The sequence below is a fragment of the Spinacia oleracea genome, chromosome 6 (assembly GCF_020520425.1).
Source record: "Spinacia oleracea cultivar Varoflay chromosome 6, BTI_SOV_V1, whole genome shotgun sequence".
Classification (NCBI taxonomy): domain Eukaryota; kingdom Viridiplantae; phylum Streptophyta; class Magnoliopsida; order Caryophyllales; family Amaranthaceae; genus Spinacia; species Spinacia oleracea.
Window position 1 is genome coordinate 94475738 of NC_079492.1, and position 144179 is coordinate 94619916.

At 37.3% G+C, this 144179-nt stretch overlaps 4 protein-coding genes and 2 long non-coding RNA genes across 8 annotated transcripts; 3 read left to right on the forward strand and 3 right to left on the reverse strand.

Annotated features, from left to right (window-relative positions):
- Window positions 1–150: 150 nt before the first annotated feature.
- LOC110789669 (alkane hydroxylase MAH1-like) lies at window positions 151–1966 on the reverse strand. Its single transcript, XM_021994370.2, has one exon. It carries the CDS (start codon window positions 1900–1902, stop codon window positions 397–399), a length of 1506 nt encoding a protein of 501 aa, XP_021850062.2. The 5' UTR covers window positions 1903–1966; the 3' UTR covers window positions 151–396.
- A 13739-nt stretch (window positions 1967–15705) lies between these two features.
- LOC110789673 (pentatricopeptide repeat-containing protein At3g26782, mitochondrial) lies at window positions 15706–72666 on the forward strand. Of its 2 annotated transcripts, XM_056833666.1 has the most exons (4): window positions 15706–16279; window positions 19159–19472; window positions 69936–70496; window positions 70625–72666. In XM_056833666.1, exons 2-4 carry the CDS (start codon window positions 19461–19463, stop codon window positions 71666–71668), a joined length of 1617 nt encoding a protein of 538 aa, XP_056689644.1. In that variant the 5' UTR covers window positions 15706–16279; window positions 19159–19460; the 3' UTR covers window positions 71669–72666. The 2 variants fall into 2 exon arrangements, with proteins under 2 accessions (XP_056689644.1, XP_021850067.1); XM_021994375.2 differs by lacking the exons at window positions 15706–16279; window positions 19159–19472 and having other exon boundaries at window positions 66769–70496; window positions 70625–72607.
- On the reverse strand, window positions 71910–73308 carry LOC130464206 (uncharacterized). Of its 2 annotated transcripts, XM_056833668.1 has the most exons (3): window positions 72950–73308; window positions 72828–72874; window positions 71910–72628 (listed from the first exon to the last, which is right to left on the reverse strand). In XM_056833668.1, exons 2-3 carry the CDS (start codon window positions 72868–72870, stop codon window positions 72006–72008), a joined length of 666 nt encoding a protein of 221 aa, XP_056689646.1. In that variant the 5' UTR covers window positions 72871–72874; window positions 72950–73308; the 3' UTR covers window positions 71910–72005. The 2 variants fall into 2 exon arrangements, with proteins under 2 accessions (XP_056689646.1, XP_056689645.1); XM_056833667.1 differs by lacking the exon at window positions 72828–72874.
- Window positions 73309–78486: 5178 nt separating this feature from the next.
- Window positions 78487–79892, reverse strand: LOC110789667 (uncharacterized). The gene is made up of 2 exons (XR_002533651.2): window positions 79485–79892; window positions 78487–78777 (listed from the first exon to the last, which is right to left on the reverse strand). It is a non-coding gene; the product is annotated as an uncharacterized lncRNA (long non-coding RNA).
- Window positions 79893–112374: 32482 nt separating this feature from the next.
- On the forward strand, window positions 112375–116686 carry LOC110789672 (mitochondrial phosphate carrier protein 3, mitochondrial). The gene is made up of 6 exons (XM_056831193.1): window positions 112375–112970; window positions 113778–114139; window positions 114264–114307; window positions 115542–115756; window positions 115881–116005; window positions 116193–116686. The coding sequence occupies exons 1-6, from the start codon at window positions 112680–112682 to the stop codon at window positions 116251–116253; spliced, it is 1098 nt and encodes a 365-aa protein (XP_056687171.1). The 5' UTR covers window positions 112375–112679; the 3' UTR covers window positions 116254–116686.
- A 19203-nt stretch (window positions 116687–135889) lies between these two features.
- On the forward strand, window positions 135890–140668 carry LOC110789666 (uncharacterized). Its single transcript, XR_002533650.2, has 5 exons — window positions 135890–136224; window positions 137266–137384; window positions 138550–138649; window positions 139074–139173; window positions 140112–140668. It is a non-coding gene; the product is annotated as an uncharacterized lncRNA (long non-coding RNA).
- Window positions 140669–144179: the final 3511 nt, after the last annotated feature.

The window sequence follows — 144179 nt, forward strand, 5'->3', positions numbered from 1 at the left end:
GTAAGAATTTCCATTTATAGAAGCGGTGCAAGTATTAAGGGACGACCCAAAAAGAAAAACGGCGCGAGTATTAAGGGACGGAAGGGGTGGTATTCTGTATTCACCACGTTCATAATAAATGCGATACTTTATAATACAAAGTTTAAACACTCATACAAATTAACGTTTATATAAGGTGGTTGGCGAAAAATTATATTACATATCTCTCTATTTAAATACAACAAGTGGGTATTTAATATAATAAACAAAGATGGGTGGAATAATGCAACTACGTAGCTTGTTGAATTACGTACCTTGGCTTTATTCAAGAACAACCACAATTTCACAAAATAAATAAACAACATAAATATTCAATGATTATCTATGAGATCGACTATGATTCCATCGGGGCACTAATCATCGAGAACGTCGTATTCTAACTTTAAACCCATACTTCATGTGAAGGATTATAGAAATATTAGGAATAACAGGATGTTCTTCCACTACTTGTATGACATAATTTTGAATTATGGTTGTTGCAATAATCTTCATTTGCGTGAAAGCCATGTCTTTCCCTAAGCAAGTTCTTGGGCCAGCATTGAAGGCTATAAACTTGTATGATGGTTCATGCCTAATCTTTCCTTGTTCCGATATCCATCTCTCTGGCTTAAACTCATCACAATCATTTCCCCATATAGATTTCATTCTTCCCATCGCGTACATATCCAATATAATTTGCATATTCGGGTTCACATGATGGCCGCTTGGTAACATATCTGACTCTACAGGAGACTTGGCCTCAAATACAACAGGAGGGTATAATCTTAAAGCTTCACACAAAGCACCATGAAGATACACTAACTTGCTACTGACTTCTTTGAAGTTTGTCCTATTAATTGTTATATTTTCTAGTTCTTTTTTAATCATAGAAATGACACGTGGGTTTTTAGAGAGTAGGTAAAAAAACCAAGACAACGTAGCACTAGTTGTATCTCGACCAGCTACAAAAAAATTTAGAATTGTATCCCTTAAAAACTTATCACCTTGATTACCAGATGGAGTGTTGTGATTTTCATCTTGTATCATATATAGAGTTAGTAGATCAGCACTCACCTTATCGTCGTCGTCTTCCTTTTGCTTAAGCTTATTAGATGATTGTTCTCTCTTCATGGATATGCATTTGTAGATGAAATTATCAAGAGTTTTCCAAGCTTTTCTATACTTTTTCTCTTGTCCTATATCTAACCACCTTTGGAATTTCCAAACACAAGATGGGACTACATGGCGATAGAAGATCACTTCTTCGACGTCATCCAAGGCCTTAGACGATGGAAGGCATGGAAAATCGACTGATAGAGATCTCGGATCATAGTCCATAACAATGGTACATATTGTATCAAACGTGAATCTTGCAAACAAATCTTGCAAGTCTACATCGATAGAATTCTGTGAGACATGATCAAGGACAGGGATAAGTCCATTCTGAACCTTATCCCAAGTTTTATTAACTAAAAAGGAATGAAATTTTGGATGACCAAGAAAGGATTGAGCCATTTTTCGATGGTATTGCCACACTTGATAATCTGTATTAAAGATTCCATCTCCTAGTACATCGAGAATTTCATTCAACTTAGATCCCTTTGGATAATTCACAAAGTTCTTGCTCATCACATGGTGAACGTTGGCGGGATCAACGGTAGCCAACAAGTACATGTTGGTGAACCAAGGACCCTTAAAAAGGAAGGTTAAATCAGATATTTCCATAACTTGAATGAAGTAATCATGAATTCTATGGACATTTTTTAGTAGTGCAGGAAGCATACCTAAAAGAGGCCAGTTCGTAGGAAGCCCATTTTTACTACGAAATAAGTAGGAAAAAAGAACAAGGGAAAGGAGGGATATACAAATTTCAACGTACTCCATTGTTTCTTGTAGGCTAGCTAGTGTTTATAATTATATGTATGGAGCAAGCTTAGTCTGATCCCTTTATATAGATCGAAATTAAGGAATGGAAATTAGTTAATTTGTCCTTAAATTAAAATAAATGCAAGGACCCTAGTATTAATTGGCTTATTGCATTGCGTGGAGGAAACCAACTATTATCAAACTAGGCGAACAAAAAGAGAAAGAGGAGTTTTTCAGTTTTTGTTTTTAACACATTTGTGAATAGAAAGGAAATTACGTGGTCTTTTTGTGCTCGTCTATTGTGCTCCCGATAACAAAACACTAGTGTGTGCTTAGAATCCATGACTACGACCACATATTCAGTTATTCATAGCACCTAGCTAGTACTCTAATCATTACTTTTTTTTTTTTTTATGCGAATGGACTATAAGAGCAACACAAATTACAAATGGGAGAGAGGAGATTTAGGAGCTGTGATCTATCATGCACATACTTATAATTTTAACTATTAAGACAAGACCTTATTGGTATCTCAAATTCTCAACCAATGTAAAGTGATACATGCATAAAGTATATATAGTTGACCTATGTTGCACGGATACGGAGAAACAGGGACACGAGACTCAATGTTTGGTACCTTAGGGTGATATCCCCGGAAACGAGTATCGCGTGTCCGACACGTTTTGGAAACAGTTAGAGTCATATTTTTGCCGTGTCCGTGTATCATAGTAAGTGGTGAACTGCGTCCTAGCACAAGTTTTGTGTCACTAAATGTCACTCCATCTATCCCACAATTCTTGTTACACTTTTTTTTAATATTTGTTACACTTTCCACATTAGGAATGACCTTACCGATATTTTAATGTGTTTCCTTTTCTGCTCAGTAAAGTCTAGTCATCACCATCTCTCTCATCAATACCTAATATTTAAAAAGCAAAACCAATTACCATTCATTGCCATGTGTTAGTCTACTTTTGTTTGCCATTTGTCAGTGTACTTTTGGTTGTCATGTGTCACTTTACTATTTTGTTTGTCATGTGTTTTTCAACTCTCTTTTAATGGTCAGTGACTCAATGCACTTCTTGCCCTTCACATTCTCTATTTAATATTTTAATTACAATTCCTCTTGGGTTTCATATTATCCTGTAACATACTTCATCTATAAATTCCTTTAAAGTCTATCATTTAAATAATTGGATATTTTAGTTCTCAATTTACAATTCTTAATTTTGATTTTACCTTTCCAATTTAGATTTTACTGGCTTTAGGAAATTCGGTTATCATTTCTACCTCAAAGCCAAAAGTGTTCAAGACTTATTCCCGCATGTTATTAAAAAAGGTTTCGTATTAATTTTTTTATTTCAACTTTTCGTATTATTGATAAACCATATAATTTTTGCTCTTTTAAGGAGAAGGTGTTGTAGAAGAATTGAAGAGTAATAGGACAAAGGGCGTGGATGATTTTGCAGCATTTCCCTATTGTAGCTATGCACGTCATCCGCTAGGTATAAATTGTTTTTTATTTGTTGGTCATGTAAATGAAAGAAATTTTTCCCTATTTCATTAGATTTTTTTTTAATCATACTCCAATATCTACAACAAAGGATCAACAATCTTGTGATAAAATTCCTCTTCTAATTTCCTAAAACCAATGTCAATTGTTAAAACTTTGTACTTCTCTTTTTGAATTTTTTGCTTATTTGATTATTTGAGTTCGATGCTTTAGTTTTTGAGGGAATATTTCAATGTTTTAATTTTAATGTAATACCGTTAATTATAGGAAAACGTTGGCTTTGTTTACATAATAAAGGATTTTGCCAAATTGACAATACATGACTTGGACTTAGTTGAGATGGGTAGCAAAGAATTGTATGTTGTTGTACAAATTGCAAGATTTGGGAATATGCGAGAGATGATATTAATATGTTGTTAAGGATCTCCTAATTTCGTATTTTTTCGTGTTTTGATTCACTATCTAGATGCATTGTTTTAAATATGACAAATTATGAGATTCATCAACGTTGTTGTGTTAACATGCAAAACATGTGAATTGTGAAATTTAATAAATTTGATAGTGATATATGCAGTACTTGCAGCGGCTACACACGACTAAAACGGGCGATATTACTTTTGGATTTAAGCAAAACACAATTTGATAATCGGTTAATCCCTTAATAAACCACGTGGTCTATATTCATACGTATTGAAAGTAAGGTGTTACTTATAATGTGTAGCAATGTCTTTTGGTACAATACTATTTGGCGGATAGAAAATTTAGAAAATAAAAAGGTTGCAAATGTATGTACGTATTGTATACCATTGTTAACGCTAATGTATATAAAATAAATTATCAAAAATTACATTTTTATATATCATTTATTGGTGTCTTCGTTACCTTATGTTATGCACGATGTACGGGCCAAAAAACTAATTCAACTAAAAAACTATCTCACTAACTCGTATTATATTTAATTTTTCAATAAAATAACAATTTATACAAAACCGCCTATTACCTAAGACTTTATACCTAAATGAGTATAACAAGTACTTCGTATTTTGGGAGTGAATGGAGTATTAATTATCCGAAAATGCAACTAATAAATTTGGCCTAATTAATTACACCCTTTATACACCATTAATAAACTGATTCTTATGGTTGTACTTGCCATTTTAGAGTACTGTTATAGTTTTTTTTTTTGTTGACATAAAGTACTGTTATAGTTGAGGGGTAGTGTTGTACTATGCAATTAAATGGCCGGCCGCTAATCATCAAACTTCGATCATCAATTATTGCTTTAGAAATCACTAAGGGGTCGTTTGGTTGGACATTTTAGAATGGATTGGAATGGAGTTAGAATTCATTCCATCTATTTTTATTGTTTGGTTAGGTTTTTTGGGAATGGAGTCTCATACCAAAGGGGTTCTATCTCTTCCCAAAACCCATGAAATCCCATTCCCACCCCTTACCATAGGATTCAAAATCCACCAAAGGTACAAACCCTAACTCATAAAAGATAGGGTAGAGTGCAGCCGCCAGCCAGCCACCATCTTCGACCGGCAACTATCACGACGACCTTCGGTCCGGCGACTATTACCGACAACGATCATCACCGACTACTGTTGCATTTTTTCCGGTGGGTCTATTCGCGTCGAAAATATATCAGCTTTTCCATTTTTTTAAATTTTTTTTTTCTTCTGTAATTAAAATATTGGAGATGCGTAATAATTGACGGGGAAAGCATCGGAGATGGACCAATATGCCAAGGAAGTGTTAGGAGGGGAAGCGATAACATATGATGTTATCTGGTTGATTGATGCATGTTGGATCTCCAATGGAGTATCGAATGATTTTATAGTTATTTTTTAAATTTAATTTATATAATTATATTAAGTATATATTTTTAAAAAGTGAAAACAATTCCATTCCAGAAATGAACCAAATAATATGAATGGGAGATAGAATCCATTCCTAGATCAAACCAAACAGTTTTTAATTGGTATGGGAAATACAATCCATTCCTCCCTGGTATGAGACTCCATACCATTCCATTCCACTTCAACGAACCAAACGACCGCTAAGTTATACTCATTCCGTCTAAAAATTATAGTTTTGTTTGATTTAAAATACGGATTTTAACAAAAGTGAAATATATTATATGAAAAAGTAGAAAAATGCTAGGAGTACAAGATTTAATTGTTTTAGACTTCAAGTTAACATGTATTTATAAATTAATGTGCATGGATAAACAACAATTATTAGTTGGTTAAGATGATAATGAGAGTTATTCTCCAATCTTGAAGTCTTCCTTTTAATATATTAGTATAGATTGGGTGATTGAGTATATATTTTCTGATTGGTTCGGTCTCATATTAAATATAATCAGATCAGATCGGATTTTGGGTTTTGGGTTTAAGCTTGCGGTTTATAAATAGTTTTGAATCAAAACAATCGGTTCAACGATTCAAGTTAGAATTGACAGCCATATGAACAAGTGACCTGTTTCACCTCTAGGCAGTGATAGGACCCTAGTAGAATATCAATTACCCACAAGGATCACCTCCAAGACAATCAACCAAACAATACAACTCCAATTGACCACAAATAATCCACCAAACAAATAACCTAACAATCAACCAATAATGGACAGCAACAATAATCAAATGCGGAAGAACAAAATGCAATCAACAACACACGAATTATATGTGGAAAACCCCTTCGATGTGAAGAGTAAAAACCACGGGACTTGTGAGGAGTCCACCCTTGTCACCTTCTCTTATTATGATAAAATTAAGGGAAAAAGAACCCAAATCAGACATACAAAGGTTCACAACCCACCAACACTTCCATACATAAGAGATCAACAATTAAGAGACAAGAGATGAAGAATATCACCAAAAAACGTAGGTTCTGTCCAGCAGCGACCACAGACAAACCAGAGCTTAAAACGACGATCCAACCGTTCAAAATGAGGCCCTATGTATCCTCAACAAGATGACTAAATATCAGCACGATCCGACCGTTCAATCTCCGGCAAAAAGAAATTTTCTGATGGCTGCCCTGAAAACTACGAACACTTTCTTCTCTTTCTCTCCTCTCCTTTTTGAGTGTGTGTTTAGATCTGATTTCTCACTCAGCCAACCTAACTTCCCTTAGGTCATAACTAAACATAAAAAACACTCCAAGACTTCTAACATAAGCCAACCAATTTAGTCCCAAGTGGACTAAAAACATAACCCAACATTTTGGGCTCACAAACACAAGTTAAATTACTTACTTGTGCAACAAGTGGGCTGGACCCACAACAATCTCCCCCTCCAGCCCATCACGGGGAAGACACGATCATTACATGATCACTTGAACCTCGTCACGGCAAGCTTACTACAAAGCTCAACCTTGCTTCCGGGAACTACCCTTGTCAACATATCTACACCATTCTTGTCGGTGTGGACTTTCTTCAGTTTCATTCTCTTTTCTTCAATCACATCTCGCAACCAATGATATCTAATGTCAATGTGTTGTTAGGTTATGATACATATGACAAAACATAAATCATGCGGAAAAACCTTAATGCCAGGAAACATATTATTTACACATAATCATTTAGCATAATTTAGGAGCATACACTTTGTAGCGTGCCCTCCCTAGCTGCGCCCGAACCGAACAAGAATAAGCCTTTAGGACTCCAATTGTCGTCCCTCCGTAGATAGTCCACAGTACGTCCGGATCCGCCTCAAGTTAGACCAACTAGAATCGCCCTTAAGGTTACTAGGAAATTCGGTTAAGTGTTTGCAAGTGTTTGGCTTATTTTTCTTTCAAAACTTACCCTTAGAATACTTCAATCCCATGTCCATAAATTATGACCCTAGGCCCTTATTTATAGAGGTTTGGAAAGGGAATTGAAATCCTAGTAGGATACGATTTAATTAAACTTAGAATCCTACAAGGACTCTAATTAATTAAATAATCCTTTTAGGAATAGGAATTTAATCATACACCAAATCCTAATAGATTTAGGAATTGTGCAAGGACACAAACACACACACGCACGGAGCCATGAGGGCTCCCACGCGTGCGTGCGCTTGGCCCACGCTACGCAGCCACACCTTGGCGCGCTGGCCCTGGCGCTGCCATGGGCTGTGTGTGTTTGCGTGCGTCTTGCTTGCTGGGCGATGGCCCGACTTCGTGCTGGGCCTTCGTCCGGCAGGCCTCGTCCGATGCTAAAACGTACGATACGCTTCCGATTAAATTCCCGGTTCCGGAATTCATTTCCGATGCAAACAATATTTAATATTTCCGATTCCGAAATTAATTTCCGTTTGGAACAAAAATTTAATATTTCCGTTTCCGGAATTATTTTCCGATTCCGATAATATTTCCGATTCTGACAATATTTCCGTTTCCGGCAATATTTCCGATTCCGGCAATATTTCCATTTCCGATAATATTTTCCGATACGTACCATGTTTCCGTTTCCGGCAACATCTACGACTTGGATAATATTTATATTTCCGATGCGATCCATATTTCCGTTTCCGGCAATATCATCGTTTCCGGAGTATTCACTTGCTTGTGACGATCTCAGCTCCCACTGAAACCAAGATCCGTCGATTCCGAATATCCATAGAAAGAGTATTTAATGCCATTTAAATACTTGATCCGTTTACGTACTATTTGTGTGACCCTACGGGTTCAGTCAAGAGTAAGCTGTGGATTAATATCATTAATTCCACTTGAACTGAAGCGGCCTCTAGCTAGGCATTCAGCTCACTTGATCTCACTGAATTATTAACTTGTTAATTAATACTGAACCGCATTTATTAGACTTAATATTATATGCATACTTGGACCAAGGGAATTATTTCCTTCAGTCTCCCACTTGTCCTTAGGGACAAGTGTGCATTTCCTAATTCCTTTGTCGCTCGATGCTTGCTCTTGAACATAAGGTAAGAGTTGTCATCCTTATTATGTCCAGAGGTGTTTCTCGGTTTCAGAGTTCAACTGATCAAATAAACAGATAATCATAGCCAATGATTCATCCGAGCACGGCCATGCATTTCACAGTTTCTAGCTCTCTGAGTGGCCTTGTACAACTTTTAAGCATCTCATCCCAATTTATGGGAGGACAATCCCAATCTTGCGATCTTGAGATTAGACTTCGTTTGATAGGTGATTACCTAAGCGTTGCCTTTATAGCCTCCTTTTACGGTGCGACGGCTGGTCAACGTCAAAGTAACCAGTTCTCAAACAAGTAATCTCAAATCACTCAGGTATTGAGGATTTAGTGTCTAATAATTTTAATGAAATTTACTTATGACAGATTTTCATCTCTTACAGTAAAGTTTCATAGGTCTGTCGGATACTAGTCTTCTCAAAGTAAGTATCTATGCAAATGATTATGACATTGCCATGTCCACATAGTTCAAGAAACAGAACTACTAGTCATCTTGCATTCTAGTCGTCTAACGTTTTCTATGCGTCCAATTTTATAGAAAACTCCGACCAGGGACCATTCTCAACCTTTGACATTCAAGTTCACTTGATAGACATTTCTTAGTCACAGGACTGGTCCTGACAGTCTATCTTGAATATATCGTCAAATTGAAGGGACTCATCATTTAATAAACCACAAATTAAATGGAAAAATGAATTCTATTCATTTATTGTGAATGATTAACCAATAATGTTTTACAAAGAATTAAACTCTAAAACTTTAAAACATTAAATAAGGACATCAAAGCCATTCTCCAATATGGTTGATTCCCATAGCTGCAGTGTGCGAGTTGTGCTTCGCCTGCGGCAAAGGTTTAGTCAATGGATCTGATATGTTGTCATCAGTTCAAATCTTGCTTATCTCGACTTCTTTTCTTTCAACGAACTCTCGTAGAAGGTGAAATCTACGAAGTACATGCTTGACTCTTTGGTGGTGTCTAGGCTCCTTTGCCTGTGCAATAGCTCCGTTATTATCGCAATACAGGGCTATTGGTCCTTTAATGGAGGGGACTACACCAAGTTCACCTATGAACTTCCTTAGCCATATATCTTCCTTTGCTGCTTCATGTGCAGCAATGTACTCCGCTTCAGTTGTAGAATCCGCAATGGAGCTTTGCTTAGCACTTTTCCAGCTTACTGCACCTCCGTTGAGGCAGAAGACAAACCCAGACTGTGATCTGAAATCATCTTTGTCGGTTTGGAAACTTGCGTCCATATAGCCTTTAACAATTAATTCATCATCTCCACCATAGACCAGGAAGTCATCTTTGTGCCTTTTCAGGTACTTCAGAATGTTCTTGGCAGCAGTCCAATGCGCCTCTCCTAGGTCTGACTGGTATCTGCTCGTAGCACTGAGTGCGTACGTAACATCCGGGCGTGTACATATCATAGCATACATTATTGAACCAATTAATGATGCATACGGAATCCTACTCATTCGTCTACGCTCATCAAGTGTTTTTGGGCACTGAGTATTGCTTAGAGTTATTCCTTGAGACATGGGTAGGTAGCCGCGCTTGGAGTCTGCCATCTTGAACCTATCAAGCACCTTATTGATATAAGTGCTTTGACTAAGTCCAATCATCTTTTTAGATCTATCTCTGTAAATCTTGATGCCCAATATTTACTGTGCTTCTCCTAGATCCTTCATCGAAAAACATTTCCCAAGCCAAATCTTGACAGAGTTCAACATAGGAATGTCATTTCCGATAAGCAATATGTCGTCGACATATAATACTAGGAAAGCAATTTTGCTCCCACTGACCTTCTTGTATACACAAGATTCGTCTGCGTTCTTGATGAAACCAAAGTCACTAACTGCTTCATCAAAACGTATATTCCAGCTCCTGGATGCCTGCTTCAATCCGTAGATTGATTTCTTTAGCTTGCATACCTTTTTAGCATTCTTTGGATCCTTAAAACCTTCAGGCTGTGTCATAAACACAGTTTCTGTTAAAACGCCGTTTAAGAAAGCGGTTTTGACATCCATTTGCCATATTTCGTAATCGTAATATGCAGCGATTGCTAACATTATCCGAATAGACTTTAGCAATGCAACTGGTGAAAAGGTTTCATCGTAATCCACACCGTGGACTTGCCTGTAATCTTTTGCAACCAATCTAGCTTTGAAAACTTCAAGTTTCCCATCCTTGTCCTTTTTCGGTTTGAAAACCCATTTGCTTCCAATGGCTTGGTAGCCATCTGGCAAATCGACCAAATCCCATACTTGGTTTTCTGACATGGAGTCTAATTCAGATTGCATGGCTTCTTGCCATTGCTTGGAGCTAGGGCTCGTCATAGCTTGTTTGTAAGTCGCAGGTTCATCACTTTCAAGTAATAGAACGTCATAGCTCTCGTTCGTCAAAATACCTAAGTACCTTTCCGGTTGAGATCTATATCTCTGCGATCTACGCGGGGTTACATCTCTAGATTGACCATGATCCTCACCAGATTCTTCTAAAGATCTCTGAGTTTCATCTTGAATGTCATCTTGAGCATTCTCTAGAGTTTGTTGTTCGACTCGAATTTCTTCAAGGTCTACTTTTCTCCCACTTGTCATTTTGGAAATGTGATCTTTCTCAAAAAAGACACCATCTCGAGCAACAAACACCTTGTTCTCAGATGTATTGTAGAAGTAATACCCCTTTGTTTCCTTTGGATAGCCCACAAGGATATATTTGTCAGATTTCGGATGAAGTTTGTCTGAAATTAATCGTTTGACGTATACTTCACATCCCCAAATCTTAAGAAAAGACACTTTTGGAGGCTTCCAAACCATAACTCATATGGAGTCTTTTCGACAGCTTTAGACGGAGCTCTATGAAGGAAATAATGCCCTTGGTCCAAGTATGCATTCAATGTTAAGTCTAATAAATGCGGTTCAGTATTAATTAACAAGTTAATAATTCAGTGAGATCAAGTGAGCTGAATGCCTAGCTAGAGGCCGCTTCAGTTCAAGTGGAATTAATGATATTAATCCACAACTTACTCTTGACTGAACCCGTAGGGTCACACAAATAGTACGTAAACGGATCAAGTATTTAAATGGCATTAAATACTCTATCTATGGATATTCGGAATCGACGGATCTTGGTTTCAGTGGGAGCTAAGATCGTCACAAGCAAGAAATGAATACTCCGGAAACGATGATATTGCCGGAAACGGAAATATGGATCGTATCGGAAATAAAAATATTATCCAAGTCGTAGATGTTGCCGGAAACGGAAACATGGTACGTATCGGAAAATATTATCGGAAATGGAAATATTGCCGGAATCGGAAATATTGTCAGAATCGGAAATATTATCGGAATCGGAAAATAGTTCCGGAAACGGAAATATTAAATATTTGTTCGAAACGGAAATTAATTCCGGAATCGGAAATATTAAATATTTTTCGCATCGGAAATGAATTCCGGAACCGGGAATTTAATCGGAAGCGTATCGTACGAATAAGCATCGGACGAGGCCTGCCGGACGAAGGCCCAGCACGAAGCCAGGCCATCGCCCAACAAGCAAAGACGCGCGCCAACGCCTAGCCCAAGGCAGCGCCAGGCCCACCGCAAGGCAGGCCCAGCGCGCCAAGGCAAGGCTGCCCAGCGTGGGCTGCGTGGGCCGAGCGCACGCGTGCGGGCGCCCTCGTGGCTCCGTGCGTGTGTGTTTGTGTCCATGCACAAATCCTAAATCTATTAGGATTTGGTGTGTGATTAAATTCCTATTCCTATTAGGATTATTTAATTAATTAGAGTCCTTGTAGGATTCTAAGTTTAATTAAATCGTATCCTACTAGGATTCCAATTCCCTTTCCAAACCTCTATAAATAAGGGCCTAGGGTCATAATTTACAGACACGATTGAAGTATTCAAAAGGGTAAGTTTTGAAAGAAAATTCAGCCACACTCTTGCACAATAATAGCCGAAAATTCCTAAGCACCTTAAGGGCGATTCTAGTTGGTCAATCTTGAGGCGGATCCGGACGTACTGTGGACTATCTACGGAGGGACGACACTTGGAGCCCTAAAGACTTGTTCTTGTTCGATTCGGGCGCAGCTAGGGAAGGCACGCTACAAAGTGTATGCATCTATACTATGCTAAATGATTATGTGTAAATAATATGCTTTCCTGGCTTTATGGTTTTTCCGCATGATTTATGTATTGTCATATGTATCATAACCTAACACTCTATTTATAGTGAGTGCAGTTGTATTTAGTGCATGTCCCCAAAATTCTTATGGAAGTTCGGCCTGACCCATCATTGACCTAACCATGTCTAGCAAGGTTCTGTTCCTCCGTTAGGAGGAGTCAATATCATAGACGTCTTCGCATGGCCCTATCATGATATGCCAGGGGTTTATCCAAGCATCGGTCAGCATACAATTCCCCTCATTCCAGGTTCAAAGCCCATCAAGCAGAAATTCCGTCGCATGAAATCGGATGTTTCCCTCAAAATTCAAGAAGAAGTCTCTAAGAAGCTAGAGGTTGGGTTTATTCGAGAAGCCAAGTATCCAGAATGGATTGCCAATTTCGTCCCAGTTCCAAAGAAAGGCGGCAAAGTACGAATGTGCGTTGATTACAGAGATCTTAACAGGGCTAGCCCTAAAGACAGAGTTTTCCATTGCCTCACATCGACATCCTGGTCGACAACACAACAAACCATGCCTTACTCACTTTTATGAACGGGTACGCATGCTACAATCAGATTCCCATGGCAGAGGAAGATATGGAGAAGACAACCTTCATTACTCAGTGGGGTACATATTGCTACACAGTTATTCCGTTCGGACTGAAGAACGCGGGGGCTACATATCAAAGAACAGCCACAGCCATTATGAGCGACATGATTCACAGAGAAATTGAGGTATATGTCGACGACATGATCGTCAAATCCAAAGAGCGACATGAGCATACAATAGTACTACGAAAATTCTTCAATAGGCTCAGGCAATACAATATGAGGCTCAATCCAAAAAAATGTGCATTTGGGGTAACATCAGGCAAGTTACTCGGGTATGTCATTAGTTCTCGGGGCATCGAGGCTGATCCTTCAAAAATCAAGGCCATTCTAGATATGAAACCGCCAGCGAATGAAAAAGAAATTCGGGGGTTCCTTGGCAAGCTACAATACATCAGTAGATTCATCTCAAAGCTCACTATGATATGTGAGCTAGTATTTCAAAAACTCCGCAAGAGTGAGCCCAAGATATGGGACGAAGACTGTCAACATGCATTCGACACCATCAAAGACTACCTTTCCAATCCGACAGTGTTAAAGCCAGCCATACCGGGGGCTCCCCTCAGGCTTTACCTTACAACAACTGATTCAGCAGTGGGGGCCATGCATGCCCAAGAGATCGAAGGCAAAGAAAGTGTCGTATACTACATATGTAAGAAGCTGCTCGAGTACGAAACCAGATATACTCAATTCGAAAGGCTCGGTATTGCCTTGGTTTGGGCCATAAAGAAACTCCGACAGTACATGCTCTCCCACACAATGTATGTGATTTGCAAAGCAGATCCTCTCAAGTGCCTATTCGAAAAACCGGCTCTCAACGGACGGTTGTCCAGATGGTTGGTTATGTTAGCAGAATTCGATCTCAAGTATATTCCTTAGAAATCTATCAAGGGTTCAGCAGTTTCAGACTTCCTAGCTGACTGTCCCATCATGGAAGAAGAGGAGGATTACGATCTACCCGATGAGAAAATTCTAATGACAAGCGATGACAGTTGATCGCTGCACTTTGACGGTGCTTCAAATCAGAACGAGTGTAGTCTCGGGGTAATCCTAGTAGCTCCGGATGGCACTCACATTCCCATGTCAGCAAAGTTGCAATTCAATGTTACAAACAATGCGGCCGAATATGAAGCATGCATTATGGGCCTAGAAGCCGCCTTAGCATTGGGTTTCCAGAAACTACGAGTGTACGGGGATTCCTCCCTAATCATCAATCAAATTTCTGGTAAATGGAAAGTCAGGAGCGAAAGCTTAGCCCCATACCAGTCCTATCTTGAGAAGTTATCTGAGCAAGTAGAAGAGCTTTGCTATACATACCTCCCAAGAGAGGAGAACCAATTCGCCGACGCACTGGCAAAACTGGCATCAATGATCAACATTTCAAATGGCATGGATGAAATGCTACTTACAATTGAAACGCGTCAAGAAGCAGCTTACGTCCATGCTATTGATGACGTCGAGCCTGACAATGATGAGCCTTGGTTTATAGACATTCAAAGGTATCTACAAAACTCTGAGTATCCCCCGCACTTTTCCAGAAAGAGTCAATGAGCACTATGCCTACAATCAGCCAATTTCGTCATAGAAGGCGACGTTCTTTACAAGAGGTCCCCTAACGGCCCCTATCTCCGATGTGCTGACAAGCACGAAGCACAAAGAGTCATGGACACCATGAATGCCAGGGTCTGTGGTACTCACATGAATGGGAAAATGTTGGTCTTCAAAGTCATCAGGGCTCGGTATTACTGGACCACCCTCGAACGGGATTGCTATTTCTTCGTCAAGAAATGTCATATCTGTCAAAAGTGTGCGAACGTGAAGCACATTCCCCCATCTCTACTATATTCTCAATCATCACCATGGCCATTCTCAGCTTGGGGTATCGACGTCATTGGCAAAGTCACTCCAACAGGCACCGGGGGTCATGAGTTTATACCGGTTGCAATCGACTATTTCACTAAGTGGGTCGAAGCCAGACCATTCAAAGTGTTGGGTTCCAAGCAAGTGGCCCAATTCATACAAGAAAACATCATATGCAGATACGGCGTTCCTCACGAGTTCATTAGTGACCATGGAACCCATTTCCAAGGAGAGTGTGAAGATCTATTCACCGAGTACAAAATTCAACATCACCGTTCTTCGCCTTATCGCCCGCAAACTAATGGGGCAGTCGAAGTAACCAACAAGAATGTCAAAACCATCATCATGAAAATTTAAACCAATTACAAAGGCTGGCCCCAAAAGTTACACTTTGCATTATGGGGGTATCGAACTTCAATCCGCACTTCAACGGGCGCAACCCCATTTTCATTGGTCTATGGGATGGAAGCAGTACAACCTATTGAGCTAGAGATACCTTCTCTAAGGATAGTCCTCAAAAGAAAAATCCCAGAAGCTGCATGGGTACAAGCAAGATATGACGAGCTAGTCATGGTCGAGGAGTGATAAGTGCATCTAGATATATAGTTGACTTTTATCATATATTTTTGGATTTTACTAGTTTTAAAATAAGTTAGATTGTTTGTGTTAGTTTAACATTTTTAATATTAATGCTACTTAATTATGGTATTACATTGTCATGTAGGGGTGGTCAATTAAGTGGGCAAACAAGAAAACCCCATTATCAAGTGGGAAATCAACCAAACAAAAAGTCACGTGAGCAACAATTCCACCATCAACTTGTTTCAAATATTTTGGATCGCCACATCATCAATCACAACCCATTTCTTCCTCTTTCTTCGGGAAGCATCAAAAGGTAGTTGAACAGATTGTTCAACATTTACAAGAAAATGGCGGTACAACCTTCCCAAAAGATCAGTTCAACGGATCTGCTACAAAAACGGAGTATGGGTTATCAGTTATTCAATTAGTGGGGAGATTATATGGCGTATTTTTTGGTTTCGATATCTCCGGTCAAATTAGGGTTTATCATATATAAATTTGCATATCAACCCCTCAAACACACACACAATTATACGGAGATAGATGACACAAAGGAGAACCATAAAATTCGTGAGTTGAGGGATTATAGTCGGATCTGAAATTGGGTAATTGATAAGGAGAAGGCAGCCATTGGAGAAAGCTTAGTCTTGAATCCAAGGTCAAGAGGACGACGGAGAGTTGCGGGGTCGAAGCCGGAGCTAGCTTGGGTGTTCTTAGTCAGAAGATATAATAAGTTCTTATTCTACTCAATTACCCCAATCCCCAATTTAATTACCGTATTGTTTTGCTGGATTAAGTTATTTAATTTGTTGGTATGTAGTATTAATTGGTATTATATAATCTACATGAGATAATCCTTAGATTTAGTTTTGAATTGGGTTTCTTATTTTACTTTGATTAAATTACAATTCATATGTGTTGGTTGTTATCTGTCAGTATGTATGATTGTACTTGATTGTTAATTATATGATTTGGTTTAGTTTAGATCGTATAATGGGTAGCACTTAATTTATATTGGAGCCTTCGATCATGGTTACAATATAGATTATGAAGTAAACTCATCTAATTAGTCTAAGCATTTATGTGATTAGATTAATTAGGACTAATGATGTCTCCTAGTTTATAATGCAGCCATTTTCTAAATTATACAGGTTGCGATCATGCTTGTGTATGTTAGAGTGGTTTAGAGTCAATTTGACTTAGTTCATAATTGATTACAATTTAAGGGAGTATGGGAGTCTTTATTACTTAAGTCTCTACAGTTAGTCTAGTAGATTAAATTGATTAATTTCTCAAGTTTGTTTATATTTAAATACTAGAGAACCTAATCCAGTAAAACCATGAATGTGAAATGGTAAAGTTGTGTCATCTCTTTTCTAATTATAAGTAGTAGTAGTAGTAGTAGTAGTATTTTTAGTAGTAGTCGTAGTAGTAGTAGAGTTGTGGTTAGTATGACTTCACTACCCCCCTTTTTTGTAAATAGATGTTTATAATTAGGTAAATAATGTTCAATTTAGTTTCATTGGTTCAGCTATGATGTTTAGTAGATTAATAAGTCTCCTTGTGGGATCGACCCTTCTCTACCCTTTTACTACTTGTTAATATTTTTGATGGTCTAAGATAGGTTTTTAATTTAATACGGTAAACGACACGTATCAAATTTTGGCGCCGTTGCCGGGGAGATTTATATTCTTTCTTTAGTCAAAGTTTAACTAAGATACTAAATTTTCTTTTAGAATTTAGTTGATATATAAAAATTTATTAATTATTCCTTGTGATATTTGGTTGTCTAAATAAACTTTGGTTAGGTTGAAATTTCTAAGCTTATAGTATGTTTCTTAATTTTCTTTTTTCTTTTTTGCATACTATGTGCTTAGCCATTCGTTCTTTCTTGCTGACTGGTATTTGGATTATTCAAGGAGGCAGAGACACTTTCTCTACATTTATAAGTAGTTGCTTCCATTGTATTCGTTTTACAATTTAGTGCTTGACATTGTGAGTAGCTATTTAAAGCATATGCTCTGCTAAATCTGAAATCTCTGCACATATATGCTATTTTATGCATTACGATTAATGAAATACTACGTTTAGATGCATAAATTAGAGTGCAAATCAACGGAAAGCTTGAATTCAAAGGAAAATAATAAATAAATAAAAATTGCTAAATTATATGTGTTACCCTACTAGATCACTGTTTTCATGGTGTTTTAATAGCTGTAAATTTCTGAATTAAAATGCCACTTGTTATTACCTGCTATACTGAAGTCTAGTTTACATTAGGGTGTGTAATCAAGCTAGTTTACATTTCTAATGTCTTGTGGTGTTAAAGTAACCTGAACTTACTTCCACCTTGCTGAACATTTCAGTTTGAGTCTATTAATTGGAATTTATCTATAACTTGTTCTTTCATTAGGCCATAGTTACATGGAGTTGCCTAACTGAGGGTTCATGGAGTTATTTCTTGATTTTGCGTGAACGATAAGGATATGTGAAATATCGTGTTTAAATGTTTTGGATGAGTCTTTTGTGGTGCTATTTGATAAAGTTTCATAGTCAATCCTTTATTGTCACTCTCAATGAGCTTTCTTGATAAAATTTACCATTCTTTTTGCTTTCTAAACGAATCTGATTTTGAAATTGTAAAACAGAAACGTATTTAACAAGTTCTCAGCATGCTTGATTTGTGTAATTAGTCAGCTAAAATCTCTGTTATTGAATTTGCTGGTTATGTACTTAGTAGAATAATTTTCTGTAAGAAAAGGAAGATCTTATTATGTTGAGATTAAGTAAATTTTTGCTCAAGCTTACTGACTATTGTTTATAAGGATATTGGTAAAGGTAAATTCTGGTTCATTGAAGCGGAATAAGCAATTACTAAGACTATGCATAACTATGTCTAGGTGTTTAAAACTAAATGTAACCACTGGCAGGCATGTGATTAAGTTCTGTTTTATTAATGCATTCTACTGAATCATATTTTGTAGTAGCTTTTATAGTAGATAAAAGCTCATGAATGCATTGTGTTAGTTTCTCTTGCTAACTGATTATTGTTGCTCGAAATGAATTCATGATTCGTGTAGTTATGATTTAAACAAATCAGTGTCAAGTAAATCAAATCTGATGTTCATGCCATTCAAGAATTCAGTTCTGAACAAATTTAAATCATGTTGCTTACATTTTGATTCTTCTAAGATAGTATTTCCATGACATTGAGTTGAAGTATAATGCAGGTTTACAACTTACTACCCCATAATTAAGATTGTGAAAGTTTGATTTGTTAAGCTGTCAGTTTTAAATCCGTTTAGTATTCAGTTTATGTTCTGTAGCCCATAACCGATTCTTCTCTTACGTATGGCTAGGAATATTTTGATATGCCCCACAACTGATAATTGGTCTAGCTTGCTAATTTGTGTTCTGGTCAGTTATTTAATTTGGACTTCTAGTGAATTCTGAAATATATATTGCCAGACACTTGTTAAAAATCTAGAATTTGTTAGTGTTTTCATAACTGCAGACTCTCTTGAGCTTAAACTTATGTATATTAGTATAAGATCAGTAGTTATGCACTAAGGTGTTAATCATGTCCCTAATTAACTAACTTTTACTTTTCAGGTGAATGAGCGGTAGCACACCTAATCCTAAACTCAAGCGAATCAGGAAGTATATCGATTCTGTGAACATCATAAGTCAAGAGATATTAATCTACGCGTTTCAAATAGATCAACCAGAAGAGGTGAAACCAGAGGAAGTTAAACCAACAGAAGATAGTCTAAAAGGAGCAAAAATGGGTGAAAGAACCTTGAAGGAGATGGCAGCCCCAAATAAAGGCGATGATCCTCTCTACAATGTGTTTCCAGAGCTGGACAAACCCCTCAAACTGAATTCAGGTTTCCTTAATCTTCTTCCCAAATACTATGGGAAGTCAGGTGAGAATCCTCATCGACATTTAAAAGAGTTTAAGGTTGTTTGTTCTTTTATGAATCTTGAAGGAGTCGAACAAGATCATATTAGATTGCATGCTTTTCCTTTTTCTTTGCAAGATGTGGCTAAAGATTGGTTGTATGATCTTTCTGCTGGATCAATTACGACTTGGAATGTTATGGCTGTTAGGTTATGATACATATGAATAAACATAAATCATGCGGAAAAACCATAAAGCCAGGAAACATATTATTAACACATAATCATTTAGCATAATTCAGATGCATACACTTTGTAGCGTGCCCTCCCTACCTGCGCCCGAACCGAACAAGAACAAGTCTTTAGGACTCCAAGTGTCGTCCCTCCGTAGATAGTCCACAGCACGTCCGGATCCGCCTTAAGATTGACCAACTAGAATCGCCCTTAAGGTACTATGTATTTTCGGCTAATAGGGCAAGAATATGGCTGATTTTTCTACTTAAAAATCTTAGCTTTTTATTGCTTGAATACTTGAAATTATCTTGTATAAATTATGAGCCCTTAACTCATATTTATAGGCCATGGAATAAGTAATTGGATCCTACTAGGATACGAATTAATTAAATTAGAATCCTAGTAGAACTCTTATTTAATTAATTTATCTTTTAGGATTAGGAATTTAATCATTAAACAAATCCTATACACTTTAGGTTTCGTATTGGAACACAAACTCTAGACGAGCATGACCCGCAAGCGTGCAGGCCATGCCCGAGCACAGCCGACACGGCCGCTCGGCCCACGCAAGCTACAAGCCCACGCGAGCAGCAGCAATGCTCGCAGCCCACTGCTTGCAGCTGCGCGCGCTGCCACGGCCTGCTGGGCCTGGCCTTGCGCTGGGCCTGGCGTGGCCTTGGCTGTTCGTGTGGCGCGCTTGGCTTGCTGGGCGATGGCCCAGCTTCGTGCTGGGCCTTCGTCTGGCAGGCCTCGTCCGATGCTAATTCGTACGATACGCTTCCGATTAAATTCCCGATTCCGGAATTTATTTCCGATACGAACAATATTTAATATTTTCGATTCCGGAATTAATTTTCGTTTCGAACAAATATTTAATATTTCCGTTTCCGGAATTATTTTCCGATTCCGATAATATTTCCGATTCTGACAATATTTCCGTTTCCGACAATATTTCCGATTCCGGCAATATTTCCATTTCCATTAATATTTTCCGATACGTACCATGTTTCCGTTTCCGGCAACATCTACGACTTGGATAATATTTATATTTCCGATACGATCCATATTTCCGTTTCCGGAAATATCATCGTTTCCGGAGTATTCATTTGCTTGCCTTTGACGATCTTAGCTCCCACTGAAACCGAGATCCGTCGATTCCGAATATTCATAGATGGAGTATTTAATGCCATTAAATACTTGATCCGTTTACGTACTATTTGTGTGACCCTACGGGTAAAGTCAAGAGTAAGCTGTGGATTAATATAATTAATTCCACTTGAACTGAAGCGGCCTCTAGCTAGGCATTCAGCTCACTTGATCTCACTGAATTATTAACTTGTTAATTAATAATGAACCGCATTTATTAGACTTAATATTATATGCATACTTGGACCAAGGGCATTATTTCCTTCAGTTTCCCACTTGTCCTTAGGGACAAGTGTGCATTTCCTAATTCCTTTGTCGCTCGATGCTTGCTCTTGAACATAAGGTAAGAGTTGTCTTCCTTATTATGTCCAGAGGTGTTTCTCGGTTTCAGAGTTCAACTGATCAAATAAACAGATAATCATAGCCTATGATTCATCCGAGCACGGCCATGCATTTTACAGTTTCTAGCTCTCCGAGTGGCCTTGTACAACTTTTAAGCATCTCATCCCGATTTATGGGAGGACAATCCCAATTTTGCGATCTTGAGATTAGACTTCATTTGATAGGTGATTACCTGAGCGTTGCCTTTATATCCTCCTTTTACGGTGCGACGGTTGGTCAACGTCAAAGTAACCAGTTCTCAAACAAGTAATCTCAAATCACTCAAGTATTGAGAATTAATTCTGATAGAATTCCACATTCTTTCAGATGGTCATCGAATTCATAGCTCAGATATTCACCGCCTCTATCAGACCGCAGTGCCTTAATCTTCTTGCCTAATTGATTCTCTACTTCACTCTGAAATTCCTTGAATTTGTCAAGGGATTCAGACTTATGCTTCATAAGGTAGACATAACCATATCTACTGAAGTCATCAGTGAAAGTGATAAAGTAGCTGAAACCACCCCTAGCATTTGTACTCATTGGTCCACATACATCTGTATGGATTAAACCCAATAGTTCAGTTGCTCTTTCTCCAACTTTAGAGAAAGGTTGCTTTGTCATTTTGCCAAGTAAACATGATTCGCACTTACCATAATCCTCTAAGTCAAATGGTTCTAGAATTCCTTCCTTTTGAAGTCTTTCCATGCGTTTCAAGTTAATATGGCCTAATCGACAATGCCACAGATAGGTGAGATCTGAATGATCCTTTTTGGCCTTTTTGGTATTTATGTTATAAACTTGTTTGTCGTGATCTAATAAATAAAGTCCATTGACTAATCTAGCAGATCCATAAAACATCTCTTTAAAATAAAACGAACAACTATTGTCTTTTATTAAAAAGGAAAATCCCTTAGCATCTAAGCAAGAAACTGAAATGATGTTTTTAGTAAGGCTTAGAACATGGAAACACTCTTCCAGTTCCAAAACTAGCCCAGAGGGCAACGACAAATAATAAGTTCCTACAGCTAATGCAGCAATCTGTGCTCCATTTCCCACTCGTAGGTCGACTTCACCCTTGCTTAACTTTCTACTTCTTCTTAGTCCCTGTGAATTGGAACATAAGTGTGAGCCACAACCTGTATCTAATACCCAAGAAGTTGAATTAGCAAGTATACAGTCTATAACGAAAATACCTGAAGATGGAACGACTATTCCGTTCTTCTGATCTTCCTTTAGCTTCAAGCAATCTCTCTTCCAATGCCCCTTGTTCTTGCAGTAGAAGCATTCGGATTCAGAAGTGGGTTGACTGACCTTCCTCTTTTCAGACTTGGCGCCATTTTGCTTAGTTGGGCTGGCCTTGTTGCCACCTTTCTTAGCCTTCCTCTTCTTTCCAGATTTCTTGAACTTGCCCCCACGCACCATAAGCACATCTTGCTTTGAACTTTTGAGCGTCTTTTCAGCGGTCTTCAGCATACCGTGAAGCTCAGTGAGCGTTTTGTCCAGACTATTCATACTGTAGTTCAGTTTGAACTGATCATACCCGTTATGAAGAGAATGGAGGATGGTGTCTACAGCCATTTCCTGAGAGAATTGCTGATCCAGCCGACTCATATTCTCAATGAGTCCAATCATTTTGAGAACATGTGGACTTACGGGCTCGCCTTTCTTAAGCTTAGTCTCAAGAATTTGCCTATGAGTCTCGAATCTTTTGACTCGAGCCAGATCTTGGAACATGTTCTTCAACTAACTGATGATTGTGAAAGCATCTGAGTTGATGAACGTTTTCTGTAGATCTGCACTCATGGTGGCGAGCATTAGACATTTCACATCCTTGTTGGCATCAATACAACGATTGAGGGCTGCCTGAGTGACCCCTTCGCCTGCGGCTTCGGGCATCGCCTCTTCCAGGACATACTCCTTTTCTTCCTGCATAAGAACTGTTTGCAAGTTCCTTTGCCAGTCAAGGAAGTTTTTCCCGCTCAACTTCTCCTTTTCGAGAATTGATCGAATGTTGAGTGAATTGTTGTTTGCCATAATTAAAACTACAATTGAAAATAATAAACAAATAAATAACCATTCACAGTTTCTCTTAATAAACTTAAATTCTAGCATACATGCATAATTCAATGTTCATTAAGCATTTTATTCAAGTTATGTGTTCCGGCAGGTGTGAATAAAATGATTCCAAGATCCTAAAATCTATTGAAGAATTAAGCACATTATGTATTTAGACTTAATTCTAAAATCTTTTAGGTAAGCAAAAGCCTTTTGCTAATAGTCTAGAAACTATTCTTGGTTGATAGGCACGTCTAATAACTTATTAGGTAAACCTATCGATTTTGCCACGACATAAAAGGACTCCTTACTTATATCGTTGAGTTTCACCAAAACTAACATGTACTCACAATTATTTGTGTACCTTACCCCTTTAGTATCGACAAGTAACACCTCGCTATGGCGGAAAACTATTACTAAGATCGATGTAAAGGATATCCAAGTAAGTGTTATTTTGGCATGGCACCTTTTAACTCAATTTTTACGTTTGGAACTTAAGGCTCTTACTATGTTGGTTAGATTTTAAGTGAACTAAAATCCTTAATCATGCAACATAATCAAGCTTTGATCTCATGCATATTTAAGACATATTTAAAGCAATAAATAACTTAAAGCATGCATAAGATAAATGTGATCTAGAATGGCCCGACTTCATCTTGAAGCTTCAACTTCAAAGTTCGTCTTGAAAATCTCCGCGGGAGGCGCCATTTTCTTCAAATAGGATAAGATATAATTAAACTAATTACAACTATTTGATGGTACGCAGACCATATTTGAATTGAAAAACAATTTTGGTACTTTAGACCAATTACATTCAAATTAATGGTACGCAGACCATATTTTCTATCCTATTTGGGCCATACTAGTCACTTCATAACCTGCAAAACAGTACATATACAATATATACCATTCACCCATTCATTATCATGAATGGCCCACATAGCTGGTTAGTAAAACACGTTATGCATCACATAAATATTTGCAGCAATTAATCAAGGGCACCAATAATCTACCAATTATTCAGTCCTTATTAATTCTAATCAAGTTGTTTAACCTTAAGGGATTTGTAGACCTAATCAAGAGCTTATGACTAAAAAATGCTCCCACTAAAACCAATAAATTCATATGCTTTACTAATTTTAAACATAAAAATGTATTTCTAGTCTAACTGGAAACATATAAATTTAATTAAAATTTAAAGCTCATATAAATTTATAATTGAATCCGCTTATTTAATTTATTTTCTGTCGAATTAAATTAATTCAAGATTTTTAATTTTAGTAAAATAATTAGAATAAATAAAATTTATTATAATTATAATATTCAAAATTAAAATCCAAGAAAATAATTTAAATTATTAATTTTAAAATTAATTAAAATTACATAAACTGAAAATTTTAAATTAAAACTTTAAAACGATCTAATCGTAACACAAGGTACGCAACATCACCATGCAACGCCCAGCCATAGGCCACACGCACGCAGCCATCGCTGGCCATGTGCGCGCAGCCTATGTGCTGCGTCGCATCCATCGCTGCACACCATCGCAAGGCGCCTCGAGGCTTGTTGGCCTCTAGCTCGCTGCGCGCGCCTGCCCTCGACGCACGCGAGCTTGCGCTCGCTGCACAAGGCAGTGCTCGTAGCTTGCGAGCAAGCGCTCGCTGCACGCGAGACAGTTGCGTCGTGGCGCAGCTCGCCTGCTGCCCACACGCGACTGTCGCTGCCTTGCTCTCGCCCTTGCCCACTCGCCCATCGCACATAGCACACGACACAAGGCAGGGCTGCTGCCTTGTGCTCGTGCACTATAGCCTTGCTCGCTGCATTCGTACCGCATGGGCTACGAGCTCCCTTGCTCGTCGTCGCATGCCCGCACTATACAACACCCCTTAAGGGTAACACGTAGCGTCCATTGCTTTGTGCGTGCAAGTTATATGAGCGAATCGCATAAAAATTAAAAAAATTTATTTTCAAAATTAATGACAAATTAATAAATCATATTAATTTCATAATTTTAGGGCGAAAAATCGAAAATTTATTAATTAATTGATTTCCGATTAACATGGATTCAAGTCTAGGTCATAAAAATTTAAAATTTAACACAAATTTACAATTTTTATGGTGGTTTTTAATCATAGGTATCTAATTAAATTATTAATTAATTATGAAAATCAAATTAATTCTAAATTATTCCAATTTTCAACAAATTAATCATAATTACAAATTAGATTGCATAATTAACAAGGCTAGGCATTCAAACTTGTTAAACATATACAGTAGGTCAATCAAAAATTCAAGATTTATCAACAAGAATCGCAAATATTTAATTTAACATCTTAAATTTACAAACTTTTGCGTTCGAAAAACTAAAACCTCCGAAAAGTCATAGTTAGGCTTCGAATTTAGGAATTCTGGGTTTCGGCGAAAAGTACTATTTTTGTCAAAATTTTAGAATGCCTTTTACATGTGGAATTGACACAAAAATCACTCGATTTGGTTGAGTAACGAACATTCTGCCAAAAAACTGCGTACATATAATTAAATAAACGCAATTTGCAATTAATTAACAATTACAAAAATTAATCACCCCTTTTAATTCCTTGCAAATTTGTATAATTTAACCATGTTTATGAAATTTAGATTATGAAAATAATAAGAGGCTCGTGATACCACTGTTAGGTTATGATACATATGACAAAACATAAATCATGCGGAAAAACCTTAATGTCAGGAAACATATTATTTACACATAATCATTTAGCATAATTTAGGAGCATACACTTTGTAGCGTGCCCTCCCTAGCTGCGCCCGAACCGAACAAGAACAAGCCTTTAGGACTCCAAATGTCGTCCCTCCGTAGATAGTCTACAGTACGTCCGGATCCGCCTCAAGTTAGACCAACTAGAATCGCCCTTAAGGTTACTAGAAAATTCGGTTAAGTGTTTGCAAGTGTTTGCAAGTGTTTGGCTTATTTTTCTTTCAAAACTTACCCTTAGAATACTTCAATACCATGTCCATAAATTATGACCCTAGGCCCTTATTTATAGAGGTTTGGAAAGGGAATTGGAATCCTAGTAGGATACGATTTAATTAAACTTAGAATCCTACAAGGACTCTAATTAATTAAATAATCCTTTTAGGAATAGGAATTTAATCATACACCAAATCCTAATAGATTTAGGAATTGTGCATGGACACAAACACACACACGCACAGAGCCACGAGGGCGCCCACGCATGCGTGCGCTTGGCCCACGCTACGCAGCCCATGCTACGCAGCCACACCTTGGCGCGCTGGGCATGCCTTGCGGTGGGCCTGGCGCTGCCATGGGCTGTGTGTGTTGGCGTGCGTCTTGCTTGCTGGGCGATGGCCCGGCTTCGTGCTGGGCCTTCGTCCGGCAGGCCTCGTCCGATGCTAATTCATACGATACGCTTCCGATTAAATTCCCGGTTCCGGAATTCATTTCCGATGCGAACAATATTTAATATTTCCGATTCCGGAATTAATTTCCGTTTCGAACAAAAATTTAATATTTCCGTTTCCGGAATTATTTTCCGATTCCAATAATATTTCCGATTCTGACAATATTTCCATTTCCGGCAATATTTCCGATTCCGGCAATATTTCCATTTCCGATAATATTTTCCGATACGTACCATGTTTCCGTTTCCGGCAACATCTACGACTTGGATAATATTTATATTTCCGATGCGATCCATATTTCCGTTTCCGGCAATATCATCGTTTCCGGAGTATTCACTTGCTGGTGACGATCTCAGCTCCCACTGAAACCAAGATCCGTCGATTCCGAATATCCATAGATAGAGTATTTAATGCCATTAAATACTTGATCCATTTACGTACTATTTGTGTGACCCTACGGGTTCAGTCAAGAGTAAGCTGTGGATTAATATCATTAATTCCACTTGAACTGAAGCGGCCTCTAGCTAGGCATTCAGCTCACTTGATCTCACTGAATTATTAACTTGTTAATTAATACTGAACCGCATTTATTAGACTTAATATTATATGCATACTTGGACCCAGGGCATTATTTCCTTCATGTGTTTGGTGCGAGCATGATACATTGAGTTCTTGCTCAAATCCATAGCACTCTGACTATCACAGAAACCTACATACTCACCTTGCTTCAAACCCAACTCTTGAAGGAACCTCTTAAGCCAAAGCATCGATCTCCTTGCTTGCTTCCACTGCTGCAATATACTCTGCCTCAGTTGTGGACAAAGCTACACATTTCTGTAGCTTGGATTGCCATGAGATGGCTCCCCCTGAAAATGTAAACACATAACCTGAGGTAGACTTTCTATTATCAAGATCACCTGCCATGTATGCATCAGTATAGCCTTCAAGTATAGGTTTTCCACCTCCATAACATAGACTCAATTTGGAGGTGCCCCGCAAGTATCTGAAGATCCACTTCACTGCTTCCCAGTGAGCCTTACCCGGATTGGATAAGAAACGGCTCACCAAACCGATCGCATGTGCAATATCAGGTCTAGTACACACCATAGCATACATCAAAGAACCAACAGCAGAAGAGTAAGGAATGGATGACATATCTTCTTTCTCCTTCTCTGTTGTAGGACAAGCTCTCTTACTTAGCTTGAAGTGAGTAGCTAGTGGTGTACTAACAGACTTAGCATGCTTCATATTGAACCTTTCAAGCACCCATTCAATATACTTCTCCTGGGATAACCACAATTTCCTAGCTTTCCTGTCACGAGCAATCTCCATGCCTAAGATTTGCTTGCAGGACCCAAGTCTTTCATGTCAAATGACTTGGACAAGGCTTTCTTCAAATTTTGAATCATATCTGCATCTTGTCCAACTATCAGCATATCATCTACATATAAAAGAAGGATGATGAAATTACCTCCAGGCAACTTTCTGAAATACACACAAGGATCGGTTGTAGTTCGTTTATAACCATTGCTTGTCATAAACGAATAAAATTTCCAGTACCACTGCCTTGGTGCCTGTTTAAGCCCATAAAGACTCTTCTTCAACTTGCAACCAAGTTTATCTTTCCCCTTTGCTTCAAAACCTTCAGGTTGCTCCATGTAGATCTCTTCATGCAAGTCACCATGTAAAAATGCAGTTTTTACATCAAGTTGCTCCAATTCAAGATCAAGACTTGCTGCTAAACCCAACACAATTCTGATAGATGTCATTTTGACCACCGGAGAGAAGATCTCATCAAGATCAATGCCCTTTTTCTGATTGCATCCCTTTACCACCAATCTGGCTTTGCGCTTCACTATCTTCTCACCATCTTTCTTGTTCTTGAAAACCCATCTGTTTCTCAAGACTTTCTTTCCCTTGGGAGGCTTCCCTAGCTCATAGGTGTCATTCTTTTCCAAGGAATCCATCTCCTCCTTCATTGCATCGAGCCACTGGTTTTTCTCATCATGAGACAACACCTCTTGATAGTTCTCTGGCTCTCCATCTTCACTTACTAGAATGAACTCTGAGCTTGGATACTTTGTTGAAGGTTTGCGCTCTCTAGTGGACCTTCGAACATGTGTATCCTCCACTTGAGGGGTAGGTTTCTCCCCTGCTCATGAACCTCTTCATGAACCACTTCCTCATGTGCTTTTTCCTCATGGATTTCTTCATCAGATGAAGACTCGTCAAGATCATCATCATTATCAACATGATCTGGTACATTATCATCAGGTTGTACCTCACCAACATCATCATGTACATCATCAAGTACATCCTCAACATTCTCATTTGTTGGCTGAATAATAGGAGGAGTAGAAGTAGAGTCATTAGTATCAAAAGACAAATCTGAAGTAGAAGTATACCTTGTACTCAGAAGATCTGCACCCTTCTCGTTCTCAAAGAATACTACATCTCTGCTTCTCACTACCTTCTTCTTCTCTGGATCGTAGAGTCTGAAACCATACTCTTCATCCCCATACCCAACAAATACACATGGATTAGATTTCGAATCAAGCTTTGACCTCTGCTCTTTAGGCACATGCATGTATGCCTTGCTGCCAAAGACTCCCTTCCATGCTCTCTCTGGAATGTCAAGACCAAGAGGAATCGATGGAGATCGATTAATCAAATACACGGCACATTGCACTGCTTTGGCCCAAAATGTCTTAGGAAGATCAAACATTCTAAGCATGCACCTCACCTTCTCAACAATGGTTCTGTTCATCCTCTCAGCAACTCCATTGTGTTGTGGTGTGCCGGGCACTGTCTTCTCATGTCTAATGCCATGTTGTGAGCAATAATACTTGAACTCATTCGAAGTATACTCACCACCATTGTTAGATCGAAGACACTTCTGAAGGAAATAATGCCCTTGGTCCAAGTATGCATTCTATGTTAAGTCTAATAAATGCGGTTCAGTATTAATTAACAAGTTAATAATTCAGTGAGATCAAGTGAGCTGAATGCCTAGCTAGAGGCCGCTTCAGTTCAAGTGGAATTAATGATATTAATCCACAGCTTACTCTTGACTGAACCCGTAGGGTCACACAAATAGTACGTAAACGGATCAAGTATTTAATGGCATTAAATACTCCATCTATGAATATTCGGAACCGACGGATCTTGGTTTCAGTGGGAGCTAAGATCGTCACAGGCAAGAAATGAATACTCCGGAAACGATGATATTGCCGGAAACGGAAATATGGATCGTATCGGAAATATAAATATTATCCAAGTCGTAGATGTTGCCGGAAACGGAAACATGGTACGTATCGGAAAATATTATCGGAAATGGAAATATTGCCAGAATCGGAAATATTGCCGGAAACGGAAATATTGTCAGAATCGGAAATATTACCGGAATCGGAAAATAATTCCGGAAACGGAAATATTAAATATTTGTTCGAAACGGAAATTAATTCCGGAATCGGAAATATTAAATATTGTTCGTATCGGAAATGAATTCCGGAATCGGAAAATTTAATCGGAAGCGCATCGTACGAATAAGCATCGGACGAGGCCCGCTAGACGAGGCCCAGCACGAAGCCAGGCCATCGCCCAGCAAGCCAAGCGCGCCGCACAAACAGCCACGCCAGGCCCAGCGCAAGGCCAGGCCCAGCAGGCTGCGCAGCGCGCAGCGCGCGCGGGCGCTGCGTGGGCTGCTGCTCGCGCGCACGCATGGGGGCCCATCGTGGCTGCCGTGCGTGTGTGTGCAAGTGTTTGTGTTCGTGCACGTTTCCTAAAACATGCAGAGTTCGGTTAATGATTAAATTCCTAATTCTATTTGATAAATTAATTAAATTAGAGTTCTTGTAGGATTCTAGGTTTAATTAATTTGTATCTGAATAGGATTCCAATTCCCTTTCCATAACCCTATAAATATGTGGCCTGGGTTCACAATTTATAACGAGTTTTCAAAGTATTCAAAAAGTGAGTTTTTGAGAGAAAATTAAAACACATATCTTGCTCATAAAAGTGCCGAAATTTTCTAGTACCTTAAGGGCGATTCTAGTTGGTCAATCTTAAGGCGGATCCGGACGTACTGTGGACTATCTACGGAGGGACGACACTTGGAGTCCTAAAGACTTGTTCTTGTTCGGTTCGGGCGCAGCTAGGGAGGGCACGCAACAAAGAGTATGCATCTAAATTATGCTATATGATTATGTGTAAATAATATGTTGTCCTGGGTTAATGGTTGTTTCCGCATGATCTATGTAATGTCATATGTATCATAACCTAACAGTGGTATCACGAGCCCCTTATTATTTTCATAATCTAAATTGCATGAACATGGTTAAATATTACAAATTTGCAAGAATTAAAAGGGGTGATTAATTTTCGTAATTGTTAATTAATTGCAAATTGCGTTTATTTAATTATACGTACGCAGTTTTTCGGCAGTTTCTTCGTTACTCATCCGAATTGAGTGATTTTTGTGTCAATTCCGCATGTAAAAGGCATTCTAAAATTTTGACAAAAATAGTATTTTTCTGCCGAACCCAGAATTCTCAAATTCGAAGCCTAACTATGACTTTTCGAAGGTTTTAGTTTTTCGAATGCAAAATTTCGTAAATTTAAGATGTTAAATTAAATATTTGCGATTCTTGTTGATAAATCTTGAATTTTTGATTGACCTACTGCATATGTTTAACAAGTTTGAATGCCTAGTCTTGTTAATTATGCAATCTAATTTGTAATTATGATTAATTTGTTGAAAATTAGAATAATTTAGAATTAATTTGATTTTCATAATTAATTGTAATTTAATTAGAAACCTATGATTAAAAACCACCATAAAAATTGTAAATTTATGATAAATTTTAAATTTTTATGACCTAGACTTGAATCCATAACAATCGGAAATCAATTGGATAATAAATTTTCGATTTTTCGCCCTAAAATTATGAAATTAATATTATTTATTAATTTGTCATTAATTTTAAATATAAATTTTAAATTTTTATGCGATTCGTTCATAAAACTTGCACGCACGAAGCAATGGACGCTTCGTGTTACCCTTAAGGGATGTTGTATAATGCGGGCATGCGACGACGAGCAAGGGAGCTCGTCGCCCGTGCGGCACGAATGCAATGAGCAAGGGCGTAGTGCACGAGCACAAGGCAGCAGCCCTGCCTTGTGTCGTGTGCCACGAGCAATGGACGAATGGGCATGGGCGAAGGGCGAGCCAAGGCAGTCGCGTGTGGGCAGCAAGCGAGCTGCGCCACAACGCGCGCTGCCTCGCACAAGAGCGCGCAGCCCGAAGGATCCGAAAAAAAGGGGTTCGAATCTCCTATACACGGTTTCAAGTTTTGATCGATCTTTGCGGAGTTGAAAAGGAAAATCCCCTATGATACACCAGATCCGGATCGGTTATTGTGTAGGTCCTTGTAATTCGAGTGAGATTGTCATGGCGCAAAAGCGAAAGAATTTTTGGGCCTATAAAAAGTGGAATTTGTGCTTGCAGGATATCCTTCCCCTTAATGTAGTATGTGTGAACCCATTTGATCCACATTTTTTCTTTTTTGTCGAGGTGAAGTTGTGACCTAAAAGCATTGCTCGTGCGCACAGCGAGCGATGTCGCCCGCCCAGCGAGCGATGTCGCCCGCCCAGCGAGCGATGTCGCGCGCCCAGCGAGCGATGTCGCGCACCGAGCACCAATGCGTGCGGAGGCTTGCGATGGGGATGCAGCAGCTATGCGACGAGCGCATGGGCTGCGCGCACATGGCCAGCAATGGCTGTGTGCGTGCGGCCCATGGGCGTGCAACGCGTAGGGTGTTTGCGTTACGATTAAAGATCGTTTTGAATGTTTAATTTGAAAATTTCAGTTCACGTAGATTTAATTAATTTTAAAATTATTAATTTAAATTATTTTCTTGGATTTTAATTTTGAATATTGTAATTATAATAAATGTTATTTATTCTAATTATTTTACTAAAATTAAAATCATGAATTAATTAAAATACGACTGAAATTAAATTAAACTTTTTGGATTCAATTATAAATTGATATGAGCTTTAAATTTTAATTAAATTTGTATGTTTCCGGTTGGACTAGAAATACATTTTTATGTTTAAAATTAGTAAAGCATATAAATTTATTGGTTTAAGTGGGAGCGCTTTTAGTCATAAACTCTTGATTAGGTCTACAAATCCTTAAGGTTAAAACAACTTGATTAGAATTAATAAGGACTGAATAATTGGTAGATTATTGGTGCCCTTGATTAATTGCTGCAAATGTTTACGTGATGCATAATGTGTTTTACTAACCAGCTATGTGGGCCATTCATGATAATGAATGGGTGAATGGTATATATTGTATATGTACTGTTTTGCAGGTTATGAAGTGACTAGTATGGCCCAAATAGGATAGAAAATATGGTCTGCGTACCATTAATTTGAATATAATTGGTCTAAAGTACCAAAGTTATTTTTCAATTCAAATATGGTCTGCGAACCATCAAATAGTTGTAATTAGTTATAGCTTATCCTATTTGAAGAAAATGGTGCCTCCCACGGAGATTTTCAAGACGGACTTTGAAGTCAAAGCTTCAAGATGAAGTCGGGCCATACTAGATCACATTTATCTTATGCATGTTTTAAGTTATTTATTGTTTTAAATATGTCTTAAAATGCATGAGATCAAAAGCTTGATTATGTTGCATGATTAAGGATTTTAGTTCACTTAAAATCTAACCAACATAGTAAGAGCCTTAAGTTCCAAACTTAAAAATTGAGTTAAAAGGTGCCATGCCAAAATATACACTTGCTTGGATATCCTTTACATCAATCTAGTAATAGTTTTCGCTCAGCGAGGTGTTACTTATTGGTCCTAAAGGGGCAAGGTACACAAATAATTGTGAGTACACGTTAGTTTTGGTGAAACTCAACGATATAAGTAAGGAGTCCTTTTATGTCGTGGCAAAATCGATAGGTTTACCTAATAAGTTCTTAGACGTACCTATCAACCAAGAGTAGTTTCTAGACTATTAGCAAAAGGCTTTTGCTTACCTAAAATGTTTTAGGATTAAGTCGACAAACTGTGCTTAGTTCTTCAATGATTTTAGGATCTTGGAATCATTTTATTCACACCTGCCGGAACAATAAAATCGAATAAAATGCTAATAACTTGTTTGAATTGCATGGTTGCTTTAATTTCAAGTTATTATTCATGATAAATGTTTAGACTTTGCATGCTTCAATGTATGTTTTAATTATTGTTTATAATTAAATATCTTGCACTGCAATAAATCCTTTTAGAAAGGTAACAGTAAATTTCCTCGATTGGTAGTGAATCCAAGAACGATTCACGGAAATGAGAGAAAATGAGTCAATATGCTTGATTAAAACAAACAACTCTTTAAAGAACTTTACTAGGTTCAAATCAACCCCTTGATTTGAGTTCCACTAATCTTTGGCATTGTTGCTTAGACCATATCAACAAGTTAACATTCATAAGCTCTATTTAGATGGACTTTTTGAAAGTTGGTTGATTTCTAGATCAACTTAAGACAAGCCAGTCTTACTTGTTGAAAGTAACAAAGAATATGAACTATTGTTAGAACGCCTAGACGATAAAGTTCAAAGCTAAAGAAAAGTTTTATGACTTTATTATTTCACATGGATTTGAGTGAATATAGGTTTATTTACTCAAATGTGATATAAGTTGAATCTGTTTGGCTAGTTCAAAGATTCAGAAGTATAAAATCCACTTGGCAAGAAATCATAAAGATCTAGGTTAGATCATGTTGATGATTACTTGAGACCAAATATGATCATCAATGATTGTGTGTTGTAATTTCACAATCTAGGTCCATAAGATATGGCATATCTTAGTTGGAATAATCGACGTCAATTAGTACTTGATTCGATTAATGATGAATCATAAAAACTTTTCCTATAATTTCTAAAACAAAATGCTCAACTACCACCAAACTAAACCAAATTCGTCAAAGCTATTGAAAAAGTAATTTCGAATATCTTTTCAATTATATATATCTAAAGAGTTGCTAAACTCAGTGGGAGCTTAGTGTTTGTTATTCAACAAACTAAGGCCCAAGTCTAGATATATGTTTCATTGTGATTTATTCAAATGAGACACAAGGGTATTGTTTCTACCACGAATTTTTGAGAGCATAATGTTTGTTTGCTCGAAATAATGTCCTTTTGGAGATTCGTTTCCAAAATGACAAGTGGGAGAAAATAGACCTCGAAAATCTTCGAGGCGAACAACAAACATAAACGGACATTCCGGAGGCTTTTCGAAGTGCTTCAGAAAATCCGAACTTATTCTGTAAAGACTTTACAAGTGGCTTTAAAGAATAAACATCTCTTAGAAGACTTTACAAGTGCTTCAAGGAGAACAGAATATTCAAAGGACTTTCAAGTGGCTATTGATATTCTATTGTTTGATGTTCTATACCCAAGTAGGCATAGAATTCAAGTCACTGAAACTATGAGATTCTTCTATTAGATAGTGAAGAAACATAGAGATCAGGTCAATGAAGCTATGAGATTCTTCTATTAAATAGTGAAGAAACCTACAACTTGCAGTCAAACTATTATCATGTAGATTAATGAGTTTGTGACTTGTAAGAAAGCTATGACGAAACCCAGATTCCCTAAAATGGTTAGAGGCCATATATAGACTCAAACGTTTTAAATGGTTAGAGGCCATAAACCATACTCAATGTTTTGATGACAAAATTGAAATTTTGTTGATTTGCAAGAATAGTTTCACACCTATTGGTTGCAAGTTTGTTTTAAGGATAAAAACCATCAAACATGAAATTGTGTTCACAACACAAAGCTAGCTAGATTAGTTGCTAAAAGGTTACAAGCAAATTCATGGCATGGATTGTGTTGAAACCTCATGCATAATCATAATGCTCAAGTCTATAATTCAAGCAATGATTGCATATCGGTACATATAGCAATTGGATGACAAAACAATTCCTCAATAAAATGTTAGGAATAAACTATGTACATGATATGTCATAGGATTTGTGGATCCAAATAAATGCTTGAAAAGGAAAGCTAGCTTATGAAATCTAAGTACAGATTTAAGCAAGCAATTGGGAATTAGAAATGTATTTTAGTGAAGCTAATAAGTATTTTAGTTTCATAAAATATACATGATTCTTATAGATATATAAGAAGTTTAGTGGGAGTACATAAAAACTTATTTGGTCCTATGTGTATCACACACATATCTCTCTATTGTAAAATAACATTCAAATGCTAATGACTTAGATTTGAGATTATTCATCAATGATGGACCATGGCGAAACTTAGTACATACTGGGTATTAAGATCTATTTACAAAGATCTTATGATATTGTTTTGGATTAAGTAATGGCATTTACTAAATCAAACACGAAAGACTCCATTGGAGATATTCGAACCATATGAATAAATCTAAGTAAAGGATGTTTGAACTATGTATAAGCATTTACTAAGTTAAACATCAAAGAGTCTAAATGAGATTCTTAACCTATATTATATGTCAAAGAATTTAGCTGAATTTAGTATCTACTGAAACTAGATAAGCTAAAGTTACATGAATAGAATTCAATTGGGAAATATTCTGCAAAAGAATTTATCATGTATGATATAATATGAGGATCGCCAAAAACGTATCGTATGACTTTAGGCATGACGAACATATACCAATCTCTATTGATCTAAGTAAAGATCAACTAGATTGAGATCAAGAATACTTATGGTACTTGAAAAGGTACATAGGAATAGTTCTTGATTCAAGGAAATAAAGATATGCTAAATATTGATGCTACACGCATAAACACTGGCAAAGGATCAAGCAAGACCCTTTGGAGTTAACCATTGACAAGGACGAGCTAAAGAGCATCGTGTTTCGAAATGGCAACATGGGTTGGAGACCATGAGTTGTTGCGTGGGAAATTAAAATAATAATTTCTATGTTCTAAGATATAGTTGGAGAGTCTTCCACATATCTATGAACTGCTTGGATAGGTAAATCCAAACAAAGCATCACTAGCAACCTATACAGTTGAAGTAAAAGTAATTATTGCCTAAGAAGCAATAAAACAGGGTTGTTTAAAGTTCTTCACTGAACTTGGGTAGATCACCTATCTGCTGGCTTGATGGTTCTTCATTGAAAAATGCGTAGAACCACACTTGAAGCAAGAAAAACGTCTGCTAACTTGATGGTTCTTCATTGCAAAATGAGTAAAACCACCATCGAAGTAAGAAAGACTAGATCACATAATAAACAAACTCGAAAAGATCTTATCATCATATCTCAAAGAACATTCGATGAAAATGATGTTAAGATTGGCAAAGCATGATAACTAAACCTATGCAACAAGTGAGAAACAACACTCACATTGTAGCACTGGAAATCAAGCATAGCTTTGAATTCCATGAACTGTTTTAAAGATGGGTTTGAGACCCATGGTTATAAAACATTGGGGTTGAACATTTATCATATATGAAATGTGTTTTCATATTCCATTTAATCTTGGTTTAGTATTAAATGATGAGTCCCTTCAATTTGACGATATATTCAAGATAGACTGTCAGGACCAGTCCTGTGACTAAGAAATGTCTATCAAGTGAACTTGAATGTCAAAGGTTGAAAATGGTCCCTAATCGAAGTTTTCTATAAAATTGGACGCATAGAAAACGTTAAACGATTAGAATGCAAGATGACTAGTAGTTCTGTTTCTTGAACTATGTGGACATGGCAATGTCATAATCATTTGCATAGATACTTACTTTGGGAAGACTAGTATCGGACAAGACCTATGAAACTTTACTGTAAGAGATGAAAGTCTGTCATAAGTAAATTTCATTAAATTATTAGACACTAAATCCTCAATACCTGAGTGATTTGAGATTACTTTTTTGAGAACTGGTTGCTTTGACGTTGACCAACCGTCGCACCGTAAAAGGAGGCTATAAAGGCAACGCTCAGGTAATCACCTATCAAACGAAGTCTAATCTCAAGATCGCAAGATTGGGATTGTCCTCCCGTAAATCGGGATGAGATGCTTAAAAGTTGTACAAGGCCACTCGGAGAGCTAGAAACTGTGAAATGCATGGCCGTGCTCGGATGAATCATAGGCTATGATTATCTGTTTATTTGATCAGTTGAACTCTGAAACCGAGGAACACCTCTGGACATAATAAGGATGACAACTCTTACCTTATGTTCAAGAGCAAGCATCGAGCGACAAAGGAATTAGGAAATGCACACTTGTCCCTAAGGACAAGTGGGAGACTGAAGGAAATAATGCCCTTGGTCCAAGTATGCATTCTATGTTAAGTCTAATAAATGCGGTTCAGTATTAATTAACAAGTTAATAATTCAGTGAGATCAAGTGAGCTGAATGCCTAGCTAGAGGCCGCTTCAGTTCAAGTGGAATTAATGATATTAATCCACAGCTTACTCTTGACTGAACCCGTAGGGTCACACAAATAGTACGTAAACGGATCAAGTATTTAATGGCATTAAATACTCCATCTATGAATATTCGGAACCGACGGATCTTGGTTTCAGTGGGAGCTAAGATCGTCACAGGCAAGAAATGAATACTCCGGAAACGATGATATTGCCGGAAACGGAAATATGGATCGTATCGGAAATATAAATATTATCCAAGTCGTAGATGTTGCCGGAAACGGAAACATGGTACGTATCGGAAAATATTATCGGAAATGGAAATATTGCCAGAATCGGAAATATTGCCGGAAACGGAAATATTGTCAGAATCGGAAATATTACCGGAATCGGAAAATAATTCCGGAAACGGAAATATTAAATATTTGTTCGAAACGGAAATTAATTCCGGAATCGGAAATATTAAATATTGTTCGTATCGGAAATGAATTCCGGAATCGGAAAATTTAATCGGAAGCGCATCGTACGAATAAGCATCGGACGAGGCCTGCCGGACGAGGCCCAGCACGAAGCCAGGCCATCGCCCAGCAAGCCAAGCGCGCCGCACAAACAGCCACGCCAGGCCCAGCGCAAGGCCAGGCCCAGCAGGCTGCGCAGCGCGCAGCGCGCGCGGGCGCTGCGTGGGCTGCTGCTCGCGCGCACGCATGGGGGCCCATCGTGGTTGCCGTGCGTGTGTGTGCAAGTGTTTGTGTTCGTGCACGTTTCCTAAAACATGCAGAGTTCGGTTAATGATTAAATTCCTAATTCTATTTGATAAATTAATTAAATTAGAGTTCTTGTAGGATTCTAGGTTTAATTAATTTGTATCTGAATAGGATTCCAATTCCCTTTCCATAACCCTATAAATATGTGGCCTGGGTTCACAATTTATAACGAGTTTTCAAAGTATTCAAAAAGTGAGTTTTTGAGAGAAAATTAAAACACACATCTTGCTCATAAAAGTGCCGAAATTTTCTAGTACCTTAAGGGCGATTCTAGTTGGTCAATCTTAAGGCGGATCCGGACGTACTGTGGACTATCTACGGAGGGACGACACTTGGAGTCCTAAAGACTTGTTCTTGTTCGGTTCGGGCGCAGCTAGGGAGGGCACGCAACAAAGAGTATGCATCTAAATTATGCTATATGATTATGTGTAAATAATATGTTGTCCTGGGTTAATGGTTGTTTCCGCATGATCTATGTAATGTCATATGTATCATAACCTAACAACTTCAACTTTCTTTCGGTTTCCCTTTCTACCATGGCATGATACTTTCTGAAAATCTCGAACACTTGGCTTTTTGTCTTCAACATATACACCCATGTTCTTCGAGTAGCATCATCAATGAAAGTGACAAAATATCTATTGCCGCCAAGAGACTCCACCTCAATAGGACCACACACATCGGAGTGAACTAACTCCAACTTTTCTTGCCTTCTGGTGGACTTCCTAGAAAAGGAAGCTGTATGCTGCTTACCTGCCAAACAATGATCACAAGGGTCAAGAGAAACTGATTTATCAACAGGAATAAGAGATTTACCTGCTTACAGTTTGATCCCCTTGTCACTCATATGCCCTAGCCTCCGATGCCACAAATTTGGAGAATGCTTTTCTTCAACTGCATTCAGCTCACCATAACATACACTCAAGTATGTCTTATACAAAGAGCAACACAACTCTCCACGAGCAACTGTCATCGAGCCCTTAGATAATTTCCACTTACCATCACCAAAGGTGTGTCGGTACCCTTCTAGATCAAGGATATTTGCAGACAATAAGTTAAGACGTAAATCAGGAATATGGTGCACATTCTTCAATGTAAGAATGCACCCAACACTTGTCTTCACACGAATATCACCTAACCCAACAATGCTAGCTGAGCTCTTGTTCCCCATCTTCACACTACCAAAATCACCAGATTGATAGTCCGTGAAATATTCCCTTTTGGGAACACAATGATATGAAGCACCTGAATCTACAAGCCACTCTGTGTCTGAACTCCCTACATGATGACAGTCACTAGTTGCACAAATTAAAGCAACATCATCATCACTCTTAGAAGCGGTTGCTGCAGTATTTTTATCATCTCCCTGCTTTTGTGAGTCTTGCTTCTTACCTTCTTCTCTCTTCCAACGGTAGCAAAAAATTTTGATATGGCCAGGCTTGTTGCAGTAATGACATGTCCTAGTCTCTTTGTCTCTAGACTTAGACCTCCCCTTTGAGTTATCACAACCTTTGGGACCCTTACTCTTGATTCTTCCACGATTCTCAACAACAAGAGCATGTGAATTATCAACTCCCATCTCCTTTCTTCTTATCTCTTCATTGAACATGCTTTCTTTGATCACATCCAAAGATAGAACACCTTCTGGAGCAGAGTTACTAATAGTCACAACCAAGGTTTTCCAACTATCTGGCAAAGAACTCATGTAACACCCCGACTTCTAAACACCATTAATTAGGTTAATTATCTTTAATTAGCAGCGGAAACCCTAATTTAGTCGGAGCGTCACATGCCATATCTCCCTCGCGGGAATACAAGGCGACAAAACACTTCTTAAATCACTAAATAAACTTTATTAATAAATACTTCTAGCATTAATATTAAAATCTAACTCAAATCATGAAATCAAACTTAGAGTTTAATTAATACATCCCTTTATTACTAATGACATAGTTATCTTTACTAGACATCGATCGTGAATTTGATGGTTGCATCCTCACTCTAAGGCATCCCATGATCTTCTTCGTACCTAAAACAAAAGCAACATTGTGAGCCGAGGCCCAGTAACATACTACCCTAACAGTGTAAACTCATTTCAATTCATTTTATTTACTTTGCAATCAGGGAGAACAGAATGTAGTAAAACACTTTCATAAATGCATCATAATAAAACATCATTTATAACTTGAAACTTTAGTAGTTCCCATTATCTTTCATAAAACCTTCATTTTTCTTGGTAACTGACAAGTTAGCCTTGCGGGACGTCTCCCACCTTGCGATAGTCCTCAAGGAGCACTCTCCCTTGTTGGACATACGCCCGTACCTAAGTAGTTTCTCTTTTAGCTTGCGGTAACCCTCAAGGAGCACTCTCCCTTGTTGGGTGTCCCGCGGTACGGCGGTACGTGCACGACCTAGAAATAGTAACCCCACTAACTGCCAGAACCGGTTACACTTTTATTTATCATGTTTCGTATCTTATTCGTAACTCATATATAAACATCAGTCTTATAAAATCATTCATAAACATATTTGAATATCTTCATGCATAAAGCAAACTTTATAAATACATTTCATATCCCACAATCCAATAAAAACACATCATTATAAACATATTTCATAATCACATAAACACATTTTATAAGGGGATTGTGGGTGTTAGCAATAGATGTTACCTCAACCGTAGTTTATGCTCCCTGTTCGATGGAAGGTTCTTCCTGAGCTCCAAGGACCGAATATTCTTATAAGTTATAATATAAATTAAACAATTAGTAATTCATATATAATTTGTAAAACTTAATTTCAAATACTTTTTGGGTTTTAGTAGTAAATCATCCATTTAGGAAATATTTCTTAAAATACTTTGTACTTTAATAACATCCATATCCTAATACGGAGTATAATAGTAGTAGTACTTGTACGAAATTAAAGGAATAGACTTTACCCAAATTAACTTATGTTTGACTTTTTGAAAGTGTGGGTACAGGAACTTTAGTTGGAGATGTTGGTCACAAAATCCACGACAGAAAGAAACACAAAGAAGAAGGTGGGTTTGCGTGATGTAGCAGGACGCAACACTGCTAGGGTGATCAAGGGAGGTCGCCGGAATCTTAGGGCGGCGCGGCGGCAGAAGAACGCCGGAGAGGAACAGTGCCGGTGGTTTGGGTGGTGGTGGTCCGCGTCAATGGAGAGAGAGAAAATAGGTGGTGCGTGAGTTAATGTTCGGTTTCGGCAACTGAACTACGATTTGAGTTTTATATTTGTCAGTAGTGAATGAGCATATTCTGAGGGTGGAGAACGGAAAATTTTAAGGGTGGTGGCATCAGGTTGGCCGGCGGCAGAGCCGCGGTGGTGACGGTGGTTGTGCGTGAGAACAGAGGAAGGGAGGCGAGTGGTTATGTGGAGTACTCTGTATAAATTCAGCTTTTCTTTGGAAATTGATTGTTGTGGAAATGGGGAGCAGATTTCTCCTCTATTTATAAGGTAATTGGAACTCAATGGGCATCACCCATGACCTCACCATGAAAGTAGAGTAAGGAAGAAGGAGAGGTACTTGGGGGGCAAGAAAATGAACTTAGACTGAATTTGGAGTAAAGAGGAGTCAAAGAAACAAGTATGTTTTGACCCTTGTTCTACATATACACGTGGGAGAAGGGGGAGGAAGCTAGGGGCTGAGTGTCTTTTTTTTTTTTTTTGGACTTTATAGCATTTTGGATTATTTTATAAGGGTGGGTAAAATTCAGAAATTCCTTTGCTATATTTAGGAATTTATATAAGTAGAAATGTTTAATTAAAACCAGATTTTGAAATAATTCTATATAAAATATCATTAACATAAAATAAATTTAGTTTCCGAATAACATAGGAACGTTCAAAATTATTAAAATCCTTTATAAATTACGGAATAATTAAGATTCAAAAAGGTAGCTTAAGCTCGTAAATTTTAAATTTCTAAAAATAAATAAATCGTGTAACAATATTAAAATTCAAGCAACATAAACTTCGTTAATTAAAATCGTAATTTGAAATTAGGATTTAAAACGGTTTTAAGCTAAAATAAAAATAATTTAGCATAATTAATCATGTTTTAAAAATTCGGGGTATTACATTCTTACCCCCTTAGAAAAAGTTTCGTCCTCGAAACTTGAATTGATTGTTTGAAAGTCGAATATATTTGAATAAAAGTACGATATTTTATTTTAAAACCAAGATCTCACGATTTCATTCCAATTCCGACAATGTCTAGCTTTCATTCCACCATCTTTTTTAATGACTCCGCTTCAACTCGAGACCTAGAATCGAAGAGTAAAGAATACAAAAGGGGCAAAATTATATGTTGATCTTAATCGTCATTAAGGTCAATTATATTCCGCCATCGTCTTTTGTATCTCTACTTTACTTCATAAAATAGGATCGAGGAGCAAAGAACATAAAAAAAAAAAGGCAAACTTGTTAGTGTAGACTAGGCTCCCATTTTTCTTTGTGAGATCCCGTTTGAAAATATTTTCCACCAAAAATAGTAATTTTTAATGCAAAATTATAATTTTGAAGATATATAATGAAAATAAATATTTATCTAACAATTTTAATAGCCAAGTAATTTGTAAAAATTATTTATTTATAACAATCTCGTACTCTGAGCTCAGGAGAACTTCCATCGAAGGCGGCTTCCATGTAAAAAGATTAGTTATTACCAATGCAATCATGACATCATAAACATAATCCATAAAGTATATCATAATTCAAAAATTGAAATTTCACTTTCAACATAAGCATAACATTCATATTATAATCATTTGATCTAACACACGAGCATGGTTGATTCATAACACGTTTACATAAAACATCACGATTCGTACATTATATCATTCTTAGGCGACTATTTGGAGATATTGCGTTTTCGTTTGTTCTTGAGCTTCCTTGCTGCAGGAATCTTTTCGTTGACTTTCTTTATTCGATTCGTTTTGATTTCGATCTCCGCTCTTTTCTTCTACGTTGAATAACTTCGTTGACTACGTTCGTTGCAGGGGTTCGAGTCAATCACGTGATAGAAAATACATCGTTGGACATACGACTTCGATCGTTACTTATTCTTAGTATTTCAAGTAGACAACCCTCGTATTTTGCGGATAATGCTAAGTCATCAAATGTGCCTTTATCAGAAACAATCTATCTTCAAGAAAACTTAGTTCAGACTACCTGGTTTTATATACATGTCATTTTGTCGATTTCCTATTCTCAATTTCATTGCATTCCTCAATCATTCATAACTCATTTCGAATTTCATAACATTCATTGATATTATCAACCTGATACACAGACTAATTCTTGATAACTCATTTTGGTAGAATCCTCAAAGCTTTATATGCAAACTTAATTTCGTCTTTTCGATCACCACAAAACATGTTTTCCCATAACATTTTGCAAACTTTAAATTATCTCAATTAGATTTCTTTATGGAGATTATCAAGCATCCTTTCAGATAAATACATAAAAATAATCCTTATAAATTATGCAGAATGGTAATCTAAGAATCGATTTCAATCGTAACTTCAATGCTTTAAACCTCGATTTAATTGTTGATTCGCCACTTACGAAATACAAACTCATGCTCTTTCGATACTCTATCATTCAATCTTTTGATATACTAATTCCTGATAACTCCTTTTGATAAAATCCTCAAAATTTTATTCATATGTCAACTGAAACGGGTCTTCTACCCTAACTCATGTGGTTCATAACGTTTATGTATAACTTCTTAGCTTCCTTAAGAGGCATATCAATCATCTTTTAGATACTAGACTTTTGTACTTATGCACCAAAATATTTATCATGGATAACACGGGAAGGTAACCCTAGAATCAATTTCATTCGTAATTTGAACACTATAAACCTATAATAACCTTAATTTAATTAGTGATCCACCACTCGTGAAATACAACCTTATGCTCGTTTGATACTTAAACATTTATACTATCCTTAAAGATTCCATAACCATAAAAATTCTCAAAACAATTCATATCCACAAAATCTTTGTGTTCGCATCGTGCTTTAACTTAACTTCTTTCAAGAAAACAGTAATGCTTAAACTTTGCCTAGTCTGTCTAGGGTAGGAAACTCATAACATGATAAACATGAAAACATGGGAAGTTCGGATCCAAAGCGAGAGAGATAAATTAAAATAATACTAATGTTGGCGCCATCGTGAATGTTGCGCTTGTTGTGAGCTTCGTTCATGGCATCGTTAATGCCCTCGACAATCGATATTTCGCATAATATATTCAATCAGGAAAACATAAATAACAGGAGAATAAATCCCTTTAATCCCGTTCCTACACTCACACTCATTCCATTTTAACTTGAATTGATTTTAACATATTCTTTTTAACTTATTTCTTGAAACTCTTCGCTTAAAACCTATTGAATTTTATTACGTGCAAAACCCGTAAGTTTAGCACTTATGGTCCAGAACCTTGGCTCTGAATACCAAACTGTAACACCCCGACTTCTAAACACCATTAATTAGGTTAATTATCTTTAATTAGCAGCGGAAACCCTAATTTAGTCGGAGCGTCACATGCCATATCTCCCTCGCGGGAATACAAGGCGACAAAACACTTCTTAAATCACTAAATAAACTTTATTAATAAATACTTCTAGCATTAATATTAAAATCTAACTCAAATCATGAAATCAAACTTAGAGTTTAATTAATACATCCCTTTATTACTAATGACATAGTTATCTTTACTAGACATCGATCGTGAATTTGATGGTTGCATCCTCACTCTAAGGCATCCCATGATCTTCTTCGTACCTAAAACAAAAGCAACATTGTGAGCCGAGGCCCAGTAACATACTACCCTAACAGTGTAAACTCATTTCAATTCATTTTATTTACTTTGCAATCAGGGAGAACAGAATGTAGTAAAACACTTTCATAAATGCATCATAATAAAACATCATTTATAACTTGAAACTTTAGTAGTTCCCATTATCTTTCATAAAACCTTCATTTTTCTTGGTAACTGACAAGTTAGCCTTGCGGGACGTCTCCCACCTTGCGATAGTCCTCAAGGAGCACTCTCCCTTGTTGGACATACGCCCGTACCTAAGTAGTTTCTCTTTTAGCTTGCGGTAACCCTCAAGGAGCACTCTCCCTTGTTGGGTGTCCCGCGGTACGGCGGTACGTGCACGACCTAGAAATAGTAACCCCACTAACTGCCAGAACCGGTTACACTTTTATTTATCATGTTTCGTATCTTATTCGTAACTCATATATAAACATCAGTCTTATAAAATCATTCATAAACATATTTGAATATCTTCATGCATAAAGCAAACTTTATAAATACATTTCATATCCCACAATCCAATAAAAACACATCATTATAAACATATTTCATAATCACATAAACACATTTTATAAGGGGATTGTGGGTGTTAGCAATAGATGTTACCTCAACCGTAGTTTATGCTCCCTGTTCGATGGAAGGTTCTTCCTGAGCTCCAAGGACCGAATATTCTTATAAGTTATAATATAAATTAAACAATTAGTAATTCATATATAATTTGTAAAACTTAATTTCAAATACTTTTTGGGTTTTAGTAGTAAATCATCCATTTAGGAAATATTTCTTAAAATACTTTGTACTTTAATAACATCCATATCCTAATACGGAGTATAATAGTAGTAGTACTTGTACGAAATTAAAGGAATAGACTTTACCCAAATTAACTTATGTTTGACTTTTTGAAAGTGTGGGTACAGGAACTTTAGTTGGAGATGTTGGTCACAAAATCCACGACAGAAAGAAACACAAAGAAGAAGGTGGGTTTGCGTGATGTAGCAGGACGCAACACTGCTAGGGTGATCAAGGGAGGTCGCCGGAATCTTAGGGCGGCGCGGCGGCAGAAGAACGCCGGAGAGGAACAGTGCCGGTGGTTTGGGTGGTGGTGGTCCGCGTCAATGGAGAGAGAGAAAATAGGTGGTGCGTGAGTTAATGTTCGGTTTCGGCAACTGAACTACGATTTGAGTTTTATATTTGTCAGTAGTGAATGAGCATATTCTGAGGGTGGAGAACGGAAAATTTTAAGGGTGGTGGCATCAGGTTGGCCGGCGGCAGAGCCGCGGTGGTGACGGTGGTTGTGCGTGAGAACAGAGGAAGGGAGGCGAGTGGTTATGTGGAGTACTCTGTATAAATTCAGCTTTTCTTTGGAAATTGATTGTTGTGGAAATGGGGAGCAGATTTCTCCTCTATTTATAAGGTAATTGGAACTCAATGGGCATCACCCATGACCTCACCATGAAAGTAGAGTAAGGAAGAAGGAGAGGTACTTGGGGGGCAAGAAAATGAACTTAGACTGAATTTGGAGTAAAGAGGAGTCAAAGAAACAAGTATGTTTTGACCCTTGTTCTACATATACACGTGGGAGAAGGGGGAGGAAGCTAGGGGCTGAGTGTCTTTTTTTTTTTTTTTTGGACTTTATAGCATTTTGGATTATTTTATAAGGGTGGGTAAAATTCAGAAATTCCTTTGCTATATTTAGGAATTTATATAAGTAGAAATGTTTAATTAAAACCAGATTTTGAAATAATTCTATATAAAATATCATTAACATAAAATAAATTTAGTTTCCGAATAACATAGGAACGTTCAAAATTATTAAAATCCTTTATAAATTACGGAATAATTAAGATTCAAAAAGGTAGCTTAAGCTCGTAAATTTTAAATTTCTAAAAATAAATAAATCGTGTAACAATATTAAAATTCAAGCGACATAAACTTCGTTAATTAAAATCGTAATTTGAAATTAGGATTTAAAACGGTTTTAAGCTAAAATAAAAATAATTTAGCATAATTAATCATGTTTTAAAAATTCGGGGTATTACAACTCAACAAGAACAAAGCCTGCAATTCATCATCAAGAACAATCTTCATAGTAGTCAGCTTGTTAATAATATCCTGAAAGTCACTCAAATGCTCAGAAACAGACTTTTCACTTTTCAATTTCAAATTAACAAGTCTCTTGATTTATGAAGCTTTGTTATGTGCGGTCTTCCTTTCATAAAGACCTTCTAATTTCTTCCACAAATCATATGGGTGGGACTCCTGCGACACATGGTTGAAAATGCTAATATCAACCCACTGCCTAATAGTCCCCAAAGTTTTTCTCTTTAACTTTCCCAATCTTTCTCTTCCATTTTCTCTGGTCTTTCAAGTTTAGAAATGGTGCCATCGGCTTTTGTGGTTGTTTCAATTGGATCATACAAATCTTTGCAATATAGCAAATCCTCCATCATCGGTCTCCAGATGGAATAATTGGTTGATGTCAATTTAACCATTGAACTACCTCCACTACTACTAGTAGACTCCATAACAATGATCAAATTAAACCCCGCTCTGATACCAACTGATAGGACCCTAGTAGAATGTTGGGGAATACAGTTAAACATAATAACATGTGCGGAAGCAGTCCCCAAAGCCAGGAAACATGTATAAAGCACAGATTAAGCAAACTTACATTCGAAGCGTGTTTTCCACAATAATCTGTCAACGAACACGAACAAATTAAAGAACTCCACTTGTCGTTCCTCTACTTGGTTCACCGACACGATCAGATCCGTCTTGATTATCGTAGCTTAGACAATCGATCAAGATTTTTTGCTTTTGGGAAGAACTCACTTTGGAGGCACAGAGAGAATTAGGGTTCTCTGTGTCTCTAGGGTTTGAGTAATGAATTGTATATGTATTGGAAAATTGGTTAGAAGGTTATTTACATAACCTTACTAACCGACCAAGCTATAAGGCAAGGCCGGCAAGCAAGTCCCGCGAAGCATCACGAGGACACGCACAACGAGCTGGGCCGTGGGCCGCGCTGCTGCTGCTGTGTCGTGGTCTTGGCCCACGTGCGCACACAGCTGCTCGGCCATGGGCCAGCGCTGCTGTGTCGCCTTGCTTGCTTGTCTAGCGTGCGCGCCCATGGGCCTTGAGTGCTTCGTGCACTCGGCTCGTGGGCCGCTCCTCGTATCCGCGTTTAATATATTTCCGATATATTATTTATCGTTTCGTATACGACGAATCACCGTCGTACGATACGATTTATTCGTTTCGCCTAGCTTACGAATATTCGCGATACAATATACGATTCCGATGCAAGGTCGTATCGTATAATACGTTTTCCAAACTAATTCCCGAAAAGCTATTAAATGAATTTCTGATTCATTTCATCCGTTGATCTGTTACGTGCCATTGGTGTGACCTTGTAGGTTTAGTCAAGAGTAAGCTGTGAGTTCAATATCCATTAGAACTCACTGATCGGAAGCATTGCTCCAGCTAGCTGTTCCGATCACTTGATCTCACTGAATTAATTGTTCGCAATTAATCTGATCCTTGGTATTAGACTTAATGCACCTTGGGTGAAGGACATATTTCCTTCAATCTCCCACTTGTCATTCAGACAAGTGTGCATCCACATTCCTTTGTCACTTAGTGTTACTTACTGAACATAAGGTAAGATCCAAGCCATCCTTATTAGATCCAGAAGTGTTTCTCGGATTACAGAGTTCAACTGTCAAACTTTTGCAGAAGGTTAAGCCTAACCATTCTGAGCACGGCCATGCATTTTACAGTATCTAACTCTCCAAGAGGCCTTGTTGAAGGAAATAATGCCCTTGGTCCAAGTATGCATTCTATGTTAAGTCTAATAAATGCGGTTCAGTATTAATTAACAAGTTAATAATTCAGTGAGATCAAGTGAGCTGAATGCCTAGCTAGAGGCCGCTTCAGTTCAAGTGGAATTAATGATATTAATCCACAGCTTACTCTTGACTGAACCCGTAGGGTCACACAAATAGTACGTAAACGGATCAAGTATTTAATAGCATTAAATACTCCATCTATGAATATTCGGAACCGACGGATCTTGGTTTCAGTGGGAGCTAAGATCGTCACAGGCAAGGAATGAATACTCCGGAAACGATAATATTGCCGGAAACGGAAATATGGATCGTATCGGAAATATAAATATTATCCAAGTCGTAGATGTTGCCGGAAACGGAAACATGGTACGTGTCGGAAAATATTATCGGAAATGGAAATATTGCCAGAATCGGAAATATTGCCGGAAACGGAAATATTGTCAGAATCGGAAATATTACCGGAATCGGAAAATAATTCCGGAAACGGAAATATTAAATATTTGTTCGAAACGGAAATTAATTCCGGAATCGGAAATATTAAATATTGTTCGTATCGGAAATGAATTCCGGAATCGGAAAATTTAATCGGAAGCGCATCGTACGAATAAGCATCGGACGAGGCCTGCCGGACGAGGCCCAGCACGAAGCCAGGCCATCGCCCAGCAAGCCAAGCGCGCCGCACAAACAGCCACGCCAGGCCCAGCGCAAGGCCAGGCCCAGCAGGCTGCGCGCAGCACGCAGCGCGCACAGCGCGCACAACACGCGCAGCGCACAGCGCGCACAGCACGCGCAGCGCGCAGCGCGCGCGGGCGCTGAGTGGGCTGCTGCTCGCGCGCACGCATGGGGCCCATCGTGGCTGCCGTGCGTGTGTGTGCAAGTGTTTGTGTTCGTGCACGTTTCCTAAAACATGCAGAGTTCGGTTAATGATTAAATTCCTAATTCTATTTGATAAATTAATTAAATTAGAGTTCTTGTAGGATTCTAGGTTTAATTAATTTGTATCTGAATAAGATTTCGATTCCCTTTCCATACCGCTATAAATATGAGGCTAGGGCTCACAATTTATAATAGAAGTTTCAAAGTATTCAAAGTGAGTTTTTGAGAGAAAAATTCAGTCACACATTTGCCTATAAAGTGCCGAAAATAATAGTACCTTAAGGGCGATTCTAGTTGGTCAATCTTAAGGCGGATCCGGACGTGCTGTGGACTATCTACGGAGGGACGACACTTGGAGTCCTAAAGACTTGTTCTTGTTCGGTTCGGGCGCAGCTAGGGAAGGCACGCAACAAAGAGTATGCATCTAATCTATGCTAAATGATTATGTGTAAATAATATGTTTTCCTGGGTTTATGGTTTTTTCCGCATGATTTATGAATTGTCATATGTATCATAACCTAACAGTGGTATCACGAGCCCCTTATTATTTTCATAATCTAAATTGCATGAACATGGTTAAATATTACAAATTTGCAAGAATTAAAAGGGGTGATTAATTTTCGTAATTGTTAATTAATTGCAAATTGCGTTTATTTAATTATACGTACGCAGTTTTTCGGCAGTTTCTTCGTTACTCATCCGAATTGAGTGATTTTTGTGTCAATTCCGCATGTAAAAGGCATTCTAAAATTTTGACAAAAATAGTACTTTTCTGCCGAACCCAGAATTCTCAAATTCGAAGCCTAACTATGACTTTTCGAAGGTTTTAGTTTTTCGAATGCAAAATTTCGTAAATTTAAGATGTTAAATTAAATATTTGCGATTCTTGTTGATAAATCTTGAATTTTTGATTGACCTACTGCATATGTTTAACAAGTTTGAATGCCTAGTCTTGTTAATTATGCAATCTAATTATTAATTATGATTAATTTGTTGAAAATTAGAATAATTTAGAATTAATTTGATTTTCATAATTAATTGTAATTTAATTAGAAACCTATGATTAAAAACCACCATAAAAATTGTAAATTTACGATAAATTTTAAATTTTTATGACCTAGACTTGAATCCATAACAATCGGAAATCAATTGGATAATAAATTTTCGATTTTTTCGCCCTAAAATTATGAAATTAATATTATTTATTAATTTGTCATTAATTTTAAATATAAATTTTAAATTTTTATGCGATTCGTTCATAAAACTTGCACGCACGAAGCAATGGACGCTTCGTGTTACCCTTAAGGGGTGTTGTATAATGCGGGCATGCGACGACGAGCAAGGGAGCTCGTCGCCCGTGCGGCACGAATGCAATGAGCAAGGGCGTAGTGCACGAGCACAAGGCAGCAGCCCTGCCTTGTGTCGTGTGCCACGAGCAATGGACGAATGGGCATGGGCGAAGGGCGAGCCAAGGCAGTCGCGTGTGGGCAGCAAGCGAGCTGCGCCACAACGCGCGCTGCCTCGCACAAGAGCGCGCAGCCTCGCGCGCAGCGAGCGCAAGCTCGCGTGCCACGAGCGCTGCGCCCAGCATTGCTCGCGCGCACAACGAGCGAGGATTCGCGCGCACAACCAGCATTGCTCGCGCGCACAGCGAGCGATGTCGCCCGCCCAGCGAGCGATGTCGCGCGCCCAGCGAGCGATGGCTCGCGCGCCCAGCGAGCGATGTCGCGCGCCCAGCGAGCGATGTCGCGCGCCCAGCGAGCGATGTCGCGCGCGCACTGCGAGCGATAGCTCGCGTGCGATGAGCGCTGGCGCGCGCAGCGAGCACCAATGCGTGCGGAGGCTTGCGATGGGGATGCAGCAGCTATGCGACGAGCGCATGGGCTGCGCGCACATGGCCAGCAATGGCTGTGTGCGTGCGGCCCATGGGCGTGCAACGCGTAGGGTGTTTGCGTTACGATTAAAGATCGTTTTGAATGTTTAATTTGAAAATTTCAGTTCACGTAATTTTAATTAATTTTAAAATTAATAATTTAAATTATTTTCTTGGATTTTAATTTTGAATATTGTAATTATAATAAATTTTATTTATTCTAATTATTTTACTAAAATTAAAATCATGAATTAATTTAAATACGACTGAAATTAAATTAAATTTTTGGATTCAATTATAAATTTATATGAGCTTTAAATTTTAATTAAATTTGTATGTTTCCGGTTAGACTAGAAATACATTTTTATGTTTAAAATTAGTAAAGCATATAAATTTATTGGTTTAAGTGGGAGCGTTTTTTAGTCATAAACTCTTGATTAGGTCTACAAATCCTTAAGGTTAAAACAACTTGATTAGAATTAATAAGGACTGAATAATTGGTAGATTATTGGTGCCCTTGATTAATTGCTGCAAATATTGACGTGATGCATAATGTGTTTTACTAACCAGCTAAGTGGGCCATTCATGATAATGAATGGGTGAATGGTATATATTGTATATGTACTGTTTTGCAGGTTATGAAGTGACTAGTATGGCCCAAATAGGATAGAAAATATGGTCTGCGTACCATTAATTTGAATGTAATTGGTCTAAAGAACCAAAGTTATTTTTCAATTCAAATATGGTCTGCGTACCATCAAATAGTTGTAATTAGTTATAGCTTATCCTATTTGAAGAAAATGGTGCCTCCCACGGAGATTTTCAAGACGGACTTTGAAGTCAAAGCTTCAAGATGAAGTCGGGCCATACTAGATCACAAATATCTTATGCATGTTTTAAGTTATTTATTGCTTTTAAATATGTCTTAAAATGCATGAGATCAAAAGCTTGATTATGTTGCATGATTAAGGATTTTAGTTCACTTAAAATCTAACCAACATAGTAAGAGCCTTAAGTTCCAAACTTAAAAAAATTGAGTTAAAAGGTGCCATGCCAAAATATACACTTGCTTGGATATCCTTTACATCAATCTAGTAATAGTTTTCGCTCAGCGAGGTGTTACTTATTGGTCCTAAAGGGGCAAGGTACACAAATAATTGTGAGTACATGTTAGTTTTGGTGAAACTCAACGATATAAGTAAGGAGTCCTTTTATGTCGTGGCAACATCGATAGGTTTACCTAATAAGTTCTTAGACGTACCTATCAACCAAGAGTAGTTTTTAGACTATTAGCAAAAGGCTTTTGCTTACCTAAAATGTTTTAGAATTGAGTCGACAAACTGTGCTTAATTCTTCAATGGTTTTAGGATCTTGGAATCATTTTATTCACACCTGCCGGAACAATAAAATCGAATAAAATGCTAATAACTTGTTTGAATTGCATGGTTGCTTTAATTTCAAGTTATTATTCATGATAAATGTTTAGACTTTGCATGCTTCAATGTATGTTTTAATTATTGTTTATAATTAAATATCTTGCACTGTAATAAATCCTTTTAGAAAGGTAACAGTAAATTTCCTCGATTGGTAGTGAATCCAAGAACGATTCACGGAAAAGAGAGAAAGTGAGCAATTTAAAATGTACGTTTCTTATATCCACTTTTATGGTTGTTTTCGAATATCAAAATCGAATGGCAAACCAATTGGTGCTTGTGAATTCAAAATACACTGTAGTTTTGAAATCATGAAGCATTGAGTTTAATACGCTCAGCTTTACCAATGGTTAACAACCTAATATCTTTGTCCATTTAATTCTCGAATGAGTCTAGTCCCTAGACATTCGAATAGATCGATGCTTAGTGAACTTTAGAAGCTTCTAGTAAGATCATCTAGTTGAAACAAAATATTCAACATAAATTAAAATGGTAAAGAACCTTGTTGGTGACATTGGACATGTCTAACAAAGTATAAAAGTCAACACTAAAGAATTCAATTCTTAAGACTATAAGAAAGGGTACAAGAAATAGGAAAAAAGGAACAAATGAAAGGAATTTACGATTCCGTTTCTACCTATAAATTTATGTTTAAAGAGAAGTGACCTAGCAATCAAACTTCCTTGGTATCATATACCGCTTGAGGTTCTTACTTCGGTAATAACTCAAACAATGGAAGCTAGGATACACTAATGACCTACAAGTGGGAAATGAAGCATGGCAATGCTACATTAGTTGTAGGGTCATCTAGTTTGTTTTAAGTCCTTTCAAAGGCTGGAACTTAATGGCTATTTTGTTCCATAATCAACATACCTAAATTTCTGTTTTCAAACACAGAAAGACTCACATTCAAGAAAAAAACAAAGACAATGTTTGTTTGTTTATTTGAATGAAATGGTCAATTACAGGTTGAGTCAATATGCTTGATTAAAACAAACAACTCTTTAAAGAACTTTACTAGGTTCAAATCAACCCCTTGATTTGAGTTCCACTAATCTTTGGCATTGTTGCTTAGACCATATCAACAAGTTAACATTCAAAAAGCTCTATTTTCATAAACTTTTGAAAGTTGATTGATTTCTAGATCATTTTAAGACAACTAGTCTTACTTGTTGAAAGTAACAAAAGATATGAACTATTGTTAGAACGCCTAGACAATAGAGTTCAAAGCTAAAGAAAGATTTTATGACTTTATTATTTCACATGGATTTGAGTGAATATAGGTTTATTTACTCAATGTGATATAAGTTTGAATCTGTTTGGCTAGTTCAAAGATTCAGAAGTATAAAATCCACTTGGCAAGAAATCATAATGATCTAGGTTAGATCATGTTCATGATTACTTGAGACCAAATATGATCATCAATGATTGTGTGTTCACAATCTAGGTCCATAAGATATGGCATATCTACGTTGGAATGATCGAAGTCAATTAGTACTTGATTCGATCAATGATGAATCATAAAGACTTTTCCTATAATTTCTAAAACAAAATGCTCAACTACCACCAAACTAAACCAAATTCGTCAAAGCTATTGAAAAGTAATTTCAGAATATCTTTTCATAATATATCTAAAGAGTTCCTAAACTCAGTGGGAGCTTAGTGTTTGTTATTCAACAAACTAAGGCCCAAGCATAGATATATGTTTCATTGTGATTTATTCAAATGAGACACAAGGGTATTGTTTCTACCACGAATTTTTGAGAACATAATGTTTGTTTGCTCGAAATAATGTCCTTTTGGAGATTCGTTTCCAAAATGACAAGTGGGAGAAAATAGACCTCGAAAGTTTTCGAGGCGAACAACAAACATAAAACGGACATTCCGGAGGCTTTTCGAAGTGCTTCAGAAAATCCGAACTTATTCTTTAAGACTTTAGAAGTGGCTTTAAAGAATAGACATCTCTTAGAAGACTTTACAAGTGCTTCAAGGAGAACAGAATATTCAAAGGACTTTAAGTGGCTATTGATATTCTAATGTTTGATGTTCTATACCCAAGTAGGCATAGAATTCAAGTCACTGAAACTATGAGATTCTTCTATTAGATAGTAAAGAAACATAGAGATCAGGTCAATGAAACTATGAGATTCTTCTATTAAATAGTGAAGAAACCTACAACTTGCAGTCAAACTATTATCATGTAGATTAATGAGTTTGTGACTTGTAAGAAAGCTATGACGAAACCTAGATTCCCTAAAATGGTTAGAGGCCATATATAGACTCAAATGTTTTTAAATGGTTAGAGGCCATAAAACATACTCAATGTTTTGATGACAAAATTGAAATTTTGTTGATTTGCAAGAATAGTTTCACACCTATTGGTTGCAAGTTTGTTTTAAGGATAAAAACCATCAAACATGGAATTGTGTTCACACACAAAGCTAGATTAGTTGCTAAAGGTTACAAGCAAATTCATGGTGTGAATTGTGTTGAAACCTCATGCATAATCGTAATGCTCAAGTCTATAATTCAAGCAATGATTGCATATTGGTACATATAGCAATTGGATGACAAAACGTATTCCTCAATCAAATGTTGGAAGAAACTATGTACATGGTATGTCATAGGATTTGTGGATCCAAATAAATGCTTGAAAGAGAAAGCTAGTTTATAAAATCTAAGTACAGATTTAAAGCAAGCAATTGGGAATTAGAAATGTATTTTAGTGAAGCTAATAAGTATTTTAGTTTCATAAAATGTACATGATTCTTATAGATATATAAGAAGTTTAGTGGGAGTACATAAAAACTTATTTGGTCCTATGTGTATCACACACATATCTCTCTATTGTGAAATAACATTCAAATGCTAAATACTTAGATTTGAGATTATTCATCAATGACGGACCAAGGCGAAACTTAGTACATACTGGGTATTAAGATCTATTTACAAAGATCTTATGATATTGTTTTGGATTAAGTAATGGCATTTACTAAATCAAACACGAAAGACTCCATTGGAGATATTCGACCCATATGAATAAATCTAAGTAAAGGATGTTTGAACTATGTATAAGCATTTACTAAGTTAAACATCAAAGAATCTAAGTAAGATTCTTAAACCTATATTATATGTCAAAGAATTTAGCTGGATTTAGTATCTACTGAAACTAGATGAGCTAAAGTTACATGAATAGAATTCAATTGGGAATTATTCTGCAAAAGAACTTATCATGTATGATATAATATGAGGATCGCCAAAAACGTATTGTATGACTTTAGCCATGACGAACATATACCAATCTCTATTGATCTAAGTAAAGATCAACTAGTTTGAGATCAAGAATACTTATGGTACTTGAAAAGGTACATAGGAATAGTTCTTGAATTCAAGGAAATAAAGATATGCTAAATATTGATGCTACACGCATAAACACTGGCAAAGGATCAAGTAAGACCCTTTGGAGTTAACCATTGATAAGGACGAGCTATATAGCATCGTGTTTTGAAATGGCAACATGGATTGGAGACCATGAGTTGTTGCGTGGGAAATTAAAATAATAATTTCTATGTTCTAAGATATAGTTGAAGAGTCTTCCACATATCTATGAACTGCTTGGATAGGTAAATCCAAACAAAGCATCACTAGCAACCTATACAGTTGAAGTAAAAATGATTATTGCCTAAGAAGCAATAAAACAGGGTTGTTTAAAGTTCTTCACTGAACTTGGGTAGATCACCTATCTGCTGGCTTGATGGTTCTTCATTGAAAAATGCGTAGAACCACTCTTGAAGCAAGAAAAACGTCTGCTAACTTGATGGTTCTTCATTGCAAAGTGAGTAAAACCACCATCGAAGTAAGAAAGACTAGATCACATAATAAACAAACTCGAAAAGATCTTATCATCATATCTCGAAGAACATTCGATGAAAAGGATATTAAGATTGGCAAAGCATGATAACTAAACCTATGCAACAAGTGAGAAGCAACACTCACATTGTAGCACTGGAAATCAAGCATAGCTTTGAATTCCATGAATTGTTTTAGAAGATGGGTTTGAGGCCCATGGTTATAAAACATTGGGGTTGAACATTTATCATATATGAAATGTATTTTCATATTCCATTTAATCTTGGTTTAGTATTAAATGATGAGTCCCTTCAAATTTGACGATATATTCAAGATAGACTGTCAGGACCAGTCCTGTGACTAAGAAATGTCTATCAAGTGAACTTGAAAGTCAAAGGTTGAAAATGGTCCCTATTCGGAGTTTTCTATAAAATTGGACGCATAGAAAACGTTAAACGATTAGAATGCAAGATGACTAGTAGTTCTGTTTCTTGAACTATGTGGACATGGCAATGTTATAATCATTTGCATAGATACTTACTTTGGGAAGACTAGTATCGGACAAGACCTATGAAACTTTACTGTAAGAGATGAAAATCTGTCATAAGTAAATTTCATTAAATTATTAGACACTAAATCCTCAATACCTGAGTGATTTGAGATTACTTGTTTGAGAACTGGTTGCTTTGACGTTGACCAACCGTCGCACCGTAAAAGGAGGCTATAAAGGCAACGCTCAGGTAATCACCTATCAAACGAAGTCTAATCTCAAGATCGCAAGATTGGGATTGTCCTCCCATAAATCGGGATGAGATGCTTAAAAGTTGTACAAGGCCACTCGGAGAGCTAGAAACTGTGAAATGCATGGCCGTGCTCGGATGAATCATAGGCTATGATTATCTGTTTATTTGATCAGTTGAACTCTGAAACCGAGGAACACCTCTGGACATAATAAGGATGACAACTCTTACCTTATGTTCAAGAGCAAGCATCGAGCGACAAAGGAATTAGGAAATGCACACTTGTCCCTAAGGACAAGTGGGAGACTGAAGGAAATAATGCCCTTGGTCCAAGTATGCATTCTATGTTAAGTCTAATAAATGCGGTTCAGTATTAATTAACAAGTTAATAATTCAGTGAGATCAAGTGAGCTGAATGCCTAGCTAGAGGCCGCTTCAGTTCAAGTGGAATTAATGATATTAATCCACAGCTTACTCTTGACTGAACCCGTAGGGTCACACAAATAGTACGTAAACGGATCAAGTATTTAATAGCATTAAATACTCCATCTATGAATATTCGGAACCGACGGATCTTGGTTTCAGTGGGAGCTAAGATCGTCACAGGCAAGGAATGAATACTCCGGAAACGATAATATTGCCGGAAACGGAAATATAGATCGTATCGGAAATATAAATATTATCCAAGTCGTAGATGTTGCCGGAAACGGAAACATGGTACGTGTCGGAAAATATTATCGGAAATGGAAATATTGCCAGAATCGGAAATATTGCCGGAAACGGAAATATTGTCAGAATCGGAAATATTACCGGAATCGGAAAATAATTCCGGAAACGGAAATATTAAATATTTGTTCGAAACGGAAATTAATTCCGGAATCGGAAATATTAAATATTGTTCGTATCGGAAATGAATTCCGGAATCGGAAAATTTAATCGGAAGCGCATCGTACGAATAAGCATCGGACGAGGCCTGCCGGACGAGGCCCAGCACGAAGCCAGGCCATCGCCCAGCAAGCCAAGCGCGCCGCACAAACAGCCACGCCAGGCCCAGCGCAAGGCCAGGCCCAGCAGGCTGCGCGCAGCACGCAGCGCGCACAGCGCGCACAGCACGCGCAGCGCACAGCGCGCACAGCACGCGCAGCGCGCAGCGCGCGCGGGCGCTGAGTGGGCTGCTGCTCGCGCGCACGCATGGGGCCCATCGTGGCTGCCGTGCGTGTGTGTGCAAGTGTTTGTGTTCGTGCACGTTTCCTAAAACATGCAGAGTTCGGTTAATGATTAAATTCCTAATTCTATTTGATAAATTAATTAAATTAGAGTTCTTGTAGGATTCTAGGTTTAATTAATTTGTATCTGAATAGGATTTCGATTCCCTTTCCATACCGCTATAAATATGAGGCTAGGGCTCACAATTTATAATAGAAGTTTCAAAGTATTCAAAGTGAGTTTTTGAGAGAAAAATTCAGTCACACATTTGCCTATAAAGTGCCGAAAATAATAGTACCTTAAGGGCGATTCTAGTTGGTCAATCTTAAGGCGGATCCGGACGTGCTGTGGACTATCTACGGAGGGACGACACTTGGAGTCCTAAAGACTTGTTCTTGTTCGGTTCGGGCGCAGCTAGGGAAGGCACGCAACAAAGAGTATGCATCTAATCTATGCTAAATGATTATGTGTAAATAATATGTTTTCCTGGGTTTATGGTTTTTTCCGCATGATTTATGAATTGTCATATGTATCATAACCTAACACTTGTTACACAACAACACCATATCCTATCAAAGATAGTAGGACAATCCATTCTTGAAATCTATGAACACTCACTTTGATTCATAGTACGCCCAATAACTGCTTTTATAGCCTCCTTTTACGGTGCGACGTTTAGCTAGTATCAAAGCGAACTAATTCTCAAACGAGAAGACATAATCGCTCATGTTCTGAGGAACGGTTTCTAATCACCATTAATGAGAACTACCTATGACATGACTTTAATCTCTTAAAGTGTTCTCATGGTCAATCCGATACAAGATCCAATAAGTATCTATGCAAAAGATTCTGACATCCAGTCACTCTAGTTCAAGAAACAGAACTAAGTAATCTACTTGCAATCTAATCTTCATTAGTCATTGGTCGTCCACCTTTCAATGACCTGGATTAGGGATCCTTTGTGACTTCAATATTCAAGTTCACTTATGGGTGTTTCTTTGTCGAAGAATCCATCTTGACATCCCATTTGAATGATTTGAATCACATGGACTTATCATTTAATTCTAAACCAGAATTAAATGAAAATGAAATAAATAAATTTCATAAATGATAAATGTTTAAACCAAATGCTTACCAATTTGTGGGCCTCTGACCCAAAATCAAGCATTTAACGTTTTACAGATATAGGCCTTTCACCCAATACTTAAAACATTCATGGAACACAAACTTGATCCATATCTGCATATGAATGTTGTGTATCATTCAATGCAGAGGTTTAGTTTATCATACTTTGCTATCCTTAGAATCTTTTCTATCGAAAGCCTTTCGATGTAAGATGAAAATATCTTTGAATATGTTTCTAGAATGATCTAGTCTTTCGTTGCTGTTTAGAATGATAATCATATCTAAAATAGAAAATCATCCAGGTAGCAGACTTGTGATCAACCTGAGTTCACTGAAGAACTCCCACTAAAAACAATTCCCTTTTATTGCTTCTTAGGCAATAATGAATTCATTTCAATTATGTACAATTTCAAATGATTCTTCCTTTTTGGAATACTCCAACCAGTTCACATAGATGTGGGAGATACATCTTTCAACTGAGAATTTGGAAACTAACCATTGATTCAGTTTCCCATGCATCACATATGGTTTAGAACCTATGTAACCACCTTTTAATCACGACACCTAATTGCCCGTGTTTGTTTGTGGTTTGCCTACCAACAAGATTCAACTTTTGCTTAGGCAAATGAATTTAGCATCAAAACTTTAGTTATCTTCACTTCCTCTTATCAAGTGCTCATCCTACATATCCAAATGTATTGGATGTTCTTGATACTGTTCCAATGATCTTTGATCCAGATCCATAGAGATTGGTATAAACTCGTCACGATCCAATGTTCACGAGTTATCTCTGCGATCTATATATCACATTATACATGATTGATTTTAATGCAAAAACCATTCGCATTTTAAAATCCATCCATGTAACTTTTAGCTTCATTCTGTTTCAAGAGACACTGAATCTTGCTAAAATCTTGGCATTGCCATGTGATATAAGGTGAAGGCACCTCTTCAAGATCCTTCATGCTTAACTCTAGTGATAACAGCCTAGCTTTATACTTAGTTAAAGCATTCATAACTTAGACTTACTCATATGGGTTGAGAGTCTCTTTTGAGTCTCCTATTGTGTTTGATTTAGTAATTACTTTTACAGAATCCAAACAACGCTTTAGATCCTATCCAATAGATCTTTAACCCAGTATGTTCTAAGTTTCGCCATGGTTCTAATATTGACAAATACTTTCAAATCTAACCATTTAGAATTTGAATGTCATTTTTAATACAGAGATATGTATCTCATATATAGAACAAATAAGCTTGACCGAGCTCCCACTAAACTCCTCATCTATAAGATGATCCATATTTTCATAAAGCTATGATTGCTCAATAGCCTTTTAGACAAATATGGTCCAATTCCCACTTGCATGCTTTAATCTACGAATAGATTTCTTAAGCTTGCTCTTTTATCTAGCATCCAAAACTTTTTACATTGTGTGATGTACACAATTCCTTTCTACAAGTCCAATTGAGTAAGGTGTTTCGTTTTCTAATTGCCATATTGCCATATGCAATGATTGCTAGATTTATCCAAAATAGTTCAAGCATTCCGACTTGGTGAAAAGGATTTCAACATTATCAACGCCGTGAAGTTATTTTGCAATCTTTAACCACCAATCTAGCTTCTCTTCAGTACGTGTATACAATATCATCTCTGTATGTTTTGAAAACATGTTTGCAACCAATGGGAGTAAACCCTTTATGCAAATCAACGTTGTATGTTTAGAAAACATGTTTACAACCTATGGGAGTGAACCCTTTATGCAATCAACGTTCTATGTTTAGAAAACATGTTTGCAACTAATGGGAGTGAACCCTTTATGCAAATCAACCAAATCATAGATTTGATTCTTTAAGATGAAGATATTTCGGATAAAATGGCATCAAACCATTTTGTATGGCCTCGAACCATACTTATGTTTCTGATGGCCTCAAACCATACTTAGGAATTTTTAATTCGTCGTAGCTAACCTGTAAGTCGTATGTTCTTGAAGCACTTTCCAAAGTCTTCACAGTTTTCATTCCTCAAGATATCTATGTATCTATCTTGGTTGAATTCTATTCCTTATACGATTTACCTAGGTATTGAACATCAAACGTTAGTGTCTATAAAGACATTACTCAAGTCCTTTGAGTATTAGGATTCTCTTGAAGCACTTCTAAAGTCTTCCTGAAGCTCTTCCAAAGGCTTCTAAGTACGGAGCTTTTCCAAAGACTCCTAAGTATCCTACATTTGTGTGTTGCTTGACTCGAAGTCCATTCGAGGTCATTTTTCTCCCACTTGCCTTTTTGGAAATATGATGGTTTCCTAAAAGACATTACTTAAGAAACAACCATATGTTCTCAGATTTGTGGTAGAATCAATACCTTTTGTTTCTAGCTATGAGTCGCTCATAAAGAAACATATATCTATCCTTGAGTTTGTTTGATGTAAACACTAACTCCCACTGGGTTTGACAACCCTAGATATATATGTACTGAAAAGATGTACTGAACCGAAGTTCAATCCTTATGACATCTTATCCTTAGCTTTTGACAACTTTGTTTAGTGTGATAGTCACTTGAGAGTATCATTTAGAAACTATATAGGAAAATAGTCGTGATTATCGTTAATCGAAATAGATTCCGATTTCTCCATTTGGACATACCATATTCTTATGGACCTTCGATTGTTATAATGCCATATAAACAAACTAGATAATCTTTCTTGGCTCATGCAAACATCACCTTGATCCTAGCCTAGATGTTCCAAAATTCTTGCCAAGTTGATTTTATACCCTTTTGTGAATTACATTGAAGTATTTCACATATTTCACTTTGAGTAAATATAGCCAAATTTTCTCAAATTCTTGTGAAATAGGTAGGTCATAAAATCCATCTTTGGCCCATGAACTTCATTGTCTAGAAACTTCTAACAATAGTCCATTTCTATGTCATGTTCAACAAGCAAGACCTACGTGTCTTATGTTAACCAACTTTCAGAAATCCATGCCATGGAATCTTAGAATGTTGACTTGTTGATATGGTCGTATGACATTGCCAAAGATATGTGGAACACAAATCAAAATGTTTGATTTGAACCTTCTGAAGTTTGAGTGTGAAGAGATTCGTTTGTTTATTAATCAATCATATGACTCAACCCTTAAATGACCATTTCATTCAAATAAACACACAACGAATGTTTTTGTTTACTTTGAATGTGAGTCTTTCCGTTGTCCAAACAGAAATTGATTATGATGATTAATGGAACATAATACCATTAAGTTCCAGCCTTTAGAAGGACTTTTAAACAAACTGTTAGGTTATGATACATATGAATAAACATAAATCATGCGGAAAAACCATAAAGCCGGGAAACATATTATTTACACATAATCATTTAGCATAATTCAGATGCATACACTTTGTAGCGTGCCCTCCCTAGCTGCGCCCGAACCGAACAAGAACAAGTCTTTAGGACTCCAAGTGTCGTCCCTCCGTAGATAGTCCACAGCACGTCCGGATCCGCCTTAAGCTTGACCAACTAGAATCGCCCTTAAGGTACTATAAATTTCGGCTAATAGGGCAAGTGTTTGTGGATGATTTTTGCTTGAAAATCTTATCTTTGAATACTTCAAATCTCAATGTAAATATGTGACCTTAGGCACCTATTTATAGAGTTATGGAAAAAGACTTGGAATCCTATTAGGGTACTAATTTATTTAATTAGAATCTTATTAAAACTCTATTAAACAAATTCTATCTTTATTAGGATTAGGATTTAATCATAGAACAAATTCCATTAGCTTTAGGATTTGTATTGAAACACAAACGTTGCACGAGCACGAGCATCGCACAAACCCGCGCAGGCCTTGCGGCCCACACGAGCTGGCGCTGCTCGCAGCCCACGAGCATCAGCCCGCGCGCGCCATGCCTTGCTAGGCCTGGTCTTGTGCTGGGCCTGGCGCGGCTGGCGTGTGTTTGTTGCGCTTCGGCTTGTTGGGCGATGGCCCGGCTTCGTGCTGGGCCTTCGTCTGGCAGGCCTCGTCCGATGCTAATTCGTACGATACGCTTCCGATTAAATTCTCGATTCCGGAATTCATTTCCGATACGAACAATATTTAATATTTCCGATTCCGGAATTAATTTCCGTTTCGAACAAATATTTAATATTTCCGTTTCCGGAATTATTTTCCGATTTCGATAATATTTCCGATTCTGGCAATATGTCCGTTTCCGGCAATATTTCCGCAATATTTCCATTTCCAATAATATTTTCCGATACGTACCATGTTTCCGTTTCCGGCAACATCTACGACTTGGATAATATTTATATTTCCGATACGATCCATATTTCCGTTTCCGGCAATATCATCGTTTCCGGAGTATTCATTTCTTGCCTTTGACGATCTCAGCTCCCACTGAAACCAAGATCAGTCGATTCCGAAAATCCATAGATGGAGTATTTAATACCATTAAATACTTGATCCGTTTAAGTACTATTTGTGTGACCCTACGGGTTCAGTCAAGAGTAAGCTGTGGATTAATATCATTAATTCCACTTGAACTGAAGCGGCCTCTAGCTAAGCATTCAGCTCACTTGATCTCACTGAATTTATTAACTTGTTACTTAATACTGAACCGCATTTATTAGACTTAACAGTAAATGCATACTTGGACCAAGGGCATTATTTCCTTCACAAATATGATGACCCTACAATTAATGTAGCACAACTTTGCTTCATTTCCCACTTGTAGGTGAATAACCAGACTTAGCTCCCGGAATTTGAGTTATTAACAAGAGTTTGTTAGGTTATGATACATATGACAAAACATAAATCATGCGGAAAACCTTAATGCCCGGAAACATATTATTTACACATAATCATATAGCATAATTTAGATGCATACACTTTGTAGCGTGCCTTCCCTAGCTGCACCTGAACCGAACAAGAACAAGTCTTTAGGACTCCAAGTGTCGTCCCTCCGTAGATAGTCCACAGGACGTCCGGATCCGCCTTAAGCTTGACCAACTAGAATCGCCCTTAAGGTTCTAAGAATTTCGGCTAAATAGGTTGCAAGTGTTTGGCTGATTTTTGCTTCAAAATCTTACCTTTGAATACTTCAATGTTGTGTATAAATTTGTGACCCTAGGCCCTATTTATAGAGTTATGGAAAAGGACTTATAATCCTATTAGAATACTAATTTAGTTTAATTAGAATCCTGCTAGGACTCTATTAAATAAAATTTATCTATTAGGATTAGGATTTAATCATATGACGAATTCCGATAGCTTTAGGATTCGTATAGCACACACGCACACACGCAAGCCTGAAATTAAAATTTATAATAATTATAATATTCAAAATTAAAATCCGAGAAAACAATTTAAATTATTAATTTTAAATTTAATTAAAATTATTTCCGAACTGAAATTTTAAAATTAAAAACAAAACGTATCAATCATCGCAAGACGAGGCACTTGGGCTTGCGCCCAAGCCCCATCGAGCTACGAGGCCCATTGCCCCGTGCCATTGATCGTTGCCCATGGCTCGCACAGCGACATCGCACACACGCCCCATCGCCATGCATGCACGACTAGGCCTAGAGCCTTGCGTGCCGCATAGCTCGTTGCTCGCTGCATTCGTGGCTGCCTACCCTTCGGCAGGCTTGGTGCGTCGTGGCGCAGCGCACTGCTGCCCACACGCATCATGCTTAGCGTTGTGTTCCCACTGCCCTCGCCCATCGCCTAGCATGCACGACTAGGCCTAGAGCCTTGCGTGCCGCATAGCTCGTTGCTCGTTGCATTCGTACCGCACGGGCGACGAGCTCCCTTGCTCGTCGTCGCGTGCCGCACTATACAACACCCCTTACGGGTAACACGTAGCTTCCTTTGCTTGTGCGTGCAACATTTATGAGCGTTTTCATAAAATTTAAAATTTTTAATTTAAAATTAACGACAAATTAATATATCATATTAATTTCATAATTTTAGGGCGAAAAATCGAAAATTTATTAATCAATTAATTTCCGATTAACATGGATTCAAATCTAGGTCATAAAAATTTAAAATTTAACATAAATTAACAATTTTTATGGTGGATTTTAATCATGGATACCTAATTAAATTATTAATTAATTATGAAAAACAAATCAATTCTAAATTATTCGAATTTCAACAAATTAATCATAATTACAAATTAGGTTGTATAATTAACAAGTCTAGGCATTCAAATTTGTTAAACATATACTGTAGGTCAATCTAAAACTCAAGATTTATCAACAAGAATCGCAAATATTCAATTTAACATCTTAAATTTACAAACTTTTGCGTTCGAAAAACTAAAACCTCCAAAAAGTCATAGTTAGGCTTCGAATTTGGGAATTCTGGGTTCGGCCGAAAAACGCTATTTTTGTCAAAATTTTAGAATGTCTTTTACATGCGGAATTGACACAAAAATCACTCGATTTGGATGAGTAACGAAAAAACTGCCGAAAAACTGCGTACATATAATTAAATAAACGCAATTTGCAATTACTTAACAATTACAAAAATTAATCACCCCTTTTAATTCCTTGCAAATTTGTATAATTTAACCATGTTTATGCAATTTAGATTATGAAAATAATAAGAGGCTCGTGATACCACTGTTAGGTTATGATACATATGACATAACATAAACCATGCGGAACACCTTAATGCCAGAAAACATATATAATTTACACATAATCATATAGCATAATTTAGATGCATACACTTTGTAGCGTGCCTTCCCTAGCTGCGCCCGAACCGAACAAGAACAAGTCTTTAGGACTCCAAGTGTCGTCCCTCCGTAGATAGTCCACAGCACGTCCGGATCCGCCTTAAGTTTGACCAACTAGAATCGCCCTTAAGGTTCTAAAAATTTCGGGTAAATAGGTTGCAAGTGTTTGGCTGATTTTTGCTTCAAAATCTTAACTTTGAATACTTCAATGTTGTGTATAAATTTGTGACCCTAAGCACCTATTTATAGAGTTATGGAAAAGGACTTATAATCCTATTAGAATACTAATTTAGTTTAATTAGAATCATGCTAGGACTCTATTAAATAAACTTTATCTATTAGGATTAGGATTTAATCATATGAAGAATTCCGATAGCTTTAGGATTCGTATAGCACGCATGCACACAGCGCCCAAGCACCGCACGCCCATGCGCAAGCCTTGCGGCCCACGCACTGCGCACATCGCTGAGGCCCACTTGCTCGCAGCCCATCGCTAAGCTCGCGCGCGCCAAGGCTTGGCTGGGCCTGACCTTGCGCTGGGCCTGGCCTTGCGCTGGGCCTGGCCTTGCGCTGGGCCTGGCCTTGCGCTGGGCCTGGCCTTGCGCTGGGCCTGGTTGAGGCTTGGCGTGTTATTGGATGTGTGTGGCTTGCTGGGCGATGGCATGGCTTCGTGCTGGGCCTTCGTCTAGCAAGCCTCGTCCGATGCTAATTCGTACGATACGCTTTCCGATTAAATTCCCGATTTCGGAATTCATTTCCGATACGAACAATATTTAACATTTCCGATTCCGGAATTAATTTCCGTTTCGAACAAATATTTAATATTTCCGTTTCCGGAATTATTTCCCGATTCCGATAATATTTCCGATTCCGGTAATATTTCCGATTCCGGTAATATACGATTCCGATGCAAGGTCGTATCGTATAATACGTTTTCCAAACTAATTCCCGAAAAGCTATTAAATGAATTTCCGATTCATTTAATCCGTTGATCTGTTACGTGTCATTGGTGTGACCTTGTAGGTTCAGTCAAGAGTAAGATGTGAGTTCAATATCCATTAGAACTCACTGATCGGAAGCATTGTTCCAGCTAGCTGTTCCGATCACTTGATCTCACTTAATTAATTGTTCGCAATTAATTTGAACCTTGGTATTAGAGTTAATGCACCTTGGGTGAAGGACATATTTCCTTCATAGAATATCAATTACCCACAAGGATCACCTCCAAGACAATCAACCAAACAATACAACTCCAATTGACCACAAATAATCCACCAAACAAATAACCTAACAATCAACCAATAATGGACAGCAACAATAATCAAATGCGAAGAACAAAATGCAATCAACAACACACGAATTATACGTGGAAAACCCCTTCGATGTGAAGAGTAAAAACCACGGGACTTGTGAGGAGTCCACCCTTGTCACCTTCTCTTATTATGATAAAATTGAGGGAAAAAGAACCCAAATCAGACATACAAAGTTTCACAACCCACCAACACTTCCATACATAAGAGATCAACAATTAAGAGATAAGAGATGAAGAATATCACCCAAAAACGTAGGTTCTGTCCAGCAGCGACCACGGACAAACCAGAGCTCAAAACGACGATCCAACTGTTCAAAATGAGGCCCTATGTATCCTCAACAAGCTGACAAAAAATCAGCACGATCCGACCATTCAATCTCCGGCAAACAGAAGTTTTCTGATGGCTGCCCTGAAAACTACGAACACTTTCTTCTCTTTCTCTCCTCTCCTTTTTTAGTGTGTGTTTAGATCTGATTTCTCACTCAGCCAACCTAACTTCTCTTAGGTCATAACTAAACATAAAAAACACTCCAAGACTTCTAACATAAGCCAACCAATTTAGCCCCAAGTGGACTAAAAACATAACCCAATATTTTGGGCTCACAAACACAAGTCAAATTACTTACTTGTACAACGGCTGGACCCACAACAGACATGCCCTCAGGGGTAACCTATGCAAAGGAAAATTGAACACCTCTTCCCGCGCATTACTAAACTACAAAACTTCGCTGAGTACCCATTTAATTTTTCAAACTCAGAGGTACCAAAAGCACCTAAATTCCTCAAATATTTAACTGAATGAATGAGGATTTCTTCTCAATATCGCTCAATTATCTTGAGCATCAAACATAGCTTAAAACCCAGAATTAATCTCCATTATTGCTGTTTTTATTCATCATCTCCTAATTCCAACCTCTTGACATTGTTCAACCAATACGTTGATCCTACCAATGTGCACTCCTGGAACTCGGTCATCGCCGAGCTGGCTCGAAGCGGTGATTCTGTCGAAGCCCTTCGAGCCTTCTCGTCGTTGCGAAAACTCTCTCTGTTCCCCAACCGCAACACATTTCCTTGTACAATAAAGTCTTGTTCTTCTCTCAATGATCTCTTATCCGGCCGACAAGCCCACCAGCAGGCTTTTGTGTTTGGGTATGATTATGATCTTTTTGTGTCCTCTGCTTTGATTGATATGTACTCCAAATGTGGGCAGATATGGAATGCACGCAAGCTGTTCGATGAAATTCCTCAAAGAAATGTTGTGTCTTGGACGTCGATGATCACTGGTTGTGTCCAGAATGATGAACCCCATGAGGCATTGTTGCTTTTTAATGAGTTTTTGGCTGAGGAAAGTGAGATTGAGGGAGAGAAGGAGGGTTTTTCTGTGGATCAAGTTGCTTTGGTTTCGGTATTATCAGCTTGTGCGAAGGTTTCAAATAAGGTTGTGACCGGAGGGGTTCATGGGCTTTCCGTAAAACGGGGTTTTGATGGGTTTATGGGAGTGGGGAATACTTTATTGGATGCATATGCTAAGTGTGGGGAGCTGGATATGTCAAAGAAGGTGTTTGATGGGATGGCAGAGAAAGATGTCATTTCTTGGAACTCTATGATTGCGGTGTTTGCACAAAATGGATTGTCAACTGAAGCTATACAAGTGTTTCATGATATGGTGAATGGTAGTGGTGTTATATGTAATGCAGTGACATTGTCTGCTATTCTGTTGGCTTGCTCTCATGCTGGGGCTTTGCTACATGGCAAGTGCATACATGATCAGGTATTCCAATTGATTAGCTTTTGAAGTTCTGTTGGTTGATTTGCCCTATCTTAGTATTTATAACGTTTGTTGCTTTCTTATGAATTATATACAATATTTAACCCATGTTGCATTATATCATTACGCAGGTCGTTAAGATGGGCTTGGAACAGAATGTGTTTGTTGGCACTTCAATTATTGACATGTATTGTAAATGTGGTAAAGTTGTAAAGGCGAGGAGAGCTTTTGAGCGTATGAAGGTGAAGAACGTGAAGTCTTGGAGTGCAATGATAGCTGGTTATGGGATGCATGGGTATGCCAGAGAAGCACTAGATATTTTCTATGCTATGAAAAAGGTAGGGGTAAAACCAAATTATATAACTTATGTATCAGTGCTAGCTGCGTGCAGCCATGCTGGGCTTGTTGAAGAAGGATGGGAGTGCTTTGCAAGCATGAAAAAGGAGTTTGGTGTGGAACCTGGGGTCGAGCATTATGGTTGTATGGTTGATCTTCTTGGCCGTGCTGGTTCACTTGACAAGGCATATGATTTGGTCAAAGGAATGAAAGTTGAGCCTGATTTTGTGGTCTGGGGAGCTCTCCTAGCTGGGTGCCGGATGCATAAAAATTTAGAGCTAGCAGAAATATCGGCAAGGAAATTGTTTGAATTAGACTCGAGTAACTGTGGGTATTATGTTTTGCTTTCTAATATGTATGCTGATGCTGGAAGATGGGCAGATGTTGAGAGAATAAGAATTTTAATGAAGGAAAATGGGTTGGTTAAACCTCCTGGATTTAGCTTGCTAGAAGTGAAAGGAAAGGTTCATTTATTTTTGGTTGGAGATAAAGAGCATCCTCAGCATGAACAAATTTACGAGTACCTAGACAACCTATATATGAAACTGAAAGAAATTGGATATGTATCTGATAAGGCATCTGTTCTTCATGATGTTGATGATGAAGAGAAGGAATTCATCTTACGAGCTCACAGTGAGAAGCTTGCAGTTGCATATGGTATTATGAATACTTTTCCTGGGACTACAATCCATGTCATAAAAAACCTCAGGGTTTGCGGTGATTGTCACACTGTGATAAAGCTGATATCCAAAGTTGTAAACCGAGAGATTGTGGTAAGAGATTCTAAGCGTTTCCACCATTTTAAAGATGGGACTTGTTCATGTGGTGACTACTGGTAAATTGGTAATTCATAAAGGTTCTTCCTAGAAGGAAAGACTGGGCAATTTCATTATATTATGTGCACCGCAGAAATTATGGGTCTTACATGTTTGGAGGAGATAGTGGACATGAAATCTCGGTAGGATACTGCATACTGTTAAATTGACTGGAACTTTTGATGTCCGATCTCATTAGTTCTCGAGAGACTGGAACTTTTAAGCATTTGTAGGCTGACAGTATGTAAATACAAGGCAAATACCAAAGAAATAAGAAACTTGCTTAATATGTCGAATGTTCCAATAATTGAGGTTTATATGAGCAGTGCGTTATGGATTATTTACATGACATACTATAAATTTACGGAGAGCATCCTCTGAAGAACTTGTCTATAAGTATTGATTTCCTCCTTGGTGAACTCTCTTGGATGTGCTGTTTGTTACGATCAAAGTAACTTAGAGTACGCTGCAGTCTGTCATTTTCGACCCTCAACATCCTCACCTGATTTTGAAGCTTTATGATGGTCTCTCTCTTCTCAGAGTTTCTTCTGATCAACTCAACCTGCAGCTGTGTATTTTCTTCAACAAGCTTTGAAAATTTCAACTTCACTCCATCAGACCATACCATTTCTGGCCTAATGCTGCATCCATCTTTGGGTACTAAGTTATTCGAAGACCTCTTTATATTTTCAATATCAGTCATTGTGCCTTCACAATCAATATCCACATCTTCTACAATGGATTCAGGATTTGAATCAGTAGTCTCCAACTGAGAATCATCCATGTATTTCATGCTTGAAGGGGATGATGATGATTTTAAGCTTTCGTATTTCTCTGCTAAGGAGCGGTAAGATATGTAGAGATCTTGAACTGCTTTCTTCATTGTTTGTTTTTTTCTCAAACTTATTTCAGCATTTTTCAAGGGAGAATTATCATCATCATCTTCTAATAGATTCAGAATGACCTTTATTTTCTCATCCACACCTGTCAAACACTCAAAGAATTATAATATTTTCTCTTAATTTGTATCTAATCCTCGTTGATTCTTTGGAACATACTATTCAGAAGAATGGCAAATATTTTTAGGAGAAGCATACATATGTGAATTGTGATATGTCAAGTCATGATAATTGGAGATAGACAAAACCGTCTAATATCAAAATTCAAAAAGGGTTTTTCTTACAAATATTCTCCTGAAACACCAGCCTTCCATAGTGTATTTGCATATTCCTAACCAAATGGTGTAAATATAATTGAATCATCGGAATTAAAAAGAAACAATTATAGGAAAATAAAAATGTGTACCTGAGGCTGAGATAGTAGACTGAAACTGATGTGCGCAACTAGCAGGTTCCTCCGCAGGGGGTTTGATTATTTCGATCCTGCTGGACGTCATTCTGTCAAACGTTCAAAGAATGCAAACTTCTCGTCTCACTTTGCTCTTCGCTGTATATACCTAATTTTTCATATTTGAATGTTATTCACAAACCTTTAGTTATGCTTAATTTCCGTGCTTAATTTCTCCTACTTCCTATAATGCCTCTTTGATATCTAACCGTTGCCTTAATTGTCACCGTTTTGCCACTGGAATTGAGGTTTGAACTTCATATGCTATTTTGGCAGTTTTTTATTGGGTAAATAGTGGTTATTGAATATTGAAGGTATTTGTAATGTTCTTTTTTTTTTGTGGGAGGTTAGTGTGGAAACGTAATTTTCATGGTTTTCAAGAGGGTGACAATTGGATTCCATGCTTATTTTGAACTTAACTAGTTTTTGGATTCCAAAAGTACAAATTTTTTAAAAAGACCGTCTGACATGTCAGTCCATCTTACCCATGGGTTTGATTAATTTTTCGCGGGTCAATAACGTGGAGATGGGTCATGAATTTCGGGTCATATAAAAATGTAATCTCACCCATTTTAAACCCTAATTCATTTCCTCTCTCCTCCAAATCTCTCTGCCTCTCTCTCTTCAAAATCTCTCTGCCTCTCTCTCTCTTCAAAATCTCTCTCCTCCATTTTCGCCGGCATCAACGAAGGTGAAGGTGCAGCAACGAATATTTTGTGCTCAATTCAGGTTTTTTTTGCTTAGGTTTTTTATTTTTGAGCTTTTTTTATTAATTCTTTTGATTTTAATTTTTGTTTTTGGTTTCGATTAGGTTTTGTTGCGTTGGTGGTGGTGGCTGCGATGTTGGAGGATTTCAAGCGGTTGACGGTGGAGCAGCGCTTCGACTAGTGGTTGTTTGGTCGTTGTTGTTGCTCTTCTACTCTGCTGCTGCTGCCACCGTTTCTTCGTGTGGTGGCCGTTCTCGGTGGTGGCGGATAAGTGTTTATGGTTTCGAATGCGATGGCGATTCTTCGTCTAGAAACTAGGAGGCGGAGAAGAGGCGGAGGAGAGCCACGAGTTTGATGCTAGTCCCTGCTGGTGGCTGCGACGCGAACGAACGGAAGCTGCATAAGCCTTGCACCACCACAGTCGTTGTTGTTATTTTAATTAGTTTTATGTGGCGCCGAGTGTGGTGGTGCTGAGTATGGTGGTTGTGTGGTGTTCTTGGTGCAGAAACATTGCATCACCTCTGGTTCAAGGAGATTATTGATTTAGTTACATATTTGTTGTAATTAGTTAAGAAAAAAATTGTTTTAGTTATTCATTGTTTTAGGTTAGTAGTATTTCAATTTAATTATTCATTGTTTTAGTTAAGATTTTTATTGGTTTAGTTATATTTTACTTATATTTAGTTAATTAAATGCTTAACTAATTAGTTCGATTGATTAACTAATTAATTCCAGTGCTTAACTATATTGGTTTCCTTGTTTAATTAATTGGTTCAAATGCTTAACTAATTAGTTCGATTGAATAACTAATTAATTTCAGTGCTTAATTAATTCGTTTCATTGCTTAACTAATTCGTTTCATTGCTTAACTAATTGGTTCAAATGCTTAACTAATTGGTTCAAATGCTTAACTAATTGAATTTCAACGTTTCACTAATTGATTTAATTGCTTAACTAATTGGTACCAAAACTTAATAATTGAATTTGGGGCTTAACTAATTGAATATTAGGCTTAACTAATTGGTTCAATTGCTTAACTAATTGAATTTCAACGTTTCACTAATTGATTTAATTGCTTAACTAATTGGTACCAAAACTTAACTAATTGAATTTGGGCTTAATAAATTGAATTTTAAGCTTAACTACTTTAATATTAGGCTTAACTAATTGGTTCAAATGCTTAACTAATTAGTTCGATTGCTTAACTAACTGGTTCAAATGCTTAACTAATTGAATTTCAACGTTTCACTAATTGATTTAATTGCTTAACTAATTGGTACCCAAACTTAACTAATTGAATTTTGGGCTAAACTAATTGGTTCAAATGCTTAACTAATTGAATTTCAACGTTTCACTAATTGATTTAATTGCTTAACTAATTGGTACCAAAACTTAACTAATTGAATTTGGGCTTAATAAATTGAATTTTAGGCTTAACTAATTGAATATTAGGCTTAACTAATTGGTTCAAATGCTTAACTAATTGGTTCAAATGCTTAACTAATTAGTTCGATTGCTTAACTAATTGGTTCAAATGCTTAACTAATTGAATTTCAACATTTCACTAATTGATTTAATTGCTTAACTAATTGGTACCAAAACTTAATAATTGAATTTGGGGCTTAACTAATTGAATATTAGGCTTAACTAATTGATTTTCAACGTTTCACTAATTGATTTAATTGCTTAACTAATTGGTACCAAAACTTAATAATTGAATTTGGGGCTTAACTAATTGAATATTAGGCTTAACTAATTGGTTCAAATGCTTAACTAATTGAATTTCAACGTTTCACTAATTGATTTAATTGCTTAACTAATTGGTACCAAAACTTAACTAATTGAATTTGGGCTTAATAAATTGAATTTTAGGCTTAACTAATTGAATATTAGGCTTAACTAATTGGTTCAAATGCTTAACTAATTAGTTCGATTGCTTAACTAATTGGTTCAAATGCTTAACTAATTGAATTTCAACGTTTCACTAATTGATTTAATTGCTTAACTATTTGGTACCAAAACTTAACTAATTGAATTTTGGGCTTAACTAATTGAATGTTAGGCTTAATTAACTAATTGAATATTAGGCTTGACTAATTGGTTCAAATGCTTAACTAATTAGTTCGATTGTTTAACTAATTGGTTCAAATGCTTAACTAATTGAATTTCAACGTTTCACTAATTGATTTAATGGCTTAACTAATTGGTACCCAAACTTAACTAATTGAATTTTGGGTTTAACTAATTGAATATTAGGCTTAACTAATTGGTTCAAATGCTTAACTAATTAATTCCAATGCTTAACTAATTAGTTTCATTGCTTAATACTTGGTTCAAATGCTTAACTAATTAGTTCGATTGCTTAACTAATTGGTTCAATTGCTTAACTAATTGAATTTCAACGTTTCACTAATTGATTTAATTTCTTAACTAATTGATACCAAACTTAACTAATTGAATTTTGGGCTTAACTAATTGAATTTTAGGCTTAACTAATTGAATATTAGGTTTAACCAATTAGTTACATTACTTTAACTAATTCATTCCAAATTAGTTAAGCAATGAAACCAATTAGTTATACAATGAAATCAATTATTTAAATACTTTGACCATTTAGTTAAGAATTGAAACATATTTAATTTTAACTAAAACATATTTAATTTTAACTAAATGTCAAAAAATATAACTAATCCTCAAAATGGGGATCCCTTCACTAATTAGTTAATCAATCGAACTAATTAGTTAACCAATGATATCAATTAGTTAAGCAATCGAACTAATTAGTTAAGCATTTGAACCAATTAGTTAAGCAATGATACCAATTAGTTAAGCAATAAAACTAATTAGTAAACTGCTGAAACTAAACTAATTACCAATTAGTTAATCAATCGAACTAATTAGTTAAGCATTTGAACCAATTAGTTAAGCAATAAAATCAATTAGTTAATCAATCGAACTAATTAGTTAATAATTCGAACTAATTAGTTAATCAATCGAACTAATTAGTTAAGCAATGATATCAATTAGTTAAGCAATCGAACTAATTAGTTAATAATTCGAACTAAATAGTTAACCAATCGAACTAATTAGTTAAGCAATGATATCAATTAGTTAAGCAATCGAAATAATTAGTTAAGCACTAAAATCAATTGGTTAAACACTGAAACCAATTAGTTAATCAATGATAACTATTAGTTAAGCAACCGAACAAATTATTTAAATACTAAAACCAATTAGTTAAGCACTGAAATCAATGAAAATCAATTAGTTAAGCAATGAATTCAATTAGTTAAGCAATAACATCAATTAGTTAAGCAACCGAACCAATTAGTTAAGCAATGATACCAATTAGTTAAGCAATCGAACCAATTAGTTAAGCATTTGAACCAATTAGTTAAGCAATAAAACCAATTAGTTAATCAATCGAACTAATTAGTTAATAATTCGAACTAATTAGTTAATCAATCGAACTAATTAGTTAAGCAATGATATCAATTAGTTAAGCAATCGAACTAATTAGTTAATAATTCGAACTAATTAGTTAATCAATCGAACTAATTAGTTAAGCAATCGAACTAATTAGTTAAGCATTTGAACCAATTAGTTAAGCAATGATACCAATTAGTTAAGCAATAAAACTAATTAGTAAACCGCTGAAACTAAACTAATTACCAATTAGTTAATCAATCGAACTAATTAGTTAAGCATTTGAACCAATTAGTTAAGCAATAAAATCAATTAGTTAATCAATCGAACTAATTAGTTAATAATTCGAACTAATTAGTTAATCAATCGAACTAATTAGTTAAACCAATAATTCAATTAGTTAATCAATCGAACTAATTAGTTAAACCAATAATTCAATTAGTTGCGTTTTTTCTCAATTATTATTTTAGTTATAATTTTTTTGTATTTAGTTAAGAAATAAATAGTTTTAGTTATTTATTATTTTCAATTAGTTTTGAGATTGAAATCGGTTAGTTAATCAATAAAACCAATTAGTTAAGCAATATATTCAATTAGTTAAGCAATAAAACTAATTAGTAAACCGCTGAAACTAAACTAATTACCAATTAGTTAATCAATCGAACTAATTAGTGAAGCATTTGAACCAATTAGTTAATCAATCGAACTAATTAGTTAATAATTCGAACTAATTAGTTAATCAATCGAACTAATTAGTTAAGCAATGATATCAATTAGTTAAGCAATCGAACTAATTAGTTAATAATTCGAACTAATTAGTTAATCAATCGAACTAATTAGTTAAGCAATGATATCAATTAGTTAAGCAATCGAACTAATTAGTTAAGCATTTGAACCAATTAGTTAAGCAATGATACCAATTAGTTAAGCATTTGAACCAATTAGTTAAGCAATGATACCAATTAGTTAAGCAATGATACCAATTAGTTAAGCAATAAAACTAATTAGTAAACCGCTGAAACTAAACTAATTATCAATTAGTTAATCAATCGAACTAATTAGTTAAGCATTTGAACCAATTAGTTAAGCAATAAAATCAATTAGTTAATCAATCGAACTAATTAGTTAATAATTCGAACTAATTAGTTAATCAATCGAACTAATTAGTTAAGCAATGATATCAATTAGTTAAGCAATCGAACTAATTAGTTAATAATTCGAACTAATTAGTTAATCAATCGAACTAATTAGTTAAGCAATGAATTCAATTAGTTAAGCAACCATACCAATTAGTTAAGCACTTGAAGTAATTAGTTAAGCAATCATACTTAAAACTAAATACCACAAAAACATAACTAAATATGAGAAAACATTAACTAATTCAATTCATAGTGAAAACAAAAGACCACAAAAACATAACTAAATATGAGAAAACATTAACTAATTCATAGTGAAAACTAAAGACCACAAAAACATAACTAAATGTGAGAAATCATTAGCTAATCATAACTAAGAGTTCCACATACTAAAGTAAATTTTACATTTTGAGTAAGAACTCTCTCTCGACCTTCCAACTCTTTGATGTAACCGGTTTGTTGAGTGATCTGTTGAGCTTGTTTCTCTGTTAGACTCAGCAACCCCTCATTGTCTGACCTGCATTGAACCAAAACACTTTGTAATAACCATGGTTTAGCAAAACCAACATATACTGACAGTCTTCTTAGCATGCCGATGCAACTCAGCTACTGCGCAATGCCGACAATGGGCATCAGGGCATACTGCAGACTACTAACTTGGTTCTTTAGTTCTGCTTTCTTCGTCCTAGAAGAACGTTGTTGGAACTGGTTCAGAACACTTGAACAAATTGTCCTAGATTCAGGGGTTCTCACAGAAGTCTAACATGAGGGAATTGTCAAATACTGCAGACTACCAATTACCAAAATACTTCATGTAGTAAATGAGGAACATTTATCCTTTAACTGTTTTTAGACTAAATTCTAACCACAACTCCCACAAAGCTTAACTAAACAAATCAAATTGTTAACTAAATATGACCATGGATTAACTAATTCATACTTAAAACCAAACACCACAAAACATAACTAAATATTAGAAATCATATACTAATTTAATTCATAACAAAGAATGCCACATACTAAAATGTAGTATACTAAAGTACGACATATCAAAACTAAAATTAACAATAGATAACTAAAATGTAAATTTAATCAATAATTTCATGCATATTCGAATAATTTAAACGACATCAACGTAATTAAGAGATCTAAGATATGTGTGAAGGAACCGAAACCCTAGATCTGTGATTTGAGTGCGAAATTGAATATGAAAAATTTACTTACATGATCTCAAAGAAACGAAAACGATAGGGCTTCTTCACATCCCCGGTGGCTGGGAGGAGAGATCTCCGGCGAATGTGAGGATGGAGAGAGATCGGCGGCAAGATCGAATTAGCATTCGCACACTACCGTCGCACCTCCATCGTCTGATTTTCTTTGGATTTTGAGCAGAGGAACAAAGAGAGGAGAGGAGCTGGTGGTCTCCGTCGAGGAGAGGAGCTGGTGGTCTCCGGCGAGGAGAGATGAGTGCAGAGAGGAGAGAATCTGGAACGGAGGAAACGAAGAGGAGAGAGTAATTTTGAGACGTTGCAGCAGAAGAATGAGCGGAGAGAGGGTTTTTTTTTTATAATGCGCGTGAACTCACGCGCGCGTGGGCCAACAGACGGTCTGACAGGCGCGTGAGCGTCAGGCCGTCTGATAGGAAAGTTGCTGTTCCAAAAGACATTGCTACACATTATAAGTAACACGTTACGAATTATCAAATTATGTTTTGCTTGAATCCAAAAGTAATATCGCCCGTTTTAGTCATGTGTAGCCGCAAGTACTGCATTTATCATTATCGAGATCCTTAACAACATATTAATATCATCTCTCGCATATTCCAAAATCTTGCAATTTCTACAGCAACATACAATTCTTTGCTAAGACATCTCAATTGAGTCCAAGTCATGTATTGTCAATTTGGAAAAATCCTTTATTATGTAAACAAAGCCAAAGTTTTCCTATAATTAACGGTATTACATTAAAATTAAGACATTGAAATCTTCCCTCAAAAACTAAAGCATCGAACTCAAATAATCAAATAAGCAAAAAAATCAAAATGAGAAGTACAAAATTTTAACAATTGATATTGATATTTAGGAAATTAGAAGAGGAATTTTATCACAAGATTGGTAATCCTTTGTTCTAGATATTGGAGTATGATTAAAAAAAAGGAAAAATCTTATGAAATAGGGAAAAAATTCTTTCATTTATATGACCAACAAATAAAAAATAATTTGTACCTAGTGGATGACGTGCATAGCTACAATAGGGAAATGCTCCAAAATCATCCACGCCCTTTCTCCTATTACTCTCCATTTCATACCTTCTCCTTAAAGGAGAAAAAATTATATGGTTTATCAATAATACGAAAAGTTGATATAAGAACATTAATATGAAACTTTAAGCATGAATAAATCTTGAACTTTTGGCTTTGAGGTAGAAATGATTCTACCGAATTTGCCAAAGCCAATTAAATATAAATTGGGAAGGTAAAATCAAAATTAAGAATCGTAAATTGAGAACTAAAATATCCAATTATTTAAGTGATAGACTTTAAAGGAATTTATGGATGAAGTATGTTACAGGTAGAATATGAAGCCCAAGAGGCACTGTAATTAAAATATTAAATAGTGAATGTGAATAGCAAGAAATGCATTGAATCACTGACCACTTAAAAGAGAGTTGAAAAACACGTGACAAACAAAATAGTAGAGTGACACATGGCAACCAAAAGTAGACTGACAAATGGCAACCAAAAGTAGATTGACACATGGCAAAGAATGGTAATTAGTTTCGCTTTTTAAATACTAGGAATTGATGTGCTTTGACAACAAAAATGTTACTCCCTCCGTTTTTTTTGTTTGTTTTTGTTCTACTACGAGAAGTTCCCCCACCACCATCGGCGAGTGGACTAATCTCCCGTGGGAGTTTGCATGGGTACCTCGGTGGGAACATTCCTCCCAGTTGAGATTTTTTCCATACCCAAGGCTCGAACCCGAGACCTTGGTTAAGGAGCAAGAGACCCTTAACAACTCATGTCAACCTCAATTGGTTCCCTCCGTTCTTTTTTATTAGTTCCTTTTGGAAGATTTCCTTATTTATTTAACATTTACTAGTATGTGCCCATGATATTGCACGGATACCTGTACAAAGTACGGAGTATAAAAAAAACTCTTAAACGACTCTGTTAATTACAATATTTATCATTTGGCAATATCAAAACGTTTCTAAATATTATATGTCCCTTATGCTAAACATAAAACCAGAAGTAAGAAACTAAAAAAGTATCCAAAATAAGTTATAGATTCATGAGTGTCCAAAAAAGTGTGAACATATTGTCTACCTTCTCTAGCCCGAATAATCATAATCCGCAAATCTCAATATTCACATTGGTGTAGACACCTACTTTTGTCCCCATTTCCGAAAGGGAAGGTTCGATGATGAGAACATAAATCTCCACTTGGCAACGCATCTCCTATAAAATAACGAATCTCGATCACCCTTTTCATTTCACCCGAACCTGCTATTTATAGAAACCTGCTAAAAATAGTAACTGCCGTAACGGGTAGTTGCTAAAAGTGGCAAGTCATAAAAGATAGAAACCTGTCAGAATTAGGTGTTGCACTCCAACACAAATCCTAAAAGAGATAGAATTTGCAAGAGGAATCTTGTTCCTAGTATAATTCGAAAATAAGAGTTACGTATTAATTAGAGTTCGTAACGGGCCCAGACGCATTCTGTCCTAAAGTTAATACGCACTAAAAGACTCGGATAAGTCTCAAAGACTCCGTATTCCACGAGTCCAAATCTGACAAGGAAATACGGCCCAGACCCTATTTTCAACGCCTGGCTCTGGGCGCCGAAATCTTCGGCGCCCAGCCCTAGGCGCTGAAATTACCTGGGTACGTGTTCTCTCCTAATTCTTCTTGGATTAGTGCTCTAAAATTCTATCTTTCCACGAACTCTTTTCTATAAATACAACCCCAAATTCGACGTGAAACCAACACACAATTCATATTCTGAGTATTGACTCCAACCCCTAAGCCTAAGCCTCACGCTGCGAAATTGATCCCGCGTTCTGTCGCAATCGATCCAAAAATCGAACAGAACGTATCCTGTCCCTTGTAGCTGAAGAATTAAGCCCGGAAACTTGAGATTCGTTAAATAAAAGGAGAAATAGCAAAGCCAAAGTGGTTGGTTTTCTGAGAACCATGACGCACCTCTCAAGGGTGCGTCGTAATGTGTCCCTTCGCATGATTTAATCGCTTTCCTCGCCCTTTTATAAAACTGTTAAACTATTAAATCTGATTGTTCTATCACGCCTAATAAAGATAATATCTTGGACAATTGAACTATCATGCTAGGTCCCTTAAATCAATCTAAACAAGATAATCACGATCGATCTAGTATTATGTGTTGCATATTGCTAAAATCAATTCAGATTAGTTTAATACTTAACGCATGTCCCTTCAATTATTTATGCTGAGCTAGTAAGGATATCCTGCCTCTGGAGTTATCGAAGAGCGAGTACTCCTCTCGGTAGTTACAGTCCCCCGAACCCTCAATCTCTGCCCTGCGGGTGTACGTTGAGCGATCCCCACACCAGGGATCACAAGGGAACCTATGGCCGTCGTGGTCAAACATAATTGCACTCTCTTTATGTCACGATAACCGGGTTTTGTCAGTTTTTCTCATTGTCGTTTAAAACTGAATGGCGACTCCTATATTACTAGTCAATTGGGTGTAAACTCACAGGAAATCCAATTACACTTGATTTGACAAAAAGAAACGTCACGCCCACGAGGGACGAGGTCACGCATTAGCCTCGTGCTTTTTCGACCCCCTCACAGTGGCGACTCCACTGGGGATAGTGAAGGAAATACTCGTGCTCGTAGGTAATCAAAATAGCCGAAGGGTGAAACGATCCTACCCCACGTTTATTTCCCCATCAAGTTGGGACGACCTGAAAATCAGCATATTAATGTGAACGGACAGAACCGCATAACGAATCTTGGCTCCCTTGGATGTTTCATCTCGGGAGTTGGGACTGAGGATACCCATCGCCAACCGGGGGGTGCATACGCTTTGAATGTTGTCCACTCGGTACTTTTCGCTAGTAGTACACCCGCCCCAAACCCAATCGCTCGCCCACTAGGTCCCTCTCATTGGTGCATGCCCCCTTGGCTTACATCGTGATTGGCCTCTTGGGCGAAATTCGTCTGTTGAAGGCACTACCTCGACCGGGGTATGTGTTGGATCTGCGATAGAAGCGGTACCAAGCCGGCGCAAATACTACCCATAGAAGCCTATCATAAACTACATGACATATTATTATTTTGCCTCATGATGTAATGTTAGTTATGTGTAGCGAATTATGTGATTGTGTGTGACAAATAATGCTAGAAAACCAACGACCTTAAAAATTGCCCAAACATTCATAAACCAATTGGCCAAAGAGTTATACCAAAATACGTGTTCCGCAAACCCGAACGATCGCCACAAAAATAAGCGACGCTCAGAATGGCCCGTAACGAATCCCACAAACGATGCACAACGCGTAAAGGACGTTATTAGGCAAGCACGCAAAATCAAAGTCGCATAAACGAAAAGATATACGCAAACGAAAGACGAGGACCAGCCAGGGACGCATTTTCAACGCCCTGGCTGGGCGCCAATATTTCTCACACCCTTCGCTGGGCGCTGAAGTTACTGCCTGGCCTTTTGGTCAGGCACAGCAGCCTCGGTGCCCGCGCATAAAAATTACGTAGAAAAAAAAAACTTTTCGTAAAAAAAAATTGTTGCGAGGGCGTATGAAAAGGCACTCGATTCTAAAAGCGACTAAAAAAAATAGTAATAAATAACTCTTCATGTCGTTGTTACGCCTCCTACGACGACAATGTTCGGCACCAAAACCGAGCATGCTAATAACTATGAATGTCACACGGGCAAGTGTTTCGAAAATCCAAAGAATGACCAAGGAAAAAACCAAAAAGTGTACCAACAAAGGAGAGAATAAAAAAACCCAATAGAGAGAGTCAAAAGTCTAGACTAAGTAATGCTTAAAACTTTGGGGCCTAAACTTTAGCTTGTCTTATGCATAGGGATGGTCCTGCCACTTGGTGCCGATCTGAAAATCAAAGGTTAGTGCGTCTCGAAGCTCATCACCAACGCAAGGTTTAGTAACTCCAAGCTCCGTCCGTCATTCCCCCTTTCAAGGATCTCCGCTCCCCCAACCTCGATTCGCACCCTCAAACATGTCCATCGAAGAATTGCGAGACCGGATGGTCCAAATGACCCAACTCATGAGCCAACTGAAAATGGAAAACGAAGCCTTAGCAGCTGCGCAAGCCAAAAACGACCTCGATAACGAAAAGAGGATTGAAAAAATGGTTCTACAGCAAACCATGGGGAGCAAGTACTTCTCCCTCGATCCTGAACCTTTTCCTGGCAAACTACCAGAAAAGTTTAGTTCATCTGACTTACCGAAATTCAAAGCCACGGACAACCCCCGTGATCATCTCTTGAGCTTCGTGAATGCCATGAACTTGAAAGGCGTAGACAAGTCCATGTGTTTACCTGCCTTTCCTTTGTCCTTGGAACCTGTGCCGCTCAAATGGTACTACCACCAGGACCCTAAACTCTTCCCCACTTGGGAGGACTTTTTCAATGTCTTCATCAAGCAATACTCGTCGAACATGGATTTTCAAGTCACCATGCGCGAGCTGGAAGTCCTCTTCCAAAAGAAAAATGAAGGTTTCACAACCTACTTTGCTAGATGGAGGGACCAAGCGGCCCAACTAATCAATAGGCCTCCCAAAACAGAATTGGTCCAAAAATTCATTGACAACCTTAGGTACCTGGGCATTGATACTTTCAAAAGAGTTTATGATGTGGGAATAAAAATCGAGGATGATCTCGCAAAAACAATACAAAGCAAACCCGCCTACAAAAGTAACACCTACAACAGGGGCCACACATCCCAAGCCCAAGAAGTCCATGCCGTACAGGAGACCCCCGCCCGGCCGGAGAAGCCCTGGAAGATGGGTCCGAGATCGAAAGTTTGCCCCACTCGGGTCGACTTTGGTGCAAGCCTTCGAAAGACTAACCAATAAAGGAAAGTTGAGGCCTGTAGGCCCCACCCGTGACCCTCCTATCAAAAGTAAATATTGGGTCGAAGGTACTTACTGCAAATTCCATCAAGGAAATGGGCATGACACTGAAAACTGCTGGAATCTAAAAAACACGATCCAGGACATGATAGAGGATGAAGTAATACCTCTCCCTAACGTTGGCAAACCCAACAACAACAAGAGCCCACTCGGCTCTTGTCACATCTCTCTCGACCAACCAGAAAATAAGAACTTCGACCCTACGGTGTACATTACACCTCAAGGTGCACCACTCGCTGTGGTCCCTATGGATCGAATCGAGAGAGAAGTGTGCGGTGTGTGGGATGATGATGCTGAAGATATCTACCTATCTCAAGTATCGGGCCAGGACCTCTTTACCGAAACTTGGCCCGGGTATGCTCTCATTGAAACCACCCCTCAGGAGCCCGAAGTCGACAATCTCACCCAATCCGGAAGGATATACCAACCGGATATTCGCCCACCTCCCATGGACGACATCCCAGTCAGAAAAACTCCTGAGAATGGACGGCACACCACCGTCGCAGAAGTCATTGAAAATCCTCTCTTGAAGCAACTAAAAAGAACTCTTAACGGAATGTTCGTTCGGGAAGGAGAAGAACACCCATGTTGTGATTTCCCTGAACCCTTCGTTCAGGATGGCTTGCTAAAACCCGTATTTGAAATTTTCCATGACTGCCATACCTTGGATGAGGCACCCCACCTCACCAAGACCAAAACAGCTGAAATATTGGACAACCAGGCTCTATGGACATTGTTTAACGAATCGAGGCCTATGGAGGACGAGACTGTAATGACTACCCTAGCTTTACAAGATGAAGGTTTCGATCCAACCCGGTTAATCTCTCCTGCATCAACACTAGAAGAGGCCGAGAACGGATGGGCGAAGACATGTCAGTGGGTCAACACAAAGGGAATAAAATTCAAGATGAGTACAGGCGAAGGACCAAAGTTTTACGAGACTAAACCCAAGGCTTGAGCCATAGAGAGCACCTTAGTAAAGAAAAACGCCTAGTAGTTCTTTAGATTGATAGAAAAAAATAAAGGCTTTAGATGGTCCTAAGACCCCTTAGGATATAGGAAAATTTTATTTCAGTGTGTTTTCCTTACTTTCCAAATTAATAAAGGCGTAAGATTTCTCCTAAAAACTTTTATTCTAACACTAAATAAGCACCAAACGTACTTGCAAATACAAAAACAAAGAAGCGGCCCACCCTAGGCCCAATAAACAAGGCCCATTCGGTCTTGAATCGTGACATTGAAATTCAAAAAAATCCCAAAATGAACCACACTATCATATTGCCAAAACATAAGGGTCTAACCCATGCAACCCAAAGAAATCAAATCCAAAAAATGCAAATGTTACCAAAAAAAACAGATTCATAAAACATAATTTCATCATCTCCACCAATAACAACGCGCACCTCAACCCGCTCAAAAAGCCTACACAAAGATCTTCATATCTTCCGCACACTAACCCCATTCTCAAAACTGTTTCGAGTCATGAATAGAAAAAATTAATCCGGACAAAAATGCGTCTCACGCTAACAGTAAAAAAAAGCCTCCGAAATAGCGTCAAAATTGATTTCAATACAAGTAAAAAAGTAAAACAAAAAAGGAGAGAAAAAAAAATAATAAATGCAAGAACATGTGAAGCAAAGCGTCGAAAAAAGACCGCCTAGAAATCATTTTCAACGCCCAGGGCTGGGCGCCGAAATCTTTGACGCCCCAGCCTGGGCGTTGAAACTCTCTGCCTGCCAAATTTTGCCCAGAAGTGCTCGTCATTTTATCCGCACATAACGGAAAAATAACGAACACTTGGGGGGTACAGCACGTATTCAGATATGCGTACCGAAAAATAGCCATAGTACAAAAAACAAAAAAAAAACACATGAAATTTCATTTTTATGTGCAGATACACGGCTTACGGCAAAAACAGCAGATTAAAATAATGATAAAACTTCACTCATTTCACCGATCAAATAATATGTTTCCACCTTAGAGCATATCTATTAAATTTGGCATCCTAGAATCTATTCTAGCTAGAACTACGCGCGACCTGATTCAAAGTTAAAATTATTTAACAAAGATACGTAGGCAATCCTATTTATGGATTCGGTCCAAACAAGTAAAAAATATATACGCTGTGCAAAAGTGTTAGACATGAGCAAATATATAAAAAAAAATGAAAGAAGAGGAGAAGCAAAAAATGAAAGTAAAAATAAAATACGCCTTTATTAAAAAATGATAAGAAGGAAAACAAAAGTCCTAAGGAATGAAAAATAAACACAACTGAAATAAATAAAGGGCACTTACACCCTAGCAAGAACTACACTACTCTAGTTCTTCCGGATCATCAAATAAAGTCTTGTAGAGGGCAATGTTCGCGGGGTCCACCCCCACAGGTTTCTGCGCTGCCCCTATATCAACCTCCATAAGAACCGGCTCCTGGACACTAACTTCCAAAGATGCCAAGGCCTCAGAAACATTATCAGTTTGAACAGTTAAAGCCCGCTCAGCCTCAAGGGAACAAACGATGGTGGGGGAAGGATTATCTACATCAACTGGATTAGTCACTGGTTCAACTAGCGGCTGAGCTTTCCTAACCCATACATTGTTCCGGCGACGATCTCCACGAGAGCTTGCATTTCTTTTAGCAACGGCAGGCCCCTTCATGTTAGGTATCTTCTTAGGCCTAGAACTGGAACGGGGAGGAACTTCCTTTCGCTTTCGATCCGGACGAGCTTTCACAGTCTTAATACCATGGGTGCGAGGATTGGCAGAATCACGGCCCTCATACCTAACCCGAATACGAGGTATCAAAAGCTCAGCCGGCTCACCATTTCGAGCCGCGGTCCTCACAGCTTTATCATCGGAACTCATCCACAACTTGTAGTTTTCGGAAAGACCCACAAAGCCATTTGTAGCCACGGCCCAACGCGGGAGACCATCATAATACTTAGCCCATGCTTGAACCCGTGCTTGTGAAAAGGCCGCTACTTTAGGTAGTACTGTATCAGAAAATGGGATAGTCTGCCTTAAGTCGTATTGACGCATGACTCGGTAAGGAAAGATGTAAATGGGCCGAGATAGCCCCAGCAAAGATACATAAACTGACATATCAGAACCCCCTGTCATAGTAGTCAAACCCCACCACAGTACCACCCACTTAATAGAACAGATACCATGAGTAAAAAAGGAAGCCCACTCGGCCTCGTCCTGGCCTCGGTGCAAATACTTTCGATTACCCAAGGCTATAGGACGATAATGTTTAGGATCGGCAGGAGTTTCTAAAAGCCTAAGTCGTTCCATGAGCCAAATCTGCAAAAAACAGGTACGATCAGATCAAAAAAAATAATAAATAAACAAACAAAACCTGGGGCGCAGTTTCAACGCCCAAGACTAGGCGCCAAAAATTCTAACGCCAAGCCCTGGGCGCTAAAAAACGGCTCCAGGCAGGACGAACGAAAAATAAAAAATAAAATATGTGTGCGCAAAAGAAAGATCGATTACCTGCAGCAATAGGGGGCTCCCCTTAAAATATTCAGATTTGGCATTCTTCTTCAACTCATCCGCACTCAACAAAGTCTCGGCAACAACCAACGGCATAATAGAATAACAACTTTCCATCTGGCTAATCAAGGGGATCAACCTTATGTCACCGAACTCGCCATTGTTATTCGACAAAAAATAATGATTCAACAAGCAAAATACAAGGGCTCGAATGTTCAATTTCTGTTCGGTCATATTTTTACTAGGTCTAAAGTGATGTTTTACAAGCTTTGCCAAATTAACCTCATCACCCACAACAATCTCAGCAAGCATGTTAGCATCTAGTCCTAGGAAAGCCCCTATGGTTGTTTTACCCTCTTCAATGGTGCCAGGGGTGGCAGGAGTAGCATTAGTAGGATAACCAAGGATCGCAGCAAATTCATCTGGCAAAGGACATATTTCATTGCCCCGAAAGACAAAAACATGGTGATCAGAATCCCAAAAGCTCAGGGCTGCACACAGAAAGTTATAATCAATATTAATTTGTTGTAAGCCTAATAGTGCCTCTAAGTGGTATTCTTTCAACAAAGCCTTTTCTATAGGAGTAAGGGCTCTTAGCCAACGCTTGACAGCTCGTTGGAGGGAGAAGGGAGGAATCGACATGACAAAAGCAAGGAAGAATTAAAGCTAAGTAATTACGAGAGAAAGGAAGATTGAGAGTGATGGAAAAGAAGGACGTATCTAACCCCTATATATACCTGAAGCCATCAAGTGACATCCTGATCCCATTCGGAAACGCGTTAAGAAATCCGAAAACCAAAAATTGCCAGGATAAGACTTTCAGCACCCAAGGCTGGGCGCCGAAATGACTAACGCCTAGCTTTGGGCGCCGAAAATGCAGCCCGAGGCCCGGATCTCGCGAAACGCGGAGCAGGAAAGGACTTAAAACCGTGTTGGTAAACACGAGGCCCTGTTGAAATCAAGATCAAGCCCAAAAGCACCTTTAGCACCCAAATAGTGAAAATGAATGTTAAAACTTGTCGAAACTTAGACTCATCTCAAGGAATATATATGTGTACATTTTTCAAAACAAATATAAGCAAAATAAATATCAAGGTCATTCTTCGAAACACCAAAAAAATATTATTAAGTCGTTGGTTTCTCAAATAAAAAAATGTTTGTTTGTCAAAGGTGAAGGAAATAATGCCCTTGGTCCAAGTATGCATTCAATGTTAAGTCTAATAAATGCGGTTCAGTAATAATTAACAAGTTAATAATTCAGTGAGATCAAGTGAGCTGAATGCCTAGCTAGAGGCCGCTTCAGTTCAAGTGGAATTAATGATATTAATCCACAGCTTACTCTTGACTGAACCCGTAGGGTCACACAAATAGTACGTAAACGGATCAAGTATTTAATGGCATTAAATACTCCATCTATGGATATTCGGAATCGACGGATCTTGGTTTCAGTGGGAGCTGAGATCGTCACAGGCAAGAAATGAATACTCCGGAAACGATGATATTGCCGGAAACGGAAATATGGATCGTATCGGAAATATAAATATTATCCAAGTCGTAGATGTTGCCGGAAACGGAAACATGGTACGTATCGGAAAATATTATCGGAAATGGAAATATTGCCGGAATCGGAAATATTGCCGGAAACGGAAATATTGTCAGAATCGGAAATATTATCGGAATTGGAAAATAATTCCGGAAACGGAAATATTAAATATTTGTTCGAAACGGAAATTGATTCCGGAATCGGAAATATTGAATATTGTTCGTATCGGAAATGAATTCCGGAATCGGGAAATTAATCGGAAGCGTATCGTACGAATTAGCATCGGACGAGGCCTGCCAGACGAAGGCCCAGCACGAAGCTGGGCCATCGCCCAGCAAGCCAGCGCGCCACAAACGCACCAGCCTAGGCTGCGCCAGGTCCACCGCAAGGCAGGCCCAGCGCGCGCCAAGGCTACGGCAGCGTGTGGGCTTGCGGCAGTGGGCTGCGAGCTCGCGGGCTGCGCGCGCGCGCATGGCGCCCCTCGTGGGCTGCTGTGCGTGCGTGTGTGTTTGTGTGCTACTCGAATCCTAAAGCTACCGGGATTTGTCATATGATTAAATCTAATCCTAAAAGATTTAGTTTATTTAATTAGAGTCCTAGTAGGATTATAATTAAATAAATTAGTATCCTAATAGGATTCCAAATCCTTTTCCATAACTCTATAAATAGGTGCCTAGGGTCACATATTTACATCGAGCATTCAAGTATTCAAAGTGAGTTTTTGAGAGCAAAATTCAGTCATACAATTGCCTATAAAGTGCCGAAAATTCTAAGTACCTTAAGGGCGATTCTAGTTGGTCAATCTTAAGGCGGATCCGGACGTGCTGTGGACTATCTACGGAGGGACGACACTTGGAGTCCTAAAGACTTGTTCTTGTTCGGTTCGGGCGCAGCTAGGGAGGGCACGCAACAAAGAGTATGCATCTAAACTATGCTAAATGATTATGTATAAATAATATGTTTTCCTGGCTTTATGATTTTTCCGCATGATTTATGAATTGTCATATGTATCATAACATAACAGTGGTATCACGAGCCTCTTATTATTTTCCTAATCTTAATTGCATGAACATGGTTAAATATTACAAATTTGCAAGAATTAAAAGGGGTGATTAATTTTCGTAATTGTTAATTAATTGCAAATTGCTTTTATTTAATTATACGTACGCAGTTTTTCGGCAGTTTCTTCGTTACTCATCCAAATCGAGTGATTTTTGTGTCAATTCCGCATGTAAAAGGCATTCTAAAATTTTGACAAAATTAGTATTTTTCTGCCGAACCCGGAATTCTCAAATTCGAAGCCTAACTATGACTTTTCGGAGGTTTTAGTTTTTCGAATGCAAAATTTCATAAATTTAAGATGTTAAATTAAATATTTGCGATTCTTGTTGATAAATCTTGAATTTTTGATTGACCTACTGTATATGTTTAACAAGTTTGAATGCCTAGCCTTGTTAATTATGCAATCTAATTTGTAATTATGATTAATTTGTTGAAAATTAGAATAATTTAGAATTAATTTGATTTTCATAATTAATTATAATTTAATTAGATACCTATGATTAAAAACCACCATAAAAATTGTAAATTTATGTTAAATTTTAAATTTTTATGACCTAGACTTGAATCCATGTTAATCGGAAATCAATTGAATAATAAATTTTCGATTTTTCGCCCTAAAATTATGAAATTAATATTATTTATTAATTTGTCATTAATTTTAAATATAAATTTTTTAAATTTTATGCGATTCGCTCATATAACTTGCACGCACAAAGCAATGGACGCTACGTGTTACCCTTAAGGGGTGTTGTATAGTGCGGGCATGTGACGCACGAAATTTTAATGAATTTGAAAGAAATAGTATTGAGAAGTTATTTTTCTTCTTTTCGACTATAAACGTTGGAATCGTCCATCGGTGGCCGCCAAGGTGATACAGTCTCTAGGACAGTGATGTATGCAGCTGAGGCATCCTAACAGACCCACAGACAACTCCAGGGATGAATCAAAAAAGAAATCTTTATTGGTTCTATCTCAACGAGCAAGGGAGCTCGTCGCCCATGCAGCACGAATGCAATGAGCAAGGCCATGGTGCACGAGCACAAGGCAGCAGCCCTGCCTTGTGTCGTGGGCTGTGAGCAATGGACGAATGGGCGAGGGCGAAAGCAAGGCACAGCAGTCGCGTGTGGGCAGCAAGCGAGCTGCGCCACAGCGCGCACTACCTCGCGCAAGCGTGCGGAGCCTTTCGCGCAGCGAGCGCAAGCTCGCGTGCCACGAGTGCTACGCCCAGCGTTGATGCCTCGCACAGCGAGCGAGGCTCGCAGGATCGAGCGCTGGCAAGCGCGCGCAGCGAGCAATGGCCCGCATAAAGCGAGCGCTGGCGAGCGCGCGCAGCGAGCGCTGGCTCGCATGAAGCGAGCGCTGGCGAGCGAGCGCAGCGAGCGATGGCTCGCGTGCATCGAGTGCTGGCGCGCGCAGCGAGCACCAGCTCGCGTGATGCCTTGCGAAGGAGAGCAGCAGCAGCGATGCGACGCAGCGCATGGGCTGCGCGCACATGGCCAGCGATGGCTGTGTGCGTGTGGCCCATGGGCGTGCGTTGCGTGGGGTTGTTGCGTTGCGTTTGGATCGTTTTGAAATTTTAATTTGAAATTTTCAGTTTACGTAATTTTAATTAATTTTAAAATTAATAATTTAAATTATTTTCTTGGATTTTAATTTTGAATATTGTAATTATAATAAATTTTATTTATTCTAATTATTTTACTAAAATTAAAATCATGAATTAATTTAAATACGACTGAAATTAAATTAAACTTTTTGGATTCAATTATAAATTTATATGAGCTTTAAATTTTAATTAAATTTGTATGTTTCCGGTTAGACTAGAAATACATTTTTATGTTTAAAATTAGTAAAGCATATGAATTTATTGGTTTAAGTGGGAGCCCTTTTTAGTCATAAACTCTTGATTAGGTCTACAAATCCTTAAGGTTAAAACAACTTGATTAGAATTAATAAGGACTGAATAATTTGTAGATTATTGTTGCCCTTGATTAATTGCCGCAAATGTTTACGTGATGCATAATGTGTTTTACTAACCAGCTATGTGGGCCATTCATGTTAATGAATGGGTGAATGGTATATATTGTATATGTACTGTTTTGCAGGTTATGAAGTGACTAGTATGGCCCAAATAGGATAGAAAATATGGTCTGCGAACCATTAATTTGAATGTAATTGGTCTAAAGTACCAAAGTTGTTTTTCAATTCAAATATGGTCTGCGTACCATCAAATAGTTGTAATTAGTTTTAGCTTATCCTATTTGAAGAAAATGGTGCCTCCCACGGAGATTTTCAAGACGGACTTTGAAGTTAAAGCTTCAAGATGAAGTCGGGCCATACTAGATCACATTTATCTTATGCATGTTTTAAGTTATTTATTGCTTTTAAATATGTCTTAAAATGCATGAGATCAAAAGCTTGATTATGTTGCATGATTAAGGATTTTAGTTCACTTAAAATCTAACCAACATAGTAAGAGCCTTAAGTTCCAAACTTAAAAATTGAGTTAAAAGGTGCCATGCCAAAATATACACTTGCTTGGATATCCTTTACATCAATCTAGTAATAGTTTTCGCTCAGCGAGGTGTTACTTATTGGTCCTAAAGGGGCAAGGTACACAAATAATTGTGAGTACATGTTAGTTTTGGTGAAACTCAACGATATAAGTAAGGAGTCCTTTTATGTCGTGGCAAAATCGATAGGTTTACCTAATAAGTTCTTAGACGTACCTATCAACCAAGAATAGTTTCTAGACTATTAGCAAAAGGCTTTTGCTTACCTAAGATGTTTTAGGATTAAGTCGACAAACTGTGCTTAGTTCTTCAATGATTTTAGGGTCTTGGAATCATTTTATTCACACCTGCCGGAACACATAATTCGAATAAAATGCCAATGACTTGTTTAAATTGCATGATTGCTTTCATTTTCAAGTTATTATTCATGATAAATGTTTAGACTTTGCATGCTTCAATGAATGTTTTAATTATTGTTTATAATTAAATATCTTGCACTGCGGTAAATCCTTTTAGAAAGCTAACAGTAAATTTCCTCGATTGGTAATGAATCCAAGAACGATTCACGGAAATGAGAGAAAGTGAGCAATTTAAAATGTACGTTTCTTATATCGACTTTTATGGTTGTTTTCGAACATCAAAGTCGAATGGCAAACCAATTGGTGCTTGTGAATTCAAAATACACTGTAGTTTTGAGATCATAAAACATTGAGTTTAAACGCTCAGCTTTACCAATGGTTAACAACCTAAAATCCTTTTTCCATTTAATTCTCGAATGAGTCTAGTTCCTAGAAATTCGAATAGATCGATGCTTAGAGAACTTTAGAAGCTTCTGGTAAGATCATCTAGTTGAAACAGAATATTCAACATAAATGGTAAGAACTTTGATAAAATGACATTGGACATGTCTAACAAAGTATAAAAGTCAACACTAGAGAATTCAATTCTTAAGACTATAAGAAAGGGTACAAGAAATAGGAAAACAAAGGAATAAATGAAAGGAATTTATAATTCCGTTTCTACCTATAAGTTTATGTTTAAAGAGAAGTGACCTAGGAATCAAACTTCCTTGGTATCATATACCGCTTGAGGTTCTTACTTCGGTAATAACTCAAATAATGGAAGCTAGGCTACACTAATGGCCTACAAGTGGGAAATGAAGCATGGCAATGCTACATTAGCTGTATGGTCATCTAGTTTGTTTTAAGTCCTTTCAAGGCTGGAACTAAATGGCTATTTTGTTCCATAATCAGCATACCTAAATTTCTGCTTCAAACACAGAAAGACTCACATTTAGAAGAACAAAAACAATGCTTGTTTGTTTGTTTATTTGAATGAAATGGTCATTTACGGGATGAGTCAATATGCTTGATTAAAACAAACAACTCTTTAAAGAACTTTACTAGGTTCAAATCAACCCCTTGATTTGAGTTCCACTAATCTTTGGCATTGTTGCTTAGACCATATCAATAAGTTAACATTCAAAAGCTCTATTTTGATGGACTTTTGAAAGTTGATTGATTTCTAGATCATTTTAAGACAACTAGTCTTACTTGTTGAAAGTAACAAAAGATATGAACTATTGTTAGAACGCCTAGACAATAGAGTTCAAAGCTAAAGAAAGATTTTAGGACTTTATTATTTCACATGGATTTGAGTGAATATAGGTTTATTTACTCAAATGTGATATAAGTTGAATCTGTTTGGCTAGTTCAAAGATTAGAAGTATAAAATCCACTTGGCAAGAAATCATAAAGATCTAGGTTAGATCATGTTGATGATTACTTGAGACCAAATATGATCATCAATGATTGTGTGTTGTAATTTCACAATCTAGGTCCATAAGATATGACATATCTTAGTTGGAATAATCGAAGTCAATTGGTACTTGATTCGATTAATGATGAATCATAAAAACTTTTCCTATAATTTCTAAAACAAAATGCTCAACTACCACCAAACTAAACCAAATTCGTCAAAGCTATTGAAAAGTAATTTCAGAATAACTTTTCATAAAATATATCTAGAGAGTTGCAAAACTCAGTGGGAGCTTAGTGTTTGTCATTCGACAAACTAAGGCCCAAGTATAGATATATGTTTCATTGTGATTTATTCAAATGAGACACAAGGGTATTGTTTCTACCACGAATTTTTGAGAACATAATGTTTGTTTGCTCGAAATAATGTCCTTTTGGAGATTCGTTTCCAAAATGACAAGTGGGAGAAAATAGACCTCGAAAGTCTTCAAGGCGAACAACAAACATAAACGGACATTCCGGAGGCTTTTCGAAGTGCTTCAGAAAATCCGAACTTATTCTGTAAGGACTTTACAAGTGGCTTTAAAGAATAGACATCTCTTAGAAGACTTTACAAGTGCTTCAAGGAGAACAGAATATTCAAAGGACTTTCAAGTGGCTATTGATATTCTATTGTTTGATGTTCTATACCTAAGTAGGCATAGAATTCAAGTCACTGAAACTATGAGATTCTTCTATTAGATAGTGAAGAAACATAGAGATCAGGTCAATGAAACTATGAGATTCTTCTATTAGATAGTGAAGAAACCTACAGCTTGCAGTCAAACTATTATCATGTAGATTAATGAGTTTGTGACTTGTAAGAAAGCTATGATGAAACCTAGATTCCCTAAAATGGTTAGAGGCCATATATAGACTCAAATGTTTTAGATGGTTAAAGGCCATAAAACATAACCAATGTTTTGATGACAAAATTAAAATTTTGTTGATTTGCAAGAATAGTTTCACACCTATTGGTTGCAAGTTTGTTTTAAGGATAAAAACCATCAAACATGAAATTGTGTTCACACACAAAGCTACATTAGTTGCTAAAGGTTACAAGCAAATTCATAGCATGGATTGTGTTGAAACCTCATGCATAATCGTAATGCTCAAGTCTATAACTCAAGCAATGATTGCATATTGGTACATATGACAATTGGATGACAAAACGTATTCCTCAATCAAATGTTGGAAGAAAACTATGTACATGGCATGTCATAGGATTTGTGGATCCAAATAAATGCTTGAAAAGAAAAGCTAGTTTATAAAATCTAAGTACAGATTTAAGCAAGCAATTGGGAATTAGAACTATATTTTAGTGAAGCTAATAAGTATTTTAGTTGCATAAAATGTACATGATTCTTATAGATATATAAGAAGTTTAGTGGGAGTACATAAAACTTAATTGGTCCTATGTGTATCACACACATATCTCTCTATTGTGAAATAACATTCAAATGCTAATGACTTAGATTTGAAATTATTCATCAATGATGGACCAAGGAGAAACTTAGTACATACTGGGTATTAAGATCTATTTACAAAGATCTTATATTAATGTTTTAGATTAAGTAATGGCATTTACTAAATCAAACACGAAAGACTCCATTGGAGATATTCGACCCATGTGAATAAATCTAAGTAAAGAATGTTTGAACTATGTATTAGCATTTACTAAGTTAAACATCAAAGGATCTAAGTAAGATTCTTAACCTATATTATATGTCAAATAATTTAGCTGGATTTAATATCTACTGAAACTAGATGAGCTAAACTTACATGAATAAAATTCAATTGGGAATTATTCTGCAAAAGAATTTATCATGTATGATATAATATGAGGATCGCCAAAAACGTATCGTATGACTTTAGGCATGACGAACATATACCAATCTCTATTGATCTAAGTGAAGATCAACTAGATTGAGATCAAGAATACTTATGGTACTTGAAAAGGTACATAGGAATAGTTCTTGATTCAAAGAAATAAAGATATGCTAAATATTGATGCTACACGCATAAACACTGGCAAAGGATCAAGCAAGACCCTTTGGAGTTAACCATTGATAAGGACGAGCTATAGAGCATCGAGTTTTGAAATGGCAACATGGATTGGAGACCATGAGTTGTTGCGTGGGAAATTAAAATAATAATTTCTATGTTCTAAGATAGAGTTGGAGAGTCTTCCACATATCTATGAACTGCTTGGATAGGTAAATCCAAACAAAGCATCACTAGTAACCTATACAGTTGAAGTAAAAGTAATTATTGCCTAAGAAACAATAAAACAGGGTTGTTTGGGTAGATCACCTATCTGTTGGCTTGATGGTTCTTCATTGAAAAATGCGTAGAACCACTCTTGAAGCAAGAAAAACGTCTGCTAACTTGATGGTTCTTCATTGCAAAATGAGTAAAACCACCATCAAAGTAAGAAAGACTAGATCACATAATAAACAAACTCGAAAAGATCTTATCATCATATCTCGAAGAACATTCGATGAAAAGGATATTAAGATTGGCAAAGCATGATAACTAAACCTATGCAACAAGTGAGAAGCAACACTCACGTTGTAGCACTGGAAATCAAGCATAACTTTGAATTCCATGAACTGTTTTAAAGATGGGTTTGAGGCCCATGGTTTTAAAACAATGGGGTTGAACATTTATCATATATGAAATGTATTTTCATATTCCATTTAATCTTGGTTTAGTATTAAATGATGAGTCCCTTCAATTTGACGATATATTCAAGATAGACTGTCAGGACCAGTCCTGTGACTAAGAAATGTCTATCAAGTGAACTTGAATGTCAAAGGTTGAAAATGGTCCCTAGTCGGAGTTTTCTATAAAATTGGACGCATAGAAAACGTTAGACGACTAGAATGCAAGATGACTAGTAGTTCTGTTTCTTGAACTATGTGGACATGGCAATGTCATAATCATTTGCATAGATACTTACTTTGGGAAGACTAGTATCGGACAAGACCTATGAAACTTTACTGTAAGAGATGAAAATTTGTCATAAGTAAATTTCATTAAAATTATTAGACACTAAATCCTCAATACCTGAGTGATTTGAGATTACTTGTTTGAGAACTGGTTGCTTTGACGTTGACCAACCGTCGCACCGTAAAAGGAGGCTATAAAGGCAACGCTCAGGTAATCACCTATCAAACGAAGTCTAATCTCAAGATTGCAAGATTGGGATTGTCCTCCCATAAATCGGGATGAAATGCTTAAAAGTTGTACAAGGCCACTCGGAGAGCTAGAAACTGTGAAATGCATGGCCGTGCTCGGATGAATCATAGGCTATGATTATCTGTTTATTTGATCAGTTGAACTCTGAAACCGAGAAACACCTCTGGACATAATAAGGATGACAACTCTTACCTTATGTTCAAGAGCAAGCATCGAGCGACAAAGGAATTAGGAAATGCACACTTGTCCCTAAGGATAAGTGGGAGACTGAAGGAAATAATGCCCTTGGTCCAAGTATGCATTCAATGTTAAGTCTAATAAATGCGGTTCAGTATTAATTAACAAGTTAATAATTCAGTGAGATCAAGTGAGCTGAATGCCTAGCTAGAGGCCGCTTCAGTTCAAGTGGAATTAATGATATTAATCCACAGCTTACTCTTGACTGAACCCGTAGGGTCACACAAATAGTACGTAAACAGATCAAGTATTTAATGGCATTAAATACTCCATCTATGGATATTCGGAATCGACGGATCTTGGTTTCAGTGGGAGCTGAGATCGTCACAGGCAAGAAATGAATACTCCGGAAACGATGATATTGCCGGAAACGGAAATATGGATCGTATCGGAAATATAAATATTATCCAAGTCGTAGATGTTGCCTGAAACGGAAACATGGTACGTATCGGAAAATATTATCGGAAATGGAAATATTGCCGGAAACGGAAATATTGTCAGAATCGGAAATATTATCAGAATCGGAAAATAATTCCGGAAACGGAAATATTAAATATTTTTTCGAAACGGAAATTGATTCCGGAATCGGAAATATTGAATATTGTTCGTATCGGAAATGAATTCCGGAATCGGGAAATTAATCGGAAGCGTATCGTACGAATTAGCATCGAACGAGGCCTGCCAGACGAAGGCCCAGCACGAAGCCGGGCCATCGCCCAGCAAGCCAGCGCGCCACAAACGCACCAGCCTAGGCTGCGCCAGGTCCACCGCAAGGCAGGCCCAGCGCGCGCCAAGGCTACGGCAGCGTGTGGGCTTGCGGCAGTGGGCTGCGAGCTCGCGGGCTGCGCGCGCGCATGGCGCCCCTCGTGGGCTGCTGTGCGTGCGTGTGTGTTTGTGTGCTACTCGAATCCTAAAGCTACCGGGATTTGTCATATGATTAAATCTAATCCTAAAAGATTTAGTTTATTTAATTAGAGTCCTAGTAGGATTATAATTAAATAAATTAGTATCCTAATAGGATTCCAAATCCTTTTCCATAACTCTATAAATAGGTGCCTAGGGTCACATATTTACATCGAGCATTCAAGTATTCAAAGTGAGTTTTTGAGAGCAAAATTCAGTCATACAATTGCCTATAAAGTGCCGAAAATTCTAAGTACCTTAAGGGCGATTCTAGTTGGTCAATCTTAAGGCGGATCCGGACGTGCTGTGGACTATCTACGGAGGGACGACACTTGGAGTCCTAAAGACTTGTTCTTGTTCGGTTCGGGCGCAGCTAGGGAGGGCACGCAACAAAGAGTATGCATCTAAACTATGCTAAATGATTATGTGTAAATAATATGTTTTCCTGGCTTTATGGTTTTTCCGCATGATTTATGAATTGTCATATGTATCATAACATAACAAAAGGAGTAATGCGGGCCAAGCTAAACCTGATATTATTGAAAAATAAACTTTGTCGCCCGGAAAACAAAGTCGCACTCCACGACTTCGTCAAAATAGCATACCACTATAAAGGTCGCTCGCACATACGAGCACGATCCCAAACATGATTGAAGGACGTAATAAATTACGTACCTCTCTTGGCAAGAAATGACCGTCAAGCCCGAATGCTTGGGGGCTCGAAAGAAAATATATACTCCAACGAAGAGTGTGCGAAGTTAAAATCATATTCCCGGACTACGCTGTACACAGTCCCATGTTTGGATAATCTCAAAGAAAAAAACGGATTTCGACCTCAGAGTAAAGGTCGTCGCTGATACTTGTACGTGGTCCTCTGATCAAAGACCAAGTGGTGGCGAAATCGAGCCGTAAAGACTAGCTCAAAACCACAAAAGAAGATGACCACGAGACAAGGGTCCGTCTAAGCCCGTTGTCAACCCACATTCAGGTTGCAACTAAATCCGAGCATCCCTCGAAAGAATTCGCTCCTGCGAGAATGAATAAGAAAAGAAATTCTCAAAAGAAACCACGATGAACAAAAGAAATAGGAACTTGCCCATCTTCAGCGGGCAGGATCGCGTCACGAACCACGCGAGTTCCAAATTGAAAAAACGGATTCAGGGACGTCCACCCTCAGCGGACAGGGCTCGCCCACCTTCAGCGGGCGGGGTCTGCGTCACTAGCCGCGCAGGTCCTCAATTTTCGGAAAAAATCTTCAAAACAAAAAAACAGGCTCGCCATCTTCAGCCGGCGGGGTCTACGTCACAAACCGCGTAGGTCCTTATTTTCAAAACAACACAAACAAATTTCAAAATAGATTCGTCCACTCCTATCGGACGGGGTGTCCACCCTTAGCGGACAGGCTCGCCATCTTCAGCCGGCGGGGTCTACGTCACAAACCGCGTAGGTCCTTATTTTCAAAAAAATCACAAACAGATTTCGAAACAGATTCGTCCACTTCTATCGGACGGGGCGTCCACCCTCAGCGGACAGGCTCGCCATCTTTAGCCGGCGGGGTCTGCGCCACTAACCGCGCAGGTCCTTAGTCGTCGTACCGATAACTTTTTTCGGTTTTCCCTTTTTCCAAAAATTAAAGGATTGGTTTTTCGTTTTTCCAAAAAAGAACGATGTGCCGAATTTTCCTTCGTTTTACGTCCCATAAAAACAAGGGGGTTTTCTCGTTTAGCTAACCCTGAAAATGAGAATCTTTAAAAACATTTTACCTCGTGATTGGGCTTGGCCAGGCCCAATTACACTTTATATATTTGATTTCGAAAACATTTGTAGCTACTTCCAATGACAAAGTGAGGGAGTTTCTACGCATCTTCAGATACTTCCAATGACAAAGTGAGGGAGTTTTTATACTATCCGTTGACAAATCCCAATGACACGTGAGGGATATGTCGACACTTCAAGTGATGACCCTTAAGTCAAATGTTATCACTCGGGGGCTCGTGAGAACCTCGCAAAACAAGTCACATACACTATGGCTTGTGTGACACACTCCGTCCAGTACTTTGACCATCGTCTCATCCCGAGACTCAGTCAAAGTGGGGGCTAACTGTAGACACCTACTTTTGTCCCCATTCCCGAAAGGGAAGGTTCGATGATGAGAACATAAATCTCCACTTGGCAACGCATCTCCTATAAAATAACGAATCTCGATCACCCTTTTCATTTCACCCGAACCTGCTATTTATAGAAACCTGCTAAAAATAGTAACTGCCGTAACGGGTAGTTGCTAAAAGTGGCAAGTCATAAAAGATAGAAACCTGTCAGAATTAGGTGTTGCACTCCAACATAAATCCTAAAAGAGATAGAATTTGCAAGAGGAATCCTGTTCCTAGTATAATTCGAAAATAAGAGTTACGTATTAATTAAAATCCTAACGAACCTAGAGTTCGTAACGGGCCCAGACGCATTCCGTCCTAAAGTTAATACGCACTAAAAGACTCGGATAAGTCTCAAAGACTCCGTATTCCACGAGTCCAAATCTGACAAGGAAATACGGCCCATACCCTATTTTCAACGTCTGGCTCTGGGCGCCGAAATCTTCGGCGCCCAGCCTTGGGCGATGAAATTACCTGGGTATGTGTTCTCTCCTAATTCTTCTTGGATTAGTGCTCTAAAATTCTATCTTTCCACGAACTCTTTTCTATAAATACAACCCCAAATTCGACGTGAAACCAACACACAATTCATATTCTGAGTATTGACTCCAACCCCTGAGCCTAAGCCTCACGCTGCGAAATTAATCCCGCGTTCTGTCGCAATCGATCCAAAAATCGAACAGAACGTATCCTGTCCCTTGTAGCTGAAGAATTAAGCCCGGAAACTTGAGATTCGTTAAATAAAAGGAGAAATAGAAAAGCCAAAGTGGTTAGTTTTCTGAGAACCATGACGCACCTCTCAAGGGTGCGTCGTAATGTGTCCCTTCGCATGATTTAATCGCTTTCCTCGCCCTTTTATAAAACTGTTAAACTATTAAATCTGATTGTTCTATCACGCCTAATAAAGATAATATCTTGGACAATTGAACTATCATGCTAGGTCCCTTAAATCAATCTAAACAAGATAATCACGATCGATCTAGTATTATGTGTTGCATATTGCTAAAATCAATTCAGATTAGTTTAATAGTTAACGCATGTCCCTTCAATTATTTATGCTGAGCTAGTAAGGATGTCCTGCCTCTAGAGTTATCGAAGAGAGAGTACTCCTCTCGGTAGTTACAGTCCCCCGAACCCTCAATCTCTGCCATGCGGGTGTACGTTGAGCGATCCCCACACCAGGGATCATAAGGGAACCTATGGCCGTCGTAGTCAAACATAATTGCACTCCCTTTATGTCACGATAACCGGGTTTTGTCAGTTTTTCTCATTGTCGTTAAAAACTGAATGTCGACTCCTATATTACTAGTCAATTGGATGTAAACTCACAGGAAATCCAATTACACTTGATTTGACAAAAAGAAACGTCACGCCCACGAGGGACGAGGTCACGCATTAGCCTCGTGCTTTTTCGACCCCCTCACAATTGGTCACGCAACATGGTTCGAGCATTCCGAAACATCACAACATATGCATTTACAATGTCAAGTATTTTTGTAGTCCTTCTATATAGGATTATGGAGATTATCATAAAAGATTCAGAACCATCTATTACATGCATGTTATATTGTACTTCATTATCAATGACATAAATGTACAATTACGCCAACTTTAGCAAGTTGTTTGGCTTTGGGATTACCACTTATGCGGAAGACATAGGGCCTCTACCGTCATTAACGGTGTTATCAATTATTTCTAATACCCATAGACGTGATTGCCAGCAAATAATTGAACGTTCGAGTTTTATCTCTGAAATGGCGATTCGACAAAAGGGATTTTAATAACTTCATTTTATTTCTCATTACCTGTTACATTATTTGAATACCTTATTACCCTCACTTATCCACTTGTATTTTTTATTTTAATAAAATTAACCCATCCTAAGCTCTTTAAACTTTGTGTTGGTAAAGTGCAACATTTATTATATATGGGTGGAGTATGTTATGTTATTTTTTCTAATCTTATCAACCACACGTTACTATAATCCCTTCATCCCAAACTAAGGCATATTTACTAATGTTTAGTTGGATATGATATTAATGATCATTTTTTAGTTAGGCTTAAATGTTTCTTCGGAATAATATAGTCATTTAACAAAATAAAGAGGAAGCAAAGGCAAGAGCTGCATTGATCAACAAAGTGGCAACTACTTCAAATGCATCTCAGATAGTTTTTGGTACGATAGTTAGGAGGCCATTCAGGTTTCAAAGGACTCGAATGTGGGAGAAGGATGTTCTTCGAAGACAAAGGACTTTACTCTTTTTGTTGTTAGCGATTCAACAATGGATAATTCGATTACCATTGTTGAAATTGAAGATGGAGAATTCACCAAATATCAATTCTCCCAAGTCCCTTAGTAGTGTTTCATCTTCTGACTTATATAGATAACCAAGATTTTTTGTGGCCGCAAGGTTCATCTAGGTTATTGGGATATTTTGTAGAAGGGAGTTATGATCTTATCGTTATTTGCTTCACCGGAAGGGAAGCTGGTTTTGTACTAAACCTACCTTAATATTTTGTTAATATAATCGTCTTTTCATGTGTTAAAAAATCTATGTGGTATATATAGTGGTATACCAAGCTTAGTCGAAGGAATTCTAACTCAAATTATATTGTTAAGTATAAGCTTCATTCTTTCTCCTCTTTTTAAGATTTCTATTTCAATCTTCAACAATTTATAAACAATTACTCGTCCTTACGTGATCAAAATTAATATGTTTGCTGACTTGTGTAATTGCATATATTTTTATACTTGGTAAACTAAGAGTATTCCCTTAAAAAAACTCTAAGGGTATGTTTCAATTCTGCTTCGATGGTTGAAAAGACGATTTGTTCTCGAAAAACGTTCTTTCTCTATTTAACAACTTCTCAAATCTAGTTCCTCTTATTTTGTTTTTCTCTAGTTGTAAATTTATTTTTAATTGATCTAAATCCTCGGTTAATATACTTTTTCTTCATATTCTCATGTGTTAATTTTCCCCCCTTTTTGTTGGAGTTTGTCAGTTTAATTTAATTAGAATGACATGAAATTTGGTAGAATATAGACATGCATATTATAATAGTAGAGAAATTAAAATGTAGCGGCAAGTGGAAAATGCAGAGCTGTTGAAGATATGTACAATTGTGCATGTAGGCTTAGAAGTAATTGTGTGTAATTTTATTTTCAATGTATAATTCTGCCAAAGTTATAATATTTTTTTTTTTTTTTTCGTATTGTTTCTTTAGTTGTAAATTTATTTTGAATTGATCTAATCCTCGGTTAACATATTTTTTCTTCATATTCTTATGTGTTATTTTTTTTTCCTTTTTGTTGGAGTTTTCCGGTTTAATTTAATTAGAATGACATGAAATTTGGTAGAATATAGATATGCATATTATAATAGTAGAGAAATTAAAATGTAGTGGCAAGTGGAAAATGCAGAGCTGTTGAAAATATGTACAATTGTGCATGTAGGCGTAGAAGTAATTATGTGTAATTTGATTTTCTATGTATAATTCTGCCAAAGTTATAATATTTTTATTTTCGTATTGTGTAACTATGTAGAATTCGATCTTTGATGGTTAATTTTTTTTTTTTTGGTGAAAGCTAAAATAAGTAACGTTTTCATTTTGTACCATAGATTTGTCATGAAATTTGAAAGTGAATAATTTTTCTAAATCATTTCCTTATTCTTTCATGTCTATTAATTACCCTTTATTATTGGTATTTCCAATTTAATCTCCCCATTAATTGTGTGTGGGGTGAGTTTGCTGATTTGTTAATTTTTTCATTTCCTAAGTTTCCTTAAATAACGAAGCATGAGATGTAAAGGGTTGGGGTTTTGGAGCCCTCACATTCCTCACCACTCTACTTTAATAATATAGATTCCCTTTATGTCTTTATAAGTATCCCAAAGTCTCACTTGTTTACTCTCAAATAAACTTTTAATTATCACTCTTTGACCCCCCAATTATTTCTCTTCCCTACACACATGTGTTATATTCTATTGAAATTCATTTGACAATTGTACTTTTGTTGGATTGTATTAGTTTCCATAAGGGAATAACATTTAAGAATAAAGGAGTACTCATTTTTATTATACAATTAGTATGTAGCCCGAGCGATGCCCTACAGTGACCGTTTAGCCGTCTTTTGAAATTCTAATTTTATTAAGTGCTCGTGATTTCTGTGTGAACACATGATTTAATTAGAGGTGGAATTGGAAGGTTGAAAGATTACATAAATTACATAGTAAATTAATATTGAGTGTTAAAGAGGGAGATGGTGTCGAAGAATATGTAAATGAATATGTAAATTAAGGGTTGAATTGATGAATATGTAAATTAAGGGTTGAATTGATGTTGAATGAGGAAGATGACGGGGAAGAGGCGTTGGAGCTATAAAATACACGTAGTATAAACAACAAAAGGAAAAGAAAAAAAATGATGAATAAAAGGAGGGGGTGATATGTGATAAATCATCTATGGTTTCGCATTTTATAGACTAGGTATAGATTCTTTTTTTGTTACTTTTAATATCATATTTAATTTGCCTATTATTTGACTTCTAAAATTTAAAGTATCACTATTTGTGAGCCTTTACTCGGGGCTCAAAAATCTTTCATAATTACTGTTTCCCCTACAATGGTGAGTTTTTATTTTTTAAACCCATTTTGAAACTCATCCTAACTTGATACACTTAAAGTACTTTTTCATTTATTAATGAAGGACATTTTTTTCAGGTTTTTTTTTTGGTCCTCTTTACTGATTGTACGTAATTTATTGCTACGGTTTTCCGCACCAAGCATCAAACATCAAGTCAAAGTCCTTTCCGGCAAATAGAGGTGTCCGTCTGTTTCGGCAACAAAGGAAGATAAATATCTCATGCACCCAAAGTCGGAAAAATACAAGGAATCAGGAAAAATACTCAGATTGGACTCAGGCTCAGGGAAAGTCAAGAAAAATATCAAGAAATCAAAAAATAAATTCCCCAGCGGATATTCAATTCTATTCCCCAGTGGTTTACCTCAAGCAATCCCTGAGCATCATTTCAAGCAAGTTCAAACACCCAACGGACTCAACCCAGGGTATTCAAAATTCAAAGTTTGTGATGCCAAGCTTTGTCCCAATAAAAGTTCGGAGAAGTTTAAACCATACAAATCGGAGGCATCAAGCCAGTCCGGAGGCAGACTCGACCATCTTTTTTTCTAACACTTGTTTTATACAGGTACCTACCAGCGTACAAAGAATGGTCTCAATTACAGAATATATTGACTGTTCTCCATCCCATCTCGAAAACTTTGACTTACACTTTCCTAACCGAACGCTTGGTCAAAGTGGGGGCTTCTATAGACACCTAATTTATGTCTCCCCTTAGGGCCGATGACGAAACATTTAGCCTAGTTTCAAAGGCTGGTGCAACTCCGAGTGGAAGCCCAGTTTCTAAAGTACAATGAATTTATTCCAAGTCCAATAGTCCGAAATCCGATTCCCAATTCCGTTCCCATCCCGGAACTTGGCACAAAATTCAAATTCCAAAATACAATTTTGAAATCCAAACACAAATCTCAAATCGGGTACCACAATTGGTCTTCGAAGCCTATTTCCTATCAAAATGTCATTAAGTAATCCAAATTCGGGCGTCGGCCAACAAAACCAAGCATCCTGGGATCCGACCCATAAACCCGAGTTCAAACTGTATAAAATTGCGAAACCGGTGCATTTGAGTTGTCAAAATTCATTCCTTATTCTCCAAGAAAAGCATATTTTGCTAAAGTCCAAAAGTACAATCGCACAAATTGCCAACGCGCCTAAAAAGTACGGCGTCATTGTGCTTTATTTTGCAACTAGTGCTGCTTTGGGTGCGGCAGGCCTCCTGTGCCAGGCGCATGCTAGTTTGGCGTTTTCCAACCATTTTCCTATTAACCCCCCCCCCCCCTTTTTACACAAACGAGGGAGGAAAATGAGAAAACAGTAACCATAACATCGTAATGCACACATTTCTCCTCTAAATACAAACCCCTCCAATATTCACTCTCCCTAAAATCTACAATTTCTAAATACCTTGGAAGCATCAACCTAGCCAACTAGGTAATCCGAGTCCCTAAATCTCATTATTTCTAATTTCTATGATTTAATCTTCAAGCTTTTTCAATAATCTAATGATGTTTAGAGGGTTCATAACTCCTGTAAACTAGGATTTGTACAAAGGAGTAACCTTTAAGGGGTTTCATACTTGAATCCCCCTTAAGTGGTCTTCCATACTCCATTTTCAAGTTTCAATATTTAAGCTTGTTTTCAATAAAACATGATTAGTAAGTTGAGACTTTCATACTTGAAAGAGTTCCTTACAACAATCATCATGCAAATCTTCAAAAAAACTCAAATTATGAAAGTTCAATGATGTTTGAAGAAGTGCAATCCCTTCTTCAAACTAGAACTCATGAACCATTAAGTTTCATGTTCAAAAATGCAATTTCAATATTCAAGTTCAATGATGTTTAAATGAGAGCAATTTCTCATTAAATTAGAACCAATTCAAGTCATGGAGAATATTAAAGATGAGACTTTTTAGCATAAAAGTTCTAATATTTAAGAATTTAGCCTCTTAATTTGAACATTCAAGTTCTATATTCAAGCTCAAGTTCAATATTCAAGATTTATTTCAATATTCAAATACACATTTTGATGATACTTTTTGGTGAATAACCTCATTTCAAAGTTAGATTCTTCCCAATTTGAATCCACGAGGGGCCAAGTCATACTTGAACAAGTGTCTCTCGTTTGGATTTCCAATATCATTCATACAATTTCTATTATGCAATTTCAATACTTTATTTTTTTACTTTATTGCTTATTTCAATATCGCACCTTTAAATTTCGCACCTTTGTTATTCGTTTGGTTTACACCTAGTCCTTTCTAGGTGGTGATGTATAATCTTTAAATTCTCGGACTCTATTTTCTATTGTGATGTTTTGCTCTATTTGTTATTGATTTCATCACCTAACATGCTAAATCAATAATCTACACGTTCTAATCACGCTTAAGAAAGATAATTTTTAGAAAACCGGACTAGATTCTCTCAAATTGGACTTAAAAGCAAAGTGATGACGTACAAATTAGCAATTTCAATGTTCTAAAAATTCTCACCAACCCTAAACTTATTGTCTTGATAAGGATTATGAACGAAAATGATCATTGTCTTGTTTGAACCAACTTGTCAAATCTTCCAGAATAAGTGTCTTGTTCCCTTATCCAAACTTCAAAACGGTTTCAAGTCCTATTCTATTCCAAGTCATTTGGTCTTTTCAAACCGGACCCATAAACTTGTTTGGTGGCCACTCCGTCAGAACCCAATATTCATTAGTCGGAGTGGCAATTTCTAATGTATTTTGCGTAATTTGGATTCCGATTTTCAAAATGTTCAAACCAATTAAAGTCATTAGTTCGACCTTGGAATCCGGCTCCCTTTTCGTGTGTGGGATTGTCAAAAATCAAGTCAAATCCAACGATCGAACTTTTCGATAAATTGGCCAAGTTTAGGCTCTTGCTGGCAAGTTCCAAATGTGTCAAGTTACCATAACTTACATTACAAAATTTCAAATATACAAGTATATGAAATACGAGAGAAATTCTAAAAGCACCTTCAAGAAAATTAGCCCCCTACACTAACCTTTTTATATTTACTAGCCTTATAAGCGCGATGCATGTGAAGATATATGAACATTGGAAGGTCTCAGTTCATCCCTGATTTATATTGGACTAAGAGGGAGAAATAAAATATATTCAAATCACCTGATACAATCATACTTCACTATCACATCACAAATCCTCATACCAAATTAAAACATTACAAAATCTGATGCCAAAAATTGCAAGCACAATGCTGAAACTGCAGTCGAGATTTGGGAGTCGGGAGTCGATAATATCATGAACGGTTGAGAGGCCAGTAGCTTCCATTAGACATTAATTCATCGACCGTTCATCAAATAGTTTTCTTGCGATTGCAATTTCTGTGAGAAAAAATATAATTCATATTAAGAATAAGAACAAAATAACATTTCAAGTTAAAATTGTAAAGTTTATTCATATATGAGTGAAATGTTAATTCTATGTACAATAATAAGATAAAATTATGTACATACAAATATTTAGAAAAAAATAATAAATTTGAACTACACTACGTACCTATAACAAAATCTAAGTATTATAACAAAAAAGAATCGGTAAAAAAGTTCATTTTCTCCGATATTTCTGTTAGTAAATATTCTATGTGATTATAATTGATTGCCTTTGATTGTAATTGATTATGTTAGTCAAAGTAATGTGTTAGCATGATTGACGTAATTTAGTTAGCAGAATAAACGCCATCATTGGCTCATTGTACAATGTATATATTACACATTCAAGAAATGGAAATGCTACGGAAATAATTTCTTTCAAGTCTAATTAATGGAAATGACAACATAGAATATTACTAATTAATGAGAATATATGCCCCGAAAATCAAAAACCGAAAACTAGCCGTCCTGATTACCCGAATATGCCCCTTCAAATTAAATGGAATACGGATTTTTCATGAAATACCCCTCAATTTTCACGAAATTCACCAAATGCCCCTCAACTTTCAGAAATTCACCAAATACCCCTCACCTTTAATATAATACCCAAACTACCCTTACTAATGACACGCCGTTAGTCCGCCGTTAGCCTACTTTTCTAATTCACCAAATGCCCCTACAATGTAACTTATTTCACCAAATACCCCTATTTTAAAATATAATTCACCAAATTCCCAAATGTAAAAATTACCTTTTTAAAGCCCAACGGCTAGTTTTTTTGGATTGAAAAATAGCCGTAGCTTATTGTTTTAGTATAAATAACCCTGTTCTGAGTGTTTATTTAGTCACCAAATTGTTTTGTTGTAGTTTCATCTCAGTTTTGTGTCATGAGTTATCATTCAAAATCATCATCCACACATAATGAGTCTATTACCTCTTGTTTTGCATGAATATAAGTTAAAATCACTACTCAAGGAAAGGAAAGGAAAGGAAAGGAAAAAAGGGCCTCCATATTGCAGATAACCAATTGATATTACACTCTATTACCTCTAGTAATGGAGTATCATATTCCTGTTATCCAAGCACATAAGTGGGAAGAAAGTCATGTTCTTAATTTCGTTTCGTGGCCTCAAATAACCGTGAACCAAACACGCATCAAACTCATTAAGTGGTGTTAGTCTTTTGAGTAGAGTTTCATTTGGTTGGTCTTTTATTTTAGAGACATTCTCTTAATTGTATCGCTCTTTTCATATGCCACTCTATAAGAAATGTAAATAAGTAAATTGAGGCATTATATATTTGTATCAAGTGTATTGCTTGCATATACAAAGTACCAAGTAGTACTTGGCCTAACCTAGTTGTTGAGATTGTATCTTACAACCTCAAAGTTGTATTTTGGGGGTGAGGATTCCCTTCCCTTGAGTATCCTCTTATACTCAAGGGGCTTACTTATTAACTCGGGCCGAATAGTTCTAAACTGTAACATACCATTGCCACAGTATCTATCATCACACTGCCTTATATCTTCCATAGTCTCAACTCTCAAATGACTGGAAAGTTTTGGTGACTAAAACAATAAGCTACGGCTATTTTTCAATCCCAAAAAACTAGCCATTGGGCTTTAAAAAGGTAATTTTTACATTTGGGCATTTGGTAAATTATATTTTAAAATAGGGGTATTTGGTGAAATAAGTTACATTGTAGGGGCATTTGGTGAATTAGAAAAGTAGGCTAACGGCGGACTAACGGCGGACTAACGACGCGTCATTAGTAAGGGTAGTTTGGGTATTATATTAAAGGTGAGGGGCATTTGGTGAATTTCTGAAAGTTGAGGGGCATTTGGTGAATTTCGTGAAAATTGAGGGGTATTTCATGAAAAATCCGAATGGAATACTATTCGGCTATTCGCAATTTTTTGACGCAAGTTGGGAGGAGTACTTCTCGAGGACGACCTTCATTTGCGAATCCAGAATATTTCCCCAATTAAACGCCTCCATTCGACCATTCCTACACTTTTGGGCACCGGCCACTAACACATTCAAACTTCTTTTTTTTTTTTTTTTTGATAAGAAACACATTCAAACTTCTTACACTTAAAAATAAACAACTTTTGGTACCAACTTAAAGTCGTAATTAACCCCAAACCCCGTGCCTAATTAGTTCCTAATATTAATTAACAAACACCGCGTCAGCCGTATAAATATCGCAACCACTGCCTTATTCCAAGCAACCCACCCCACCCTACCAGTAACCGAGCAGCAGAGAGTGTGAGTATTCCTCATTTTCTCTCTCCTCATTTTTCCTCTACAAACTTAAATCTCATCATCAATGGCGCTCTCTGAAAACCCTAGAAAATCTCTGCTCCCATCCTTCCTTTACACATCCAAGGCGTTTGCAGGTCTTGACCAAGTCGTCGTTAACAAAATGACCTCCAACCCTAGCTTGTCGGAAAATGGTGGCGCCACCAGTTTTCTCATTCCGTCTCCCAGTGAGCCATCGAGGAAGATCGAGATGTACTCTCCTCAGTTTTATGCTGCTTGCACTGCTGGTGGAATTCTCAGCTGTGGTCTTACTCATATGGCTGTTACTCCTCTTGACCTTGTCAAATGTAATATGCAGGTATACAAATTTTTGGTTTTGATTTTGGATTTTGATGTTTTGGTTTATGCTTTTCGTTGGATCTTTTGTTGATTTGTTGTAGATCTTTCAGATCTGCTGTTAAATGGATTTATTGTGGATTTATAAGAATTTTACATCTGATGTTTGTTGATGTGTGATCTGTATTTTGTATAGAATGAGGTGTGATTAGGCTTTACTCCGTAATTTTCTAGATTTGACGTCAAAAAAGGAATCAGATAGAAGTTGGAAATGAGTTTGTTCAATTTCGCTATGATTAAGCGTTCATTTTGCTTGTGATTGAGCTTAATTCAATTGTTTAAGATTAAGGTGAAATTTGCGTGTGATTTCTTGAAAGATTAAGAAAAATGTTTGGCTAAAGAAGTTTGACGAGACAAACAGGGCTCGAGCTCAAACCCACAGGTTCCGCCTTAACGGCCATGGCAGGGCTGTTTTTGGGGCAATTAGAAAAAAAAGTTGGAAGTGATTTTTTTGATTTTGACTAACTATGTCATATGTTATGTGTTGCTGTTTCGCTTGATGTGTCTTTGAGATGATAATCTGCGTTGTTAGTGTGGTCTTATATTTATGATTCAGAAGAGTTAAGATCAGAATTTTGGATAGAAGTGTGAGGGCAGTGTGGTTGTATACATGGAACCTGCTCTTAATCTGCCCTTAATTGAGATTTTATTCATTGACCCCTGTACTGGCTGTAAAAAGACCCTAGAGAAATCACCGGCCCTTGCTCTTTCATATTGTTTGTTAAATTGTGTACAAGTGATCGAATGAGTTGGTATTTTTGATTTTCAGATTGACCCAGTCAAGTACAAGAGCATCAGCTCTGGTTTCGGTATTTTGCTCAAGGAACAGGGAGCCAGGGGCTTCTTTAGGGGTTGGGTGCCTACGCTTTTGGGTTACAGTGCTCAGGGTGCTTGCAAATTCGGTTTCTATGAGTTCTTCAAGAAGTACTATTCTGACATTGCTGGCCCGGAGTATGCTGCCAAGTATAAGACATTGATTTACCTTGCTGGTTCAGCATCAGCTGAAGTTATCGCAGATATTGCCCTTTGCCCTATGGAGGCAGTAAAGGTTAGGGTGCAAACCCAACCTGGTTTTGCCAGAGGATTGTCTGATGGGCTCCCCAAGTTTATCAAGTCTGACGGAATTGGCGGGTGTGTTTCTTGTTATTCTTTCCCATTTGATTTATCATAGTTCTTGATACACAGGTCTCTTGCTCATTTATTAGACCTCAGTTGGGGGGATGTTTATAGCTCACACGCAAGTATGATTTTGCAGGCTTTACAGGGGATTGGGTCCACTTTGGGGTCGCCAGATTCCATGTAAGTTTTTAGTTTATGGTGTTGGTTCCTTTACTTCTTCACTGTTAATTTTCATTATAGTGATGTGGCTATCTCTGCCAGTTCTATGATTGCGGAGACATATCTTTGGGCTGCTATAATCATTTTGTCTGATTGCCTGTTGTACAATTTTTCTTATAGTAGTATAACTACACTTCGTTTGTGATAACCAACCTTCCAATATTTTGTGTTATTTTTCCTTGATCCAATGTCTTTGCTTTGCTACCTCGGGCATTAGGACTTCTTTTCTTTGGGCATATTTTTCTGGAGGCTTTGAAAATTTGCTGTAATCCAGGTCTTATGGTGTTTTACTTATCGCAAAAAAGATTAATTTGCTTTGGTGGAGTTTCTATTTTAGGTACCAACCTAGCAACATTTTATGTTTCTTATTAGATATCTCAGTAACTTAGTAAGTCTTAGTCTCATAGATCAAATGTTGTTTATGTTACCAAAGACCCATTTCTCATATGATTTTAATTGAAAACTTGTTATTTCTGTTTGGCATGCAGTTTTCTAGATCATATATTCAAGTATCTCTGGAAGGTTTTATTTACACATATTTTCTGTTGTCTTGGTCTGTGTTTCCACCGTTTCTAGCATAAGTTCGTAGGTATTGATTAACATTTCTTGATTTTGGCCACATGAGTGAAAATGGAAAAGAGGGTGTGGTTGGTGTGAAGAATAATGCCGCTTTCAAATACACTTGTGCGTTATCCCCCCCCCCCCCCCCCCTTTTTCTTTTCTGTTGCTAAGTTGATTCCTAGGTTTGACTTTTAATTTCTTTAAAGAAAAGAGAGAGAGGTCGTCAATTTTTGATCTGTTTAGACTTTTAATAATATTGAGATGTTATCTGGAGATGAAAAGAGGGGATAAGCTGTTTACTACCCTTATAGAGTCTGGGTTAGCAAGAGCAGTTGGACAGTTGGCCCTGCCTACAGTTGAACTTTTTGAAGGATGAGAAAATTCGATATTTATTGTTTACTCTTTACGTGGTCTAAAAGCTAGAGGTGCTTAATTGCAATGTGCTTTCATTCCAGAATCTAATTTCATACAAGTTACACTTAGCATGTAAAATTTCATGTGGCTAATTGTGGGCAAGTTGCTTATTGATTTTGTTAGATAGGTTATGATGCCGTATATTTGTCCCTTACCTTCCATACTAATGGTTGGAGCATGGGCGTTTAGGATGACACTTATGTGCTTAACTGTTCTGCAGACACTATGATGAAATTTGCATCGTTCGAATTGGTTGTTGAGCAGCTCTATAAGCATGCTGTCCCTGTGCCAAAAAGTGAGTGCAGCAAGCCCATGCAGCTTGGTGTGAGCTTTGCTGGTGGATATATTGCTGGTGTTTTCTGTGCTATTGTCTCACATCCTGCTGATAACCTTGTGTCTTTTCTTAACAATGCAAAGGGGGCAACTGTTGGTGATGTAAGTGTTTCAATTTGACATTATATGTATCAGTGAACTTTTCCTTTCATCCTTTTCTTTTGGTTGTGGTTGCCAATACTATCTCTTTCTTTTGTATGAATGTGTATTCTGATGCTGGCTGCAGGCTGTGAAAAAGATGGGCCTGTTGGGTCTTTGTACTCGTGGACTTCCTCTCCGTATTGTTATGATTGGTACCCTCACTGGAGCACAATGGGGTATTTATGATGCATTCAAAGTATTCGTTGGCCTGTAAGTGTCTTAGCATCTGCAGAATATCTTCCACTTACTTTTCTCTCACGGTTTGGTTCTTATAGAACAGAGATACTTGCAAAGGGCAAATATTTGTGTTTTATGTAGGCCTTTTTCTGTTCTTGGTCTACAGCTGCATTTGTATTAGATAACTGACCCAAGTTATATTGGATTTATGATCTTGCAGGCCTACAACTGGTGGTGCAGCTCCTCCGGCAGCCACTGAAACTGCTCCTGTCAAGGTATGAAGATGTTGATGACAGAGAGTATAAGCTATTAGCGGCTTTAGTCGGACAGTTTTGGATGTGTGGAGAAATGTTAATAAACAACAGAACCACTGATAATGCTCACTGGATAGTGGGAGAGGAGAATTTTTGTTTTCTAAAAGACCTTTATATTCTTGACCATCTTAAACTTGTAGTCGCTCTGGGTAATACTTTTGACGAGGATGGTTTTGTTCTCATCCTATTCGGTTACTCTTTTGAGTATGCATATTAGACAACTTATAGATCATTGTTTTTTATGGTTTTGGCCCTGCTAGGAACTGGCAACATAAAATGACGCAACATATTCGGGATTATACTTTGGTTAATTTTTTGCTAGAGCTGCTGCTGTTTAAGAGGAAGATAATGTTTTGTTATTTGCTTGGAAGCAAGCATGGAAATTTGAGCTTTTTAAGTACTTCCTTTGTTCTTATTTAAATGTTACAATTATTTAGTCACGTTTGCCAATTGTGCGATTTCAGACATTAATATCTTCAATTATGGATAAGAAAAAATTGTAAAAGGTTGATATATAAAAAATATTTATTGAGACAAATCTAACAAAATCCTACATGATATGTTTTTTTTTACGTGTAAATCACAAAAGTGAATGAAATAACACCCTTGGTCTAAATATGCATTCAATGCTAAATCTAATAAATGCGGTTCAGTATTAATTAATTAAACAAGTTAATAAATTCAGTGCGATCAAGTGATTTGAATGCCTAGCTAAAGGCCGCTTCAGTTCAAGTGGAATTAATAATATTAATCCACAGCTTACTATTGACTGAATCCGTAGGGTCACGCAAATAGTACGTAAACGGATCAAGTACTTAAGTGAATATATTATTCATTAAATACTCTATTTATGAACATTCGTAAACGACAGATCTCGGTTCCAGTGGGAGCTGAAATCGTCAAAAGGCAAAATATAAAATGCTCCGGAAATGATGATATTGTCGAAAACGGAAATATGGATCATGACGGAAATATAAATTTTATCCAAGTCGCAGATGTTGCCGGAAACGGAAACATGGTTCGTATCGGAAAATATTATCGGAAATAGAAATATTGTCGGAATCGGAAATATTCTCGGAAACGGAAATATTGCCGGAATCGAAAATATTGTCGGAATCGGAAATGAATTCCGGAATCGGAAATATTAAATATTTGTTCGAATCGGAAATAAATTCCGGAATCGGAAATATTAAATATTTGTTCGAATCGGAAATAAATTCCGGAATCGGAAATATTAAATATTTGTTCGAATCGGAAAAGAAATCCGGAATCGAAAAACAAATCGGAAGCGCGACGTGCGAACGATCGACGAACGAGCTTGCGAGACGCAAGGCCCAGCGCAAGCGCCAGGCCCAGCGCCAAGCAAGCCCGCGCGCTGAGCAGCGAGCATGGGCCGAGCAGCAGCACCCAACGAAGTGGGTCGCGTGCTGCTTGCTGCCAATGCCCAACGCGCATGGACCGAGCAAAGCAGCAGTGCCCACTAGTGGGCTGCGGGCTGCGGGGCTGCGTGCTACACGACCAAAGCCTTGGCCGGTTAGGATTGCTTGCTTGTCAAATAATCGTGTTCTCCTAATTCTACTGAAATTAGATGTTTTAGTTAAATCTGAAATACTCAGTATTTGATTAAACCTAAAATTCTAATGTTATTAATTAATTAAAATCCTTATGGATTTAGTTAATCGATTCCTAGTAGAATTCTAACTCCTCTATTTCCACCCTATAAATATGTGGTTCATGATCACAATTTATAAGGCAATTCAATAGTATTCCAATACATTAAGTTCAAGAGAGAATTTAGTATTTGCCTAACATTATTGTGAGTTTCCCGAGTGCACATAAAACCTTAGAGAATATTCTTGTTGGTTGAATCTAAGACGGATCCGAACGTGCTGTGGACTATCTACGGAGGGGCGACATTTGGAGTCCTATACTTGTTCTTGTTTGGTTCGGGAGCAGCTAGGGAAGGCACGCATCACATTGTATGTATCCTAATTATGTTAATTGACTATGTTGCAATTAATTTGGGTTCCTGACTTTATGGTTTTTCCGCATGAATTATATTGTTTATATTATTCATAACCCTACAGTGGTATCACGAGCCTCTAATTAATTTCATAATCAATTATAGTTAATATCGATTAAATTTTATAAATTTGCAATGAATTAAAGGGGTGATTAATTTCGTGTATGTAATTAATTGCAAATTCGTGCGATTATTTGATTATATGTTCGCAGGATTTTTCGGCAGTTTTTTCAATAATGGTCGGAATCTTATGTTTTTATAGTGAATTTCGCATGTAAACGAAGTTTTAAAATTTTGACAAAAATCAAAGATTTGATGCCGAACCCAGAATTCCCAAATTCGATGTCTAACTATGACTTTTCGGAGGTTTTAGTTTTTCGAATGCAAAAATTTGTAATTTTTATGATGTTAAATTAAATATTTGCGAATCTTGTATGTAAATCTTGAATCTATGATTGACCTACTGTATATGTTTAATAATTTTAAAGCCTAATCTTGTTAATTATACAACATGATTTGTAATTGTAATTAATTTGTTGAATTTCAAATAATTTAGAATTTGATTTGAATTTCATAATTAATTGATAATTTAATTAGGATCCTATGATTAAAAACCACCATAAAATTTGTTAAAATTGAAAAGTTTTAAAATTTTATGACCTAGATTTTAATCCCTAAAAATACATGTAATCGGAAATTAATTTGAATAATAAATTTTCGATTTTTCGCCCAAATTTAATGAAATTAATATGATTTATTAATTTGTCGTTAAATTTAAAATATAAAAATTATTAATTTTTATAAAACCGATTACCAATCTTGCACGCACGAAGCAATGGAAGCTAAGTGTTACCCTTAAGGGGTGTTGCATAGTGCGGGCATACGACGACGAGCAAGGGAGCTCGTCGCCCATGCGGTACGAAGCAATGAGCAAGCAAGGCACACGCGGCAGGCTAGGCCCTGTGCCGTGTGTGCTGTGCGGGTGGTCGAGAAAATTGGGCGACGATGCATCGTAGCGCAAGGCACGAGGCAAGGCAGCAGAAAACAAGCAATTGAGCTCGCGTGCCGCTGCGCATGCCACTGCCCAGCGCGCAGCCAGCGAGCAGCAGGCAGCATGCACAACACGAAGTTGTTGCGCTGCTGTGGTGCATCACCCGGCAGCAGCTACGCGGACCCTGGGCGCTGCCTGTTTGTCATCTTTTTTTCTTCCACTACTCTTCGTCTTTCAAAAATACTCTACTACTTTTCTTACAATAATGTCTACTCAAAATTTTCTTAACTCTTTCCGTATAGGGGTACTTGTAGACCCTCCAGATGATCATTTTCTTCGTCTTAGGTATAATTGGGGTATGTATGTGGTTGGAGTTTTCTTTGGTCCTAATCCTCCATCTCTCTCAGTAGTTCAATACTCAGTTACTTCTCAGTGGATTAAGCGTGACAATGTTCGTGTTCGAAGGTTCGGCAAGTACTTTGTGTTCTTTTGTGATTATAGGATGGGTGTTGAGGCAATATTGGAGCAGCATACTGCCGTTATCGATGGCCGTATTATAACCTTTAGGCGTGGGAATGCTACGATGGTTCCGGCACATGAAAACTTTGACAATGCAAGCCTGTGGGTTAGAGTTTGCAGATTGCCTCTTGATTATATTAATGAAGAATGGGCGCTCGAGGCACTTCGCCATGTGGGGGTATGTAGAGGAGCTTGATTCTAATCATCAAAGGTCTGTTGATGAGCCAGAATTTCGTGCTAAGGTAAGGCCTGATCTATCTCGTCCTCTTATTCCTGGTTGTTATATTCCATTAGGAGGTTCTCAAGCAGCATGGATTTATTTTCTTTATGAAGGGGTCTTTAAATTTTGTAAAAGATGTGGGTATAGTTGGGCATTATGCTATTAATTGCCTGCTTTCGGATTATCGTGCTGACAGGTTGGTTAGGAATAGATTGGAGGCTCTTGAGTCTAGTGGTTTTCGTACTCTGTTTGGTCCTCCTGGCCTTCCCTTTTATTCCAACATGGTAGAGGGGTCTCTCGATACTTTTCGTAATAGAAATACAAGGGTTAATTTGTTATATTTGGGGTTAAATGCTCCTTTTGATCCAATTGTTCCTGGGGGTCATGGGAATCATCCTGGTGGTAATGATGGGCCGGGTAATGGTGGTGTTGGAGTAGCTGGGTTGGGAGTAAATGGGAATGGTATGGGTAATCAACAGGGTGATTTTGTTCATGAAAGTAATGATGGGGGTGTTTCAGTAAGCTCTTCTCAAGTTCTGTCATCGGAGTCGGAGCAAGATTATTTCCCTGCTTCTGAATCTCTCTCTTTAGGGGAGCAGTCTTCTGAACACTCTCCTCTCATTCCAGAATTTAATGCTTTTCAATCATATGGAGGGGCTCATGGTTCTGTATCTCAGCCTGGTTTTCATGTTTCTCTTGGTAATGATTCATATGCTCAGTTTGTGTCTTCGTCTGTGAGAAGTCAGGGTTATGGTAAGGGTAAGGGAGTGTTAAATTCCAGGTGTTATGAGATTGGTGAGTCCTCAAGGGCTAAGAAATTCTAGATGTTAGCTGATCAATCGAGTGAGGAGTCAGACCATGATCCAGTTGGGGTTTTAGTGCAACAAAATGAAGTTTTAGGCAGCAATGTTGATGCTGCAATCAACACTCAACAGGGGCATGTTGTCATCCTAATCGAAAGGTGTTTTCACTAGTGGAGGTGAACCATTTGTGGAAGGCCGTCCTCAAGTCTTTCGAGATGGAGTTTTTAGTTCGTTACAGTCACCTACAACATATGGTTCTCAGGGGAATTTTCTTCATGTTTCACAGCATCATGGGGTTGAGAATGGAGCTCCTATATTCAGTTCATCTTCTATGAATGCTCAAGCAAGCTTGTCTCCAATATCTTCATTTGCAGAATTATCTATTGGTACTTTTCGTATGGTTGCTCCTTCCACAGAAGAAATTGATGACTCTGGTTCTTCAGATTCAGCTCTGTCATCCTCTTTTAAAGTTATTGTCAATAGTTCAGAAGGTAGTCGATCTCGCAAGAGATCAATATGGTCAGGAAAAAGGGTTGAAGGTGAGGAGCATAACAGATGTCATTCAGACAATACTGATGGTTTATCCTTTGATTTTAAACCTTCTGATTGGTTTTTAAAGCGTCGTAAGATTCGAATCAAAAGGTGGGAGCGTTAGGGGGGTTTAGGTAGGTGGAAGAGGCGGGGTGGAAAGTAAGTGATGCATTCTAAGTGTTTTACTGATCTTTCTCTAGCTCGAGATTTTGGTGTCGAGGTAGGTGCTAAGGTTACTTCTTCAAGGCAAGGTGTGGAGAGGCGTAGCAAAAGGGGTGCAGATCATCCTTTGTGCTCTTAAAATAAAAAGCAAAGATTTGAAGTTGGTGTTGAGGTTACTTCTGCAAGGCAAGGTGAGGAAAGGCGTAGCAAAAGGGGTGCAGATCATCCGTTGTGCTCTCAAAATAAAAAGGCAAGAGTTATAGTGTGTGGGCTTTCTGATGCTTCTGTAAAATGTGGTTCTGGTGGTGTTCATGCTGGAAATGATGTAGTGCTTATATCTTCTTCTGATGATGAGTTTACTTCAATCAATCAGGTGGGTATTGGCTCGACTGGGTCTGCTGCAAATATAGAAGACAAGGGTGACTTGGGTGTGGTGACTGGCCTTGCACATGTTAGGTTATGATTCATATGACAAAACATAAATCATGCGGAAAAACCATAAAGCCAGGAAAGCATATTATTTACACATAATCATTTAGCATAGTATAGATGCATACACTTTGTAGCGTGCCTTCCCTAGCTACGCCCGAACCGAACAAAAACAAGTCTTTAGGACTCCAAGTGTCGTCCCTCCGTAGATAGTCCACAGTACGTCCGGATCCGCCTCAAGATTGACCAACTAGAATCGCCCTTAAGGTGCTTAGGAATTTTGGTTATTATTGTGCAAGAGTGTGGCTGAACTTTGTTTCAAAAACTTACCCTTTGAATACTTCAATCGTCCGTATAAATTATGACCCTAGGCCCTTATTTATAGAGGTTTGGAAAGAGAACTGGAATTCTAGTAGGATACGATTTAATTAAACTTAGAATCCTACAAGGACTCTATTTAATTAAATAATCCTAATAGGAATAGGAATTTAATCATACATCAAATCCTAATAGTTTTAGGAATTATGCATGGACACAAACACACACACGAGCATGACCCGCAAGCATGCAGGCCATGCCCGCGCACAGCCCACACGCCCACGAAGCCCATGCGAGCTACCGCAGCCCACGAGGCTGCCATGGCCTAAGCTGCGCGCTGGGCCTGCCTTGCGGTAGGCCTGCCGCAGCCTTGGGCTGTGTTGTGGCACGCCATTGCTTGCTGGGCGATGGCCTGGCTTCGTGCTGGGCCTTCGTCCGGCAGGCCTCGTCCGATGCTTATTCGTACGATACGCTTCCGATAAAATTCCCGGTTTTCGGAATTCATTTCCGATACGAACAATATTTAATATTTCCGATTCCGGAATTAATTTCCGTTTCGAACAAATATTTAATATTTCCGTTTCCGGAATTATTTTCCGATTCCGATAATATTTCCGATTCTGACAATATTTCCGTTTCCGGCAATATTTCCGATTCCGGCAATATTTCCATTTCCGATAATATTTTCCGATACGTACCATGTTTCCGTTTCCGGCAACATCTACGACTTGGATAATATTTATATTTCCGATACGATCCATATTTCCGTTTCCGGCAATATCATCGTTTCCGGAGTATTCATTTCTTGCTTGTGACGATCTCAGCTCCCACTGAAACCAAGATCCGTCGATTCCGAATATCCATAGATAGAGTATTTAATGCCATTAAATACTTGATCCGTTTACGTACTATTTGTGTGACCCTACGGGTTCAGTCAAGAGTAAGCTGTGGATTAATATCATTAATTCCACTTGAACTGAAGCGGCCTCTAGCTAGGCATTCAGCTCACTTGATCTCACTGAATTATTAACTTGTTAATTAATACTGAACCGCACTTATTAGACTTAACATAGAATGCATACTTGGACCAAGGGCATTATTTCCTTCAGTCTCCCACTTGTCCTTAGGGACAAGTGTGCATTTCCTAATTCCTTTGTCACTCGATGCTTGCTCTTGAACATAAGGTAAGAGTTGTCATCCTTATTATGTCCAGAGGTGTTCCTCGGTTTCAGAGTTCAACTGATCAAATAAACAGATAATCATAGCCTATGATTCATCCGAGCACGGCCATGCATTTCACAGTTTCTAGCTCTCCGAGTGGCCTTGTACAACTTTTAAGCATCTCATCCCGATTTATGGGAGGACAATCCCAATCTTGCGATCTTGAGATTAGACTTCGTTTGATAGGTGATTACCTGAGCGTTGCCTTTATAGCCTCCTTTTACGGTGCGACGGTTGGTCAACGTCAAAGCAACCAGTTCTCAAACAAGTAATCTCAAATCACTCAGGTATTGAGGATTTAGTGTCTAATAATTTTAATGAAATTTACTTATGACAGATTTTCATCTCTTACTAGTCTTCCCAAAGTAAGTATCTACGCAAATGATTATGACATTGCCATGTCCACATAGTTCAAGAAACAGAACTACTAGTCATCTTGCATTCTAATCGTCTAACGTTTTCTATGCGTCCAATTTTATAGAAAACTCCGACTAGGGACCATTTTCAACCTTTGACATTCAAGTTCACTTGATAGACATTTCTTAGTCACAGGACTGGTCCTGACAGTCTATCTTGAATATATCGTCAAATTGAAGGGACTCATCATTTAATACTAAACCAAGATTAAATGGAATATGAAAATACATTTCATATATGATAAATGTTCAACCCCAATGTTTTACAACCATGGGCCTCAAACCCATCTTCTAAAACAGTTCATGGAATTTCAAAGCTATGCTTGATTTCCAGTGCTACAATGTAAGTGTTGCTTCTCACTTGTTGCATAGGTTTAGTTATCATGCTTTGCCAATCTTAATATCCTTTTCATCGAATGTTTTTCGAGATATGATGATAAGATCTTTTGAGTTTGTTTATTATGTGATCTAGTCTTTCTTACTTCGATAGTGGTTCTACGCATTTTGCAATGAAGAACCATCAAGTTAGCAGACATGTGATCCACCCAAGTTCAATGAAGAACTCATTAATATAAACAACTTTGTTTTATTGCTTCTTAGGCAATAAGTACTTTTACTTCAACTGTTTAGGTTGCTAGTGATTCTTTGTTTGGATTTGCTTATCCAAGCAGTTCACAGATATGTGGAAGACTTTCCAGCTGTATCTTAGAACATAGAAATTAATATTTTAATTTCCCACGCAACAACTCATGGTCTTCAATCCATGTTGCCATTTCAAAACACAATGCTCTTTAGCTCGTCCTTGTCAATGGTTAACTCCAAAGGGTCTTGCTTGATCCTTTGCCAGTGTTTATGCGTGTAGCATCAATATTTAGCATATCTTTATTTCCTTGAATCAAGAACTATTCCTATGTACCTTTTCAAGTACCATAAGTATTCTTGATCTCAATCTAGTTGATCTTTACTTAGATCAATAGAGATTGGTATATGTTCGTCATGCCTAAAGTCATACGATACGTTTTTGGCGATCCTCATATTATATCATACATGATAAATTCTTTTGCAGAATAATTCCAATTGAATTCTATTCATGTAAATTTAGCTCATCTAGTTTCAGTAGATACTAAATCCAGCTAAATTCTTTGACATATAGGTTAAGGATCTTACTCAGATCCTTTGATGTTTAACTTAGTAAATCCTTATACATAGTTCAAACATTCTTTACTTAGATTTATTCACATGGGTCGAATATCTCCAATGGAGTATTTCGTATTTGATTTAGTAAATGCCATTACTTAATCCAAAACAATAATATAAGATCTTTGTAAATAGATCTTAATACCCAGTATGTACTAAGTTCCGCCATGGTCCATCATTGATGAATAATCTCAAATCTAAGTCATTAGCATTTGAATGTTATTTCTCAATAGAGAGATATGTGTGTGATACACATAGGACCAATTAAGTTTTACGTACTCCCACTAAACTTCTTATAAATCTATAAGAATCATGTACATTTTATGAAACTAAAATACTTATTAGCTTCACTAAAATACAATTCCAATTCCCAATTGCTTGCTTAAATCTGTACTTAGATTTTATAAGCTAGCTTTCCTTTTCAAGCATTTATTTGGATCCACAAATCCTATGACATACCATGTACATAGTTTCTTCCAACATTTGATTGAGGAATACGTTTTGTCATCCAATTGCTATATGTACCAATATGCAATCATTGCTTGAATTATAGACTTGAGCATCACGATTATGCATGAGGTTTCAACACAATCCACACCGTGAATTTGCTTGTAACCTTTTAGCAACTAATCTAGCTTTGTGTTGTGAACACAATTTCATGTTTGATGGTTTTTATCCTTAAAACAAACTTGCAACCAATAGGTGTGAAACTATTCTTGCAAATCAACAAAATTTCAATTTTGTCATCAAAACATTGAGTATGTTTTATGGCCTCTAACCATTTTAGGGAATCTGGGTTTCGTCATAGCTTTCTTACAGGTCACAAACTCATTAATCTACATGATAATAGTTTGACTGTAAGTTGTAGGTTTCTTCACTATCTAATAGAAGAATTGCATAGTTTCAGTGACCTGAACTCCATGTTTCTTCACTATCTAATAGAAGAATCTCATAGTTTCAGTGATTTGAATTCTATGCCTACTTGGGTATAGAACATCAAACAATAGAATATCAATAGCCACTTGAAAGTCCTTTGAATATTCTGTTCTCCTTGAAGCACTTGTAAAGTCTTCTAAGAGATGTCTATTCTTTAAAGCCACTTCTAAAGTCCTTAAAGAATAAGTTCGGATTTTCTGAAGCACTTCGAAAAGCCTCCTGAATGTCCGTTTATGTTTGTTGTTCGCCTCGAAAACTTTCGAGGTCTATTTTCTCCCACTTGTCATTTTGGAAACGAATCTCCAAAAGGACATTATTTCGAGCAAACAAACATTATGTTCTCAAAAATTCGTGGTAGAAACAATACCCTTGTGTCTCATTTGAATAAATCACAATGAAACATATATCTATACTTGGGGCCTTAGTTTGTTGAATAACAAACACTAAGCTCCCACTGAGTTTAGGAACTCTTTAGATATATTATGAAAAGATATTTTGAAATTACTTTTCAATAGCTTTGACGAATTTGGTTTAGTTTGGTGGTAGTTGAGCATTTTGTTTTAGAAATTATAGGAAAAGTCTTTATGATCCATCATTGATCGAATCAAGTATTAATTGACTTCGATTATTCCAACTAAAATATGCCATATCTTATGGACCTAGATTGTGAAATTACAACACACAATCATTGATGATCATATTTGGTCTCAAGTAATCATCAACATGATCTAACCTAGATCTTTATGATTTCTTGCCAAGTGGATTTTATACTTCTGAATCTTTGAACTAGCCAAACAGATTCAACTTATATCACATTTGAGTAAATAAACCTATATTCACTCAAATCCATGTGAAATAATAAAGTCATAAAACCTTTCTTTAGCTTTGAACTCTATCGTCTAGGCGTTCTAACAATAGTTCATATTCTTTGTTACTTTCAACAAGTAAGACTAGCTTGTCTTAAGTTGATCTAGAAATAAACCAACTTTCAAAAGTCCATTAAAATAGAGCTTGTGAATGTTAACTTGTTGATATGGTCTAAGCAACAATGCCAAAGATTAATGGAACTCAAATCAAGGGTTTGATTTGAACCTAGTAAAGTTTTTATTTAAAGAGTTGTTTGTTTTAATCAAGCATATTGACTCAAACCATAAATGACCATTTCATTCAAATAAACAAACAAACAAGCATTGTTTTCGTTCTTCTGAATGTGAGTCTTTCTGTGTTTGAAGCAGAAATTTAGGTATGCTGATTATGGAACAAAATAGCCATTAAGTTCCAGCCTTTGAAAGGACTTAAAACAAACTAGATGACCCTACAACTAATGTAGCATTGCCATGCTTCATTTCCCACTTGTAGGTCATTAGTGTATCCTAGCTTCCATTATTTGAGTTATTACCGAAGTAAGAACCTCAAGCGGTATATGATACCAAGGAAGTTTGATTGCTAGGTCACTTCTCTTTAAACATAAACTTATAGGTAGAAACGGAATCGTAAATTCCTTTCATTTGTTCCTTGTTTTCCTATTTCTTGTACCCTTTCTTATAGTCTTAAGAATTGAATTCTATAGTGTTGACTTTTATACTTTGTTAGACATGTCCGATGTCATTCCAACAGAGTTCTTACCATTTTATTTATGTTGAATATTCTGTTTCAACTAGATGATCTTACCAGAAGCTTCTAAAGTTCTCTAAGCATCAATCTATTCGAATGTCTAGGGACTAGACTCATTCGAGAATTAAATGGAAAAAGATTTTAGGTTGTTAACCATTGGTAAAGCTGAGTGTTTAAACTCAATGCTTTATGATCTCAAAACTACATTGTATTTTGAATTCACAAGCACCAATCGGTTTGCCATTCGACTTTGATACTCGAAAACAACCATAAAAGTCGCTAAAAGAAACGTACATTTTAAATCGCTCATTTTCTCTCATTTCCGTGAATCGTTCTTGAATTCACTACCAATCGAGGAAATTTACTGTTACCTTTCTAAAAGGATTTATTGCAGTGCAATATATTTAATTATAAACAATAATTAAAACATACATTGAAGCATGCAAAGTCTAAACATTTATCATGAATAATAACTTGAAAATTAAAGCAATCATGCAATTCAAACAAGTTATTAGCATTTTATTCGAATTTAATGTTCCGGCAGGTGTGAATAAAATGATTCCAAGATCCTAAAATCATTGAAGAATTAAGCACAGTTTGTCGACTTAATTCTAAAACATCTTAGGTAAGCAAAAACCTTTTGCTAATAGTCTAGAAACTATTCTTGGTTGATAGGCACGTCTAAGAACTTATTAGGTAAACCTATCGATTTTGCCACGACATAAAAGGACTCCTTACTTATATCGTTGAGTTTCACCAAAACTAACATGTACTCACAATTATTTGTGTACCTTGCCCCTTTAGGACCAATAAGTAACACCTCGCTGAGCGAAAACTATTACTAGATTGATGTAAAGGATATCCAAGCAAGTGTATATTTTGGCATGGCACCTTTTAACTCAATTTTTTAAGTTTGGAACTTAAGGCTCTTACTATGTTGGTTAGATTTTAAGTGAACTAAAATCCTTAATCATGCAACATAATCAAGCCACAATCTCATGCATTTTAAGACATATTTAAAAGCAATAAATAACTTAAAACATGCATAAGATAAATGTGATCTAGTATGGCCCGACTTCATCTTGAAGCTTCAACTTCAAAGTCCGTCTCGAAAATCTCCGTGGGAGGCACCATTTTCTTCAAATAGGATAAGCTATAATTAAAACTAATTACAACTATTTGATGGTACGCAGACCATATTTGAATTGAAAAACAACTTTGGTACTTTAGACCAATTACATTCAAATTAATGGTACGCAGACCATATTTTCTATCCTATTTGGGCCATACTATCACTTCATAACCTGCAAAACAATACATATACAATATATACCATTCACCCATTCATTATCATGAATGGCCCACATAGCTGGTTAGTAAAACACATTATGCATCACATAAACATTTGCAGCAATTAATCAAGGGCACCAATAATCTACAAATTATTCAGTCCTTATTAATTCTAATCAAGTTGTTTTAACCTTAAGGATTTGTAGACCTAATCAAGAGTATATGACTAAAAAGGGCTCCCACTTAAACCAATAAATTCATATGCTTTACTAATTTTAAACATAAAAATGTATTTCTAGTCTAACCGGAAACATACAAATTTAATTAAAATTTAAAGCTCATATAAATTTATAATTGAATCCATAAATTTAATTTAATTTCAGTCGTATTTAAATTAATTCATGATTTTAATTTTAGTAAAAAAATTAGAATAAATAAAATTTATTATAATTACAATATTCAAAATTAAAATCCAAGAAAATAATTTAAATTATTAATTTTAAAATTAATTAAAATTACGTAAACTGAAAATCTCAAATTAAAATTTCAAAACGATCTAATCGCAACGCAACAACCCCACGCAACGCACGCCCATGGGCCACACGCACACAGCCATCGCTGGCCATGTGCGCGCAGCCCATGCGCTGCGTCGCATCGCTGCTGCTCACCATCGCAAGGCATCAATCGAACACGCGAGCTGGTGCTCGCTGCGCGCGCCAGTGCTCGATGTACGCGAGCCATCGCTCGCTGCGCGCCTGCCTTTCCCGCACGCGAGCTTGCGCTCATCGCACGAGGCAGCAGTATGCGAGCTGGCGCTCGTTGCGCGCGAGCCATCGACGCTGTGCGTAGCGCTCGTGGCACGCGAGCTTGCGCTCGCTGCGCGCGAGGCTCCGCATGCTTGCGCGAGGCAGTGCGCGCTGTGGCGCAACACGCTTGCTGCCCACACGCGACTGCTCGTGCCTTGCTCTCGCCCCTGCCCATGCGTCCATTGCTCACAGCCCACGACACAAGGCTGGGCTGCTGCCTTGTGCTCGTGCACCATGCCCTTGCTCGCTGCATTCGTACCGCATGGGCGACGAGCTTCCTTGCTCGTCGTCGCATGCCCGCACTATACAACACCCCTTAAGGGTAACACGTAGCGTCCATTGCTTTGTGCGTGCAAGTTATATGAGCGAATCGCATAAAAATTAAAACTTATATTCAAAATTAATGACAAATTAATAAATAATATTAATTTCATAATTTTAGGGCGAAAAATCGAAAATTTATTATTTAATTGATTTCCGATTAACATGGATTCAAGTCTAGGTCATAAAAATTTAAAATTTAACACAAATTTACAATTTTTATGGTGGTTTTTAATCATAGGTATCTAATTAAATTATAACTAATTATGAAAATCAAATTAATTCTAAATTATTCCAATTTTCAACAAATTAATCATAATTACAAATTAGATTGCATAATTAACAAGGCTAGGCATTCAAACTTGTTAAACATATACAGTAGGTCAATCAAAAATTCAAGATTTATCAACAAGAATCGCAAATATTTAATTTAACATCTTAAATTTACGAAATTTTGCATTCGAAAAACTAAAACCTCCGAAAAGTCATAGTTAGGCTTCGAATTTGAGAATTCTGGGTTCGGCCGAAAAATACTAATTTTGTCAAAATTTTAGAATGCCTTTTACATGCGGAATTGACACAAAAATCACTCGATTTGGATGAGTAACGAAGAAACTGCCGAAAAACTGCGTACGTATAATTAAATAAACGCAATTTGCAATTAATTAACAATTACGAAAATTAATCACCCCTTTTAATTCTTGCAAATTCGTAATATTTAACCATGTTCATGCAATTTAGATTATGAAAATAATAAGAGGCTCGTGATAGCACTGTTAGGTTATGATTCATATGACAACATAAATCATGCGGAAAAACCATAAAGCCAGGAAAGCATATTATTTACACATAATCATTTAGCATAGTATAGATGCATACACTTTGTAGCGTGCCTTCCCTAGCTGCGCCCGAACCGAACAAGAACAAGTCTTTAGGACTCCAAGTGTCGTCCCTCCGTAGATAGTCCACAGTACGTCCGGATCCGCCTCAAGATTGACCAACTAGAATCGCCCTTAAGGTGCTTAGGAATTTCGGTTATTATTGTGCAAGAGTGTGGCTGAACTTTGTTTCAAAAACTTACCCTTTGAATACTTCAATCGTCCGTATAAATTATGACCCTAGGCCCTTATTTATAGAGGTTTGGAAAGGGAACTGGAATCCTAGTAGGATACGATTTAAATTAAACTTAGAATCCTACAAGGACTCTATTTAATTAAATAATCCTAATAGGAATAGGAATTTAATCATACATCAAATCCTAATAGTTTTAGGAATTATGCATGGACACAAACACACACACGAGCATGACCCGCAAGCATGCAGGCCATGCCCGCGCACAGCCCACACGCCCACGAAGCCCATGCGAGCTACCGCAGCCCACGAGGCTGCCATGGCCTAAGCTGCGCGCTGGGCCTGCCTTGCGGTAGGCCTGCCGCAGCCTTGGGCTGTGTTGTGGCGCGCCATTGCTTGCTGGGCGATGGCCTGGCTTCGTGCTGGGCCTTCGTCCGGCAGGCCTCGTCCGATGCTTATTCGTACGATACGCTTCCGATAAAATTCCCGGTTTTCGGAATTCATTTCCGATACGAACAATATTTAATATTTCCGATTCCGGAATTAATTTCCGTTTCGAACAAATATTTAATATTTCCGTTTCCGGAATTATTTTCCGATTCCGATAATATTTCCGATTCTGACAATATTTCCGTTTCCGGCAATATTTCCGATTCCGGCAATATTTCCATTTCCGATAATATTTTCCGATACGTACCATGTTTCCGTTTCCGGCAACATCTACGACTTGGATAATATTTATATTTCCGATACGATCCATATTTCCGTTTCCGGCAATATCATCGTTTCCGGAGTATTCATTTCTTGCTTGTGACGATCTCAGCTCCCACTGAAACCAAGATCCGTCGATTCCGAATATCCATAGATAGAGTATTTAATGCCATTAAATACTTGATCCATTTACGTACTATTTGTGTGACCCTACGGGTTCAGTCAAGAGTAAGCTGTGGATTAATATCATTAATTCCACTTGAACTGAAGCGGCCTCTAGATAGGCATTCAGCTCACTTGATCTCACTGAATTATTAACTTGTTAATTAATACTGAACCGCATTTATTAGACTTAACATAGAATGCATACTTGGACCAAGGGCATTATTTCCTTCAGCACAGTCTCCGAGTGTCATATGAAGTTTGTTTCTTGGAATACTAAGGGCACCAATGACTTAAAATCTCCTAAAATTCCATATATAGGGTGGTTAGTAAAGTCATTTTTGCCTATGTTTTTGTTTCTTTCAGAGACTAAAACTAGTGTTTCAGTAATTTCTAGCAAGCTTAGTTTATTCCAACCATCTTTTGTTTTTGGTGTAGATTCGGTTGGTAGTAGTGGAGGGCTATTAGTTTTAGCTTGGTCAGCTTGGGACGTTTCTTGTGTTTTTAAATCTCAAAATATTGTATTTTGTAAGGTTGTACAATCTAATGGTAATGAATGGTATGTAATGTTTGTCTATGGAGCCCCGATCCTTGATGAAAGAGTTAGAATCTGGAACTTGATGCTTTCTTTATTGGAAAATGTTCAAAATTGCTTCCTTTTAGGAGATTTCAATCAATTAGATTATCATTCGGATAAGCTTGGGGGTTCTAGTATTATTAAAGGATGAGAAGATTTTTTAGAATGGCGTATTAAGGCAAATTTATTTGATGTTCCGTTCTCAGGGCCTCAATTTACTTGGTCCAATTTTAGAGAAGATTCTTACCTTATTTTAGAGAGATTAGATAGAGCCTATACGTCTCAAGGTTGGTTTTCTTTATTTTCGAATTCAAGGTTAGTCAATCAACCCATTTTATCGTCCGATCATGCGGCTATCATTGCAGAGACTGTTCCCCATGATTTCATAAAAGGCATACCATACCAGCTAGAGAATTGGTGTATTCATTTCCCAAATGTTTTTCTTCATGTTAACCAAGTGTGGGATTTTATTATACCAGGGTCTCCAATGTTTATAGTTTCTAGGAATCTTCATCTTTTGAAAGGTCGCTTAAAAAAATGGTGCCTTACTAATAAAAATCTTTGGAGTATTAATTGGAGAGAGTTATCTCAAAATCTTGGAGAGAAAGGTAGTTCAGTGTCTAATCTTTTGGATGGAGGAGTTTATATTGATCATGTAAAATCTTCTTCTGCGCAAATGGCTATTTCGCTTCATTATTGGAGGCAAAGATCGAAAGAAAAGTGGTTGGTTAATGGTGATGTTCCTTCAAAGCTGGTGTTGTATTCTAGGATTAAACACAGACAAGTTCGTAAAGAGATTGCTAAGATCAAGGACGACAATGGCCTTTTCATTCAAGTCAGGAGGAAATCCAAAATATTGTGGATTGTTCGTTAAAAAAGGTTTATATGTCTGATGGGATACATTTTTGTTATGATGATGAAGTAGGGAAAATTTTGAGAGAGTTAGATCTTCCGCATCTTTCTCAGGGTCATTCATCACTGTTAATTAGGCCACTTTCCTTCAAGGAAGTAGAGAAGGTGATATTTGATATGAATGGGTCTTCATCTCCAGGGCCGGATGGAATCACTTCTGAATTTTTCAAGGTTCATTGGGGTAGAGTGAGAGAATCAGTTTTTCAAGCTGTGAACAGATTTTTTGAATCTGGTTATATATTAAAAGAGTGGAATCAGTCTCTGTTGGTTATGATTCCAAAAATCGCAACTCCCGAAGAGGTTGGGCATTTAAGACCTATCCGCTTATGTAATACAATCTACAAATGTGCGTCTAAATGATTGGTTAATCGTCTGAAGGTTGTATTACCGTCTGTCAATTCAGAGGCTCAACATGCTTTTTTACTAGGGAGGTATATAAGTGATAATGTCATTTTAAGCCATGAGCTGTTAGATTCAATGAATAAACGCAAATCAGGGAATCTGAATTTGGCAGCAATTAAGATGGATATGAGCAAGGCCTATGACAGAGTGCACTGGGGTTTCCTTTTCAAGGTTCTTAAAGCTTATGGTTTCCCGGATCATTTTATTATTTTGGTTAGTCAATGCATCTCAACAGTTTCATTCAAGACACTAGTTAATGGTAAGGTGTCTGAAAGCTTCAAGCCTAAGTGTGGTTTAAGCCCTTTCTTATTTCCGTTTTGTATGGATATTCTTAGTCGAATGTTATAATTGAGGGAGGATATGAAGCTTTTTCAAGGAATTAAGCTAGCTAGACGGTCTCCGTCTATTTCTCTCCTTTTCTTTGCGGATGATGCGATGGTTTTCTTTAAGGCGTGTAAGGCATCTTGTGAGATTGTGAGAGATATTCTGGTTCGTTTCTGCAAGATCTCGGGGCAACAATTGAATTTCAACAAGTCTTTTATCAAATTTAGCCCTAATACTTCTTTGGAGAATCAGATCACCTTCAAGGGGATTTTCAGAATTCCCCAAGTGAGTGTTTTTAGCCATCATTTTGGTATGCCTATTGACATGTCGGGGAAAAAGGGGAGGCATTTCAATTTTCTTTTAGATAAAGTCGTGGCTAAAATTACTGTGTGGAGTGGGTTGCTTCTTTCTCCAATGCAGAAATTGGTTATGATAAATTCTGTTTTAGTATCCATGGTGTCTCATGTTTTTTCGAGTTTGGAAATTACTCTTTCGGTTTGTGCGAAAATTGATAGTCTTTTGGTTCGGTTCTTTTGGGCTAAACAAGGTGGTAAGGGTATGCATTGGATAAATAAAGACATTTTGCACAGGCCTCGTGGAATGGGGGGTCTTGGCATTAGGTGTTTGTCGGATTTGAACAAGGAATATTTAATGAAGCAGGTATGGAGAATGAAGCATAATCCTCAGTTATTGGTTTCTAAAGTTTATTCAGCAAAATGGCCCTTTAATCTGGATATAGGTAGAAAGGTTTCATTCATGGTAAGGTTCTATCTTGGGGTTTAAGAGGTCTTCGAAGAGCAGAGAATAGAATTATTGAAGGTTGTGCGTGGAAGATAGGGAATGGGAGAAACGTTTCAGCGGGAGGGGATAAATGGGTAAATGGTTGTGTACCTAGTTTTTCTTCAAATGTTACTCTAGCACAAGCTCAGAATTGGAAGGTGCGAGATTTTATTAATCAAGGTTCAGGAGGGTGGAAGGAACCACTTATTAGACAAGCATTTTCTTTTGATAGTGCTGTGGCAATTTCAGCTATGGAAAATCCTAATATTGAGGAGCATAATTTTTTGTATTGGGCTTCGCATCCGTCAGGTAAGCTTTCAATCAAATCTGCCTATGAATTTCTTCAACTTTCACAAGGTTTAGGAGAACCACGTCATTCTACAGTCAAATGGAAATACTTTTACAAAATACTATGGCGTATTCCTTCTATTCTATAGTGGAAATTCTTTATGTGGAGGATTTCTTACGAAGGTTTGGCGGTCAAGGATCAACTAAGTCGAAGAGGTATTGACATTTCGTTAAGTTGTGAGGAGTGTGGTGATCCATTAGAATCGATGGATCATTTATTTCGTTTTTGTGAGTTAGCAAAGCAGGTTTGGATGCAGGGTTTATTGGGTTTAAACTCAGAAATTGATGATGACCTTTCCTTCTGCGAATGGGTCTCTAAACATATCCAGCTCTTTTATAGCATGGATGGAATTAAGAGTACAAGAATAATCCTCTTTATGGTTACTATGTGGGGATTATGGGTAGCTCGTAATAATAGGGTTTATAGGCACTACTACAGAAATGTCATTTAATAGCATTTTTTTAACAGCGCTTTTACCTCTTCCGCTATCAAAATTATATAAAATAACATATTATAGCGCTTATATAAAAAACACTGTCTTATGTACATCGTGTGTACACAATATTCCAACGCTCAAGTCATATGCGCTCTCAAATTACTGCTATTATAACTTATAAGGCTTCTAAAAAAAATTGCTATTAAAACGTATAGGAGAAAAAAAACATTAATTAAAAAAAAAAAACCGCATTTTATCCTTTCCTGTTCTCTTCACTCTAAGCCTCAAGACCCTAATTGAGCGAGACCAGCCTAAATCAATCACACGGCGGCGATTACGGTGGTGGCGATTTCCTTCAGATGGCGGCCTTTCCTCCGCCCGACGGTTCTTCTTCTCATGGCGAAAGAGAATTTCAAGGTAATCCATCCATAAAATGTTCGATTTCTGTTGATTTTATGTTTGGTTGTTCGTAATTTGTGTTTTAAGTGTTGGATTATTGTTAATTAGTTTTCTTGAATGGTTTTGTGGTGAAAGGGGTTTGCATTCGATTGGGATTGGTTTAATTTGTGATTTAGGGTTTTGTTCCTCTGAATTGGTTCACGTATGTAGTGAGTATTTAGATTGTAATTGGGTTTTGATTCTCTATTTTGATAATAGGTTGTTGGATTATTTGGATTTCATTATTGCACTAGAGTATTACATTTGCTGGAATTGTGGAAAACTACAGTAGGAAGGGGCTGATGATAAACTTGGTCTTAACATTACACTTGCACAAGGATGCGTGCAATTGTATTTCCAGTAAATTAAGACCTAGGGGGCTACCGAATCATAAAAAGCTGGATTTTGACATCAGAAAACCCCTTTTTTTTACATATATTTTATTTTGCAATTAAAGATATCCCTACCAGAAAAAAAAACATACTCTTTAATGCAAGCCTTAATTTTAAGTTAGGCCATACTGTAATTTGAACATCCTATTTTGCATATATGTAGTCCAGTTGAAATGCTATTTTCAGTAAGAACAAGAGAGTCGTTGCTTGTACTTGGTAGGATTGCTTTTCCCGTTCACTAATGACGCCCCATATTGTTGCAATTGAAAAATAAGATGAGGGAGAGGACGTAGTTCGGGGCGAGGGAAAAGGAGGAGTTCAGTTGATTGAGCCAAAAAAAGAGACATAAGATTTACATGCAAAATCATGATTACAGGCAACACTGGTTTGTAAACTTTTGTCACTGGAATATGGCTAAAGCTGTAATCATATAAAATAAACTATGACTGATGCTTCTCTTCACAAAATAGCCATGTTAGTTCCTCATAAGTCACAACAATCCTTTTAAAAGATAGTACATATCTAAATTTCATTTCATTTTATTTGCTAAAAATTCTGGAGCTCTGCTGACGGACCCGTTCTATAAATTGTTTTCTCTTGCTCTATATCTGAGGTGATTGTGCTGCAGGTGATGGCTTCCATGTGCTCAAAACTACCCTTCATTAGCAATGCAATTAAGAAAGCTACAGGCTGCAGTAAGTCCTCAGGGCCCTTTACTGAGCTTTTGTAGCGGTTGTGCCGACTGTGGTAATACACTGACCCCCTTTCCCCTCTTTTTAATAACGTTAGCATGTTTAATTCACTATGTTCTTTGTCTGCTTGTACTTTTTGCTGCAGAAGAGAATTATATTGCTATAGGCAACAAACACAACATTAAGTTTTTGGCTATTGAGTATACACAACATTAAGTTTTTGGCTATATCTTCAAATGTGACTATTTCATTTGTAAGAAAACATTTTACCAACTGGAAGTGAGATATATATTTGTTTAGGATGCTTATCACTTTATCTTACTAGTCTCAATTCTCCTTAGACGACGATGCACAATCGTATTTCAAGTGTTTCAAGAATATGTTCTGAGATTTTAATTTATTTATTTTTGGTTATAATTAATTTGATCTGATTTTAATTTTAGTTAAACTTGATGGGTTAGTAATTTGGTTTTAAACTTATCTGATTATGTGATTCAATGCTATTTTGTCGAGTAAATATGTTTTTGATTGTTTGGTCGAATGAGTATGATTCAATTCGGTCAACAGGTGACCAATTTTGACTGATTCTGGTTGTATTTAAAGGAATTGGAATTAGGCGGAGAGAGATATAGGTTTTCGGTTAGTTAGAGCTTAATTAATGGAAGTTAGCTCCACTTTTTGCCTTAAAAAGTAGATCATAGGATTCAGAGAAAGATTTTATCAAGAACTTTAATTGGATATGCCAATTAACTTTTATCAGGAACTATTAATATCGAACCAGAACTGCTGTTTTATCAGAACTATTTTATCAGGAAATTTTTATTCAAACCTTACTGTTTTGACCTTGTGTAATGATTTGGAATGGGCCTGTTGATTTCAAAACTAGAACAACTGCTGTAGATGAATTTCTTGCACTGGTTTAGTAGACATACTATCATCCTCTTCACAGTAGGCTAAAACTAGATAGAAGCTATGATATCTTGTGGATCCCCATCTCAACTTTTGGAAAATGGAGCAATAATGTAGTTACAATCTTCAATATTTTATCAAACTCCTTGTTGAGGTACTCAATTCGACAACCATGGTCAGTCAGCTCAAAGACGATTAACTATACAAAAAAGGAATGGCAAATCGATGAAATTCCCAGTATGGTTGTCTTATACCCTACAGGAACAATAACCAATATAAATGCAACTGATATGATATGGATCTGGGGTAAGCATACCCCTTCTCAGGTTCAAGAGAAAAGGAGTTGCGGAGAACAGAAAAATGGAATCTGAGCCTCTTACTGGATAGTATCAACCTCTTTTTCCCATGTAGGTATGATCTTTGTTCTAGCATTTTAAAATCTTCTCTGTTATAGTTGCAATAAACTTGTGCACTGGTCATGATCTCACAATAATGTCAGGTAGAAAAGGGAAGAACACTTTGCATTTACGGAAGTAGTAAACTTGAGTCGGTAAGAGAGTTCAACGCTGAGATTAAAAACACTAAAAGCTTAGTTGCACAACTTTCAGGTGGTTTATGTTGGAAAAAAGGTCAAAGTGTACTAGTAAGAAACATAGTCTCTTCCACAGAGAAAGAGAAGCTAAGCCACTCTCTTGCTTTGACTAAGATATCTTTATTTTTGAGGCGGCTTGAGAGTATCAGACAGTCCAATACTCGGGTTTTGATTTTGGTTTTGTTATTTTCTTTTCAACTTTCTCTAATTAATAGATTTTGTTTTATCTTTTCCTATTGATAGGTGACATGTAAGGACACAATTTTGCTTGTCTTATCGTGGTCAGAAGCGACTAAATGACAACGAATATCTCAGAAACAGTCAGAGATTGTGATGGAATGAGGTATGTTTGCTCACATACTCTTTAAACTCTACCATGGTATTTGTGTTGCAACTAATCGAGTTATGTTTGCATACATACTCTTTAAACTCCAAGTGCTCTTACATTTGTATTACAACTGAGTTAAGTTTGCTTACATACTATTTAAACCCTGAGTGTCCCAAGCAGAAAATATAATATATTTCCTACCTTCCTGGTATTGATTATTCACTTCCCTAACTTGCATTTTACAATTCCAAGTCATGATAAGATTTTTTTAGTTGTCTGCATTGTACTCTTTTTTTTCCATGTATTTGTGTGATTGGTTTTATATGGTTGTTAGTGCTTTGTCGGCTGAAAAATTGAGATTTATGGGCATTGAGTATGCTTCTTATTATTTTAGGTCAACATATCATCTTTCCGCAGCTTTTCTTTTAGATAGTAAAATATGAGGATACATTTTCAATATTTTATCTAAGCATGTGGTATTAAACCAGCCTTGTAATATCTCTCTACATTGTTGTTGCTGATGCTCGTTAATTCTTGGCACTTGGTGCTCAAGAACATTGTTCAATTCTCTATTACAATTAAACTCTTAACAACTTCAATTGTCCAATCTACACTTAACATCTTCAACTGTCCAATCTCTCCTACTGCTGCTGCATTCTTATTTTGTTTGTGTTTCTCCTTTTCCACCTTCTGTTATACTGATTCTTTGTATGCATTACGACCGACGATTGACCGGTGGTAAAGCCTCTTTTTTCCTGTGGTTGGGGGACTTTGGGGAACTTTGGCTAATGAAGGTTTCAGGCGGCGAGAGTGAATTAATCTAGACGAACTTTTGTTAATTTATTTTTCAAAAGAGTTCTTATATTAATGCTAAATCCTTTGTATTTAATTTTTTTTCTCCTCCTATATTTGTATGAGTATCTTATACCCTGTTGTTTCGCAATACTTTTCAGATTGGCAGTTTCCAATTTATGACCAAGAGTAGATGGACAAAGTAAAAACTCACTGGATCTATTGGTTATGTTTTTTCGTCAGCGCCTGAGTTCACGCTCCATATAGATGCAGCTTGGCAGAAAAAATTCAAAAGAGAAGGTTATGGTTGGGTTGTGGCGGGTAGCATATCTCGTCTTCATATAGGAATGGGGTGCTCTGATTTTGGTTCTACAGATTCCGCTACTCATGCAGAGGCCTTTGCTTGTAGTGCTTGCCTTTCTTGGGCTTCAGCTAGAGGTTTTGCTAATATAGTCATCTTCACGGATTCTTTTAATTTTGTTTCTATGTTGCAAGGGAAATCATTGCAGGATATTGGGCTCAAGTGGACGATTCAACAGCTTGTGAGCAAAGGTGGAGGTTTTCAATCATGTGTGATTTTACAAGGTTGATAGGGAGATAATTGCAGATGCTCATCAGAAATCTCAGCTTGGCCTACATCTAGTAATTTCTTCTTCAAATGTGTTATAGCTTAGTTTAGTTTTCTGTTCATTTCTTCTTATGTCAAAAAAAAAATAAATAAATAAATTTGTAAGTTTTCGGTTGGACTAGGAAATACAATTTTATGTTTAAAATTTGTAAAGCATGTAAATTCTTGATTTTAGTGGGAGCTTTTAGTCATTAAACTCTTGATTAGGTCTACATTCCTTTAAGGTTAAAACAACCGGATTATAACTAATAAGGTTGAATAATTTGTAAATTGTTGGAACCTTTAATTAGTTGATGCAAATGTTTATGTGGTGCATGATTTTTCTACTAACTTGCTATGTGGGCCATTAATTGATAAATGAATGGGTGAATGGTATATTGTAAATGTACTGTTTTGTAGGTTATGGAAAGTGACTAGTATGGCCCAAATAGGATAGAAAATATGGTCTGCGTAACATTAATTTGAATGTAAAATTGGTCTAATGCACCAAAGTTTTTATTTTAAATATGGTCTGCGTACCATCAAATAGTTGTAATTAGTTTTAATTATAGCATATCCTATTTGAAGAAAATGGAGCCTCCCATGATGAAATTCAAGACAGAGTTTCCAATCCATTTTCAAAGACGGAGTTTGAAGTTGAAGCTTCAAGATGAAGTCGGGCCATACTAGATCACATTTAAATCTTATGCATGCTTGAAGTTATTTATTGCTTTAAATATGTCTTAATTATGCATGAGATTATGGCTTGATTATGTTGCATGATTAAGGATTTTAGTTCACTCAAAATCTAACCAACATAGTAAGATCCTCAAGTTCCAAACTTTAAAAATTGAGTTAAAAGGTGCCATGCCAAAATAACACTTACTTGGATAACCTTTACATCAATCTAAGTAATAGTTTTCCGCCATAGAGAGGTGTTACTTGTTGATCCTAAAGGGGTAAGGTACACAAATAATTGTGAGTACATGTTAGTTTTGGTGAAACTCAATGATATAAGTAAGGAGTCATTTTATGTCGTCGCAAATGAGATAGGTTTATGTTTCTGCCATCTCTTGCAAAAATGATGTTTACCAGATGCTGAAACATAGCAGGCGCATTTTTTTAGGCCAAACGGGATGACCTTGTAACAATACAACCCTTGTTCTATAACAAAGGAAGTTTTCTCCTAATCTTCTGGCCATAGAGGATTTGATGGAATGCTGAGTACGCGTCCATGAAGCTCACAATAGCGAGGCCAGCTGTGGAGTCTACGAGCCAGTCAATTTTGGGCAGGGGAAAACTATCCTTGGGGAATGAATTGTTCAATTCTGTATAATCAACACACATTCTCCACGTTCCATTTGGTTTTGGGACGAGAACTACATTAGCCACCCAATTAGGATACTGACTTGGCCGAATGAAGGTTGCTTCCATAAGCTTTTACACTTCCGATGCGGCAACCTGGTTTCTTGCTTCACCATGGCTTCTCTTCTTCTAACGAACAACTTTCATATTTCCATCCACATTTAACTTGTGTACTGCAACCGCTGGATCAATCCCAGGAATTTGTTCGACCGTGAAAGAAAAAATATCATTGTACTCTTGTAGCAAGTGTACTAATTCCATTATCATTGGATCGTTAGGAGGAATTCCTATTGGAACTGTTCGAGTCATCCTTTCAAGATCTAGAACCACATCATAATGTGCCCCTACAGGCTCAGGGCGCTTATATGCGTTAGGAGCCGTTGACATTTTCAAATGGTATCGCTTCTCTCTTTCCCTTCTCCCGGCTTTGGCGTTTGCGACTGACTTCTTTGGCATCCGTCCCCCAGGCTGTTGGGTCGAGTGCGCTGAGACAGAGGTCTTTTGCTAATTGCGGATTTCCATAAGTAGTGCAAATGCCTTCATTATCTCCCACAAATGGGGGACGACTACAACTCTGATGTAGTTCAAGGTTGACCGTCCCAAAGGCTCCCTTTTTCAACCCGCGCATAAAGTTATCAAATGCTACTATGTCTGGAAAATCTAGGATTTGGCCAGCTTCCAAGTTGAAGCGCTTTACATAGCTTCTCAATGACTCCTCGTGCCCTTAATGTATGTGTCCTAAATGCATACTCGTCTTTTTCTCCTCCTTGTGATCCATGAATCGAGAGGGAAAGAGGATTTCTAATTCCTTGATGAAAGTTATGGACCCAATTGGCAGCCTTTCAAACCATTTGGACGCGACTCCTCTCAATGTAGCTGGAAAATATTTACAACATGTGGTTTCATTTGTCCCTTGCACATACATGTGATGTTGGTATGCCACCAAATGCATATCAGGGTCCGTAGTAGCGTTGTAAGTGTCTATTTTTGGGGTTTTCACTTTTGGCTCTTTTGGTGCAGACATGATATGACCACAGAAGCGAGATGCGTGCCCCATAGTTATGGGCAGGTCTCCATGCTGGATATGATGTACCGATCCGTGCCATCGTCCATGGCTTCCTAGGCGTCCTTCTTTCACATGGTAACTGGGAAATTCAAGTGAGGGGCCTAACATAAGAGTTGATTCTGTATGTAACACCTCATTCGGCACCGGATCTCTCACGGCAGGATTGAGAGACATCTCCTCTTCGTCTTCCCTGATATTGGTTTCTAGCGCACTTTGCTCTACTCGTCCCGACTCTGGGCCGACTTCATTAAAAGATCTTGTAATTTCTTATTGGAGGGTATGTTGTAACTACACTTGCCATTCTGTAGTGGTATTTTGGAGAAGGTCGTGTAGCATGTGTTGTAGTGATCATACTGAAGTAGGTTGGCTTATCGCTGCATCAACAGGTGTCGTAGCTACGCGATCCTCTTCTCTTGGAGCACCTTCTGTTGCAAGATGGAAATCTACCATGATAATGTACCTCCCCACAGACGACGCCAAATGATGTGGGAAATTTTGTTAATGCTGACGTGTCACCCTTTCCACGGAGGTATCAGGTATGCGCTGGCACAATCTTCTTACGACCTGCAAAACAAGAATATTCCCATAGGAATATTCCCTCCGATGCCTAAGTAAGTATTTTCTAAAGCGAGAAAGTATTTCTTGAGACAAGGTAGAGAAAAATTATTAAGGTAGGTGAGAATGAATTGAATGTCCTTTCACCTTGGGATTTGGACTTTAATAAGGCCAGGGTTTTGGGATTTGTTCCCAAAATCTAGCTATCTGATTGGTTAACTTTCTTGATGAGGACATGTGTCCTTATTAGGTATTTGGATAGAGGACTTAGTGGGCCTCTTATGTTGGGCCTTCAACTCCACATTCTCTTTCTTGGTTTAATTGCATGGTCTGTACTTTATACAAAACAAATCACACTTATGCGTAGTTGATACCACGTGTTGCGTTACGATTGGCCCAGGGTGTAGTGTTTATGCCACATCAAAAGCCATAAAAATCTATTGCTAGAAAACGATGAGCCTGTGACATACAAACAAGCTATGACGAGCCCTAGCCCCAAGAAATGTCTAGAAGCCATGCAATCTGAAATAGACACCGTCTTTGAAAACCAAGTATAAGATTTGGTCGATTTTCCAGATAGCTACCAAGCTATAGGAAGCAAATGGGTTTTCAAGTTGAAAAAATGACAAGGATGGG

Bases quoted from the DNA above. Each gene is read 5' to 3' on its own strand.
- LOC110789673 (XM_021994375.2), top strand. From the start codon at position 69,528: ATGAGGATTTCTTCTCAATATCGCTCAATTATCTTGAGCATCAAACAT. The intron at 70,497-70,624 runs GTATTCCAATTG...ATCATTACGCAG, and splicing joins GCAAGTGCATACATGATCAG to GTCGTTAAGATGGGCTTGGA.
- LOC110789672 (XM_056831193.1), top strand. From the start codon at position 112,680: ATGGCGCTCTCTGAAAACCCTAGAAAATCTCTGCTCCCATCCTTCCTT. The intron at 114,140-114,263 runs GTGTGTTTCTTG...ATGATTTTGCAG, and splicing joins AAGTCTGACGGAATTGGCGG to GCTTTACAGGGGATTGGGTC. The intron at 114,308-115,541 runs GTAAGTTTTTAG...ACTGTTCTGCAG, and splicing joins TTGGGGTCGCCAGATTCCAT to ACACTATGATGAAATTTGCA.
- LOC130464206 (XM_056833667.1), bottom strand. From the start codon at position 73,040: ATGACGTCCAGCAGGATCGAAATAATCAAACCCCCTGCGGAGGAACCT. The intron at 72,629-72,949 runs GTACACATTTTT...AGTGTTTGACAG, and splicing joins GTCTACTATCTCAGCCTCAG to GTGTGGATGAGAAAATAAAG.
- LOC110789669 (XM_021994370.2), bottom strand. From the start codon at position 1,902: ATGGAGTACGTTGAAATTTGTATATCCCTCCTTTCCCTTGTTCTTTTT.